The sequence below is a fragment of the Schistocerca americana genome, chromosome 7 (genome assembly GCF_021461395.2).
Source record: "Schistocerca americana isolate TAMUIC-IGC-003095 chromosome 7, iqSchAmer2.1, whole genome shotgun sequence".
Taxonomy (NCBI): Eukaryota; Metazoa; Arthropoda; class Insecta; order Orthoptera; family Acrididae; genus Schistocerca; species Schistocerca americana.
The window spans coordinates 61,172,652-61,316,830 of NC_060125.1; positions in this window are offsets into that span (position 1 = coordinate 61,172,652).

The window sequence follows — 144,179 nt, forward strand, 5'->3', positions numbered from 1 at the left end:
CCGAATTTAATACAAAAGGCACAATGCAGTCTTAAGTACAAGAAGACTGACACTCTAACATTCTATGATTTGAACGTCTCCTGTGAGTTCAGTTTTAGATTCCGATGCTTCACTTCAGGTTTACTGTATCCCTTGGACCTTCTTATTGACGATGAAACACAGAAATTGAATCCGTTTTTATACAAAAGGCACAATGCCGACTGAAGTAAAAGTGGACTGACACTCTCGCTATCTATGATTTGAACCTCTCCTGTGCGTCCAGTTTTAGATTCCGATGGTTCACCTCAGGTTTACTGTACACCTTGGACCTTCTTATTGACGATGAAACACAGAAATTGCATCGGAATTAAGTTCAAAAGGCATAATGCTGACTTAAGTACAAGAGGACTGACACCCTAACTTTCTATGATTTGAACCTCTCCTGCGAGTCCAGTTACAGATTCCGATGCTTCACTTTAGGTTTACTGTATACCTTGGACCTTCTTATTGACGATGAAAACACAGATATTGCATCCGAATTTAATACAAAAGGCACAATGCCGACTGAAGTAAAAGAGGTCTGACACTCTCGCTATCTATGACTTGAACCTCTCCTGCGACTCCAGTTTTAGATTCCGATGCTTCACTTCAGTCTTACTGTATACCTTGCACCTACGTATTGACGATAAAACACAGAAATTGCATCCGAATTTAATACATAGGGCACAATGCCGACTTAAGTACAAGAGGACTGACACTATAACTCTCTATGATTTGAACCTCTCCTGTGAGTCCAGTTTTAGATTCCGATGCTTCTTTTCAGGTTTACTGAATACGATGCACCTTCATATTGACGATGAAACACAGAATTTGCATCCGAATTTAATACGTAAGGCACAATGCCGAATTAAGTACAAGAGGACTGACACTCTCACTTTCTACGATTTGAACCTCTCCTGTGAGTCCGGTTTTAGAATCCGATGCTTCACTTCAGGTTTACTGTATCCCTTGGACCTTCTTATTGACGATGAAACACAGAAATTGCATCCGAATTTAATACAAAAGGCACAATGCCGACTTAAGTAAAAGAGGACTGACACTCTCTCTTTCTATGACTCGAACCTCTCCTGTGAGTCCAGATTTAGATTCTGATGCTTCACGTCAGGTTTACTGTATACCTTGCACCTTCTTACTGACGATGAAATACCGAAATTGCGTCGGAATTAAGTTCAAAAGGCATAATGCCGACTTAAGTACAAGAGGACTGACACTCTAACTTTCTGTGATTTGAACCCCTCCTGTGAGTCTAGTTTTAGATTCCGATGGTTTACTTTAGGTTTACTGTATCCCTTGGACCTTCTTATTGACGATGAAACACAGATATTGCATCCGAATTTAATACAAAAGGCACAATGCCGACTTATGTACAAGAGGACTGACACTCTCACTTTCTATGGTTTGAACCTCTCCTGTGAGTCCAGTTTTAGATTCCGATGCTTCACGTCAGGTTTACTGTATACCATGCACCTTCTTATTGACGATGAAACACAGAAATTTCATCCGACATTAATACAAAAGGCACAATGCCGACATAAGTACAAGAGGACTGACTCTCTCACTTTCTATGATTTGAACCTTTGCTGTGAGTCCAGTTTTAGATTCCGATGCTTCACTTCAGTTTTAGTGTATCCCTTGGACCTTCTTATTGACAATTAAACACAGAAATTGCATCCGAATTTAATACAAAAGGCACAATGCAGACTTAAATACAAGAGGACTGACACTCTCACTTTCTATGATTTGAACCTCTCCTTTGAGCCCAGTTTTAGATTCCGATGCTTCAGTTCAGGTTTACTGTATCCCTTGGACCATCTTATTGACGATGAGACACAGAAATTGAATCCAAATTTAACACAAAAGGCACAATGTTGACTTAAGTAATAGAGGACTGACACTCTCACTATGTATGATTTGAACCTCTCCTGTGAGTCCAGTTTTAGATTCCGATGCTTCACATCAGGCTTACTGTATACCTTACACTTTCTTTTTGACGATAAAACACAGAAATTGCATAAGAATTTAATGCAAAGGCACAATGCCGACTTCAGTACAAGAGGACTGACACTCTCACATTCTATGATTTGAACCTCTCCTGTGAGTCCAGTTTTGGATTCCGATGCTTCACTTCGGGTTTACTGTATACCTTGTACCATCTTATTGACGATGAAACACATAAATTGCATCCGAACTTAATACAAAAGGCACAATGCCGATTTAAGTACAAGAGGACTGACACTCTAACTTCCTATGATTTGAACCTCTCCTGTGAGTCCAGTTTTAAATTCCGATGCTTCACTTCAGGTTTACTGTATCTCTTTGACCTTCTTATTGACGGTGAAACACAGAAATTGTATCCGAATTTAATACAAAATGCACAATGTCGACTTACGTACAAGAGGACTGACACTCTAACTTTCTATGCTGTGAACCTCTCCTGTGGGTCCCGTTTTAGATTCCGAAGCTTCACTTCAGGTTTACTGTATCCCTTGGACCTTCATATTGTCGATGAAACACAGAAATTGCATGCGAATTTAATACAAAAATCACAATGCCGACTTAAGTACAAGATGACTGACACTCTAACTTTCTATGATTTGAGCCTCTCCTATGAGTCCAGTTTTGGATTCCGATGCTTCACTTTAGGTTTACTGTATCCCTTGGACCTTCTTAATGACGATGAAACACAGAAATTACATCCGAATTTAATACAAATTTCACAATGCCGACTTAAGTGCAAGAGGACTGAAACTCTAACTATCAATGATTTGAACCTCTCCTGTGAGTCCAGTTTTAGATTCCGATGCTTAACTTCAGGTTTACTGTATCCCTTGGACCTTCTTATTGACGATGAAACACAGAACTTGAATCCGAATTTGTTACAAAAGGCACAATGCCGACTGAAGTAAAAGAGGACTGACACTCTCGCTATCTATGACTTGAACCTCTCCTGTGAGTCCAGTTTTAGATTCCGATGATTCACCTCAGGTTTACTCTATACCTTGGACCTTCTTATTGACGATGAAACACAGAAATTGCATCGGAATTAAATTCAAAAGCACAATGCCGACATAAGTACAAGAGGACTGAGACTCTAACTTTCTATGATTTGAACCTCTCCTGTGAGTCCAGTTTTAGATTCCAATGCTTCACTTCAGGTTTACTGTATCCCTTGGACATTCTTATTGACGATGAGTCACAGAAATTGAATCGGAATTTAATACAAAAGGCACCATGCCGACTTAAGTAAAAGAGGACTGACACTCTCACTATCTATGATTTGAACCTCTCCTGTGAGTCCAGTTTTAGATTCCGATGCTTCACTTCAGGCTTACTTTATACCTTGCACCTTCTTATTAACGATAAAACACAGAAATTGCATCCGAATTTAATACAAAAGGCACAATGCCAACTTAAGTACAAAAGGACTGACACTCTCACTTTCTATGATTTGAACCTCTCCTGTGAGTCCAGTTTTGGATTCCGATGCTTCACTTCAGGTTTACTGTATCCCTTGGACCTTCCTATTGACGATGAAATACAGAAATTGCATCCGAATTTAATACAAGAGGCACAATGCCGACTTAAGTAAAAGAGGACTGACACTCTCTCTTTCTATGACTCGAACCTCTCCTGTGAGTCCAGATTTAGATTCTGATGCTTCACTTCAGGTTTACTGTATACCTTGCACCTTTTACTGACGATGAAATACCGAAATTGCGTCGGAATTAAGTTCAAAAGGCATAATGAAGACTTAAGTACAAGAGGACTGACAATCTAACTTTCTATGATTTGAACCTATCCTGTGAGTCCAGTTTTAGATTCCGATGCTTTACTTTAGGTTTACTGTATCCCTTTTACCTTCTTATTGACGATGAAACACAGAAATTGCATCCGAATTTAATACAAAAGGCACAATGCCGACTTATGTACAAGAGACTGACACTCTCACTTTCTATGGTTTGAACCTCTCCTGTGAGTCCAGTTTTAGTTTCCGATGCTTCACATCAGGTTTACTGTATACCATGCCCCCTTCTTATTGACGATGTAACACAGAAATTGCATCAGAAATTAATACAAAAGGCACAATGCCGACATAAGTACAAGAGGACTGACTCTCTCACTTTCTATGATTTGAACCTCTGCTGTGAGTCCAGTTTTAGATTCCGATGCTCCACTTCAGGTTTAATGTATCCCTCGGACCTTCTTATTGACGATTAAACAAAGAAATTGCATCCGAGTTTAATACAAAAGGCACAATGCAGACTTAAATACAAGAGGACTGACACTCTCACTTTCTATGATTTGAACCTCTCCTGTGAGTCCAGTTTTAGATTCCGATGCTTCACTTCAGGTTTACTGTATCCCTTGGACCATCTTATTGACGATGAGACACTGAAATTGAATCCAAATTTAACACAAAAGGCACAATGTTGAATAAGTAATAGAGAACTGAATCTCTCACTATGTATGATTTGAACCTCTCCTGTGAGTCCAGTTTCAGATTCCGATGCTTCACTTCAGGCTTACTGTATACCTTACACCTTCTTTTTGACGATAAAACACAGAAATTGCATAAGAATTTAATGTAAAAGGCACAATGCCGACTTAAGTACAAGAGGACCGACACTCTCACTTTCTATGATTTGAACCTCTCCTGTGAGTCCAGTTTTGGATTCCGATGCTTCACTTCAGGTTTACTGTATACCGTGGACCTTCTTATTGACGATGAAACAGAAATTTGCATCGGAAATAAAATCAAAAGGCACAACGCCGACTTAAGTACAAGAGGACTTACACTCTAATTTTCTATGATTTGAGCCTCTCCTGTAAGTCCAGTTTTAGATTCCGATGCTTCACTTTAGGTTTTCTGTATCCCTTGGACCTTCTTATTGACGATGAAACACAGAAATTGAATCCGAATTTAATACAAAAGGCACAATGCCGACAGAAGTAAAAGAGGACTGACTCTCTCACTATCTATGATTTGAACCTCTCCAGTGAGTCCAGTTTTAGATTCCGATGGTTCACCTCAGGTTAACTGTATACCTTTTACCTTCTTATTGACTATAAAACACAGAAATTGCATCGGAATTAAATTCAAAAGCACAATGCCGACTTAAGTACAAGAGGACTGACACTCCAACTTTCTATGATTTCAACCTCTCCTGTGAGTCCAGTTTTAAATTCCGATGCTTCAATTCAGGTTTTCTGTATCTCTTGGACCTTCTTATTGACGATGAAACACAGAAATTGTATCCGAATTTAACACAAAATGCACAATGTCGACTTACGTACAAGAGGACTGACACTCTAACTTTCTATGATGTGAACCTCTCCTGTGTGTCCCGTTTTAGATTCCGATGCTTCACTTCAGATTTAATGTATCCCTTGGACCTACTTATTGACGATTAAACACAGAAATTGTATCCGAATTTAATACAAAAAGCACAATGCAGACTTAAATACAAGAGGACTGACACTCTCACTTTCTATGATTTGAACCTCTCCTGTGAGTCCAGTTTTAGATTCCGATGCTTCAGTTCAGGTTTACTGTATCCCTTGGACACTCTTATTGACGATGAGACACAGAAATTGAATCCAAATTTAACACAAAAGGCACAATGTTGACTTAAGTAATAGAGGACTGACACTCTCACTATGTATGATTTGAACCTCTTCTGTGAGTCCAGTTTTAGTTTCCGATGCTTCACTTCAGGCTTACTGTATACCTTACACCTTCTTTTTGACGATAAAACACAGAAATTGCATAAGAATTTAATGCAAAACGCACAATGCCGACATAAGTACAAGAGGATGACACTCTCACTTTCTATGATTTGAATCTCTCCTGTGAGTCCAGTTTTGGATTCCAATGCTTCACTTCAGGTTTACTGTATACCTTGTGCTATCTTATTGACGATGAAACACAGAAATTGCATCCGAACTTAATACAAAAGGCACAATGCCGACTTAAGTAATATAGGACTGACACTCTCACTATGTATGATTTGAACCTCTTCTGTGAGTCCAGTTTTAGTTTCCGATGCTTCACTTCAGGCTTACTGTATACCTTACACCTTCTTTTTGACGATAAAACACAGAAATTGCATAAGAATTTAATGCAAAAGGCACAATGCCGACATAAGTACAAGAGGACTGACACTCTCACTTTCTATGATTTGAATCTCTCCTGTGTGTCCAGTTTTGGATTCCAATGCTTCACTTCAGGTTTACTGTATACCTTGTGCCATCTTATTGACGATGAAACACAGAAATTGCATCCGAACTTAATAGAAAAGGCACAATGCCGACTTAAGTACAAGAGGACTGACACTCTCACTTTCTATGATTTGAACCTTTCCTGTGAGTATAGTTTTAGATTCCGATGCTTCACGTCAGGTTTACTGTATGCCTTGGACCTTCGTATTGACGATGAAACAGAAATTTGCACCGGAAATAAATTCAAAAGGCACAATGCCGACTTAAGTACAAGAGGACTTACACTCTTATTTTCTATGATTTGAGCCTCTCCTGTGGGTCCAGTTTTAGATTCCGATGCTTCTCTTTAGGTTTTCTGTATCCCTTGGACCTTCTTACTGACGATGAAACACAGAAATTGAATCCGAATACAATACAAAAGGCACAATGCCGACAGAAGTACAAGAGGACTGACACTCTCACTATCTATGATTTGAACCTCTCCTGTGAGTCCAGTTTTAGATTCCGATGGTTCACCTCAGGTTAACTGTATACCTTGGACCTTCTTATTGACTTTAAAACACAGAAATTGCATCGGAATTAAATTCAAAAGCACAATGCTGACTTAAGTACAAGAGGACTGACACTCCAACTTTCTATGATGTGAACCTCTCCTGTGAGTCCCGTTTTAGATTCCGAAGCTTCACTTCAGGTTTACTGTATCCCTTGGACGTTCTTATTCACGATGAATCACAGCAATTGCATCTGAATTTAATAGAAAAGGCACAATGCCGACTTATGTACATGATGACTGACACTCCCACATTTTATGGTTTGAACCTCTCCTGTGAGTCCAGTTTTAGATTCCGTTGCTTCACATCAGGTTTACTGTATACTATGCACCTTCTTATTGACGATGAAACACAGAAACTGCATCCGAAATTATTACAAAAGGCACAATGCCGACATAAGTACAAGAGGACTTACTCTCTCACTTTCTATGATTTGAACCTCTGCTGTGAGTCCAGTTTTAGATTCCGATGCTTCACTTCAGGTTTAATGTATCCCTTGGACCCTCTTATTGACGATTAAACACAGCAATTGCATCCGAATTTAATACAAAAGGCACAATGCAGACGTAAATACAAGAGGACTGACACTCTCACTTTCTATGATTTAAACCTCTCCTGTGAGTCCAGTTTTAGATTCCGATGCTTCACTTCAGGCTTACTGTATACCTTAAACCTTCTTTTTGACCATAAAACACAGAAACTGCATAAGAATTTAATGCAAAAGGCACAATGTCGACTTAAGTACAAGAGGACTGACACTCTCACTTTCTATGATTGGAACCCCTCCTGTGAGTCCAGTTTTGGATTCCGATGCTTCACTTCAGGTTTACTGTATACCTTGTACCATCTTATTGACGATGAAACACATAAATTGCATCCAAACTTAATACAAAAGGCACAATGCCGATTTAAGTACAAGAGGACTGACACTCTAACTTTCTATGATTTGAACCTCTCCTGTGAGTCCAGTTTTAGATTCCGATGCTTCACTTCAGGTTTACTGTATACCATGCACCTTCGTATTGACGATGAAACACAGAAATTGCATCCGAACTTAATACAAAAGGCACAATGCCGACTTAAGTACAAGTGGACTGACACTCTCACTTTCTATGATTTGAACCTTTCCTGTGAGTATAGTTTTAGATTCCGATGCTTCACTTCAGGTCTACTGTATACCTTGGACCTTCTTATTGACGATGAAACAGAAATTTGCATCGGAAATAAATTCAAAAGGCACAATGCCAACTTAAGTACAAGAGGACTTACACTCTAATTTTCTATGATTTGAGCCTCTCCCGTGAGTCCAGTTTTAGATTCTGATGCTTCACTTTAGGTTTTCTGTATCCCTTGGACCTTCTTATTGACGATGAAACACAGAAATTGAATCCGAATTTAATACAAAAGGCACAATGCCGACAGAAGTAAAAGAGGACTGGCACTCTCACTATCTATGATTAGAATCTCTCCTGTGAGTCCAGTTTTAGATTCCGATGGTTCACCTCAGATTAACTGTATACCTTGGACCTTCTTATTGACGATAAAACACAGAAATTGCATCGGAATTAAATTCAAAAGCACAATGCCGACTTAAGTACAAGAGGACTGACACTCCAACTTTCTATGATTTCAACCTCTCCTGTGAGTCCCGTTTTAGATTCCGATGCTTCACTTCAGGTTTACTGTATCCCTTGGACCTTCATATTGTCGATGAAACACAGAAATTGCATGCCAGTTTAATACAAAAGTCACTATGCCGACTTGAGTACAAGATGACTGACACTCTAACTTTCTATGATTTGAACCTCTCCTATGAGTCCAGTTTAAGATTCCGATGCTTCACTTTAGGTTTACTGTATGCCTTCGAACTTCGTATTGACGATGAAACACAGAAATAGAATCGGAAGTAAATTCAAAAGGCACAATGCCGACTTAAGTACAACAGGACTGACACTCTAACTTTCTATGATTTGAACCTCTCCTGTGAGTCCAGTTTTAGATTCTGATGCTTCACTTCTGGTTAACTGTATCCCTTGGACCTTCTTATTGACGATGAAACACTGGAATTGCATTCGAATTTAATACAAAAGGCACAATGCCAACTTAAGTACAAGAGGACTGACACTCCTACTTTCTATGATTTGAACCTCTCCTGTGAGTCCAGTGATAGATTCCGATTCTTCACTTCAGGTTTACTGTATCCGTGGACCTTCTTATTGACGATGTATCACAGAAATTGCATCAGAATTTAGTACAAAAGGCACAATGCCGACTTAAGTACAAGAGGACTGACAGTCCTACTTTCTATGATTTTAACCTCTCCTGTGAGTCCAGTTTTAGATTCCGATGCTTCACTTCAGGTTTACTGTATCTCTTAATCGTTCTTATTGACGATGAAACACAGAAATTGCATCCGAATTTAATACAAAGCGCACAATGCCGTCTTAAGTACAAAAGGACTGACACTCTCACTTTCTACGATTTGAACCTCTCCTGTGGGTCCAGTTTTAGATTCCGATGCTTGATTTCAGGTTTACTGTATCCCTTGGAACTTCTTATTGACGATGAATGAAAAAAATGTATCCGAATTCAATACAAATGGCACAATGCCGACTTAAGTACAAGAGGACTGACACTCTAACTTTCTATGATTTGAACCTCTCCTGTGAGGCCAGTTTTAGATTCCGATGCTTCACTTCAGGTTTACTGTATACCTTAGACCTTCATATTGTCGATGAAACACAGAAATTGCATGCCAATTTAATACAAAAGTCACAATGCCGACTTAAGTACAAGAGGACTGACACTCTAACTTTCTATGATTTGAGCCTCTCCTGTGAGTCCAGTTTTAGGTTCCGATGCTTAACTTCAGGTTTACTGTATGCCTTGGACCTTCGTATTGACGATGAAACACAGAAATAGAATCGGAATTAAGTTCAAAACGCTTAATGACGACTTAAGTACAAGAGGACTGACACTCTAAATTTCTATGATTTGAACCTCTCCTGTGAGTCCAGTTTTAGATTCCGATGCTTCACTTTAGGTTTTCTGTATCCCTTGGACCTTCTTATTGACGATGAAACACAGAAATTGCATCCGAATTTAATACAAAAGGCACAATGCCGACTTAAGTACAAGAGGACAGACACTCTCACTTTCTATGATTTGAACCTCTCCTGTGAGTCCAGTATTAGATTCCTATGCTTCACTTCAGGTTTACTGTATACCATGCACCTTCTCATTGACGATGAAACACAGAAATTGCATCCGAATTTCATACATAAGGCACAATGCCGACTTAAGTACAAGAGGACTGACACTCTCACTTTCTATGATTTGAACCTCTCCTGTGAGTCCAGTTTTTGATTCCGATGCTTCACTTCACGTTTACTGTATCCCTTGGACCTTCTAATTGACGATTAAACACAGAAATTGCATGCGAATTTAATACAAAAGGCACAATGCCGACTTAAGTACAAGAGGACTGACACTCTAACTTTCTATGATTTGAACCACTCCTGTGAGTCCAGTTTTAAATTTAGATGCTTCACTTCAGGTTTACTGTATCCCTTGGACCTTCTTATTGACGATGAAACACAGAAATTGAATCCGAATTTAATACAAAAGGCACAATGCCGACTGAAGTAAAAGATGACTGACCCTCTCGCTATATATGATTTGAACCTCTCCTGTGAGTCCAGTTTTAGATTCCGATGATTCACCTCAGGTTTACTGTATACCTTGGACCTTCTTATTGACGATGAAACACAGAAATTGCATCGGAATTAAATTCAAAAGCACAATGCCGACATAAGTACAAGAGGACTGACATTCTAACTTTCTATGATTTGAACCTCTCCTGTGAGGCCAGTTTTAAATTCCGATGCTTCACTTCAGGTTTACTGTATCCCTTAGATCTTCTTATTGACGATGAGACACAGAAATTGAATCCGAATTAAATACAAAAGGCACAATGCTAACTTAAGTAAAAGAGGACTGACACACTCACTATCTATGATTTGAACCTCTCCTGTGAGTCCAGTTTTAGATTCCGATGCTTCACTTCAGGTTTACTGTATACCATGCAGCTTCTTATTGACGATGCAACACAGAAATTGCATCCGAATTTAATACAAAAGGCACAATGCCGACTTAAGTACAAGAGGACTGACATTCTCACTTTCTATGATTGGAACCTTTCCTGTGAGTCCAGTTTTAGATTCCGATGCTTCACTTCAGGTTTACTGTATACCTTGGACCTTCTTATTGACGATGAAACACAGAAATTTGCATCGGAATTAAATTTAAAAGGCACAATGCCGACTTAAGTACAAGAGGACTTACACTCTAACTTTCTATGATTTGAACCTCTCCTGGGAGTCCAGTTTTAGATTCCGATGCTTGATTTCAGGTTTACTGTATCCCTTGGAACTTCTTATTGTCGATGAATGACAGAAATTGTATCCGAATTTAATACAAATGGCACAATGCCGACTTAAGTACAAGAGGACTGACACTCTAACTTTCTATGATTTGAACCTCTCCTGTGAGTCCAGTTTTAGATTCCGATGCTTCACTTCAGGTTTACTGTATACCTTAGACCTTCTTAATGAAGATGAAACACATAAATTGCATCCGAATTTAACACGAAAGGCATAATGCCGACTTAAGTACAAGAGGACTGACACTCTCACTTTCTATGATTTGAACCTCTCCTGTGAGTCCAGTTTTATATTCCGATGCTTCACTTCAGGTTTACTGTATACCATGCACCTTCTTATTGACGATGGAACACAGAAATTGCATCCGAATTTATTACAAAAGTCACAATGCCGTCTCAAGTACAAGAGGACTGACACTCCCACTTTCTATGATTTGAACCTTTCCTGTGAGTCCAGTTTTAGAATCCGATGCTTCACTTCAGGTTTACTGTATACCTTGGACCTTCTTATTGACGATGAAACACAGAAATTTGCATCAGAATTAAATTCAAAAGGCACAATGCCGACTCAAGTACAAGAGGACTTACACTCAAACTTTCTACGATTTGAACCTCTCCTGTGAGTCCAGTTTTAGATTCCGATGCTTGACTTCAGGTTTACTGTATCCCTTGGAACTTCTTATTGACGATGAAACACAGAAATTGTCTCCGAATTTAATACAAAAGTCACAATGCTGACTTAGGTACAAGAGGACTGACACTCTAACTTTCTATGATTTGAACCTCTCCTATGAGTCCAGTTTTAGATCCCGAAGCCTCACTTATGGTTTACTGTATCCGTTGGACGTTCATATTGACGATGAAACACAGAAATTGCATCCGAATTTAATACAAAAGTCACAATGCCGACTTAGTACAAGAGGACTGACACTCTCACTTTCTATGCGTTGAGCCCCTGCTGTGAGTCCAGTTTTAGATTCCGATGCATCACTTCAGGTTTACTGTATCCCTTGGACCATCTTGTTGACGATGAGGCACATAAATTGCATCCAAATTTAATACAAAAGGCACAATGCCGACTTAAGTACAAGAGGACTGACACTCTCACTTTCTATGATTTGAACCTCTCCTGTGAGTCCAGTTTTATATTCCGATGCTTCACTTCAGGTTTACTGTATACTATGCACCTTCTTATTGACGATGAAACACAGAAATAGCATCCGAATTTATTACAAAAGTCACAATGCCGACTTAAGTACAAGAGGACTGACACTCTCAGTTTCTATGATTTGAGCCTCTCCTGTGAGTCCAGTTTTAAATTCCGATGCTTCACTTCAGCTTTACTTTATCCTTTGGACCTTCTTATTGACGATGAAACACAGAAATTGTGTCCGAATTTAATACAAAAGTCAAAAAGCCGACTTAAGTACTAGAGGACTGACACTCTAATTTTCAATGATTTGAACCTCACCTGTCAGTCCAGTTTTACATTCAGATGCTTCACTTCAGGTTTACTGTATACTATGCACCTTCTTATTGTCGATGAAACACAGAAATTGCATCCGAATTTATTACAAAAGTCACAATGCCGACTTAAGTACAATAGGACTGACACTCTCACTTTCTATGATTTGAACCTCTCCTGTGAGTCCAGTTTTAGATTCCGATGCTTCACTTCAGGCTTACTGTATACCTAGCACCTTCTTATTGACAATGAAACACAGAAATTGCATCGGAATTTACTACAAAATGCACAATGCCTATTTAAGTACAAGAGGACTGACACTCTAACTTTCTATGATTTGAACCTCTCCTGTGAGTCCAGTTTTAGATTCCGATTGTTCACATCAGGTTTACAGTATACCTTACACCATCTTATTGACGATGAAACACAGATATTGCATCCGAATTTGATACAAAAAGCACATTGCCGACTTAAGTAAAAGACGACTGACAGTCTCACATTCTATGATTTGAACCGCTCCTGTGAGTCCAGTTTTAGATTCCGATGCTTTACTTCAGGTTTACTGTACACCTTGCACCTTCTTATTGACGATCAAACACAGAAATTTCAGCCAAATTTAATACAAAAGGCACAATGTCGACTCAAGTACAAGAGGACTGACACTCTCACTTTCTATGATTTCAACCTCTCCTGTGAGTCCAGTTTCAGATTTCGATGCTTCACTTCAGGTTTACTGTATACCTTGCACCTTTTTATTGACGATGAAACACAGAAATTGCATCGGGATTAAATTCAAAAGGCCAAATGCCGACTTAATTACAAGAGGACTGACACTCTAACTCTCTATGATTTGAACCTCTCCTGTGAGTCCAGTTTTAGATTCCGATGCTACACTTCAGGTTTACTGTATACCTTGCACCTTCTTATTGACGATGAAACACAGAAATTGCATCGGAATTAAAATCAAAAGGCACAATGCCGACTTAAGTACAAGATGACTGACACTCTCTAACTTTCTATGAATAGAACCTCTCCTGTGAGTCTAGTTTTAGATTCCGATGCTTCACTTCGTGTTTACTGTATCCCTTGGACCTTCTTATTGACGTTGAAACACAGAAATTGAATCCGAATGTAATACAAAAGGCACAATGCCGACTTAAGTAAAAGAGGGCTGACACTCTCACTATCTATGATTTGAACCTCTCCTGTGAGTCCAGTTTTAGATTCCGATGGTTCATCTCAGGTTTACTGCATACTTTGGACCTTCTTATTGACGATGAAACACAGAAATTGCATCGGAATTAAATTCAAAATTCACAAAGATGACTTAAGTACAAGAGGACTGACACTCTAATTTTCTATGATTTGAACCTCTCCTGTGAGTCCAGTTTTACCTTCCGATGCTTAACTTCTGGTTTACTGTATACCTTGAACCTTCGTATTGACGATGAAACACAGAAATTGCATCGGAATTACATTCAGAAGGCACAACGCCAACTTAAGTATAAGAGGATTGACACTCTAACATTCTATGATATGAACCTCTCCTGTGAGTCCAGCTTTAGATTCCGATGCTTCACTTCAGGTTTACTGTATACCTTGCACCTTCTTATTGACGATGAGACACAGAAATTGCAGCCAAATTTAATACAAAAGGCACAATGTCGACTTAAGTACAAGAGGACTGACTCACTTACTATGATTTGAACCTCCCCTGTGAGTCCAGTTTTAGATTCCGATGCTTCACTTCAGGCTTACTGTATACCTAGCACCTTCTTATTGACGATGAAACACTGAAATTGCATCGGAATTTAATACAAAAGGCAGAATGCCGAGTTAAGTACAAGAGGACTGACACTCTCACTTTCTATGATTTGAACCTCTCCTGTGAGTCCAGTTTTAGATTCCGATGCTTCACTTCACGTTTACTGTATCCCTTGTACCTCCTTATTGACGATTAAACACAGAAATTGCATCCGAATTTAATACAAAAGGCACAATACCGACTTAAATACAAGAGGACTGACTAACTTTCTATGATTTGAACCTCTCCTGTGAGTCCAGTTTTAGATTCCGATGCATCACCTCAGGTTTACTGTATCCCTTGGACCATCTTATTGGCGATGAGACACAGAAATTGATCCAAACTTAATACAAAAGGCACAATGCCGTCTTAAGTAAAAGAGGACTGACACTCTCACTATCTATGATTTGAACCTCTCCTGTGAGTCCAGTTTTAGATTCCGATGCTTCACTTCAGGTTTACTGTATACCTTGGACCTTCTTATTGACGATGAAACACAGAAATTGCATCCGAATTTAATACAAAAGGCACAATGCCGACTTAAGTACAAGAGGACTGACACTCTCATTTTCTATGATTTGAACCTCTCCTGTGAGTCCAGTTTTAGATTCCGATGCTTGACTTCAGGTTTACTGTATCCCTTGGAACTTCTTATTGACGATGAAACACAGAAATTGTATCCGAATTTAATACAAAAGGCACAATGCCGACTTAAGTACAAGAGGACTGACACTCTAACTTTCTATGATTTCAACCTCTAATATGAGTCCAGTTTTAGATTCCGAAGCTTCACTTCAGGTTTACTGTATCCGTTGGACCTTCATATTGACGATGAAACACAGAAATTGCATCCGAATTTAATACAAAAGTCACAATGCTGACTTAGGTACAAGAGGACTGACACTCTCACTTTCTATGATTTGAGCCTCTCCTGTGAGTCCAGTTTTAAATTCCGTTGCTTCACTTCTGGTTTACTTTATCCCTTGGACCTTCTTATTGACGATGAAACACATAAATTGCATCCGAATTTAATACAAAAGGCACAATGCCGACTTCAGTACAAGAGGACTGACACTCTCACGTTCTAAGATTTGAACCTCTCCTGTGCGTCCAGTTTTAGATTCCGATGTTTCACTTCAGGTTTACTGTATACCATGCAGCTTCTTATTGACGATGAAACACAGAAATTGCATCCGAATTTAATACAAAAGTCACAATGCCGACTTAGTACAAGAGGACTGACACTCTCACTTTCTATGATTTGAGCCTCTGCTGTGAGTCCAGTTTTAAATTCCGATGCTTCACTTCAGGTTTTCTGTATCCCTTGGACCTTCTTATTGACGATGAAACACAGAAATTGCATCCGAATTTAATACAAAAGGCACAATGCCGACTTAAATACAAGAGGACTGACTAACTTTCTATGATTTTAATCTCTCCTGTGAGTCCAGTTTTAGATTTCGATTCATCACTTCAGGTTTACTGTATCCCTTGGACCATCTTATTGACGATGAGACACAGAAATGGAATCCAAATTTAATATAAAAGGCACAATGCCGAATTAAGTAAAAGAGGACTGACACTCTCACTATCTATGATTTGAACCTCTCCTGTGAGTCCAGTTTTAGATTCCGATGCTGCACTTCAGGTTAACTGTATACCTTAGACCTTCTTATTGACGATGAAACACATAAATTGCATCCGAATTTAATGCGAAAGGCACAATGCCGACTTAAGTACAAGAGGTCTGACAGCCTCACTTTCTATGATTTGAACCTCTCCTGTGAGTCCAGTTTTATATTCCGATGCTTCACTTCAGGTTTACTGTATACCATGCACATTCTTATTGACGATGAAACACAGAAATTGCATCCGAATTTATTACAAAAGTCACAATGAATACTTAAGTACAAAAGGACTGACACTCTCACTTTCTATGATTTGAACCTTTCCTGTGAGTCCAGTTTTAGATTCCGATGCTTCACTTCAGGTTTACTGTATACCTTGGACCTTCTTATTGACGATGAGACACAGAAATTTGCATCGGAATTAAATTCAAAAGGCACAATGCCGACTTAAGTACAAGAGGACTTACACTCAAACTTTCTACGATTTGAACCTCTCCTGTGAGTCCAGTTTTAGATTCCGATGCTTGACTTCAGGTTTACTGTATCCCTTGGAACTTCTTATTGACGATGAAACACAGAAATTGTCTCCGAATTTAATACAAAAGTCACAATGCTGACTTAGGTACAAGAGGACTGACACTCTCACTTTCTATGATTTGAGCCTCTCCTGTGAGTCCAGTTTTAGATTCCGATGCTTCACTTCAGGATTACTGTATACCTTGGACCTTCGTATTGACGTTGAAACACAGAAATTGCATCGGAATTACATTCAGAAGGCACAACGCCAACTTAAGTATAAGAGGATTGACACTCTAACTTTCTGTGATATGAACCTCTCCTGTGAGTACAGTTTTATATTCCGATGCTTCACTTCAGGTTTACTGTATACCTTGCACCTTCTTATTGACAATGAAACACAGAAATTGCAGACAAATTTAATACAAAAGGCACAATGTCGACTTAAGTACAAGAGGACTGACACTCTCACTTTCTATGATTTGGACCTCTCCTGTGAGTCCAGTTTCAGATTCCGATGCTTCACTTCAGGCTTACTGTATACCTAGCACCTTCTTATTGACGATGAAACACTGAAATTGCATCGGAAATAACTACAAAGTGCACAATGCCTATTTAAGTAAAAGAGGACTGACACTCTAACTTTCTGTGATTTGAACCTCTCCTGTGAGTCCAGTTTTAGATTCCGATTGTTCACATCAGGTTTACAGTATACCTTACACCATCTTATTGACGATGAAACACAGATATTGTATCCGAATTTAATACACATGGCACATTGCCGACATAAGTACAAGAGGACTGACACTCTAACTTACTATGGTTTGAACCTCCCCTGTGAGTCCAGTTTTGGATTCCAATGCATCACTTCAGGTTCACTCTATCCCTTGGACCTTCATATTGACGATGAAACACAGAAATAGCATCCGAATTTGATACAAAAAGCACATTGCCGACTTAAGTAAAAGACGACTGACAGTCTCACATTCTATGATTTGAACCTCTCCTGTGAGTCCAGTTTTAGATTCCGATGCTTCACTTCAGGTTTACTGTACACCTTGCACCTTCTTATTGACGATCAAACACAGAAATTTCAGCCAAATTTAATACAAAAGGCACAATGCTGACTTAAGTACAAGAGGACTGACACTCTAACTTTCTATGATTTGTACCTCTCCTGTGAGTCCAGATTTAGTTTCCGATGCTTCACTTCGTGTTTACTGTATACCTTGCACCTTCTTATTGACGATGAAACACAGAAATTGCATCGGAAATAAAATCAAAAGGCACAATGCCGACTTAAGTACAAGATGACTGACACACTCTAGCTTTCTATGATTAGAACCTCTCCTGTGAGTCTAGTTTTAGATTCCGATGCTTCACTTCAGCTTTACTGTATCCCTTGGACCTTCTTATTGACGATGAAACACAGAAATTGCATCCGAATTTAATACAAAAGGCACAATGCTGACTTAAGTACAAGAGGACTGACACTCTAACTTTCTATGATTTGTACCTCTCCTGTGAGTCCAGATTTAGTTTCCGATGCTTCACTTCGTGTTTACTGTATCCCGTGGACCTTCTTATTGACGTTGAAACACAGAAATTGAATCCGAATTTAATACAAAAGGCACAATGCCGACTTAAGTAAAAGAGGGCTGACACTCTCACTATCTATGATTTGAACCTCTCCTGTGAGTCCAGTTTTAGATTCCGTTGGTTCATCTCAGGTTTACTGCATACCTTGGACCTTCTTATTGACGATGAAACACAGAAATTGCATCGGAATTAAATTCAAAAGGCACAATGCCGACATAAGTACAAGAGGACTGACACTCTAACTTTCTATGATTTCAACCTCTCCTATGAGTCCAGTTTTAGATTCCGAAGCTTCACTTCAGGTTTACTGTATCCGTTGGACCTTCATATTGACGATGAAACAAAGAAATTGCATCCGAATTTAATACAAAAGTCACAATGCTGACTTAGGTACAAGAGGACTGACACTCTCACTTTCTATGATTTGAGCCTCTCCTGTGAGTCCAGTATTAAATTCCGTTGCTCCACTTCTGGTTTACTTTATCCCTTGGACCTACCTATTGACGATGAAACACATAAATTGCATCCGAATTTTATACAAAAGGCACAATGCCGACTTCAGTACAAGAGGACTGACACTCTCACGTTCTAAGATTTGAACCTCTCCTGTGAGTCCAGTTTTAGATTCCGATGTTTCACTTCAGGTTTACTGTATACCATGCAGCTTCTTATTGACGATGCAACACAGAAATTGCATCCGAATTTAATACAAAAGGCACAATGGCGACTTATGTACATGATTACTGACACTCTAACTTTCTATGATATGAACCTCTCCTGTGAGACCAGTTTTAGATTCCGATGCTTCACTTCAGGTTTACTGTATACCTTGCACCTTCTTATTGACGATGAAACACAGATATTGCAGCCAAATTTAATACAAAAGGCACAATGCCGACTTAAGTACAAGAGGATTGACACTCTCACTTTCTATGATTTGAACCTCTCCTGTGAGTCCAGTTTTAGATTCCGATGCTTCACTTCAGGCTTACTGTATTCCTAGCACCTTCTTATTGACGATGAAACACTGAAATTGCATCGGAATTTAATACAAAAGGCACAATGCCGACTTAACTACAAGAGGACTGACACTCTCACTTTCTATGATTTGAACCTCTCCTGTGAGTCCAGTTTTAGATTCCGATGCTTCAAATCAGGTTTACTGTATCCCTTGGACCTTCTTATTGACGATTAAACACAGAAATTGCATCCGAATTTAATACAAATGGCACAATGCCGACTTAAATACAAGAGGACTGACTAACTTTCTATGATTTGAACCTCTCCTGTGAGTCCAGTTTTAGATTCCGATGCATCACTTGAGGTTTACTGTATCCCTTGGACCATCTTATTGACGATGAGACACAGAAATTGAATCCAAATTAAATACAAAAGGCTCAATACCGACTTAAGTAAAAGCGGACTGACACTCTCACTATCTATGATTTGAACCTCTCCTGTGAGTCCAATTTTAGATTCCGATGCTTCACTTCAGGTTTACTGTATACCTTGGACCTCCTTATTGACGATGGAACACATAAATTGCATCCGAATTTAATACAAAAGGCACAATGCCGAGTTAAGTACAAGAGGACTGACACTCTCACTTTCTATGATTTGAACCTCTCCTGTGAGTCCAGTTTTAGATTCCGATGCTTCACTTCAGGTTTACTGTATACCATGCACCTTCTTATTGACGATGAAACACAGAAATTGCATCCGAATTTAATACAAACGGCACAATGCCGACTTAAGTACAAGAGGACTGACACTCTCACTTTCTATGATTTGAACCTTTCCTGTGAGTCCAGTTTTAGATTCCGATGCTTCACTTCCGGTTTACTGTATACCTTGGACCTTCTTACTGACGCTGAAACACAGAAATTTGCATCGGAATTAAGTTCAAAAGGCACAATGCCGACTTAAGTACAAGAGGACTTACACTCAAACTTTCTATGATTTGAACCTCTCCTGTGAGTCTAGTTTTAGATTCCAATGCTTGACTTCAGGTTTATTGTATCCCTTGGAACTTCTTATTGACGATGAAACACAGAAATTGTATCCGAATTTAATACAAAAGGCACAATGCCGACTTAAGTACAAGAGGGCTGACACTCTAATTTTCTATGATTTCAACCTCTCCTATGAGTCCAGTTTTAGATTCCGAAGCTTCACTTCAGGTTTACTGTATCCGTTGGACCTTCATATTGACGATGAAACACAGAAATTGCATCCGAATTTAATAGAATAGTCACAATGCTGACTTAGGTACAAGAGGACTGACAATCTCACTTTCTATGATTTGAGCCTCTCCTGTGAGTCCAGTTTTAAATTCCGATGCTTCACTTCTGGTTTACTTTATCCCTTGGACCTTCTTATTGACGATGAAACACAGAAATTGCGTCCGAATTTAATACAAAAGTCTCAAAGCCGACTTAAGTACTTAGAGGAATGACACTCGAATTTTCAATGGTTTGAACCTCTCCTGTGGGTCCAGTTTTACATTCCGATACTTAACTTCAGGTTTACTGTCTACCTTGGACCTTCGTATTGACGATGAAACACAGAAATTGTATCGGAATTACATTCAGAAGGCACAACGCCAACTTAAGTATAAGAGGATTGACACTCTAACTTTCTATGATATGAACCTCTCCTGTGTGTCCAGTTTTGGATTCCGATGCTTCACTTCAGGTTTACTGTACACCTTGCACCTTCTTATTGACGATGAAACACAGAAGTTGCATCGGGATTAAATTCAAAAGGCAAAATGCCGACTTAATTACAAGAGGACTGACACTTTAACTCTCTATGATTTTAACCTCTCCTGTGAGTCCAGTTTTAGATTCCGATGCTTCACTTCAGGTTTACTGTACACCTTGCACCTTCTTATTGACGATGAAACACAGAAATTGCATCCGAATTTAATACAAAAGTCACAATGCCGACTTAGTACAAGAGGACTGACACTCTCACTTTCTATGATTTGAGCCTCTCCTGTGAGTCCAGTTTTAAATTCCGATGCTTCACTTCAGGTTTACTGTATCCCTTGGACCTTCTTATTGACGATGAAACACAGAAATTGCATCCGAATTTGATACAAAAAGCACATTGCCGACTTAAGTAAAATAGGACTGACAGTCTCACATTCTATGATTTGAGCCGTTCCTGTGTGTCCAGTTTTAGATTCCGATGCTTCACTTCAGGTTTACTGTACACCTTGCACCTTCTTATTGACGATGAAACACAGAAATTGCATCCGAATTTAATACAAAAGGCACAATGCCGACTTAAATACAAGAGGACTGACTAACTTTCTATGATTTGAATCTCTCCTGTGAGTCCAGTTTTATATTCCGATGCTTCACTTCAGGTTTACTGTATACCATGCACATTCTTATTGACGATGAAACACAGAAATTGCATCCGAATTTATTACAAAAGTCACAATGACTACTTAAGTACAAGAGGACTGACACTCTCACTTTCTATGATTTGAACCTTTCCTGTGAGTCCAGTTTTAGATTCCGATGCTTCACTTCAGGTTTACTGTATACCTTGGACCTTCTTATTGACGATGAGACACAGAAATTTGCATCGGAATTAAATTCAAAAGGCACAATGCCGACTTAAGTACAAGAGGACTTACACTCAAACTTTCTACGATTTGAACCTCTCCTGTGAGTCCAGTTTTAGATTCCGATGCTTGACTTCAGGTTTACTGTATCCCTTGGAACTTCTTATTGACGATGAAACACAGAAATTGTCTCCGAATTTAATACAAAAGTCACATTGCTGACTTAGGTACAAGAGGACTGACACTCTGACTTTCTATGATTTGAGCCTCTCCTGTGAGTCCAGTTTTAGATTCCGATGCTTCACTTCAGGATTACTGTATACCTTGGACCTTCGTATTGACGATGAAACACAGAAATTGCATCGGAATTACATTCAGAAGGCACAACGCCAACTTAAGTATAAGAGGATTGACACTCTAACTTTCTGTGATATGAACCTCTCCTGTGAGTACAGTTTTATATTCCGATGCTTCACTTCAGGTTTACTGTATACCTTGCACCTTCTTATTGACAATGAAACACAGAAATTGCAGACAAATTTAATACAAAAGGCACAATGTCGACTTAAGTACAAGAGGACTGACACTCTCACTTTCTATGATTTGGACCTCTCCTGTGAGTCCAGTTTCAGATTCCGATGCTTCACTTCAGGCTTACTGTATACCTTGCACCTTCTTATTGACGATGAAACACAGAAATTGCATCGGAAATAAAATCAAAAGGCACAATGCCGACTTAAGTACAAGATGACTGACACACTCTAGCTTTCTATGATTAGAACCTCTCCTGTGAGTCTAGTTTTAGATTCCGATGCTTCACTTCAGCTTTACTGTATCCCTTGGACCTTCTTATTGACGATGAAACACAGAAATTGCATCCGAATTTAATACAAAAGGCACAATGCTGACTTAAGTACAAGAGGACTGACACTCTAACTTTCTATGATTTGTACCTCTCCTGTGAGTCCAGATTTAGTTTCCGATGCTTCACTTCGTGTTTACTGTATCCCGTGGACCTTCTTATTGACGTTGAAACACAGAAATTGAATCCGAATTTAATACAAAAGGCACAATGCCGACTTAAGTAAAAGAGGGCTGACACTCTCACTATCTATGATTTGAACCTCTCCTGTGAGTCCAGTTTTAGATTCCGTTGGTTCATCTCAGGTTTACTGCATACCTTGGACCTTCTTATTGACGATGAAACACAGAAATTGCATCGGAATTAAATTCAAAAGGCACAATGCCGACATAAGTACAAGAGGACTGACACTCTAACTTTCTATGATTTCAACCTCTCCTATGAGTCCAGTTTTAGATTCCGAAGCTTCACTTCAGGTTTACTGTATCCGTTGGACCTTCATATTGACGATGAAACAAAGAAATTGCATCCGAATTTAATACAAAAGTCACAATGCTGACTTAGGTACAAGAGGACTGACACTCTCACTTTCTATGATTTGAGCCTCTCCTGTGAGTCCAGTATTAAATTCCGTTGCTCCACTTCTGGTTTACTTTATCCCTTGGACCTACCTATTGACGATGAAACACATAAATTGCATCCGAATTTTATACAAAAGGCACAATGCCGACTTCAGTACAAGAGGACTGACACTCTCACGTTCTAAGATTTGAACCTCTCCTGTGAGTCCAGTTTTAGATTCCGATGTTTCACTTCAGGTTTACTGTATACCATGCAGCTTCTTATTGACGATGCAACACAGAAATTGCATCCGAATTTAATACAAAAGGCACAATGGCGACTTATGTACATGATTACTGACACTCTAACTTTCTATGATATGAACCTCTCCTGTGAGACCAGTTTTAGATTCCGATGCTTCACTTCAGGTTTACTGTATACCTTGCACCTTCTTATTGACGATGAAACACAGATATTGCAGCCAAATTTAATACAAAAGGCACAATGCCGACTTAAGTACAAGAGGATTGACACTCTCACTTTCTATGATTTGAACCTCTCCTGTGAGTCCAGTTTTAGATTCCGATGCTTCACTTCAGGCTTACTGTATTCCTAGCACCTTCTTATTGACGATGAAACACTGAAATTGCATCGGAATTTAATACAAAAGGCACAATGCCGACTTAACTACAAGAGGACTGACACTCTCACTTTCTATGATTTGAACCTCTCCTGTGAGTCCAGTTTTAGATTCCGATGCTTCAAATCAGGTTTACTGTATCCCTTGGACCTTCTTATTGACGATTAAACACAGAAATTGCATCCGAATTTAATACAAATGGCACAATGCCGACTTAAATACAAGAGGACTGACTAACTTTCTATGATTTGAACCTCTCCTGTGAGTCCAGTTTTAGATTCCGATGCATCACTTGAGGTTTACTGTATCCCTTGGACCATCTTATTGACGATGAGACACAGAAATTGAATCCAAATTAAATACAAAAGGCTCAATACCGACTTAAGTAAAAGCGGACTGACACTCTCACTATCTATGATTTGAACCTCTCCTGTGAGTCCAATTTTAGATTCCGATGCTTCACTTCAGGTTTACTGTATACCTTGGACCTCCTTATTGACGATGGAACACATAAATTGCATCCGAATTTAATACAAAAGGCACAATGCCGAGTTAAGTACAAGAGGACTGACACTCTCACTTTCTATGATTTGAACCTCTCCTGTGAGTCCAGTTTTAGATTCCGATGCTTCACTTCAGGTTTACTGTATACCATGCACCTTCTTATTGACGATGAAACACAGAAATTGCATCCGAATTTAATACAAACGGCACAATGCCGACTTAAGTACAAGAGGACTGACACTCTCACTTTCTATGATTTGAACCTTTCCTGTGAGTCCAGTTTTAGATTCCGATGCTTCACTTCCGGTTTACTGTATACCTTGGACCTTCTTACTGACGCTGAAACACAGAAATTTGCATCGGAATTAAGTTCAAAAGGCACAATGCCGACTTAAGTACAAGAGGACTTACACTCAAACTTTCTATGATTTGAACCTCTCCTGTGAGTCTAGTTTTAGATTCCAATGCTTGACTTCAGGTTTATTGTATCCCTTGGAACTTCTTATTGACGATGAAACACAGAAATTGTATCCGAATTTAATACAAAAGGCACAATGCCGACTTAAGTACAAGAGGGCTGACACTCTAATTTTCTATGATTTCAACCTCTCCTATGAGTCCAGTTTTAGATTCCGAAGCTTCACTTCAGGTTTACTGTATCCGTTGGACCTTCATATTGACGATGAAACACAGAAATTGCATCCGAATTTAATAGAATAGTCACAATGCTGACTTAGGTACAAGAGGACTGACAATCTCACTTTCTATGATTTGAGCCTCTCCTGTGAGTCCAGTTTTAAATTCCGATGCTTCACTTCTGGTTTACTTTATCCCTTGGACCTTCTTATTGACGATGAAACACAGAAATTGCGTCCGAATTTAATACAAAAGTCTCAAAGCCGACTTAAGTACTTAGAGGAATGACACTCGAATTTTCAATGGTTTGAACCTCTCCTGTGGGTCCAGTTTTACATTCCGATACTTAACTTCAGGTTTACTGTCTACCTTGGACCTTCGTATTGACGATGAAACACAGAAATTGTATCGGAATTACATTCAGAAGGCACAACGCCAACTTAAGTATAAGAGGATTGACACTCTAACTTTCTATGATATGAACCTCTCCTGTGTGTCCAGTTTTGGATTCCGATGCTTCACTTCAGGTTTACTGTACACCTTGCACCTTCTTATTGACGATGAAACACAGAAGTTGCATCGGGATTAAATTCAAAAGGCAAAATGCCGACTTAATTACAAGAGGACTGACACTTTAACTCTCTATGATTTTAACCTCTCCTGTGAGTCCAGTTTTAGATTCCGATGCTTCACTTCAGGTTTACTGTACACCTTGCACCTTCTTATTGACGATGAAACACAGAAATTGCATCCGAATTTAATACAAAAGTCACAATGCCGACTTAGTACAAGAGGACTGACACTCTCACTTTCTATGATTTGAGCCTCTCCTGTGAGTCCAGTTTTAAATTCCGATGCTTCACTTCAGGTTTACTGTATCCCTTGGACCTTCTTATTGACGATGAAACACAGAAATTGCATCCGAATTTGATACAAAAAGCACATTGCCGACTTAAGTAAAATAGGACTGACAGTCTCACATTCTATGATTTGAGCCGTTCCTGTGTGTCCAGTTTTAGATTCCGATGCTTCACTTCAGGTTTACTGTACACCTTGCACCTTCTTATTGACGATGAAACACAGAAATTGCATCCGAATTTAATACAAAAGGCACAATGCCGACTTAAATACAAGAGGACTGACTAACTTTCTATGATTTGAATCTCTCCTGTGAGTCCAGTTTTATATTCCGATGCTTCACTTCAGGTTTACTGTATACCATGCACATTCTTATTGACGATGAAACACAGAAATTGCATCCGAATTTATTACAAAAGTCACAATGACTACTTAAGTACAAGAGGACTGACACTCTCACTTTCTATGATTTGAACCTTTCCTGTGAGTCCAGTTTTAGATTCCGATGCTTCACTTCAGGTTTACTGTATACCTTGGACCTTCTTATTGACGATGAGACACAGAAATTTGCATCGGAATTAAATTCAAAAGGCACAATGCCGACTTAAGTACAAGAGGACTTACACTCAAACTTTCTACGATTTGAACCTCTCCTGTGAGTCCAGTTTTAGATTCCGATGCTTGACTTCAGGTTTACTGTATCCCTTGGAACTTCTTATTGACGATGAAACACAGAAATTGTCTCCGAATTTAATACAAAAGTCACATTGCTGACTTAGGTACAAGAGGACTGACACTCTGACTTTCTATGATTTGAGCCTCTCCTGTGAGTCCAGTTTTAGATTCCGATGCTTCACTTCAGGATTACTGTATACCTTGGACCTTCGTATTGACGATGAAACACAGAAATTGCATCGGAATTACATTCAGAAGGCACAACGCCAACTTAAGTATAAGAGGATTGACACTCTAACTTTCTGTGATATGAACCTCTCCTGTGAGTACAGTTTTATATTCCGATGCTTCACTTCAGGTTTACTGTATACCTTGCACCTTCTTATTGACAATGAAACACAGAAATTGCAGACAAATTTAATACAAAAGGCACAATGTCGACTTAAGTACAAGAGGACTGACACTCTCACTTTCTATGATTTGGACCTCTCCTGTGAGTCCAGTTTCAGATTCCGATGCTTCACTTCAGGCTTACTGTATACCTAGCACCTTCTTATTGACGATGAAACACAGAAATTGCATCGGAAATAACTACAAAATGCACAATGCCTATTTAAGTAAAAGAGGACTGACACTCTTACTTTCTGTGATTTGAACCTCTCCTGTGAGTCCAGTTTTAGATTCCGATTGTTCACATCAGGTTTACAGTATACCTTACACCATCTTATTGACGATGAAACACAGATATTGTATCCGAATTTAATACACATGGCACATTGCCGACATAAGTACAAGAGGACTGACACTCTAACTTACTATGGTTTGAACCTCTCCTGTGAGTCCAGTTTTGGATTCCAATGCATCACTTCAGGTTCACTCTATCCCTTGGACCTTCTTATTGACGATGAAACACAGAAATAGCATCGGAATTAAATTCAAAAGGCACAATGCCGACATAAGTACAAGAGGACTGACACTCTCACTATCTATGATTTGAACCTCTCCTGTGAGTCCAGTTTTAGATTCCGATGGTTCATCTCAGGTTTACTGCATACCTTGGACCTACTTATTGACGATGAAACACATAAATTGCATCCGAATTTTATACAAAAGGCACAATGCCGACTTCAGTACAAGAGGACTGACACTCTCACGTTCTAAGATTTGAACCTCTCCTGTGAGTCCAGTTTTAGATTCCGATGCTTCACTTCAGGTTTACTGTACACCTTGCACCTTCTTATTGACGATCAAACACAGAAATTTCAGCCAAATTTAATACAAAAGGCACAATGCTGACTTAAGTACAAGAGGACTGACACTCTAACTTTCTATGATTTGTACCTCTCCTGTGAGTCCAGATTTAGTTTCCGATGCTTCACTTCGTGTTTACTGTATACCTTGCACCTTCTTATTGACGATGAAACACAGAAATTGCATCGGAAATAAAATCAAAAGGCACAATGCCGACTTAAGTACAAGATGACTGTCACACTCTAGCTTTCTATGATTAGAACCTCTCCTGTGAGTCTAGTTTTAGATTCCGATGCTTCACTTCAGCTTTACTGTATCCCTTGGACCTTCTTATTGACGATGAAACACAGAAATTGCATCCGAATTTAATACAAAAGGCACAATGCTGACTTAAGTACAAGAGGACTGACACTCTAACTTTCTATGATTTGTACCTCTCCTGTGAGTCCAGATTTAGTTTCCGATGCTTCACTTCGTGTTTACTGTATCCCGTGGACCTTCTTATTGACGTTGAAACACAGAAATTGAATCCGAATTTAATACAAAAGGCACAATGCCGACTTAAGTAAAAGAGGGCTGACACTCTCACTATCTATGATTTGAACCTCTCCTGTGAGTCCAGTTTTAGATTCCGATGGTTCATCTCAGGTTTACTGCATACCTTGGACCTTCGTATTGACGATGAAACACAGAAATTGCATCGGAATTAAATTCAAAAGGCACAATGCCGACATAAGTACAAGAGGACTGACACTCTAACTTTCTATGATTTCAACCTCTCCTATGAGTCCAGTTTTAGATTCCGAAGCTTCACTTCAGGTTTACTGTATCCGTTGGACCTTCATATTGACGATGAAACACAGAAATTGCATCCGAATTTAATACAAAAGTCACAATGCTGACTTAGGTACAAGAGGACTGACACTCTCACTTTCTATGATTTGAGCCTCTCCTGTGAGTCCAGTATTAAATTCCGTTGCTCCACTTCTGGTTTACTTTATCCCTTGGACCTACTTATTGACGATGAAACACATAAATTGCATCCGAATTTTATACAAAAGGCACAATGCCGACTTCAGTACAAGAGGACTGACACTCTCACGTTCTAAGATTTGAACCTCTCCTGTGAGTCCAGTTTTAGATTCCGATGTTTCACTTCAGGTTTACTGTATACCATGCAGCTTCTTATTGACGATGCAACACAGAAATTGCATCCGAATTTAATACAAAAGGCACAATGGCGACTTATGTACATGATTACTGACACTCTAACTTTCTATGATATGAACCTCTCCTGTGAGACCAGTTTTAGATTCCGATGCTTCACTTCAGGTTTACTGTATACCTTGCACCTTCTTATTGACGATGAAACACAGATATTGCAGCCAAATTTAATACAAAAGGCACAATGCCGACTTAAGTACAAGAGGATTGACACTCTCACTTTCTATGATTTGAACCTCTCCTGTGAGTCCAGTTTTAGATTCCGATGCTTCACTTCAGGCTTACTGTATTCCTAGCACCTTCTTATTGACGATGAAACACTGAAATTGCATCGGAATTTAATACAAAAGGCACAATGCCGACTTAACTACAAGAGGACTGACACTCTCACTTTCTATGATTTGAACCTCTCCTGTGAGTCCAGTTTTAGATTCCGATGCTTCAAATCAGGTTTACTGTATCCCTTGGACCTTCTTATTAACGATTAAACACAGAAATTGCATCCGAATTTAATACAAATGGCACAATGCCGACTTAAATACAAGAGGACTGACTAACTTTCTATGATTTGAACCTCTCCTGTGAGTCCAGTTTTAGATTCCGATGCATCACTTGAGGTTTACTGTATCCCTTGGACCATCTTATTGACGATGAGACACAGAAATTGAATCCAAATTAAATACAAAAGGCTCAATACCGACTTAAGTAAAAGCGGACTGACACTCTCACTATCTATGATTTGAACCTCTCCTGTGAGTCCACTTTTAGATTCCGATGCTTCACTTCAGGTTTACTGTATACCTTGGACCTCCTTATTGACGATGGAACACATAAATTGCATCCGAATTTAATACAAAAGGCACAATGCCGAGTTAAGTACAAGAGGACTGACACTCTCACTTTCTATGATTTGAACCTCTCCTGTGAGTCCAGTTTTAGATTCCGATGCTTCACTTCAGGTTTACTGTATACCATGCACCTTCTTATTGACGATGAAACACAGAAATTGCATCCGAATTTAATACAAACGGCACAATGCCGACTTAAGTACAAGAGGACTGACACTCTCACTTTCTATGATTTGAACCTTTCCTGTGAGTCCAGTTTTAGATTTTGATGCTTCACTTCCGGTTTACTGTATACCTTGGACCTTCTTACTGACGATGAAACACAGAAATTTGCATCGGAATTAAGTTCAAAAGGCACAATGCCGACTTAAGTACAAGAGGACTTACACTCAAACTTTCTATGATTTGAACCTCTCCTGTGAGTCTAGTTTTAGATTCCAATGCTTGACTTCAGGTTTATTGTATCCCTTGGAACTTCTTATTGACGATGAAACACAGAAATTGTATCCGAATTTAATACAAAAGGCACAATGCCGACTTAAGTACAAGAGGACTGACACTCTAATTTTCTATGATTGCAACCTCTCCTATGAGTCCAGTTTTAGATTCCGAAGCTTCACTTCAGGTTTACTGTATCCGTTGGACCTTCATATTGACGATGAAACACAGAAATTGCATCCGAATTTAATAGAAAAGTCACAATGCTGACTTAGGTACAAGAGGACTGACAATCTCACTTTCTATGATTTGAGCCTCACCTGTGAGTCCAGTTTTAAATTCCGATGCTTCACTTCTGGTTTACTTTATCCCTTGGACCTTCTTATTGACGATGAAACACAGAAATTGCGTCCGAATTTAATACAAAAGTCTCAAAGCCGACTTAAGTACTAGAGGAATGACACTCGAATTTTCAATGGTTTGAACCTCTCCTGTGGGTCCAGTTTTACATTCCGATACTTAACTTCAGGTTTACTGTATACCTTGGACCTTCGTATTGACGATGAAACACAGAAATTGTATCGGAATTACATTCAGAAGGCACAACGCCAACTTAAGTATAAGAGGATTGACACTCTAACTTTCTATGATATGAACCTCTCCTGTGAGTCCAGTTTTGGATTCCGATGCTTCACTTCAGGTTTACTGTACACCTTGCACCTTCTTATTGACGATGAAACACAGAAGTTGCATCGGGATTAAATTCAAAAGGCAAAATGCCGACTTAATTACAAGAGGACTGACACTTTAACTCTCTATGATTTGAACCTCTCCTGTGAGTCCAGTTTTAGATTCCGATGCTTCACTTCAGGTTTACTGTACACCTTGCACCTTCTTATTGACGATGAAACACAGAAATTGCATCCGAATGTAATACAAAAGTCACAATGCCGACTTAGTACAAGAGGACTGACACTCTCACTTTCTATGATTTGAGCCTCTCCTGTGAGTCCAGTTTTAAATTCCGATGCTTCACTTCAGGTTTACTGTATCCCTTGGACCTTCTTATTGACGATGAAACACAGAAATTGCATCCGAATTTGATACAAAAAGCACATTGCCGACTTAAGTAAAATAGGACTGACAGTCTCACATTCTATGATTTGAGCCGTTCCTGTGTGTCCAGTTTTAGATTCCGATGCTTCACTTCAGGTTTACTGTACACCTTGCACCTTCTTATTGACGATGAAACACAGAAATTTCAGCCAAATTTAATACAAAAGGCACAATGTCGACTCAAGTACAAGAGGACTGACACTCTCACTTTCTATGATTTGAACCTCTCCTGTGAGTCCAGTTTTAGATTTAGATGCTTCACTTCAGGTTTACTGTATACCTTGCACCTTCGTATTGACGATGAAACACAGAAATTGCATCGGGATTAAATTCAAAAGGCAAAATGCCGACTTAATTACAAGAGGACTGACAATCTAACTCTCTATGATTTGAACCTCTCCTGTGAGTCCAGTTTTAGATTCCGATGCTTCACTTCAGGTTTACTGTATACCTTGCACCTTCTTATTGACGATGAAACACAGAAATTGCATCGGAATTAAAATCAAAAGGCACAATGCCGACTTAAGTACAAGAGGACTGACACTCTCTAACTTTCTATGATTAGAACCTCTCCTGTGAGTCCAGTTTTAGATTCCAATGCTTCACCTCAGGTTTACTGTATCCCTTGGACCCTCTTATTGACGATGAAACACAGAAATTGCATCCGAATTTAATACAAAAGGCACAATGCTGACTTAGGTACAAGAGGACTGACACTCTAACTTTCTATGATTTGTACCTCTAATGTGCGTCCAGTTTTAGTTTCCGATGCTTCACTTCGTGTTTACTGTATCCCTTGGACCTTCTTATTGACGTTGAAACACAGAAATTGAATCTGAATTTAATACAAAAGGCACAATGCCGACTTAAGTAAAAGAGGGCTGACACTCTCACTATCTACGATTTGAACCTCTCCTGTGAGTCCAGTTTTAGATTCCGATGGTTCATCTCAGGTTTACTGCATACCTTGGACCTTCTTATTGACGATGAAACACAGAAATTGCTTCGGAATTAAATTCAAAAGGCACAATGCCGACTTAAGTACAAGAGGACTTACACTCTAACTTTCTATGATTTGAACCTATCCTGTGAGTCCAGTTTTAGATTCCGATGCTTGATTTCAGGTTTACTGTATCCCTTGGAACTTCTTATAGACGATGAAACACAGAAATTGTATCCGAATTTAATACAAATGGCACAATGCCGACTTAAGTACAAGAGGACTGACACTCTAACTTTCTATGATTTGAACCTCTCCTATGAGTCCAGTTTTAAATTCCGAAGTTCACTTCAGGTTTACTGTATCCGTGGGACCTTCATATTGACGATGAAACACAGAAATTGCATCCGAATTTAATACAAAAGTCACAATGCCGACTTAAGTACAAGAGGACTGACACTCTCACTTTCTATTATTTGAGCCTCTCCTGTGAGTCCCGTTTTAAATTCCGATGCTTCACTTCAGGTGTACTGTAACCCTTGGACCTTGTTATTGACGATGAAACACAGAAATTGCATCCGAATTTTATACAAAAGTCACAAAGCCGACTTAAGTACAAGAGGACTGACACTCTAATTTTCTATGATTTGAACCTCTCCTGTGAGTCCAGTTTTACATTCCGATGCTTAACAGTGGGTTTACTGTATACCTTGGACCTTCGTATTGACGATGAAACACAGAAATTGCATCGGAATTACATTCAGAAGGCACAACGCCAACTTAAGTATAAGGGGATTGACACTCTAACTTTCTATGATATGAACCTCTCCTGTGGGTCCAGTTTTAGATTCCGATGCTTCACTTCAGGTTTACTGTGTACCTTGCACCATATTATTGACGATGAAACACAGAAATTGCAGCCAAATTTAATACAAAAGGCACAATGCCGACTTAAGTACAAGAGGACTGACACTCTCACTTTCTATGATTTGAACCTATCCTGTGAGTCCAGTTTTAGATTCCGATGCTTCCCTTCAGGCTTACTGTATACCTAGCACCTTCTTATTGACGGTGAAACACTGAAATTGCATCGGAATTTAATACAAAAGTCACAATGCCGACTTAAGTACAAGAGGACTGACACTCTCTCTTTCTATGATTTAAATCTCTCCTGTGAGTCCAGTTTTAGATTCCGATGCTTCCCTTCAGGTTCACTGTATCCCTTGGACCTTCTTATTGACGATTAAACACAGAAATTGCATCCGAATTTAATACAAAAGGCACAATGCCGACTTAAATACAAGAGGACTGACTAACTTTCTATGACTTGAACCTCTCCTGTGAGTCCAGTTTTAGATTCCGATGCATCACTTCAGGTTTACTGTATCACTTGAACCATCTTATTGACGATGAGACACAGAAATTGAATCCACATTTGATACAAAAGGCACAATGCCGACTTAAGTGAAAGAGGACTGACACTCTCACTATCTATGATTTGAACCTCTCCTTTGAGTCCAGTTTTAGATTCCGATGCTTCACTTCAGGTTAACTGTATACCTTGGACCTTATTATTGACGATGAAACACATAAATTGCAACCTATTTTAATACAAAAGGCACAATGCCGACTTAAGTACACGAGGACTGACACTCTCACTTTCTATGATTTGAACCTTTCCTGTGAGTCCAGTTTTGGATTCCGATGCTTCACTTCAGGTTTACTGTATACCTTGGACCTTCTTATTGACGATGAAACACAGAAATTTGCATCGGAATTAAATTCAAAAGGCACAATGCCGACTTAAGTACAAGAGGACTTACACTCAAACTTTCTATGATTTGAACCTCTCCTGTGAGTCCAGTTTTAGATTCCTTGCTTGACTTCAGGTTTACTGTATCCCTTGGAACTCCTTATTGACGATGAAACACAGAAATTGTATCCGAATTTAATACAAATGGCACAATGCCGATTTAAGTACAAGAGGACTGACACTCTATCTTTCTATGATTTCAACCTCTCCTATGAGTCCAGTTTTAGATTCCGAAGCTTCACTTCAGGTTTACTGTATCCGTTGGACGTCATATTGACGATGAAACACAGAAATTGCATCCGAATTTAATACAAAAGTCACAATGCTGACTTAGGTAAAAGTGGACTGACACTATCACTTTCTATGATTTGAGTCGCTCCTGTGAGTCCAGTTTTAAATTCCGATGCTTCACTTCAGGTTTACTTTATCCCTTGGCCTTCTTATTGACGATGAAACACAGAAATTGCGTCCGAATTTAATACGAAAGTCACAAAGCCGACTTAAGTACTAGAGGACTGACACTCTAATTTTCGATGATTTGAACCTCTCCTGTGAGTCCAGTTTTACATTCCGATGCTTAACTTCAGGTTTACTGTATACCTTGGACCTTCGTATTGACGATGAAACACAGAAATAGCATCGGAATTACATTCCGAAGGCACAACGCCAACTTAAGTATAAGAGGATTGACACTCTAACTTTCTATGATATGAACCTCTCCTGTGGGTCCAGTTTTAGATTCCGATGCTTTACTTCAGGTTTACTGTATACCTTGCACCTTATTATTGACGATGAAACACAGAAATTGCAGCCAAATTTAATACAAAAGGCACAATGTCGACTTAAGTACAAGAGGACTGACACTCTCACTTTCTATGATTTGAACCTCTCCTGTGAGTCCAGTTTTAGATTCCGATGCTTCCCTTCAGGCTTACTGTATACCTAGCACCTTCTTATTGACGATGAAACACTGAAATTGCATCGGAATGTAATACAAAAGGCACATTGCCGACTTATGTACAAGAGGACTTACACTCTCTCTTTCTATGATTTGAACCTCTCCTGTGAGTCCAGTTTTAGATTCCGATGCTTCACTTCAGGTTTACTGAATCCCTTGGACCTTCTTATTGACGATTAAACACAGAAATTGCATCCGAATTTAATACAAAAGGCACAACGCTGACATAAATACAAGAGGACTGACTAACTTTCTTTGATTTCAACCTCTCCTGTGAGTCCAGTTTTAGATTCCGATGCATCAATTCAGGTTTACTGTATCACTTGGACCATCTTATTGACGATGAGACACAGAAATTGAATCCAAATTTAATACAAAAGGCACAATGCCGACTTAAGTAAAAGAAGACTGACACTCTCACTAACTACGATTTGAACCTCTCCTGTGAGTCCAGTTTTAGATTCCGATTCTTCACTTCAGGTTTACAGTATACCTTGGACCTTCTTATTGACGATGAAACACATAAATTGCATCCTAATTTAATACAAAAGGCACAATGCCGACTTAAGTACAAGAGGACTGACACTCTCACTTTCTATGATTTGAACCTCTCCTGTGAGTCCAGTTTTAGATTCCGATGCTTCACTTCAGGTTTACTGTATACCATGCACCTTCTTATTGACGATGAAACACAGAAATTGCATCCGAATTTAATACAAAACGCACAATGCCGACTTAAGTACAAGGGGACTGACACTCTCACTTTCTATGATTTGAACCTTTCCTGTGAGTCCAGTTTTGGATTTTGATGCTTCACTTCTGGTTTACTGTATACCTTGGACCTTCTTATTGACGATGAAACACAGAAATTTGCATCGGAATTAAATTCAAAAGGCACAATGCCGACTTAAGTACAAGAGGACTTACACTCAAACTTCTATGATTTGAACCTCTCCTGTGAGTCCAGTTTTAGATTCATTGCTTGACTTCAGGTTTACTGTATCCCTTGGAACTTCTTATTGACGATGAAACACAGAAATTGTATTCGAATTTAATACAAATGGCGCAATGCCGACTTACGTACAAGAGGACTGACACTCTAACTTCCTATGATTTCAACCCCTGCTATGAGTCCAGTTTTAGATTCCGAAGCTTCACTTCAGGTTTACTGTATCCGTTGGACTACATATTGACGATGAAACACAGAAATTGCATCCGAATTTAATACAAAAGTCACAATGCTGACTTAGGTACAAGAGGACTGACACTCTCAGTTTCTATGATTTGAGCCTCTCCTGTGAGTCCAGTTTTAAATTCCGATGCTTCACTTCAGGTTTACTTTATCCCTTGGACCGTCTTATTGACGATGAAACACAGAAATTGCGTCCGAATTTAATACAAAAGTCACAAAGCCGACTTAAGTACTAGAGGACTGACACTCTCACTTTCTATGATTTGAACCTCTCCTGTGATTCCAGTTTTACATTCCGATGCTTAACTTCAGGTTTACTGTATACCTTGCACCTTCTTATTGACAATGAAACATAGAAATTGCAGCCAAATTTATTACAAAACGCACAATGTCGACTTAAGTACAAGAGGACTGACACTTTCACTTTCTATTATTTATACCTCTCCTGTGAGTCCAGTTTTAGATTCCGATGCTTCACTTCAGGCTTACTGTATACCTAGCACCTTCTTATTGACGATTAAACTCAGAAATTGCATCGGAATTTAATACAAAAGGCACAATGCCGACTTAAGTACAAGAGGACTGACACTCTAACTGTCTATGATTTGAATCTCTCCTGTGAGTCCAGTTTTTGATTCCGATTGTTCACTTCAGGTTTACAGTATACCTTACACCATCTTATTGACGATGAAACACAGATATTGCATCCGAATTTAGTACAAAAGGCACAATGCCGACTTAAGTACAAGAGGACTGACACTCTAATTTTCTATTATTTGAACCTCTCCTGTGAGTCCAGTTTTAGATTCCGATGCTTGATTTCAGGTTTACTGTATCCCTTGGAACTTCTTATTGACGATGAATCACAGAAATTGTATCCGAATTTAATACAAAAGTCACAAAGCCGACTTAAGTACAAGAGGACTGACACTCTCTAACTTTCTATGATTAGAACCTCTCCTGTGAGTCCAGTTTTAGATTCCGATGCTTCACTTCAGGTTTACTGTATCCCTTGGAACTGCTTATTGACGATGAAACACAGAAAGTGCATCCGTATTTAATACAAAAGGCACAATGCTGACTTAAGTACAAGAGGACTGACACTCTAACCTTCTATGATTTGTACCTCTCCTGTGAGTCCAGTTTTAGTTTCCGATGCTTCACTTCGTGTTTACTGTATCCCTTGGACCTTCTTATTGACGTTGAAACACAGAAATTGAATCCGAATTTAATACAAAAGGCACAATGCCGACTTAAGTAAAAGAGGGCTGACACTCTCACTATCTATGATTTGAACCTCTCCTGTGAGTCCAGTTTTACATTCCGATGCTTAACTTCAGGTTTACTGTATACCTTGGACCTTCGTATTGACGATGAAACACAGAAATTGCATCGGAATTACATTCTGAAGGCACAACGCCAACTTAAGTATAAGAGGATTGACACTCTAACTTTCTATGATATGAACTTCTCCTGTGAGTCTACTATTAGATTCCGATGCTTCACTTCAGGTTTTCTGTATACCTTGCCCCTTCTTATTGACGATGAAACACAGAAATTGCAGCCAAATTTAATACAAAAGGCGCAATGTCGACTTAAGTACAAGAGGACTGACACTCTCACTCTCTGTGATTTGAACCTCTCCTGTGAGTCCAGTTTTAGATTCCGATGGTTCATCTCAGGTTTACTGCATACCTTGCACCTTCTTATTGACGATGAAACACAGAAATTGCATCGGAATTAAATTCAAAAGGCACAATGCCGACTTAAGTACAAGAGGACTTACACTCTAACTTTCTATGATTTGAACCTCTCCTGTGAGTCCAGTTTTAGATTCCGATGCTTGATCTCAGGTTTACTGTATCCCTTGGAACTTCTTATTTACGTTGAATCACAGAAATTGTATCCGAATTTAATACAAATGGCACAATGCCGACTTAAGTACAAGAGGACTGACACTCTAACTTTCTGTGATTTGAACCTCTCCTATGAGTCCAGTTTTAGATTCCGAAGCTTTACTTCAGGTTTACTGTATCCGTTGGACCTTCATATTGACGATGAAACACAGAAATTGAATCCGAATTTAATACAAAAGTCACAATGCCGAAATAAGTACAAGAGGACTGACACTCTCACTTTCTATGATTTGAGCCTCTCCTGTGAGTCCAGTATTAAATTCCGATGCTTCACTTCAGGTTTACTGTATCCCTTGGACCTTCTTATTGACGATGAAACACAGAAATTGCATCCGAATTTAATACAAAGGTCACAAAGCCGACTTAAGTACAAGAGGACTGACACTCTAATTTTCTATGATTTGAACCTCTCCTGTGAGGCCAGTTTTACATTCCGATGCTTAACTTCAGGTTTACTGTATACCTTGGACCTTCGTCTTGACGATGAAACACAGAAATTGCATCGGAATTACATTCAGAAGGCACAACGCCAACTTAAGTATAAGAGGATTGACACTCTAACTTTCCATGATATGAACCTCTCCTGTGAGTCCAGTTTTAGATTCCGATGCTTCACTTCAGGTTTTCTGAATACCTTGCACATTCTTATTGACGATGAAACACAGAAATTGCAGCCAAATTTAATACAAAAGGCACAATGTCGACTGAAGTACAAGAGGACTGACACTCTCACTCTCTATGATTTGAACCTCTCCTGTGAGTCCAGTTTTAGATTCCGATGCTTCACTTCAGGCTTACTGTATACCTAGCACCTTCTTATTGACGATGAAACACTGAAATTGCATCGGAATTTAATACAAAATGCACAATGCCGACTTAAGTACAAGAGGACTGACACTCTCACTTTCTATGATTTGAACCACTCCTGTGAGTCCAGTTTTAGATTCCGATGCTTCACTTCAGGCTTACTTTATCCCTTGGACCTTCTTATTGACGATTAAACACAGAAATTGCATCCGAATTTAATACAAGAGGCACAAAGCCGACTTAAATACAAGAGGACTGACTAACTTTCTATGTTTTGAACCTCTCCTGTGAGTCCAGTTTTGGATTCCGATGCATCACTTCAGGTTTACTGTATCTCTTGGACCATCTTATTGACGATGAGACACAGAAATTGAATCCATATTTAATACAAAAGGCACAATGCCGACTTAAGTAAAAGAGGACTGACACTCTCACTATCTATGATTTGAACCTTTCCTGTGAGTCCAGTTTTAGATTCCGATGCTTCACTTCATGTTTACTGTATACCTTGGACCTTCTTATTGACGATTAAACTCAGAAATTGCATCGGAATTTAATACAAAAGGCACAATGCCGACTTAAGTACAAGAGGACTGACACTCTAACTGTCTATGATTTGAATCTCTCCTGTGAGTCCAGTTTTTGATTCCGATTGTTCACTTCAGGTTTACAGTATACCTTACACCATCTTATTGTCGATGAAACACAGATATTGCATCCGAATTTAGTACAAAAGGCACAATGCCGACTTAAGTACAAGAGGACTGACACTCTAATTTTCTATTATTTGAACCTCTCCTGTGAGTCCAGTTTTAGATTCCGATGCTTGATTTCAGGTTTACTGTATCCCTTGGAACTTCTTATTGACGATGAATCACAGAAATTGTATCCGAATTTAATACAAAAGTCACAAAGCCGACTTAAGTACAAGAGGACTGACACTCTCTAACTTTCTATGATTAGAACCTCTCCTGTGAGTCCAGTTTTAGATTCCGATGCTTCACTTCAGGTTTACTGTATCCCTTGGAACTGCTTATTGACGATGAAACACAGAAAGTGCATCCGTATTTAATACAAAAGGCACAATGCTGACTTAAGTACAAGAGGACTGACACTCTAACCTTCTATGATTTGTACCTCTCCTGTGAGTCCAGTTTTAGTTTCCGATGCTTCACTTCGTGTTTACTGTATCCCTTGGACCTTCTTATTGACGTTGAAACACAGAAATTGAATCCGAATTTAATACAAAAGGCACAATGCCGACTTAAGTAAAAGAGGGCTGACACTCTCACTATCTATGATTTGAACCTCTCCTGTGAGTCCAGTTTTAGATTCCGATGGTTTATCTCAGGTTTACTGCATACCTTGGACCTTCTTATTGACGATGAAACACAGAAATTGCATCGGAATTAAATTCAAAAGGCACAATGCCGACTTAAGTACAAGAGGACTTACAATCTAACTTTCTATGATTTGAACCTCTCCTGTGAGTCCAGTTTTAGATTCCGATGCTTGAAATCAGGTTTACTGTATCCCTTGGAACTTCTTATTGACGATGAATCACAGAAATTGTGTCCGAATTTAATACAAAAGTCACAAAGCCGACTTAAGTACAGGAGGACTGACACTCTAATTTTCTATGATTTGAACCTCTCCTGTGAGTCCAGTTTTACATTCCGATGCTTAACTTCAGGTTTACTGTATACCGTGGACCTTCTTATTGACGATGAAACACAGAATTTGCATCGGAAGTAAAATCAAAAGGCACAATGCCGACTTAAGTACAAGAGGACTGACACTCTCTAACTTTCTATGATTAGAACCTCTCCTGTCAGTCCAGTTTTAGATTCCGATGCTTCACTTCAGGTTTACTGTATCCCTTGGAACGTCTTATTGAAGATGTAACACAGAAACTGCATCCGAATTTAATACAAAGGTCACAAAGCCGACTTAAGTACAAGAGGACTGACACTCTAATTTTCTATGATTTGAACCTCTCCTGTGAGTCCAGTTTTACATTCCGATGCTTAACTTCAGGTTTACTGTATACCTTGGACCTTCGTATTGACGATGAAACACAGAAATTGCATCGGAATTACATTCTGAAGGCACAACGCCAACTTAAGTATAAGAGGATTGACACTCTAACTTTCTATGATATGAACTTCTCCTGTGAGTCTACTATTAGATTCCGATGCTTCACTTCAGGTTTTCTGTATACCTTGCCCCTTCTTATTGACGATGAAACACAGAAATTGCAGCCAAATTTAATACAAAAGGCGCAATGTCGACTTAAGTACAAGAGGACTGACACTCTCACTCTCTGTGATTTGAACCTCTCCTGTGAGTCCAGTTTTAGATTCCGATGGTTCATCTTAGGTTTACTGCATACCTTGCACCTTCTTATTGACGATGAAACACAGAAATTGCATCGGAATTAAATTCAAAAGGCACAATGCCGACTTAAGTACAAGAGGACTGACACTCTAACTTTCTGTGATTTGAACCTCTCCTATGAGTCCAGTTTTAGATTCCGAAGCTTCACTTCAGGTTTACTGTATCCGTTGGACCTTCATATTGACGATGAAACACAGAAATTGCATCCGAATTTAATACAAAAGTCACAATGCCGAAATAAGTACAAGAGGACTGACACTCTCACTTTCTATGATTTGAGCCTCTCCTGTGAGTCCAGTATTAAATTCCGATGCTTCACTTCAGGTTTACTGTATCCCTTGGACCTTCTTATTGACGATGAAACACAGAAATTGCATCCGAATTTAATACAAAGGTCACAAAGCCGACTTAAGTACAAGAGGACTGACACTCTAATTTTCTATGATTTGAACCTCTCCTGTGAGTCCAGTTTTACATTCCGATGGTTCATCTTAGGTTTACTGCATACCTTGCACCTTCGTCTTGACGATGAAACACAGAAATTGCATCGGAATTACATTCAGAAGGCACAACGCCAACTTAAGTATAAGAGGATTGACACTCTAACTTTCCATGATATGAACCTCTCCTGTGAGTCCAGTTTTAGATTCCGATGCTTCACTTCAGGTTTTCTGAATACCTTGCACATTCTTATTGACGATGAAACACAGAAATTGCAGCCAAATTTAATACAAAAGGCACAATGTCGACTGAAGTACAAGAGGACTGACACTCTCACTCTCTATGATTTGAACCTCTCCTGTGAGTCCAGTTTTAGATTCCGATGCTTCACTTCAGGCTTACTGTATACCTAGCACCTTCTTATTGACGATGAAACACTGAAATTGCATCGGAATTTAATACAAAATGCACAATGCCGACTTAAGTACAAGAGGACTGACACTCTCACTTTCTATGATTTGAACCACTCCTGTGAGTCCAGTTTTAGATTCCGATGCTTCACTTCAGGTTTACTTTATCCCTTGGACCTTCTTATTGACGATTAAACACAGAAATTGCATCCGAATTTAATACAAGAGGCACAAAGCCGACTTAAATACAAGAGGACTGACTAACTTTCTATGTTTTGAACCTCTCCTGTGAGTCCAGTTTTGGATTCCGATGCATCACTTCAGGTTTACTGTATCTCTTGGACCATCTTATTGACGATGAGACACAGAAATTGAATCCATATTTAATACAAAAGGCACAATGCCGACTTAAGTAAAAGAGGACTGACACTCTCACTATCTATGATTTGAACCTCTCCTGTGAGTCCAGTTTTAGATTCCGATGCTTCACTTCAGGTTTACTGTATACCTTGGACCTTCTTATTGACGATTAAACTCAGAAATTGCATCGGAATTTAATACAAAAGGCACAATGCCGACTTAAGTACAAGAGGACTGACACTCTAACTGTCTATGATTTGAATCTCTCCTGTGAGTCCAGTTTTTAATTCCGATTGTTCACTTCAGGTTTACAGTATACCTTACACCATCTTATTGACGATGAAACACAGATATTGCATCCGAATTTAGTACAAAAGGCACAATGCCGACTTAAGTACAAGAGGACTGACACTCTAATTTTCTATTATTTGAACCTCTCCTGTGAGTCCAGTTTTAGATTCCGATGCTTGATTCCAGGTTTACTGTATCCCTTGGAACTTCTTATTGACGATGAATCACAGAAATTGTATCCGAATTTAATACAAAAGTCACAAAGCCGACTTAAGTAAAAGAGGGCTGACACTCTCACTATCTATGATTTGAACCTCTCCTGTGAGTCCAGTTTTAGATTCCGATGGTTTATCTCAGGTTTACTGCATACCTTGGACCTTCTTATTGACGATGAAACACAGAAATTGCATCGGAATTAAAATCAAAAGGCACAATGCCGACTTAAGTACAAGAGGACTGACACTCTCTAACTTTCTATGATTAGAACCTCTCCTGTCAGTCCAGTTTTAGATTCCGATGCTTCACTTCAGGTTTACTGTATCCCTTGGAACTTCTTATTGAAGATGTAACACAGAAATTGCATCCGAATTTAATACAAAGGTCACAAAGCCGACTTAAGTACAAGAGGACTGACACTCTAATTTTCTATGATTTGAACCTCTCCTGTGAGTCCAGTTTTACATTCCGATCCTTAACTTCAGGTTTACTGTATACCTTGGACCTTCGTATTGACGATGAAACACAGAAATTGCATCGGAATTACATTCTGAAGGCACAACGCCAACTTAAGTATAAGAGGATTGACACTCTAACTTTCTATGATATGAACTTCTCCTGTGAGCCTACTATTAGATTCCGATGCTTCACTTCAGGTTTTCTGTATACCTTGCCCCTTCTTATTGACGATGAAACACAGAAATTGCAGCCAAATTTAATACAAAAGGCGCAATGTCGACTTAAGTACAAGAGGACTGACACTCTCACTCTCTGTGATTTGAACCTCTCCTGTGAGTCCAGTTTTAGATTCCGATGGTTCATCTTAGGTTTACTGCATACCTTGCACCTTCTTATTGACGATGAAACACAGAAATTGCATCGGAATTAAATTCAAAAGGCACAATGCCGACTTAAGTACAAGAGGACTTACACTCTAACTTTCTATGATTTGAACCTCTCATGTGAGTCCAGTTTTAGATTCCGATGCTTGATCTCAGGTTTACTGTATCCCTTGGAACTTCTTATTTACGTTGAATCACAGAAATTGTATCCGAATTTAATACAAATGGCACAATGCCGACTTAAGTACAAGAGGACTGACACTCTAACTTTCTGTGATTTGAACCTCTCCTATGAGTCCAGTTTTAGATTCCGAAGCTTCACTTCAGGTTTACTGTATCCGTTGGACCTTCATATTGACGATGAAACACAGAAATTGCATCCGAATTTAATACAAAAGTCACAATGCCGAATTAAGTACAAGAGGACTGACACTCTCACTTTCTATGATTTGAGCCTCTCCTGTGAGTCCAGTATTAAATTCCGATGCTTCACTTCAGGTTTACTGTATCCCTTGGACCTTCTTATTGACGATGAAACACAGAAATTGCATCCGAATTTAATACAAAGGTCACAAAGCCGACTTAAGTACAAGAGGACTGACACTCTAATTTTCTATGATTTGAACCTCTCCTGTGAGTCCAGTTTTACATTCCGATGCTTAACTTCAGGTTTACTGTATACCTTGGACCTTCGTCTTGACGATGAAACACAGAAATTGCATCGGAATTACATTCAGAAGGCACAACGCCAACTTAAGTATAAGAGGATTGACACTCTAACTTTCCATGATATGAACCTCTCCTGTGAGTCCAGTTTTAGATTCCGATGCTTCACTTCAGGTTTTCTGAATACCTTGCACATTCTTATTGACGATGAAACACAGAAATTGCAGCCAAATTTAATACAAAAGGCACAATGTCGACTGAAGTACAAGAGGACTGACACTCTCACTCTCTATGATTTGAACCTCTCCTGTGAGTCCAGTTTTAGATTCCGATGCTTCACTTCAGGCTTACTGTATACCTAGCACCTTCTTATTGACGATGAAACACTGAAATTGCATCGGAATTTAATACAAAATGCACAATGCCGACTTAAGTACAAGAGGACTGACACTCTCACTTTCTATGATTTGAACCACTCCTGTGAGTCCAGTTTTAGATTCCGATGCTTCACTTCAGGTTTACTTTATCCCTTGGACCTTCTTATTGACGATTAAACACAGAAATTGCATCCGAATTTAATACAAGAGGCACAAAGCCGACTTAAATACAAGAGGACTGACTAACTTTCTATGTTTTGAACCTCTCCTGTGAGTCCAGTTTTGGATTCCGATGCATCACTTCAGGTTTACTGTATCTCTTGGACCATCTTATTGACGATGAGACACAGAAATTGAATCCATATTTAATACAAAAGGCACAATGCCGACTTAAGTAAAAGAGGACTGACACTCTCACTATCTTTGATTTGAACCTCTCCTGTGAGTCCAGTTTTAGATTCCGATGCTTCACTTCAGGTTTACTGTATACCTTGGACCTTCTTATTGACGATGAAACACATAAATTGCATCCTAATTTAATACAAAAGGCACAATGCCGACTTAAGTACAAGAGGACTGACACTCTCACTTTCTATGATTTGAACCTCTCCTGTGAGTCCAGTTTTAGATTCCGATGCTTCACTTCAGCTTTACTGTATACCATGCACCTTCTTATTGACGATGAAACACAGAAATTGCATCCGAATTTAATACAAAAGGAACAATGCCGACTTAAGTACAAGAGGACTGACACTCTCACTTTCTATGATTTGAACCTTTCCTGTGAGTCCAGTTTTAGATTCCGATGCTTCACTTCAGGTTTACTGTATACCTTGGACCTTCTTATTGACGATGAAACACAGAAATTTGCATCGGAACTAAATTCAAAAGGCACAATGCCGACTTAAGTACAAGAGGACTTACACTCAAACTTTCTATGATTTGAACCTCTCCTGTGAGTCCAGTTTTAGATTCCGATGCTTGACTTCAGGTTTACTGTATACCTTGAAACTTCTTATTGACGATGAAACACAGAAATTGTATGCGAATTTAATAAAATGGCACAATGCCGACTTAAGTACAAGAGGACCGACACTCTAACTTTCTATGATTTCAACCTCTCCTATGAGTCCAGTTTTAGATTCCGAAGCTTCACTTCAGGTTTACTGTATCCGTTGGACTTCATATTGACGATGAAACACAGAAATTGCATCCGAATTTAATACAAAAGTCACAATGCTGACTTCGGTACAAGAGGACTGACACTCTCACTTTCTATGATTTGAGCCTCTCCCGTGAGTCCAGTTTTAAATCCGATGCTTCACTTCAGGTTTACTTTATCCCTTGGACCTTCTTATTGACGATGAAACACAGTAATTGCGTCCGAATTTGATACAAAAAGCACAATGCCGACTTAAGTAAAAGAGGACTGACAGTCTCACATTCTATGATTTGAACCTCTCCTGTGAGTCCAGTTTTAGATTCCGATGCTTCACTTCAGGTTTCTGTACACCTTGCACCTTCTTATTGACGATGAAACACAGAAATTTCAGCCAAATTTAATACAAAAGGCACAATGTCGACTCAAGAAAAAAAGAGGACTGACACTCTCACTTTCTATGATTTGAACCTCTCCTGTGAGTCCAGTTTTAGATTTCGATGCTTCACTTCAGGTTTGCTGTATACCTTGCACCTTCTTATTGACGATGAAACATAGAAATTGCATCGGGATTAAATTCAAAAGGCAAAATGCCGACTTAATTACAAGAGGACTGACACTTTAACTCTCTATGATTTGAACCTCTCCTGTGAGTCCAGTTTTAGATTCCGATGCTTCACTTCAGGTCTACTGTATACCTTGCACCTTCTTATTGACGATGAAACACAGAAATTGCATCGGAATTAAAATCAAAAGGCACAATGCCGACTTAAGTATAAGAGGACTGACACTCTCTAACTTTCTATGATTAGAACCTCCCCTGTGAGTCCAGTTTTAGATTCGGATGCTTCACTTCAGGTTTACTGTATCCCTTGGACCTTCTTATTGACGATGAAACACAGAAATTGCGTCCGAATTTAATACAAAAAGCACAATGCTGACTTAAGTACAAGAGGACTTACACTCTAACTTTCTATGATTTGTACCTCTCCTGTGAGTCCAGTTTTAGTTTCCGATGCTTCACTTCGTGTTTACTGTATCTCTCTGACCTTCTTATTGACGTTGAAACACAGAAATTGTATCCGAATTTAATACAAAAGGCACAATGCCCACTTAAGTAAAAGAGGGCTGACACTCTCACTATCTATGATTTGAACCTCTCTTGTGAGTCCAGTTTCAGATTCCGATGGTTCATCTCAGGTTTACTGCATACCTTGGACCTTCTTATTGACGATGAAACACAGAAATTGCATCGGAATTGAATTCTAAAGGCACAATGCCGACTTAAGTACAAGAGGACTGACACTCTAAATTTCTATGATTTGAGCCTCTCCTGTGAGTCGACTTTTAGATTCCGATGCTTCACTTCAGGTTTACTGTATCCCTTGGACCTTCTTATTGACGATGAAACCTGGAAATTGCATCAGAAATTAACACAAAAGTCACAATGCCGACATAAGCACAACAGGACTGACACTCTAACTTACTATGATTTGAACCTCTCCTGTGAGACCAGTTTTAGATTTCGATGCTTCACTTCTGGTTTACTGTATCCCTTGGACCTTCTTATTGACGATGAATCACAGAAATTGATTCCGAATTTAATGCCGTCTTAAGTATAAGAGGACTGACACTCTCACTATCTATGATATGAACCTCTCCTGTGAGTCCAGTTTTAGATTCCGATGCTTCACTTCAGGTTTACTGTATACCTTGCACCTTCTCACTGACGATGAAACACAGAAATTGCAGCCAAATTTAATACAAAAGGCACAATGTCGACTTAAGTACAAGAGGACTGACACTCTCACTTTCTATGATTTGAACCTCTCCTATGAGTCCAGTTTTAGATTCCGATCCTTCACTTCAGGCTTACTGTATACCTAGCACCGTGTTATTGATGATGAAACACTGAAATTGAATCGGAATTTAATACAAAAGGCACAATGCCGACTTCAGTACAAGAGGAATGACACTCTCACTTTGTATGATTTGAAACTCTCCTGTGAGTCCAGTTTTAGATTCCAATGCTTCACTTCAGGTTTACTGTATCCCTTGGACCTTCTTATTGACGATTAAACACAGATATAGCATCCGAATTTAATACAAAAGGCACAATGCCGACTTAAATACAAGAGGACTGACTAACTTTCTATGATTTGAACCTCTCCTGTGAGTCCAGTTTTAGATTCCGATGCATCACTTCAGGTTAACTGTATCACTTGGACCATCTTATTGACGATGAGACACAGAAATTTAATCCAAATTTTATACAAAAGGCACAACGCCGACTTAAGTAAAAGAGGACTGACACTCTCACTATCTATGATTTGAACCTCTCCTGTGAGTCCAGTTTTAGATTCCGATCCTTCACTTCAGGTTTACTGTATACCTTGGACCTTCTTATTGACGATGAACCACATAAATTGCATCCGAATTTAATACAAAAGGCACAATGCCGACTTATGTACAAGAGGACTGACACTCTCACTTCTATGATTTGAACCTCTCCTGTGAATCCAGTTTTAGATTCCGATGCTTCACTTCAGGTTTACTGTATAACATGCACCTTCTTATTGACGATGAAACACAGAAATTGCATAAGAATTTCATACGAAAGGCACAATGCCGACTTAAGTACAAGAGGACTGACACTCTCACTTTCTATGAATTGAATCTTTCCTGTGAGTCCAGTTTTAGATTCCGATGCTTCACTTCAGGTTTACTGTATACCTTGGACCTTCTTATTGACGATGAAACACAGAAATTTGCATCGGAATGAAATTCAAAAGGCACAATGCCCACTTAAGTACAAGTGGACTTACACTCAAACTTTCTATGATTTGAACCTCTCCTGTGAGTCCAGTTTTAGATTCCGATGCTTGACTTCTGGTTTACTGTATCCCTTGGAACTTCTTATTGTCGATGAAACACAGAAATTGTATCCGAATTTAATACAAAAGTCACAATGCTGACTTCGGTACAAGAGGACTGACACTCTCACTTTCTATGATTTGAGCCTCTCCTGTGAGTCCAGTTTTAAATTCCGATGCATCACTTCAGGTTTACTTTATCCCTTGGACCTTCTTATTGACGATGAAACACAAAAATGGCGTCCGAATTTGATACAAAAGTCACAATGCCGATTTAAGTACTAGAGGACTGACACTCTAATTTACAGTGATTTGAACCTCTCCTGTGAGTCCAGTTTTACATTCCGATGCTTAACTTCAGGTTTACTGTATACCTTGGACCTTCGTATTGACGATGAAACACAGAAATTGCATCGGAATTACATTCAGAAGGCACAACGCCAACTTAAGTATAAGAGGATTGACACTCTAACTTTCTATGATATGAACCTCTCCTGTGAGTACAGTTTTAGATTCCGATGCTTCACTTCAGGTTTACTGTATACCTTGCACCTTCTTATTGACAATGAAACACAGAAATTGCAGCCGAATTTAATACAAAAGGCACAATGTCGACATAAGTACAAGAGGACTGACACTCTCACTCTCTATGATTTGAACCTCTCCTGTGAGTCCAGTTTTAGATTCCGATGCTTCACTTCAGGTTTACTGTATACCCTGCACCTTCTTATTGACGATGAAACACAGAAAATGCATCGGAATTAAAATCAAAAGGCACAATGCCGCCTTAAGTACAAGTGGACTGACACTCTCTAACTTTCTATGATTAGAACCTCTCCTGTGAGTCCAGTTTTAGATTCCGATGCTTCACTTCAGGTATACTGTATCCCTTGGACCTTCTTATTGACGTTGAAACACAGATATTGAATCCAAATTTAATACAAAAGGCACAATGCCCACTTAAGTAAAAGAGGGCTGACACTCTCACTATCAATGATTTGAACCTCTCCTGTGAGTCCAGTTTTAGATTCCGATGGTTCATCTCAGGTTTACTGCATTCCTTGGACCTTCTTATTGACGATGAAACACAGAAATTGCATCGGAATTGAATTCTAAAGGCACAATGCCGACTTAAGTACAAGAGGACTGACACTCTAAATTTCTACGATTTGAGCCTCTCCTGTGAGTCCACTTTTAGATTCCGATGCTTCACTTCAGGTTTACTGTATCCCTTGGACCTTCTTATTGACGATGAAACCCAGAAATTGCGTCAGAAATTAACACAAAAGTCACAATGCCGACATAAGCACAAGAGGACTGACACTCTAACTTTCTATGATTTGAACCTCTCCTGTGAGTCCAGTTTTAGATTCCGATGCTTCACTTCAGGTTTACTGTATCCCTTGGACCTTCTTATTGACGATTAAACACAGATATTGCATCCGAATGTAATACAAAAGGCACAATGCCGACTTAAATACATGTGGACTGACTAACTTTCTATGATTTGAACCTCTCCTGTGAGTCCAGTTTCAGATTCCGATGCATCACTTCAGGTTTACTGTATCACTTGGACCATCTTATTGACGATGAGACACAGAAATTGAATCCAAATTTAATACAAAAGGCACAATGCTTACTTAAGTAAAAGAGGACTGACACTCTCACTATCTATGATTTGAACCTCTCCTGTGAGTCCAGTTTTAGATTCCAATGCTTCACTTCAGGTTTACTGTATACTTTGGACCTTCTTATTGACGATGAACCACATAAATTGCATCCGAATTTCATACAAAAGGAACAATGCCGACTTAAGTACAAGAGGACTGACACTCTCACTTCTATGATTTGAACCTCTCCTGTGAATCCAGTTTTAGATTCCGATGCTTCACTTCAGGTTTACTGTATGCCATGCACCTTCTTATTGACGATGAAACACAGAAATTGCATCCGAATTTAATACAAAAGACACAATGCCGACTTAAGTTCAAGAGGACTGACACTCTCACTTTCTATGATTTGAATCTTTCCTGTGAGTCCAGTTTTAGATTCCGATGCTTCACTTCAGGTTTACTGTATACCTTGGACCTTCTTATTGACGATGAAACACAGAAATTTGCATCGGAATGAAATTCAAAAGGCACAATGCCCACTTAAGTACAAGTGGACTTACACTCAAACTTTCTATGATTTGAACCTCTCCTGTGAGTCCAGTTTTAGATTCCGATGCTTGACTTCAGGTTTACTGTATCGCTTGGAACTTCTTATTGACGATGAAACACAGAAATTGTATGCGAATTTAATAAAATGGCACAATGCCGACTTAAGTACAAGAGGACCGACACTCTAACTTTCTATGATTTCAACCTCTCCTATGAGTCCAGTTTTAGATTCCGAAGCTTCACTTCAGGTTTACTGTATCCGTTGGACTTCACATTGACGATGAAACACAGAAATTGCATCCGAATTTAATACAAAAGTCACAATGCCGACATAAGCACAACAGGACTGACACTCTAACTTACTATGATTTGAACCTCTCCTGTGAGACCAGTTTTAGATTTCGATGCTTCACTTCTGGTTTACTGTATCCCTTGGACCTTCTTATTGACGATGAATCACAGAAATTGATTCCGAATTTAATGCCGTCTTAAGTATAAGAGGACTGACACTCTCACTATCTATGATATGAACCTCTCCTGTGAGTCCAGTTTTAGATTCCGATGCTTCACTTCAGGTTTACTGTACACCTTGCACCTTCTCACTGACGATGAAACACAGAAATTGCAGCCAAATTTAATACAAAAGGCACAATGTCGACTTAAGTACAAGAGGACTGACACTCTCACTTTCTATGATTTGAATCTCTCCTATGAGTCCAGTTTTAGATTCCGATCCTTCACTTCAGGCTTACTGTATACCTAGCACCGTGTTATTGATGATGAAACACTGAAATTGAATCGGAATTTAATACAAAAGGCACAATGCCGACTTCAGTACAAGAGGAATGACACTCTCACTTTGTATGATTTGAACCTCTCCTGTGAGTCCAGTTTTAGATTCCAATGCTTCACTTCAGGTTTACTGTATCCCTTGGACCTTCTTATTGACGATTAAACACAGATATAGCATCCGAATTTAATACAAAAGGCACAATGCCGACTTAAATACAAGAGGACTGACTAACTTTCTATGATTTGAACCTCTCCTGTGAGTCCAGTTTTAGATTCCGATGCATCACTTCAGGTTAACTGTATCACTTGGACCATCTTATTGACGATGAGACACAGAAATTGAATCCAAATTTAATACAAAAGGCATAACGCCGACTTAAGTAAAAGAGGACTGACACTCTCACTATCTATGATTTGAACCTCTCCTGTGAGTCCAGTTTTAGATTCCGATGCTTCACTTCAGGTTTACTGTATACCTTGGACCTTCTTATTGACGATGAACCACATAAATTGCATCCGAATTTAATACAAAAGGCACAATGCCGACTTATGTACAAGAGGACTGACACTCTCACTTCTATGATTTGAACCTCTCCTGTGAATCCAGTTTTAGATTCCGATGCTTCACTTCAGGTTTACTGTATAACATGCACCTTCTTATTGACGATGAAACACAGAAATTGCATAAGAATTTCATACAAAAGGCACAATGCCGACTTAAGTACAAGAGGACTGACACTCTCACTTTCTATGAATTGAATCTTTCCTGTGAGTCCAGTTTTAGATTCCGATGCTTCACTTCAGGTTTACTGTATAAATTGGACCTTCTTATTGACGATGAAACACAGAAATTTGCATCGGAATGAAATTCAAAAGGCACAATGCCCACTTAAGTACAAGTGGACTTACACTCAAACTTTCTATGATTTGAACCTCTCCTGTGAGTCCAGTTTTAGATTCCGATGCTTGACTTCTGGTTTACTGTATCCCTTGGAACTTCTTATTGTCGATGAAACACAGAAATTGTATCCGAATTTAATACAAAAGTCACAATGCTGACTTCGGTACAAGAGGACTGACACTCTCACTTTCTATGATTTGAGCCTCTCCTGTGAGTCCAGTTTTAAATTCCGATGCATCACTTCAGGTTTACTTTATCCCTTGGACCTTCTTATTGACGATGAAACACAAAAATGGCGTCCGAATTTGATACAAAAGTCACAATGCCGATTTAAGTACTAGAGGACTGACACTCTAATTTACAGTGATTTGAACCTCTCCTGTGAGTCCAGTTTTACATTCCGATGCTTAACATCAGGTTTACTGTATACCTTGGACCTTCGTATTGACGATGAAACACAGAAATTGCATCGGAATTACATTCAGAAGGCACAACGCCAACTTAAGTATAAGAGGATTGACACTCTAACTTTCTATGATATGAACCTCTCCTGTGAGTACAGTTTTAGATTCCGATGCTTCACTTCAGGTTTACTGTATACCTTGCACCTTCTTATTGACAATGAAACACAGAAATTGCAGCCGAATTTAATACAAAAGGCACAATGTCGACATAAGTACAAGAGGACTGACACTCTCACTCTCTATGATTTGAACCTCTCCTGTGAGTCCAGTTTTAGATTCCGATGCTTCACTTCAGGTTTACTGTATACCCTGCACCTTCTTATTGACGATGAAACACAGAAAATGCATCGGAATTAAAATCAAAAGGCACAATGCCGCCTTAAGTACAAGTGGACTGACACTCTCTAACTTTCTTTGATTAGAACCTCTCCTGTGAGTCCAGTTTTAGATTCCGATGCTTCACTTCATGTATACTGTATCCCTTGGACCTTCTTATTGACGTTGAAACACAGAAATTGAATCCAAATTTAATACAAAAGGCACAATGCCCACTTAAGTAAAAGAGGGCTGACACTCTCACTATCTATGATTTGAACCTCTCCTGTGAGTCCAGTTTTAGATTCCGATGGTTCATCTCAGGTTTACTGCATTCCTTGGACCTTCTTATTGACGATGAAACACAGAAATTGCATCGGAATTGAATTCTAAAGGCACAATGCCGACTTAAGTACAAGAGGACTGACACTCTAAATTTCTACGATTTGAGCCTCTCCTGTGAGTCCACTTTTAGATTCCGATGCTTCACTTCAGGTTTACTGTATCCCTTGGACCTTCTTATTGACGATGAAACCCAGAAATTGCGTCAGAAATTAACACAAAAGTCACAATGCCGACATAAGCACAAGAGGACTGACACTCTAACTTTCTATGATTTGAACCTCTCCTGTGAGTCCAGTTTTAGATTCCGATGCTTCACTTCAGGTTTACTGTATCCCTTGGACCTTCTTATTGACGATTAAACACAGATATTGCATCCGAATTTAATACAAAATCACAATGCCGACTTAAATACATGTGGTCTGACTAACTTTCTATGATTTGAACCTCTCCTGTGAGTCCAGTTTCAGATTCCGATGCATCACTTCAGGTTTACTGTATCACTTGGACCATCTTATTGACGATGAGACACAGAAATTGAATCCAAATTTAATACAAAAGGCACAATGCTTACTTAAGTAAAAGAGGACTGACACTCTCACTATCTATGATTTGAACCTCTCCTGTGAGTCCAGTTTTAGATTCCAATGCTTCACTTCAGGTTTACTGTATACCTTGGACCTTCTTATTGACGATGAACCACATAAATTGCATCCGAATTTCATACAAAAGGAACAATGCCGACTTAAGTACAAGAGGACTGACACTCTCACTTCTATGATTTGAACCTCTCCTGTGAATCCAGTTTTAGATTCCGATGCTTCACTTCAGGTTTACTGTATGCCATGCACCTTCTTATTGACGATGAAACACAGAAATTGCATCCGAATTTAATACAAAAGACACAATGCCGACTTAAGTTCAAGAGGACTGACACTCTCACTTTCTATGATTTGAATCTTTCCTGTGAGTCCAGTTTTAGATTCCGATGCTTCACTTCAGGTTTACTGTATACCTTGGACCTTCTTATTGACGATGAAACACAGAAATTTGCATCGGAATGAAATTCAAAAGGCACAATGCCCACTTAAGTACAAGTGGACTTACACTCAAACTTTCTATGATTTGAACCTCTCCTGTGAGTCCAGTTTTAGATTCCGATGCTTGACTTCAGGTTTACTGTATCGCTTGGAACTTCTTATTGACGATGAAACACAGAAATTGTATGCGAATTTAATAAAATGGCACAATGCCGACTTAAGTACAAGAGGACCGACACTCTAACTTTCTATGATTTCAACCTCTCCTATGAGTCCAGTTTTAGATTCCGAAGCTTCACTTCAGGTTTACTGTATCCGTTGGACTTCATATTGACGATGAAACACAGAAATTGCATCCGAATTTAATACTAAAGTCACAATGCTGACTTCGGTACAAGAGGACTGACACTCTCACTTTCTATGATTTGAGCCTCTCCTGTGAGTCCAGTTTTAAATTCCGATGCTTCACTTCAGGTTTACTTTATCCCTTGGACCTTCTTATTGACGATGAAACACAGTAATTGCGTCCGAATTTGATACAAAAAGCACAATGCCGACTTAAGTAAAAGAGGACTGACAGTCTCACATTCTATGATTTGAACCTCTCCTGTGAGTCCAGTTTTAGATTCCGATGCTTCACTTCAGGTTTCTGTACACCTTGCACCTTCTTATTGACGATGAAACACAGAAATTTCAGCCAAATTTAATACAAAAGGCACAATGTCGACTCAAGTAAAAGAGGACTGACACTCTCACTTTCTATGATTTGAACCTCTCCTGTGAGTCCAGTTTTAGATTTCGATGCTTCACTTCAGGTTTGCTGTATACCTTGCACCTTCTTATTGACGATGAAACACAGAAATTGCATCGGGATTAAATTCAAAAGGCAAAATGCCGACTTAATTACAAGAGGACTGACACTTTAACTCTCTATGATTTGAACCTCTCCTGTAAGTCCAGTTTTAGATTCCGATGCTTCACTTCAGGTTTACTGTATACCTTGCACCTTCTTATTGACGATGAAACACAGAAATTGCATCGGAATTAAAATCAAAAGGCACAATGCCGACTTAAGTATAAGAGGACTGACACTCTCTAACTTTCTATGATTAGAACCTCCCCTGTGAGTCCAGTTTTAGATTCGGATGCTTCACTTCAGGTTTACTGTATTCCTTGGACCTTCTTATTGACGATGAAACACAGAAATTGCGTCCGAATTTAATACAAAAGGCACAATGCTGACTTAAGTACAAGAGGACTTACACTCTAACTTTCTATGATTTGTACCTCTCCTGTGAGTCCAGTTTTAGTTTCCGATGCTTCACTTCGTGTTTACTGTATCCCTTGGACCTTCGTATTGACGTTGAAACACAGAAATTGTATCCGAATTTAATACAAAAGGCACAATGCCCACTTACGTAAAAGAGGGCTGACACTCTCACTATCTATGATTTGAACCTCTCTTGTGAGTCCAGTTTCAGATTCCGATGGTTCATCTCAGGTTTACTGCATACCTTGGACCTTCTTATTGACGATGAAACACAGAAATTGCATCGGAATTGAATTCTAAAGGCACAATGCCGACTTAAGTACAAGAGGACTGACACTCTAAATTTCTATGATTTGAGCCTCTCCTGTGAGTCGACTTTTAGATTCCGATGCTTCACTTCAGGTTTACTGTATCCCTTGGACCTTCTTATTGACGATGAAACCCAGAAATTGCATCAGAAATTAACACAAAAGTCACAATGCCGACATAAGCACAACAAGACTGACACTCTAACTTTCTATGATTTGAACCTCTCCTGTGAGACCAGTTTTAGATTTCGATGCTTCACTTCTGGTTTACTGTATCCCTTGGACCTTCTTATTGACGATGAATCACAGAAATTGATTCCGAATTTAATGCCGTCTTAAGTATAAGAGGACTGACACTCTCACTATCTATGATATGAACCTTTCCTGTGAGTCCAGTTTTAGATTCCGATGCTTCACTTCAGGTTTACTGTATACCTTGCACCTTCTCACTGACGATGAAACACAGAAATTGCAGCCAAATTTAATACAAAAGGCACAATGTCGACTTAAGTACAAGAGGACTGACACTCCCACTTTCTATGATTTGAACCTCTCCTGTGAGTCCAGTTTTAGATTCCGATCCTTCACTTCAGGCTTACTGTATACCTAGCACCGTCTTATTGATGATGAAACACTGAAATTGAATCGGAATTTAATACAAAAGGCACAATGCCGACTTCAGTACAAGAGGAATGACACTCTCACTTTGTATAATTTGAACCTCTCCTGTGAGTCCAGTTTTAGATACCAATGCTTCACTTCAGGTTTACTGTATCCCTTGGACCTTCTTATTGACGATTAAACACAGATATAGCATCCGAATTTAATACAAAAGGCACAATGCCGACTTAACTACAAGCGAATTGACTAACTTTCTATGATTTGAACCTCTCCTGTGAGTCCAGTTTTAGATTCCGAAGCATCACTTCAGGTTAACTGTATCACTTGGACCATCTTATTGACGATGAGACACAGAAATTGAATCCAAATTTAATACAAAAGGCACAACGCCGACTTAAGTAAAAGAGGACTGACACTCTCACTATCTATGATTTGAACCTCTCCTGTGAGTCCAGTTTTAGATTCCGATGCTTCACTTCAGGTTTACTGTATAACATGCACCTTCTTATTGACGATGAAACACAGAAATTGCATAAGAATTTCATACAAAAGGCACAATGCCGACTTAAGTACAAGAGGACTGACACTCCCACTTTCTATGAATTGAATCTTTCCTGTGAGTCCAGTTTTAGATTCCGATGCTTCACTTCAGGTTTACTGTATACCTTGGACCTTCTTATTGACGATGAAACACAGAAATTTGCATCGGAATGAAATTCAAAAGGCACAATGCCCACTTAAGTACAAGTGGACTTACACTCAAACTTTCCTTGATTTGAACCTCTCCTGTGAGTCCAGTTTTAGATTCCGATGCTTGACTTCTGGTTTACTGTATCCCTTGGAACTTCTTATTGTCGATGAAACACAGAAATTGTATCCGAATTTAATACAAATGGCACAATGCCGACTTAAGTACAAGAGGACTGACACTCTAACTTTCTATGATTTCAACGTCTCCCATGAGTCCAGTTTTAGATTCCGAAGCTTCACTTCAGGTTTACTGTATCCGTTGGACCTTCATATTGACGATGAAACACAGAAATTGCATCCGAATTTAATACAAAAGTCACAATGCTGACTTCGGTACAAGAGGACTGACACTCTCACTTTCTATGATTTGAGCCTCTCCTGTGAGTCCAGTTTTAAATTCCGATGCATCACTTCAGGTTTACTTTATCCCTTGGACCTTCTTATTGACGATGAAACACAAAAATGGCGTCCGAATTTGATACAAAAGTCACAATGCCGATTTAAGTACTAGAGGACTGACACTCTAATTTACAGTGATTTGAACCTCTCCTGTGAGTCCAGTTTTACATTCCGATGCTTAACTTCAGGTTTACTGTATACCTTGGACCTTCGTATTGACGATGAAACACAAAAATTGCATCGGAATTACATTCAGAAGGCACAACGCCAACTTAAGTATAAGAGGATTGACACTCTAACTTTCTATGATATGAACCTCTCCTGTGAGTACAGTTTTAGATTCCGATGCTTCACTTCAGGTTTACTGTATACCTTGCACCTTCTTATTGACAATGAAACACAGAAATTGCAGCCGAATTTAATACAAAAGGCACAATGTCGTCATGAGTACAAGAGGACTGACACTCTCACTCTCTATGATTTGAACCTCTCCTGTGAGTCCAGTTTTAGATTCCGATGCTTCACTTCAGGTTTACTGTATACCCTGCACCTTCTAATTGACGATGAAACACAGAAAATGCATCGGAATTAAAATCAAAAAGCACAATGCCGCCTTAAGTACAAGTGGACTGACACTCTCTAACTTTCTATGATTAGAACCTCTCCTGTGAGTCCAGTTTTAGATTCCGATGCTTCACTTCAGGTATACTGTATCCCTTGGACCTTCTTATTGACGTTGAAACACAGAAATTGAATCCAAATTTAATACAAAAGGCACAATGCCCACTTAAGTAAAAGAGGGCTGACACTCTCACTATCTATGATTTGAACCTCTCCTGTGAGTCCAGTTTTAGATTCCGATGGTTCATCTCAGGTTTACTGCATTCCTTGGACCTTCTTATTGACGATGAAACACAGAAATTGCATCGGAATTGAATACTAAAGGCACAATGCCGACTTAAGTACAAGAGGACTGACACTCTAAATTTCTACGATTTGAGCCTCTCCTGTGAGTCCACTTTTAGATTCCGATGCTTCACTTCAGGTTTACTGTATCCCTTGGACCTTCTTATTGACGATGAAACCCAGAAATTGCGTCAGAAATTAACACAAAAGTCACAATGCCGACATAAGCACAAGAGGACTGACACTCTAACTTTCTATGATTTGAACCTCTCCTTTGAGTCCAGTTTTAGATTCCGATGCTTCACTTCAGGTTTACTGTATCCCTTGGACCTTCTTATTGACGATTAAACACAGATATTGCATCCGAATTTAATACAAAAGGCACAATGCCGACTTAAATACATGTGGACTGACTAACTTTCTATGATTTGAACCTCTCCTGTGAGTCCAGTTTCAGATTCCGATGCATCACTTCAGGTTTACTGTATCACTTGGACCATCTTATTGACGATGAGACACAGAAATTGAATCCAAATTTAATACAAAAGGCACAATGCTTACTTAAGTAAAAGAGGACTGACACTCTCACTATCTATGATTTGAACCTCTCCTGTGAGTCCAGTTTTAGATTCCAATGCTTCACTTCAGGTTTACTGTATACCTTGGACCTTCTTATTGACGATGAACCACATAAATTGCATCCGAATTTCATACAAAAGGCACAATGCCGACTTAAGTACAAGAGGACTGACACTCTCACTTCTATGATTTGAACCCCTCCTGTGAATCCAGTTTTAGATTCCGATGCTTCATTTCAGGTTTACTGTAAGCCATGCACCTTCTTATTGCCGATGAAACACAGAAATTGCATCCGAATTTAATACAAAAGACACAATGCCGACTTAAGTTCAAGAGGACTGACACTCTCACTTTCTATGATTTGAATCTTTCCTGTGAGTCCAGTTTTAGATTCCGATGCTTCACTTCAGGTTTACTGTATACCTTGGACCTTCTTATTGACGATGAAACACAGAAATTTGCATCGGAATGAAATTCAAAAGGCACAATGCCCACTTAAGTACAAGTGGACTTACACTCAAACTTTCTATGATTTGAACCTCTCCTGTGAGTCCAGTTTTAGATTCCGATGCTTGACTTCAGGTTTACTGTATCGCTTGGAACTTCTTATTGACGATGAAACACAGAAATTGTATCTGAATTTAATACAAATGGCACAATGCCGACTTATGTACAAGAGGACTGACACACTAACTTTATAAGATTTCAACGTCTCCTATGAGTCCAGTTTTAGATTCCGAAGCTTCACTTCAGGTTTACTGTATCCGTTTTACCTTCATATTGACGATGAAACACAGAAATTGCATCCGAATTTAATACAAAAGTCACGATGCTGACTTCGGTACAAGAGGACTGACACTCTCACTTTCTATGATTTGAGCCTCTCCTGTGAGTCCAGTTTTAAATTCCGATGCTTCACTTCAGGTTTACTTTATCCCTTGGACCTTCTTATTGACGATGAAACACAGAAATTGCGTCCGAATTTGATACAAAAGTCACAATGCCGACTTAAGTACTAGAGGACTGACACTCTAATTTTCAGTGATTTGAACCTCTCCTGTGAGTCCAGTTTTACATTCCGATGCTTAACTTCAGGTTTACTGTATACCTTGGACCTTCGTATTGACGATGAAACACAGAAATTGCATCGGAATTACATTTAGAAGGCACAACGCCAACTTAAGTATAAGAGGATTGACATTCTAACTTTCTATGATATGAACCTTTCCTGCGAGTCCAGTTTTGGATTCCGATGCTTCACTTCAGGATTACTGTATACCTTGCACCTTCTTATTGACAATGAAACACAGAAATTGCAGCCAAATTTAATACAAAAGGCACAATGTCGACATAAGTACAAGAGGACTGACACTCTCACTTTCCATGATTTGAACCTCTCCTGTGAGTCCAGTTTTAAATTCCGATGCTTCACTTCAGGCTTACTGTATACCTAGCACCTTCTTATTGACGATGAATCACAGAAATTGCATCGGAATATAATACAAAAGGCACAATGCCGACTTAAGTACAAGAGGACTGACACTCTAACTTTCTATGATTTGAACCTCTCCTGTGAGTCCAGTTTTAGATTCCGATTGTTCACTTCAGGTTTACAGTATACCTTACACCGTCTTATTGACGATGAAACACAGATATTGCATCCGAATTTAATACACATGGCACATTGCCGCATAAGTACAAGAGGACTGACACTCTAACTTACTACGATTTGAACCTCTCCTGTGAGTCCAGTTTTGGATTCCAATGCATCACTTCAGGTTTACTCTATCCCTTGGACCTTCTTATTGACGATGAAACACAGAAATTGCATCGGGATTAAATTCAAAAGGCAAAATGCAGACTTAATTACAAGAGGACTGACACTCTAACTCTCTATGATTTGAACCTCTCCTGTGAGTCCAGTTTTAGATTCTGATGCTTCACTTCAGGTTTACTGTATCCCTTGGACCTTCTTATTGACGTTGAAACACAGAAATTGAATCCGAATTTAATACAAAAGGCACAATGCCCACTTAAGTAAAAGAGGGCTGACACTCTCAATATCTATGATTTGAACCTCTCCTGTGAGTCCAGTTTTAGATTCCGATGGTTCATCTCAGGTTTACTGCATACCTTGGACCTTCTTATTGACGATGAAACACAGAAAATGCATCGGAATTGAATTCTAAAGGCACAATGCCGACTTAAGTACAAGAGGACTGACACTCTAAATTTCTATGGTTTGAACTTCTCCTGTGAGTCCACTTTTAGATTCCGATGCTTCACTTCAGGTTTACTGTATCCCTTGGACCTTCTTATTGACGATGAAACCCAGAAATTGCATCAGAAATTAACACAAAAGTTACAATGCCGACATAAGCACAAGAGGACTGACACTCTAACTTTCTATGATTTGAACCTCTCCTGTGAGACCAGTTTTAGATTTCGATGCTTCACTTCTGGTTTACTGTATACCTTGCACCTTCTTATTGATAATGAAACACAGAAATTGCAGCCAAATTTAATACAAAAGGCACAATGTCGACTTAAGTACAAGAGGACTGGCACTCTCACTCTCTGTGATTTGAACCTCTCCTGTGAGTCCAGTTTTAGATTCCGATGCTTCACTTCAGGTTTACTGTATCCCTTGGACCTTCTTATTGACGATTAAACACAGATATTGCATCCGAATTTAATACAAAAGGCACAATGCCGACTTAAATACATGTGGACTGACTAACTTTCTATGATTTGAACCTCTCCTGTGAGTCCAGTTTCAGATTCCGATGCATCACTTCAGGTTTACTGTATCACTTGGACCATCTTATTGACGATGAGACACAGAAATTGAATCCAAATTTAATACAAAAGGCACAATGCTTACTTAAGTAAAAGAGGACTGACACTCTCACTATCTATGATTTGAACCTCTCCTGTGAGTCCTGTTTTAGATTCCAATGCTTCACTTCAGGTTTACTGTATACCTTGGACCTTCTTATTGACGATGAACCACATAAATTGCATCCGAATTTCATACAAAAGGCACAATGCCGACTTAAGTACAAGAGGACTGACACTCTCACTTCTATGATTTGAACCCCTCCTGTGAATCCAGTTTTAGATTCCGATGCTTCACTTCAGGTTTACTGTATGCCTTGCACCTTCTTATTGACGATGAAACACAGAAATTGCATCCGAATTTAATACAAAAGACACAATGCCGACTTAAGTTCAAGAGGACTGACACTCTCACTTTCTATGATTTGAATCTTTCCTGTGAGTCCAGTTTTAGATTCCGATGCTTCACTTCAGGTTTACTGTATACCTTGGATCTTCTTATTGACGATGAAACACAGAAATTTGCATCGGAATGAAATTCAAAAGGCACAATGCCCACTTAAGTACAAGTGGACTTACACTCAAACTTTCTGTGATTTGAACCTCTCCTGTGAGTCCAGTTTTAGATTCCGATGCTTGACTTCAGGTTTACTGTATCGCTTGGAACTTCTTATTGACGATGAAACACAGAAATTGTATCTGAATTTAATACAAATGGCACAATGCCGACTTATGTACAAGAGGACTGACACACTAACTTTATAAGATTTCAACGTCTCCTATGAGTCCAGTTTTAGATTCCGAAGCTTCACTTCAGGTTTACTGTATCCGTTTTACCTTCATATTGACGATGAAACACAGAAATTGCATCCGAATTTAATACAAAAGTCACGATGCTGACTTCGGTACAAGAGGACTGACACTCTCACTTTCTATGATTTGAGCCTCTCCTGTGAGTCCAGTTTTAAATTCCGATGCTTCACTTCAGGTTTACTTTATCCCTTGGACCTTCTTATTGACGATGAAACACAGAAATTGCGTCCGAATTTGATACAAAAGTCACAATGCCGACTTAAGTACTAGAGGACTGACACTCTAATTTTCAGTGATTTGAACCTCTCCTGTGAGTCCAGTTTTACATTCCGATGCTTAACTTCAGGTTTACTGTATACCTTGGACCTTCGTATTGACGATGAAACACAGAAATTGCATCGGAATTACATTCAGAAGGCACAACGCCAACTTAAGTATAAGAGGATTGACATTCTAACTTTCTATGATATGAACCTCTCCTGCGAGTCCAGTTTTAGATTCCGATGCTTCACTTCAGGATTACTGTATACCTTGCACCTTCTTATTGACAATGAAACACAGAAATTGCAGCCAAATTTAATACAAAAGGCACAATGTCGACATAAGTACAAGAGGACTGACACTCTCACTTTCCATGATTTGAACCTCTCCTGTGAGTCCAGTTTTAAATTCCGATGCTTCACTTCAGGCTTACTGTATACCTAGCACCTTCTTATTGACGATGAATCACAGAAATTGCATCGGAATATAATACAAAAGGCACAATGCCGACTTAAGTACAAGAGGACTGACACTCTAACTTTCTATGATTTGAACCTCTCCTGTGAGTCCAGTTTTAGATTCCGATTGTTCACTTCAGGTTTACAGTATACCTTACACCGTCTTATTGACGATGAAACACAGATATTGCATCCGAATTTAATACACATGGCACATTGCCGCATAAGTACAAGAGGACTGACACTCTAACTTACTACGATTTGAACCTCTCCTGTGAGTCCAGTTTTGGATTCCAATGCATCACTTCAGGTTTACTCTATCCCCTGGACCTTCTTATTGACGATGAAACACAGAATTTGCATCGGGATTAAATTCAAAAGGCAAAATGCAGACTTAATTACAAGAGGACTGACACTCTAACTCTCTATGATTTGAACCTCTCCTGTGAGTCCAGTTTTAGATTCTGATGCTTCACTTCAGGTTTACTGTATCCCTTGGACCTTCTTATTGACGTTGAAACACAGAAATTGAATCCGAATTTAATACAAAAGGCACAATGCCCACTTAAGTAAAAGAGGGCTGACACTCTCAATATCTATGATTTGAACCTCTCCTGTGAGTCCAGTTTTAGATTCCGATGGTTCATCTCAGGTTTACTGCATACCTTGGACCTTCTTATTGACGATGAAACACAGAAAATGCATCGGAATTGAATTCTAAAGGCACAATGCCGACTTAAGTACAAGAGGACTGACACTCTAAATTTCTATGGTTTGAACTTCTCCTGTGAGTCCACTTTTAGATTCCGATGCTTCACTTCAGGTTTACTGTATCCCTTGGACCTTCTTATTGACGATGAAACCCAGAAATTGCACCAGAAATTAACACAAAAGTTACAATGCCGACATAAGCACAAGAGGACTGACACTCTAACTTTCTATGATTTGAACCTCTCCTGTGAGACCAGTTTTAGATTTCGATGCTTCACTTCTGGTTTACTGTATACCTTGCACCTTCTTATTGATAATGAAACACAGAAATTGCAGCCAAATTTAATACAAAAGGCACAATGTCGACTTAAGTACAAGAGGACTGGCACTCTCACTCTCTGTGATTTGAACCTCTCCTGTGAGTCCAGTTTTAGATTCCGATGCTTCACTTCAGGCTTACTGTATACCTAGCACTTTCTTATTGACGATGAAACACTGAAATTGCATCGGAATTTAATACAAAAGGCACAATGCCGACTTAAGTACAAGAGGACTGACAGTCTCACTGTCTATGATTTGAACCACTCCTGTGAGTCCAGTTTTAGATTCCAAAGCTTCACTTCAGGTTTACTGTATCCCTTGGACCTTCTTATTGACGATTAAACACAGAAATTGCATCCGAATTTAATACAAAAGGCACAATGCCGACTTAAGTACAAGAGGACTGACTAACTTTCTATGCTTTGAACCTCTCCTGTGAGTCCAGTTTTAGATTCCGATGCTTCACTTCAGGCTTACTGTATACCTAGCACCTTCTTATTGACGATGAAACACAGAAATTGCATCCGAATTTAATACAAAAGGAACAATGCCGACTTAAGTACAAGAGGACTGACACTCTAACTTTCTATGATTTGTACCTCCCCTGTGAGTCCAGTTTTAGTTTCCGATGCTTCACTTCGTGTTTACTGTATCCCTGGGACCTTTTTATTGACGTTGAAACACAGAAATTCAATCCGAATTTAATACAAAAGGCACAATGCCGACTTATGTAAAAGAGATCTGACACTCTCACTATCTATGATTTGAACCTCTCCTGTGAGTCCAGTTTTAGATTCCGATGGTTCATCTCAGGTTTACTGCATACCTTGGACCTTCTTATTGACGATGAAACACAGAAATTGCATCGGAATTAAATTCAAAAGGCACAATGCCGACTTAAGTACAAGAGGACTTACACTCTAACTTTCTATGATTTGAACCTCTCCTGTGAGTCCAGTTTTAGATTCCGATGCTTGATCTCAGGTTTACTGTATCCCTTGGAACTTCTTATTTACGTTAAATCACAGAAATTGTATCCGAATTTAATACAAATGGCACAATGCCGACTTTAGTACAAGAGGACTGACACTCTAATTTTCTATGATTTGAACCTCTCCTGTGAGTTCAGTTTTACATTCCGATGCTTAACTTCAGGTTTACTGTATACCTTGGATCTTCGTCTTGACGATGAAACACAGAAATTGCATCGGAATTACATTCAGAAGGCACAACGCCTACTTAAGTATAAGAGAATTGACACTCTAATTTTCCATGATATGAACCTCTCCTGTGAGTCCAGTTTTAGATTCCGATGCTTCACTTCAGGCTTTCTGTATGCCTTGCACATTCTTATTGACGATGAAACACAGAAATTGCAGCCAAATTTAATACAAAAGGCACAATGTCGACTTAAGTACAAGAGGACTGACACTCTCCATCTCTATGATTTGAACCTCTCCTGTGAGTCCAGTTTTAGATTCCGATGCTTCACTTCAGGCTTACTGTATACCTAGCACCTTCTTATTGACGATGAAACACTGAAATTGCATCGGAATTTAATACAAAATGCACAATGCCGACTTAAGTACAAGAGGACTGACACTCTCACTTTCTATGATTTGAACCACTCCTGTGAGTCCAGTTTTAGATTCCGATGCTTCACTTCAGGTTTACTTTATCCCTTGGACCTTCTTATTGACGATTAAACACAGAAATTGCATCCGAATTTAATACAAGAGGCACAAAGCCGACTTAAATACAAGAGGACTGACTACCTTTCTATGTTTTGAACCTCTCCTGTGAGTCCAGTTTTAGATTCCGATGCATCACTTCAGGTTTACTGTATCTCTTGGACCATCTTATTGACGATGAGACACCGAAATTGAATCCATATTTAATACAAAAGGCACAATGCCGACTTAAGTAAAAGAGGACTGACACTCTCACTATCTATGATTTGAACCCCTCCTGTGAGTCCAGTTTTAGATTCCGATGCTTCACTTCAGGTTTACTGTATACCTTGGACCTTCTTATTGACGATGAAACACATAAATTGCATCCTAATTTAATACAAAAGGCACAATGCCGACTTAAGTACAAGAGGACTGACACTCTCACTTTCTATGATTTGAACCTCTCCTGTGAGTCCAGTTTTAGATTCCGATGCTTCACTTCAGGTTTACTGTATACCATGCACCTTCTTATTGACGATGAAACACAGAAATTGCATCCGAATTTAATACAAAAGGAACAATGCCGACTTAAGTACAAGAGGACTGACACTCTCACTTTCTATGATTTGAACCTTTCCTGTGAGTCCAGTTTTAGATTCCGATGCTTCACTTCTGGTTTACTGTATACCTTGGACCTTCTTATTGACGATGAAACACAGAAATTTGCATCGGAACTAAATTCAAAAGGCACAATGCCGACTTAAGTACAAGAGGACTTACACTCAAACTTTCTATGATTTGAACCTCTCCTGTGAGTCCAGTTTTAGATTCCGATGCTTGACTTCAGGTTTACTGTATACCTTGAAACTTCTTATTGACGATGAAACACAGAAATTGTATGCGAATTTAATAAAATGGCACAATGCCGACTTAAGTACAAGAGGACCGACACTCTAACTTTCTATGATTTCAACCTCTCCTATGAGTCCAGTTTTAGATTCCGAAGCTTCACTTCAGGTTTACTGTATCCGTTGGACTTCATATTGACGATGAAACACAGAAATTGCATCCGAATTTAATACAAAAGTCACAATGCTGACTTCGGTACAAGAGGACTGACACTCTCACTTTCTATGATTAGAGCCTCTCCTGTGAGTCCAGTTTTAAATTCCGTTGCTTCACTTCAGGTTTACTTTATCCCTTGGACCTTCTTATTGACGATGAAACACAGTAATTGCGTCCGAATTTGATACAAAAAGCACAATGCCGTCTTAAGTAAAAGAGGACTGACAGTCTCACATTCTATGATTTGAACCTCTCCTGTGAGTCCAGTTTTAGATTCCGATGCTTCACTTCAGGTTTCTGTACACCTTGCACCTTCTTATTGACGATGAAACACAGAAATTTCGGCCAAATTTAATACAAAAGTCACAATGTCGACTCAAGTAAAAGAGGACTGACACTCTCACTTTCTATGATTTGAACCTCTCCTGTGAGTCCAGTTTTAGATTTCGATGCTTCACTTCAGGTTTGCTGTATACCTTGCACCTTCTTATTGACGATGAAACACAGAAATTGCATCGGGATTAAATTCAAAATTCAAAATGCCGACTTAATTACAAGAGGACTGACACTTTTACTCTCTATGATTTGAACCTCTCCTGTGAGTCCAGTTTTAGCTTCCGATGCTTCACTTCAGGTTTACTGTATACCTTGCACCTTCTTATTGACGATGAAACACAGAAATTGCATCGGAATTAAAATCAAAAGGCACAATGCCGACTTAAGTATAAGAGGACTGACACTCTCTAACTTTCTATGATTAGAACCTCTCCTGTGAGTCCAGTTTTAGATTCGGATGCTTCACTTCAGGTTTACTGTATCCCTTGGACCTTCTTATTGACGATAAAACACAGAAATTGCGTCCGAATTTAATACAAAAGGCACAATGCTGACTTAAGTACAAGAGGACTTACACTCTAACTTTCTATGACTTGTACCTCTCCTGTGAGTCCAGTTTTAGTTTCCGATGCTTCACTTCGTGTTTACTGTATCCCTTGGACCTTCTTATTGACGTTGAAACACAGAAATTATATCCGAATTTAATACAAAAGGCAGAATGCCCACTTAAGTAAAAGAGGGCTGACACTCTCACTATCTATGATTTGGACCTCTCTTGTGAGTCCAGTTTCAGATTCCGATGGTTCATCTCAGGTTTACTGCATACCTTGGACCTTCTTATTGACGATGAAACACAGAAATTGCATCGGAATTGAATTCTAAAGGCACAATGCCGACTTAAGTACAAGAGGACTGACACTCTAAATTTCTATGATTTGAGCCTCTCCTGTGAGTCCACATTTAGATTCCGATGCTTCACTTCAGGTTTACTGTATCCCTTGGACCTTCTTATTGACGATGAAACCCAGAAATTGCATCAGAAATTAACACAAAAGTCACAATGCCGACATAAGCACAAGAGGACTGACACTCTAACTTTCTATGATTTTAACCTCTCCTGTGAGACCAGTTTTAGATTTCGATGCTTCACTTCTGGTTTACTGTATCCCTTGGACCTTCTTATTGACGATGAATCACAGAAATTGATTCCGAATTTAATGCCGTCTTTAGTATAAGAGGACTGACACTCTCACTATCTATGATATGAACCTCTCCTGTGAGTCCAGTTTTAGATTCCGATGCTTCACTTCAGGTTTACTGTATACCTTGCACCTTCTCACTGACGATGAAACACAGAAATTGCAGCCAAATTTAATACAAAAGGCACAATGTCGACTTAAGTACAAGAGGACTGACACTCTCACTTTCTATGATTTGAACCTCTCCTGTGAGTCCAGTTTTAGATTCCGATGCTTCACTTCAGGCTTACTGTATACCTAGCACCGTCTTATTGAAGATGAAACACTGAAATTGAATCGGAATTTAATACAAAAGGCACAATGCCGACTTCAGTACAAGAGGAATGACACTCTCACTTTGTATGATTTGAACCTCTCCTGTGAGTCCAGTTTTAGATTCCAATGCTTCACTTCAGGTTTACTGTATCCCTTGGACCTTCTTATTGACGATTAAACACAGATATTGCATCCGAATTTAATTCAAAAGGCACAATGCCGACTTAAATACAGGAGGACTGACTAACTTTCTATGATTTGAACCTCTCCTGTGAGTCCAGTTTTAGATTCCGATGCATCACTTCAGGTTTACTGTATCACTTGGACCATCTTATTGACGATGAGACACAGAAATTGAATCGAAATTTAATACAAAAGGCACAACGCCGACTTAAGTAAAAGAGGACTGACACTCTCACTATCTATGATTTGAACCTCTCCTGTGAGTCCAGTTTTAGATTCCGATGCTTCACTTCAGGTTTACTGTATACCTTGGACCTTCTTATTGACGATGAACCACATAAATTGCATCTGAATTTAATACAAAAGGCACAATGCCGACTTATGTACAAGAGGACTGACACTCTCACTTCTATGATATGAACCTCTCCTGTGAATCCAGTTTTAGATTCCGATGCTTCAATTCAGGTTTACTGTATAACATGCACCTTCTTATTGACGATGAAACACAGAAATAGCATAAGAATTTCATACAAAAGGCACAATGCCGACTTAAGTACAAGAGGACTGACACTCTCACTTTCTATGAATTGAATCTTTCCTGTGAGTCCAGTTTTAGATTCCGATGCTTCACTTCAGGTTTACTGTATACCTTGGACCTTCTTATTGACGATGAAACACAGAAATTTGCATCGGAATGAAATTCAAAAGGCACAATGCCCACTTAAGTACAAGTGGACTTACACTCGACCTTTCTATGATTTGAACCTCTCCTGTGAGTCCAGTTTTAGATTCCGATGCTTGACTTCTGGTTTACTGTATCCCTTGGAACTTCTTATTGTCGATGAAACACAGAAATTGTATCCGAATTTAATACAAATGGCACAATGCCGACTTAAGTACAAGAGGACTGACACTCTAACTTTCTATGATTTCAACGACTCCTATGAGTCCAGTTTTAGATTCCGAAGCTTCACTTCAGGTTTACTGTATCCGTTGGACCTTCATATTGACGATGAAACACAGAAACTGCATCCGAATTTAATACAAAAGTCACAATGCTGACTTCGGTACAAGAGGACTGACACTCTCACTTCTATGATATGAACCTCTCCTGTGAATCCAGTTTTAGATTCCGATGCTTCACTTCAGGTTTACTGTATAACATGCACCTTCTTATTGACGATGAAACACAGAAATTGCATAAGAATTTCATACAAAAGGCACAATGCCGACTTAAGTACAAGAGGACTGACACTCTCACTTTCTATGATTTGAGCCTCTCCTGTGAGTCCAGTTTTAAATTCCGATGCAGATGCATCACTTCAGGTTTACTTTATCCCTTGGACCTTCTTATTGACGATGAAACACAAAAATGGCGTCCGAATTTGATACAAAAGTCACAATGCCGACTTAAGTACTAGAGGACTGACACTCTAATTTACAGTGATTTGAACCTCTCCTGTGAGTCCAGTTTTAGATTCCGATGCTTCACTTCAGGCTTTCTGTATGCCTTGCACATTCTTATTGACGATGAAACACAGAAATTGCAGCCAAATTTAATACAAAAGGCACAATGTCGACTTAAGTACAAGAGGACTGACACTCTCCATCTCTATGATTTGAACCTCTCCTGTGAGTCCAGTTTTAGATTCCGATGCTTCACTTCAGGCTTACTGTATACCTAGCACCTTCTTATTGACGATGAAACACTGAAATTGCATCGGAATTTAATACAAAATGCACAATGCCGACTTAAGTACAAGAGGACTGACACTCTCACTTTCTATGATTTGAACCACTCCTGTGAGTCCAGTTTTAGATTCCGATGCTTCACTTCAGGTTTACTTTATCCCTTGGACCTTCTTATTGACGATTAAACACAGAAATTGCATCCGAATTTAATACAAGAGGCACAAAGCCGACTTAAATACAAGAGGACTGACTACCTTTCTATGTTTTGAACCTCTCCTGTGAGTCCAGTTTTAGATTCCGATGCATCACTTCAGGTTTACTGTATCTCTTGGACCATCTTATTGACGATGAGACACCGAAATTGAATCCATATTTAATACAAAAGGCACAATGCCGACTTAAGTAAAAGAGGACTGACACTCTCACTATCTATGATTTGAACCCCTCCTGTGAGTCCAGTTTTAGATTCCGATGCTTCACTTCAGGTTTACTGTATACCTTGGACCTTCTTATTGACGATGAAACACATAAATTGCATCCTAATTTAATACAAAAGGCACAATGCCGACTTAAGTACAAGAGGACTGACACTCTCACTTTCTATGATTTGAACCTCTCCTGTGAGTCCAGTTTTAGATTCCGATGCTTCACTTCAGGTTTACTGTATACCATGCACCTTCTTATTGACGATGAAACACAGAAATTGCATCCGAATTTAATACAAAAGGAACAATGCCGACTTAAGTACAAGAGGACTGACACTCTCACTTTCTATGATTTGAACCTTTCCTGTGAGTCCAGTTTTAGATTCCGATGCTTCACTTCTGGTTTACTGTATACCTTGGACCTTCTTATTGACGATGAAACACAGAAATTTGCATCGGAACTAAATTCAAAAGGCACAATGCCGACTTAAGTACAAGAGGACTTACACTCAAACTTTCTATGATTTGAACCTCTCCTGTGAGTCCAGTTTTAGATTCCGATGCTTGACTTCAGGTTTACTGTATACCTTGAAACTTCTTATTGACGATGAAACACAGAAATTGTATGCGAATTTAATAAAATGGCACAATGCCGACTTAAGTACAAGAGGACCGACACTCTAACTTTCTATGATTTCAACCTCTCCTATGAGTCCAGTTTTAGATTCCGAAGCTTCACTTCAGGTTTACTGTATCCGTTGGACTTCATATTGACGATGAAACACAGAAATTGCATCCGAATTTAATACAAAAGTCACAATGCTGACTTCGGTACAAGAGGACTGACACTCTCACTTTCTATGATTAGAGCCTCTCCTGTGAGTCCAGTTTTAAATTCCGTTGCTTCACTTCAGGTTTACTTTATCCCTTGGACCTTCTTATTGACGATGAAACACAGTAATTGCGTCCGAATTTGATACAAAAAGCACAATGCCGTCTTAAGTAAAAGAGGACTGACAGTCTCACATTCTATGATTTGAACCTCTCCTGTGAGTCCAGTTTTAGATTCCGATGCTTCACTTCAGGTTTCTGTACACCTTGCACCTTCTTATTGACGATGAAACACAGAAATTTCGGCCAAATTTAATACAAAAGTCACAATGTCGACTCAAGTAAAAGAGGACTGACACTCTCACTTTCTATGACTTGAACCTCTCCTGTGAGTCCAGTTTTAGATTTCGATGCTTCACTTCAGGTTTGCTGTATACCTTGCACCTTCTTATTGACGATGAAACACAGAAATTGCATCGGGATTAAATTCAAAATTCAAAATGCCGACTTAATTACAAGAGGACTGACACTTTTACTCTCTATGATTTGAACCTCTCCTGTGAGTCCAGTTTTAGCTTCCGATGCTTCACTTCAGGTTTACTGTATACCTTGCACCTTCTTATTGACGATGAAACACAGAAATTGCATCGGAATTAAAATCAAAAGGCACAATGCCGACTTAAGTATAAGAGGACTGACACTCTCTAACTTTCTATGATTAGAACCTCTCCTGTGAGTCCAGTTTTAGATTCGGATGCTTCACTTCAGGTTTACTGTATCCCTTGGACCTTCTTATTGACGATAAAACACAGAAATTGCGTCCGAATTTAATACAAAAGGCACAATGCTGACTTAAGTACAAGAGGACTTACACTCTAACTTTCTATGACTTGTACCTCTCCTGTGAGTCCAGTTTTAGTTTCCGATGCTTCACTTCGTGTTTACTGTATCCCTTGGACCTTCTTATTGACGTTGAAACACAGAAATTATATCCGAATTTAATACAAAAGGCAGAATGCCCACTTAAGTAAAAGAGGGCTGACACTCTCACTATCTATGATTTGGACCTCTCTTGTGAGTCCAGTTTCAGATTCCGATGGTTCATCTCAGGTTTACTGCATACCTTGGACCTTCTTATTGACGATGAAACACAGAAATTGCATCGGAATTGAATTCTAAAGGCACAATGCCGACTTAGTACAAGAGGACTGACACTCTAAATTTCTATGATTTGAGCCTCTCCTGTGAGTCCACATTTAGATTCCGATCCTTCACTTCAGGTTTACTGTATCCCTTGGACCTTCTTATTGACGATTAAACACAGATATTGCATCCGAATTTAATTCAAAAGGCACAATGCCGACTTAAATACAGGAGGACTGACTAACTTTCTATGATTTGAACCTCTCCTGTGAGTCCAGTTTTAGATTCCGATGCATCACTTCAGGTTTACTGTATCACTTGGACCATCTTATTGACGATGAGACACAGAAATTGAATCGAAATTTAATACAAAAGGCACAACGCCGACTTAAGTAAAAGAGGACTGACACTCTCACTATCTATGATTTGAACCTCTCCTGTGAGTCCAGTTTTAGATTCCGATGCTTCACTTCAGGTTTACTGTATACCTTGGACCTTCTTATTGACGATGAACCACATAAATTGCATCTGAATTTAATACAAAAGGCACAATGCCGACTTATGTACAAGAGGACTGACACTCTCACTTCTATGATATGAACCTCTCCTGTGAATCCAGTTTTAGATTCCGATGCTTCAATTCAGGTTTACTGTATAACATGCACCTTCTTATTGACGATGAAACACAGAAATAGCATAAGAATTTCATACAAAAGGCACAATGCCGACTTAAGTACAAGAGGACTGACACTCTCACTTTCTATGAATTGAATCTTTCCTGTGAGTCCAGTTTTAGATTCCGATGCTTCACTTCAGGTTTACTGTATACCTTGGACCTTCTTATTGACGATGAAACACAGAAATTTGCATCGGAATGAAATTCAAAAGGCACAATGCCCACTTAAGTACAAGTGGACTTACACTCGACCTTTCTATGATTTGAACCTCTCCTGTGAGTCCAGTTTTAGATTCCGATGCTTGACTTCTGGTTTACTGTATCCCTTGGAACTTCTTATTGTCGATGAAACACAGAAATTGTATCCGAATTTAATACAAATGGCACAATGCCGACTTAAGTACAAGAGGACTGACACTCTAACTTTCTATGATTTCAACGACTCCTATGAGTCCAGTTTTAGATTCCGAAGCTTCACTTCAGGTTTACTGTATCCGTTGGACCTTCATATTGACGATGAAACACAGAAACTGCATCCGAATTTAATACAAAAGTCAGAATGCTGACTTCGGTACAAGAGGACTGACACTCTCACTTCTATGATATGAACCTCTCCTGTGAATCCAGTTTTAGATTCCGATGCTTCACTTCAGGTTTACTGTATAACATGCACCTTCTTATTGACGATGAAACACAGAAATTGCATAAGAATTTCATACAAAAGGCACAATGCCGACTTAAGTACAAGAGGACTGACACTCTCACTTTCTATGATTTGAGCCTCTCCTGTGAGTCCAGTTTTAAATTCCGATGCATCACTTCAGGTTTACTTTATCCCTTGGACCTTCTTATTGACGATGAAACACAAAAATGGCGTCCGAATTTGATACAAAAGTCACAATGCCGACTTAAGTACTAGAGGACTGACACTCTAATTTACAGTGATTTGAACCTCTCCTGTGAGTCCAGTTTTACATTCCGATGCATAACTTCAGGTTTACTGTATACCTTGGACCTTCGTATTGACGATGAAACACAGAAATTGCATCGGAATTACATTCAGAAGGCACAACGCCAACTTAAGTATAAGAGGATTGACACTCTAACTTTCTATGATATGAACCTCTCCTGTGAGTACAGTTTTAGATTCCGATGCTTCACTTCAGGTTTACTGTATACCTTGCACCTTCTTAATGACAATGAAACACAGAAATTGCAGCCAAATTTAATACAAAAGGCACAATGTCGACATAAGTACAGGAGGACTGACACTCTCACTTTCTATGATTTGAACCTCTCCTGTGAGTCCAGTTTCAAATTCCGATGCTTCACTTCAGGCTTACTGTATACCTTGCACCTTCTTATTGACGATGAAACACAGAAAATGCATCGGAATTAAAATCAAAAGGCACAATGCCGCCTTAAGTACAAGTGGACTGACACTCTCTAACTTTCTATGATTAGAACCTCTCCTGTGAGTCCAGTTTTAGATTCCGATGCTTCACTTCAGGTATACTGTATCCCTTGGACCTTCTTATTGACGTTGAAACACAGAAATTGAATCCAAATTTAATACAAAAGGCACAATGCCCACTTAAGTAAAAGAGGGCTGACACTCTCACTATCTATGATTTGAACCTCTCCTGTGAGTCCAGTTTTAGATTCCGATGGTTCATCTCAGGTTTACTGCATTCCTTGGACCTTCTTATTGACGATGAAACACAGAAATTGCATCGGAATTGAATTCTAAAGGCACAATGCCGACTTCAGTACAAGAGGACTGACACTCTAAATTTCTACGATTTGAGCCTCTCCTGTGAGTCCACTTTTAGATTCCGATGCTTCACTTCAGGTTTACTGTATCCCTTGGACCTTCTTATTGACCATTAAACTTAGAAATTGCATCAGAAATTAACACAAAAGTCACAATGCCGACATAAGCACAAGAGGACTGACACTCTAACTTTCTATGATTTGAACCCCTCCTGTGAGTCCAGTTTTAGATTCCGATGCTTCACTTCAGGTTTACAGTATCCCTTGGACCTTCTTATTGACGATTAAACACAGATATTGCATACGAATTTAATACAAAAGCCACAATGCCGACTTAAATACATGTGGACTGACTAACTTTCTATGATTTGAACCTCTCCTGTGAGTCCAGTTTCAGATTCCGATGCATCACTTCAGGTTTACTGTATCACTTGGACCATCTTATTGACGATGAGACACAGAAATTGAATCCAAATTTAATACAAAAGGCACAATGCCGACTTAAGTAAAAGAGGACTGACACTCTCACTATCTATGATTTGAACCTCTCCTGTGAGTCCAGTTTTAGATTCCGATGCTTCACTTCAGGTTTACTGTATACCTTGGACCTTCTTATTGACGATGAAACACAGAAATTTGCATCGGAATGAAATTCAAAAGGCACAATGCCCACTTAAGTACAAGTGGACTTACACTCGACCTTTCTATGATTTGAACCTCTCCTGTGAGTCCAGTTTTAGATTCCGATTCTTGACTTCTGGTTTACTGTATCGCTTGGAACTTCTTATTGTCGATGAAACACAGAAATTGTATCCGAATTTAATACAAATGGCACAATGCCGACTTAAGTACAAGAGGACTGACACTCTAACTTTCTATGATTTCAACGACTCCTATGAGTCCAGTTTTAGATTCCGAAGCTTCACTTCAGGTTTACTGTATCCGTTGGACCTTCATATTGACGATGAAACACAGAAACTGCATCCGAATTTAATACAAAAGTCACAATGCTGACTTCGGTACAAGAGGACTGACACTCTCACTTCTATGATATGAACCTCTCCTGTGAATCCAGTTTTAGATTCCGATGCTTCACTTCAGGTTTACTGTATAACATGCACCTTCTTATTGACGATGAAACACAGAAATTGCATAAGAATTTCATACAAAAGGCACAATGCCGACTTAAGTACAAGAGGACTGACACTCTCACTTTCTATGATTTGAGCCTCTCCTGTGAGTCCAGTTTTAAATTCCGATGCATCACTTCAGGTTTACTTTATCCCTTGGACCTTCTTATTGACGATGAAACACAAAAATGGCGTCCGAATTTGATACAAAAGTCACAATGCCGACTTAAGTACTAGAGGACTGACACTCTAATTTACAGTGATTTGAACCTCTCCTGTGAGTCCAGTTTTACATTCCGATGCATAACTTCAGGTTTACTGTATACCTTGGACCTTCGTATTGACGATGTAACACAGAAATTGCATCGGAATTACATTCAGAAGGCACAACGCCAACTTACGTATAAGAGGATTGACACTCTAACTTTCTATGATATGAACCTCTCCTGTGAGTACAGTTTTAGATTCCGATGCTTCACTTCAGGTTTACTGTATACCTTGCACCTTCTTAATGACAATGAAACACAGAAATTGCAGCCAAATTTAATACAAAAGGCACAATGTCGACATAAGTACAGGAGGACTGACACTCTCACTTTCTATGATTTGAACCTCTCCTGTGAGTCCAGTTTCAAATTCCGATGCTTCACTTCAGGCTTACTGTATACCTTGCACCTTCTTATTGACGATGAAACACAGAAAATGCATCGGAATTAAAATCAAAAGGCACAATGCCGCCTTAAGTACAAGTGGACTGACACTCTCTAACTTTCTATGATTAGAACCTCTCCTGTGAGTCCAGTTTTAGATTCCGATGCTTCACTTCAGGTATACTGTATCCCTTGGACCTTCTTATTGACGTTGAAACACAGAAATTGAATCCAAATTTAATACAAAAGGCACAATGCCCACTTAAGTAAAAGAGGGCTGACACTCTCACTATCTATGATTTGAACCTCTCCTGTGAGTCCAGTTTTAGATTCCGATGGTTCATCTCAGGTTTACTGCATTCCTTGGACCTTCTTATTGACGATGAAACACAGAAATTGCATCGGAATTGAATTCTAAAGGCACAATGCCGACTTCAGTACAAGAGGACTGACACTCTAACTTTCTATGATTTGAACCTCTCCTGTGAGTCCAGTTTTAGATTCCAATGCTTCACTTCAGGTTTACTGTATACCTTGGACCTTCTTATTGACGATGAACCACATAAATTGCATCCGAATTTAATACAAAAGGCACAATGCCGACTTAAGTACAAGAGGACTGACACTCTCACTTCTATGATTTGAACCTCTCCTGTAAATCCAGTTTTAGATTCCGATGCTTCACTTCAGGTTTACTGTATACCATGCACCTTCTTATTGACGATGAAACACAGAAATTGCATCCGAATTTAATACAAAAGACACAATGCCGACTTAAGTTCAAGAGGACTGACACTCTCACTTTCTATGATTTGAATCTTTCATGTGAGTCCAGTTTTAGATTCCGATGCTTCACTTCAGGTTTACTGTATACCTTGGACCTTCTTATTGACGATGAAACACAGAAATTTGCATCGGAATAAAATTCAAAAGGCACAATGCCCACTTAAGTACAAGTGGACTTACACTCAAACTTTCTGTGATTTGAACCTCTCCTGTGAGTCCAGTTTTAGATTCCGATGCTTGACTTCAGTTTTACTGTATCGCTTGGAACTTCTTATTGACGATGAAACACAGAAATTGTATCTGAATTTAATACAAATGGCACAATGCCGACTTAAGTACAAGAGGACTGACACACTAACTTTATAAGATTTCAACGTCTCCTATGAGTCCAGTTTTAGATTCCGAAGCTTCACTTCAGGTTTACTGTATCCGTTTTACCTTCATATTGACGATGAAACACAGAAATTGCATCCGAATTTAATACAAAAGTCACGATGCTGACTTCGGTACAAGAGGACTGACACTCTCACCTTCTATGATTTGAGCCTCTCCTGTGAGTCCAGTTTTAAATTCCGATGCTTCACTTCAGGTTTACTTTATCCCTTGGACCTTCTTATTGACGATGAAACACAGAAATTGCGTCCGAATTTGATACAAAAGTCACAATGCCGACTTAAGTACTAGAGGACTGACACTCTAATTTTCAGTGATTTGAACTTCTCCTGTGAGTCCAGTTTTACATTCCGATGCTTGACTTCAGGTTTACTGTATACCTTGGACCTTCGTATTGACGATGAAACACAGAAATTGCATCGGAATTACATTCAGAAGGCACAACGCCAACTTAAGTATAAGAGGATTGACACTCTAACTTTCTATGATATGAACCTCTCCTGTGAGTCCAGTTTTAGATTCCGATGCTTCACTTCAGGTTTACTGTATACCTTGCACCTTCTTATTGACAATGAAACACAGAAATTGCAGCCAAATTTAGTACAAAAGGCACAATGTCGACATAAGTACAAGAGGACTGACACTCTCACTTTCTATGATTTGAACCTCTCCTGTGAGTCCAGTTTTAAATTCCGATGCTTCACTTCAGGCTTACTGTATACCTAGCACCTTCTTATTGACGATGAAACACAGAAATTGCATCGGAATTTAATACAAAAGGCACAATGCCGACTTAAGTACAAGAGGACTGACACTCTAACTTTCTATGATTTGAACCTCTCCTGTGAGTCCAGTTTTAGATTCCGATTGTTCACTTCAGGTTTACAGTATACCTTACACCATCTTATTGACGATGAAACACAGATATTGCATCCGAATTTAATACACATGGCACATTGCCGCATAAGTACAAGAGGACTGACACTCTAACTTACTATGATTTGAACCCTTCTGTGAGTCCAGTTTTGGATTCCAATGCATCACTTCAGGTTTACTCTATCCCTTGGAACTTCTTATTGACGATGAAACACAGATATTGCATCGGGATTAAATTCAAAAGGCAAAATGCAGTCTTAATTACAAGAGGACTGACACTCTAACTCTCTATGATTTGAACCTCTCCTGTGAGTCCAGTTTTAGATTCTGATGCTTCACTTCAGGTTTACTGTATCCCTTGGACCTTCTTACTGACGTTGAAACACAGAAATTGAATCCGAATTTAATTCAAAAGGCACAATGCAAACTTAAGTAAAAGAGGGCTGACACTCTCAATATCTATGATTTGAACCTCTCCTGTGAGTCCAGTTTTAGATTCCGATGGTTCATCTCAGGTTTACTGCATACCTTGGACCTTCTTATTGACGATGAAACACAGAAAATGCATCGGAATTGAATTCTAAAGGCACAATGCCGACTTAAGTACAAGAGGACTGATACTCTAAATTTCTATGATTTGAACTTCTCCTGTGAGTCCACTTTTAGATTCCGATGCTTCACTTCAGGTTTACTGTATCCCTTGGACCTTCTTATTGACGATGAAACCCAGAAATTGCATAAGAAATTAACACAAAAGTTACAATGCCGACATAAGCACAAGAGGACTGACACTCTAACTTTCTATGATTTGAACCTCTCCTGTGAGACCAGTTTTAGATTTCGATGCTTCACTTCTGGTTTACTGTATCCCTTGGACCTTCTTATTGACGATGAAACACAGAAATTGAATCCGAATTTAATACAAAAGGCACAATGGCGTCTTAAGTAAAAGAGGACTGACTCTCTCACTATCTATGATTTGAACCTCTCCTGTGAATCCAGTTTTAGATTCCGATGCTTCACTTCAGGTTTACTGTATACCATGCACCTTCTTATTGACGATGAAACACAGAAATTGCATCCGAATTTAATACAAAAGACACAATGCCGACTTAAGTACAAGAGGACTGACACTCTCACTTACTATGATTTGAATCTTTCCTGTGAGTCCATTTTTAGATTCCGATGCTTCACTTCAGGTTTACAGTATACCTTGGACCTTCTTATTGATGATGAAACACAGAAGTTTGCATCGGAATGAAATTCAAAAGGCACAATGCCCACTTAAGTACAAGTGGACTTACACTCAAACTTTCTATGATTTGAACCTCTCCTGTGAGTCCAGTTTTAGATTCCGATGCTTGACTTCAGGTTTACTGTATCCCTTGGAACTTCTTATTGACGATGAAACACAGAAATTGCGTCCGAATTTAATACAAATGGCACAATGCCGACTTAAGTACAAGAGGACTGACACTCTAATTTTCTATGATTTCAACGTCTCCTATGAGTCCAGTTTTAGATTCCGAAGCTTCACTTCAGGTTTACTGTATCCGTTTTACCTTCATATTGAGGATGAAACACAGAAATTGCATCCGAATTTAATACGAAAGTCACAATGCTGACTTCGGTACAGGAGGACTGACACTCTCACTTTCTATGATTCGAGCCTCTCCTGTGAGTCCAGTTTTAAATTCCGATGCTTCACTTCAGGTTTACTTTATCCCTTGGACCTTCTTATTGACGATGAAACACAGAAATTGCGTCCGAATTTGATACAAAAGTCACAATGGCGACTTAAGTACTAGAGGACTGACACTCTAATTTTCAGTGATTTGAACCTCTCCGGTGAGTCCAGTTTTACATTCCGATGCTTAACTTCAGGTTTACTGTATACCTTGGACCTTCGTATTGATGATGAAACACAGAAATTGCATCGGAATTACATTCAGAAGGCACAACGCTAACTTAAGTTTAAGAGGATTGACACTCTAACTTTCTATGATATGAACCTCTCCTGTGAGTCCAGTTTTAGATTCCGATGCTTCACTTCAGGTTTACTGTATACCTTGCACCTTCTTATTGATAATGAAACACAGAAATTGCAGCCAAATTTAATACAAAAGGCACAATGTCGACATAAGTACAAGAGGACTGACACTCTCACTTTCTATGATTTGAACCTCCTGTGAGTCCAGTTTTAAATTCCGATGCTTCACTTCAGGCTTACTGTATACCCAGCACCTTCTTATTGACGATGAAACACAGAAATTGCATCGGAATTTAATACAAAAGGCACAATGCCGACTTAAGTACAAGAGGACTGTCACTCTAACTTTCTATGACTTGAACCTCTCCTGTGAGTCCAGTTTTAGATTCCGATTGTTCACTTCAGGTTTACAGTATACCTTACACCATCTTATTGACGATGAAACACAGATGTTGCATCCGAATTTAATACACATGGCACATTGCCGCATAAGTACAAGAGGACTGACACTCTAACTTACTATGATTTGAACCTCTCCTGTGAGTCCAGTTTTGGATTCCAATGCATCACTTCAGGTTTACTCTATCCCTTGGACCTTCTTATTGACGATGAAACACAGAAATTGCATCCGAATTTGATACAAAAAGCACAATGCCGACTTAAGTAAAAGAGGACTGACAGTCTCACATTCTATGATTAGAACCTCTCCTGTGAGTTCAATTTTAGATTCCGTTGCTTCACTTTAGGTATACTGTATACCTTGCACCTTCTTATTGACGATGAAACACAGAAATTGCATCGGAATTGAATTCTAAAGGCACAATGCCGACTTAAGTACAAGAGGACTGACACTCTAAATTTCTATGATTTGAGCCTCTCCTGTGAGTCCACTTTTAGATTCCGATGCTTCACTTCAGGATTACTGTATCCCTTTGACCTTCTTATTGACGATGAAACCCAGAAATTGCATCAGAAATTAACACAAAAGTTACAATGCCGACATAAGCACAAGAGGACTGACACTCTAACTTTCTATGATTTGAACCTCTCCTGTGGGACCAGTTTTAGATTTCGATGCTTCACTTCTGGTTTACTGTATCCCTTGGACCTTCTTATTGACGATGAAACACAGAAATTGAATCCGAATTGAATACAAAAGGCACAATGCCGTCTCAAGTAAAAGAGGACTGACTCTATCACTATCTATGATATGAACCTCTCCTGTGAGTCCAGTTTTAGATTCCGATGCTTCACTTCAGGTTTACTGTATACCTTGCACCTTCTTATTGACGATGAAACACAGAAATTGCAGCCAAATTTAATACAAAAGGCACATGTCGACTTCAGTACAAGAGGACTGACACTCTCACTTTCTATGATTTGAACCTCTCCTGTGAGTCCAGTTTTAGATTCCGATGCTTCACTTCAGGCTTACTGTATACCTAGCACCTTCTTATTGATGATGAAACACTGAAATTGAATCGGAATTTAATACAAAAGGCACAATGCCGACTTCGGTACACGAGGAATGACACTCTCACTTTCTATGATTTGAACCTCTCCTGTGAGTCCAGTTTTAGATTCCGATGCTTCACTTCATGTTTACTGTATCCCTTGGACCTTCTTATTGACGATTAAAAACTGATATTGCATCCGAATTTAATACAAAAGGCACAATGCCGACTTAAATACAAGAGGACTGACTAACTTTCTATGACTTGAACCTCTCCTGTGAGTCCAGTTTTACATTCCGATGCATCACTTCAGGTTTACTGTATCACTTGGACCATCTTATTGACGATGAGACACAGAAATTTAATCCAAATTTAATACAAAAGGCACAATGCCGACTTAAGTCCAAGAGGACTGACACAGTCTCTTTCTATGATTTGAATCTTTCCTGTGAGTCCAGTTTTAGATTCCGATGCTTCACTTCAGGTTTACTGTACACCTTGGTCCTTCTTACTGACGATGAAACACAGAAATTTGCATCGGAATGAAATTCAAAAGGCACAATGCCCTCTTAAGTACAAGTGGACTTACACTCAAACTTTCTATGATTTGAACCTCTCCTGTGAGTCCAGTTTTAGATTCCGATGGTTCACTTCAGGCTTACTGTATACCTAGCACCTTCTTATTGATGATGAAACACAGAAATTGAATCCAAATTTAATACAAAAGGCACAGTGCCGACTTAAGTAAAAGAGGACTGACACTCTCACTATCTATGATTTGAACCTCTCCTGTGAGTCCAGTTTTAGATTCCGATGCTTCACTTCAGGTTTACTGTATACTTTGGACCTTCTTATTGACGATGAACCACATAAATTGCATCCGAATTTAATACAAAAGGCACAATGCCGACTTAAGTACAAGTGGACTGACACCCTCACTTTCTATAATTTGAACCTCTCTTGTGAGTCCAGTTTTGGATTCCGATGCTTCACTTCAGGTTTACTGTATCCCTTGGATGTTCTTTTTGACGATCAAACACAGAAATTGCATCCGAATTCAATACACAAGGCACGATGCCGACTTAAGTAAAAGAGGACTGACACTCTCCTTTTCTATGATTCGACCCGCTCCTGTGAGTCCAATTTTTGATTCCGATGCTTCACTTCAGGTTTACTGTATAACTTGCATCTTCTTACTGACGATGAAACACAGAAATTGCATCAGAATTTAATTCAAAAGGCATAATGCCGACTTAAGCACAAGAGGACTGACACTCTAACTTTCTTGATTTGAACCTCTCCTGTGAGTCCAGTTTTAGATTCCGATGCTTCACTTCAGGTTTACTGTATACCTTGGACCTTCTTATTGACGATGAAACACAGAGATTGCATCGGAATTAAATTCAAAAAGCACAATGCCGACTTAAGTACAAGAGGACTGACACTCTAATGTTCTATGATTTGAACCTCTCCTGTGAGTCCAGTTTTAGATTCCGTTGCTTCACTTCAGGTTTACTGTATCCCTTGGACCTTCTTATTGACGATGAAACACAGAAAATGTATCCGAATTAAATACAAAAGTCACAATGCCTACTTAAGTACAAGAGGACTGACACTCTAACTTTCTATGCTTTGTACCTCTCCTGTGAGTCCAGTTTTAGATTCCGAAGCTTCACTTCAGGTTTACTGTATCCCTTGGACCTACATATTGGCGATGAAACACAGAAATTGCATCCGAATTTAATACAAAAGTCACAATGCCGACTTTAGTACAAGAGGACTGACACTCTACCTTTCTATGACTTGAACCTCTCCTGTGAGTCCAGTTTTAGATTCCGATGCTTCACTTCAGGTTTACAGTATACCTTGCACCTTCTTATTGACGATGAAACACAGAAATTGCATCCGAATTTAATACAAAAGGCACAATGGCGACTTAAGTACAAGAGGACTGACACTCTAACTTTCTATGATTTGAACCTCACCTGTGAGTCCAGTTTTAGATTCCGATGCTTCACTTCAGGTTTACTGTATACCTTGCACCTTCTTATTGACGATGAAACACAGAAATTGCATCGGAATTAAATTCAAAAGGCACATGCCGGCTTAAGTACAAGAGGACTGACTCTCTCTAACCTTCTATGATTAGAACCTCTCCTGTGAGTCCAATTTTACATTCCGATGCTTCACTTCAGGTTCACTGTATCCCTTGGACCTTCTTATTGACGATGAAACACAGAAATGGTATTCGAATTTAAAAAAAAGGCACAATGCCGACTTAAGTACAAGAGGACTGACACTCTAAATTTCTATGATTTGAACCTCTCCTGTGATTTTAGTATTAGATTCCGAAGCTTCACTTCAGGTTTACTGTATCCCTTGGACCTTCATTTTGACGATGAAACACAGAAATTGCATCCGAAATTAATAAAAATGTCACAATGCCGACTCAAGTACAAGAGGACTGATACTCTAACTTTCAATGATTTGAACCTCTTCCGTGAGTCCAGTTTTAGATTCCGATGCTTCACTTCAGGTTTACTGTATCCTTTGGACTTTCCTATTGACGATGAGACACAGAAATTGCATCCGAATTTAATACAAAAGGCATAATGCCTTCTTAAGTAGAAGAGGACCGACACTCTCAATTTCTATGATTTGAACCTCTCCTGTGAGTCTAGTTTTAGATTCCGATGGTTCACTTCAGGTTTACTGTATACCTTGGACCTTCTTATTGACGATGCAACACAGAAATTGCATCGGAATTAAATTCAAAAGGCACAATGCCGACTTAGGTACAAGAGGACTGACATTCTAACTTTCTATGACTTGAACCTCTCCTGTGAGTCCAGCTTTAGATTCCGATGCTACACTTCAGGTTTACTGTATCTCTTGGACCTTCATATTGACGATGAAACACAGAAGTTGTATCCGAATTTAATACAAAAGGGACAATGCCGTCATAAGTACAAGAGGACTGACACTATAACTTTCTATGATTTGAACCCCTCCTGTGAGTCCAGTTTTAGATTCCGATGCTTCACTTCAGATTTACTGTATCCCTTGGACTTTCTTATTGACGATGAAACACAGAATTTGCATCTAAATTTAATACAAAAGGCACAATGCCGACTTAAGTACAAGAGGACCGACACGCTAACTTTCAATGATTTTAACCTCTCCTGTGAGTTCAGTTTAGGATTCCGATGCTTCACTTCAGGTTTACTGTATCCCTTGGACCTTCTTATTGACGATGAAATACAGAAATTGCATCCGAATTTAATACAAAAGGCACAATGCCGACTTAAGTACAAGAGGACTGACACTCTAATTTTCTATGATTTGAACCTCTCCTGTGAGTCCAGTTTTAGATTCCGATGCTTCACTTCAGGTTTACTGTATCCCTTGGACTTTCTTATTGACGATGAAACACAGAAATTGCGTCCGAATTTAATGAAAAAGGAACAATGCCGACTTAAGTACAAGAAGACTGACACTATAACTTTAAATGATTTGAACCTCTCCCGTGAGTCCAGTTTTAGATTCCGTTGCTTTACTTCAGGTTTACTGTATCCCTTGGACCTTCTTATTTACGATGAAACACAGAAATTGCATACGAATTTAATACAAAAGCATAATGCAGACTTAAGTACAAGAGGACTGACACTCTCACTTTCTATGATTTGAACCTCTCCAGTGAGTCCAACTTTAGATTCCGATGGTTCACTTCAGGTTTACTGTATACCTTGGACCTTCTTATTGACGATAAAACACAGAAATTGCATCGGATTTAAATTCAAAAGGCTCAATGCCGACTTAAGTACAAGAGGACTGACTCTCTCTAACCTTATATGATTAGAACTTCTCCTGTGAGTCCAATTTTTCATTCCGATGCTTCACTTCAGGTTTACTGTATGCTTTGGACCATCTTATTGACGATGAAACACAGAAATGGTATCCAAATTTAATAAAAAAGGCACAATGCCGACTTAGGTACAAGAGGACTGACATTCTAACTTTCAATGATTTGAACCTCTCCTGTGAGTCCAGTTTTAGATTCCAATGCTTCACTTCAGGTTTACTGTATACCTTGCACCTTCGTATTGACGATGAAGCACAGAAATTGCATCGGAATTAAATTCAAAAGGCATAATGCCGACTTGAGTACAAGAGGACTGACACACTAACTTTCTATGATTTGAACCTCTTCTGTGAGTCCAGTTTTAGATTCCGATGCATCACTTCAGGTTTACTGTATACCTTGCACCATCGTATTGACGATGAAACACAGAAATTGCATCGGAATTAAATTCAAAAGGCACAATGCCGACTTAAGTACAAGAGGACTGACACTCTAACTTTCTATGATTTAAACCTGTCCTGTAAGTCCAGTTTTAGATTCCGATGCTTCACTTCAGGTTTACTGTACCCGGTGGACTTTCTTATTGACGATGAAACACAGAATTTGCATTCGAATTTAATCCAAAAAGCACTATGCCGACTTAAGTACAAGAGAACTGACACTCTCACTTTCTATGATTTGAACCTCTCCTGTGAGTTCAGTTTTAGATTCCGATGGTTCACTTCAGGTTTACTGTATACCTTGGACCTTCTTATTGACGATGAAACACACAAATTGCATCGGAATTAAATTCAAAAGGCACAATGCCGACTTAAGTACAAGAGGACTGACACTCTAATTTTCTATGATTTGAACCTCTCCTGTGAGTCCAGTTTTAGATTCCGATGCTTCACTTCAGGTTTACTGTATCCCTTGGACTTTCTTATTGACGATGAAACACAGAAATTGCGTCCGAATTTAATACAAAAGGCACAATGCCGACTTAAGTACAAGAAGACTGACACTATAACTTTAAATGATTTGAACCTCTCCCGTGAGTCCAGTTTTAGATTCCGATGCTTTACTTCAGGTTTACTGTATCCCTTGGACCTTCTTATTTACGATGAAACACAGAAATTGCATACGAATTTAATACAAAAGCATAATGCAGACTTAAGTACAAGAGGACTGACACTCTCACTTTCTATGATTTGAACCTCTCCAGTGAGTCCAACTTTAGATTGCGATGGTTCACTTCAGGTTTACTGTATACCTTGGACCTTCTTATTGACGATAAAACACAGAAATTGCATCGGATTTAAATTCAAAAGGCTCAATGCCGACTTAAGTACAAGAGGACTGACTCTCTCTAACCTTATATGATTAGAACTTCTCCTGTGAGTCCAATTTTTCATTCCGATGCTTCACTTCAGGTTTACTGTATGCTTTGGACCATCTTATTGATGATGAAACACAGAAATGGTATCCAAATTTAATAAAAAAGGCACAATGCCGACTTAGGTACAAGAGGACTGACATTCTAACTTTCAATGATTTGAACCTCTCCTGTGAGTCCAGTTTTAGATTCCAATGCTTCACTTCAGGTTTACTGTATACCTTGCACCTTCGTATTGACGATGAAGCACAGAAATTGCATCGGAATTAAATTCAAAAGGCATAATGCCGACTTAAGTACAAGAGGACTGACACACTAACTTTCTATGATTTGAACCTCTTCTGTGAGTCCAGTTTTAGATTCCGATGCATCACTTCAGGTTTACTGTATACCTTGCACCATCGTATTGACGATGAAACAAAGAAATTGCATCGGAATTAAATTCAAAAGGCACAATGCCGACTTAAGTACAAGAGGACTGACTCTCTCTAACTTTCTATGATTAGAACCTCTCCTGTGAGTCCAATTTTACATTCCAATGCTTCACTTCAGGTTTACTGTATTCCTTGGACCTTCTTATTGACGATGAAACACAGAAATGGTATCCGAATTTAATAAAAAAGGCACAATGCCGACTTAAGTACAAGAGGACTGACACTCTAACTTTCTATGATTTGAACCTCTCCTGTGAGTACAGTATTAGATTCCGAAGCATCACTTCAGGTTTACTGTATCCCTTGGACCTTCATATTGACGATGAAACACAGAAATTGCATCCGAAATTAATAAAAATGTCACAATGCCGACTTATGTACAAGTGGACTGACACTCTAACTTTCAATGATTTGAACCTCTCCCGTGAGTCCTGTTTTAGATTCCGATGCGTCACTTCAGGTTTACTGAATCCCTTGGACCTTCCTATTGACGATGAAACACAGATATTGCATCCGAATTTAATACAAAAGGCATAATGCCTTCTTAAGTAGAAGAGGACTGACATTCTAACTTTCTATGACTTGAACCTCTCCTGTGAGTCCAGTTTTAGATTCCGTTGCTACACTTCAGGTTTACTGTATCTCTTGGACCTTCATATTGACGATGAAACAAAGAAGTTGTATCCGAATTTAATACAAAAGGCACAATGCCGACATAAGTACAAGAGGACTGACACTCTAACTTTCAATGATTTGAACCTCTCCCGTGAGTCCAGTTTTAGATTCCGATGCGTCACTTCAGGTTTACTGTATCCCTTGGACCATCCTATTGGCGATGAAACACAGAAATTGCATCCGAATTTTATACAAAAGACATAATGCCTTCTTATGTAGAAGAGGACTGACACTCTCACTTTCTATGATTTGAACCTCTCCTGTGAGTCCAGTTTTAGATTCCGATGGTTCACTTCAGGTTTACTGTATACCTTGGACCTTCATATAGACGATGCAACACAGAAAATGCATCGGAATTAAATTCAATAGGCACAATGCCGACTTAAGTACAAGAGGACTGACATTCTAACTTTCTATGACTTGAACCTCTCCTGTGAGTCCAGTTTTAGATTCCGATGCTACACTTCAGGTTTACTGCATCTCTTGGACCTTCATATTGACGATGAAACACAGAAGTTGTATCCGAATTTAATACAAAAATCACAATGCCGACATAAGTACAAGAGGACGGACACTCTAACATTCTATGATTTGAACCTCTCCTGTGAGTCCAGTTTTAGATTCCGATGCTTGACTTCAGGTTTACTGTATCCCTTGGACTTTCTTATTGACGATGAAACACAGAATTTGCATCTAAATTTAATACAAAAGGCACAATGCCGACTTAAGTACAAGAGGACTGACACTCTAACTTTCTATGATTTGAACCCCTCCTGTGAGTCCAGTTTTAGATTCCGATGCTTCACTTCAGGTTTACTGTATCCCTTGGACCTTCTTATTGACGTTGAAATACAGAAATTGCATCCGAATTTAATACAAAAGGCACAATGCCGACTTAAGTACAAGAGGACTGACCCTCTCACTTTCTATGATTTGAACCTCTCCTGTGAGTCCAGTTTTAGATTCCGATGGTCCACTTCAGGTATAATGTATACCTTGGACCTTCTTATTGACGATGAATCACAGAAATTGATCGGAATTGATTTCAAAAGACACAATGCCGACTTAAGTACAAGGGGACTGACACTCTAACTTTCTATGATTTGAGCCTGTCCTGTGAGTCCAGTTTTACATTCCGATGCTTTACTTCAGGTTTACTGTATCCCGTGGACTATCTTATTGACGATGAAACACAGAATTTGCATCCGAATTTAATACAAAAAGCACAATGCCGACTTCAGTACAAGAGGACTGAGACTCTAACTTTCAATGATTTGAGCCTCTCCTCTGATTCCAGTTTTAGATTCCGATGCTTCACTTCAGGTTTACTGTAATTCTTGGACCTTCTTATTGACGATGAAACACAGAAATTGCATCTGAATTTAATACAAAAGGCACAATGCCGACTTAAGTACAAGAGGACTGACACTCTCACTCTCTATAATTTGAACCTCTCCTGTGAGTCCAGTTTTAGATTCCGAAGCTTCACTTCAGGTTTACTGTATCCCTTGCACCTTCCTATTGACGATGAAACACAGAAATTGCATCGGAATTATATTCAAAAGGCACAATGCCGACTTAATTACAGGAGGACTGACACTTTAACTCTCTACGATTTGAACCACTCCTGTGAGTCCAGTTTTAGATTCCGAAGCATCACTTCAGGTTTACTGTATACCTTGCACCTTCTTATTGACGATGAAACACAGAAATTGCATCGGAATTAAATTCAAAAGGCACAATGCCGGATTAAGTACAAGAGGACTGACTCTCCCTAACCTTCTATGATTAGAACCTCTCCTGTGAGTCCAATTTTACATTCCGATGCTTCACTTCAGGTTTACGGTAACCCTTGGACCTTCTTATTGACGATGAAACACAGAAATGGTATTCGAATTTAAAAAAAAGGCACAATGCCGACTTAAGTACAAGAGGACTGACACTCTAACTTTCTATGATTTGAACCTCTCCTGTGATTTTAGTATTAGATTGCGATGGTTCACTTCAGGTTTACTGTATCCCTTGGACCTTCATATTGACGAAGAAACACAGAAATTGCATCCGAAATTAATAAAAATTTCACAATGCCGACTCAAGTACAAGAGGACTGATACTCTAACTTTCAATGATTTGAACCTCTCCCGTGAGTCCAGTTTTAGATTCCGATGCTTCACTTCAGGTTTACTGTATGCCTTGGACTTTCCTATTGACGATGAGACACAGAAATTGCATCCGAATTTAATACAAAAGGCATAATGCCTTCTTAAGTAGAAGAGGACCGACACTCTCACTTTCTATGATTTGAACCTCTCCTGTGAGTCTAGTTTTAGATTCCGATGGTTCACTTCAGGTTTACTGTATACCTTGGACCTTCTTATTGACGATGCAACACAGAAATTGCATCGGAATTAAATTCAAAAGGCACAATGCCGACTTAGGTACAAGAGGACTGACATTCTAACTTTCTATGACTTGAACCTCTCCTGTGAGTCCAGCTTTAGATTCCGATGCTACACTTCAGGTTTACTGTATCTCTTGGACCTTCTTATTGACGATGAAACACAGAAATGGTATTCGAATTTAAAAAAAAGGCACAATGCCGACTTAAGTACAAGAGGACTGACACTCTAACTTTCTATGATTTGAACCTCTCCTGTGATTTTAGTATTAGATTCCGATGCTTCACTTCAGGTTTACTGTATCCCTTGGACTTTCCTATTGACGATGAGACACAGAAATTGCATCCGAATTTAATACAAAAGGCATAATGCCTTCTTAAGTAGAAGAGGACCGACACTCTCACTTTCTATGATTTGAACCTCTCCTGTGAGTCTAGTTTTAGATTCCGATGGTTCACTTCAGGTTTACTGTATACCTTGCACCTTCTTATTGACGATGAAACACAGAATTTGCATCTAAATTTAATACAAAAGGCACAATGCCGACTTAAGTACAAGAAGACTGACACTCTCACTTTCTATGATTTGAACCTCTCCCGTGAGTCCAGTTTTAGATTCCGATGCTTTACTTCAGGTTTACTGTATCCCTTGGACCTTCTTATTTACGATGAAACACAGAAATTGCATACGAATTTAATACAAAAGCATAATGCAGACTTAAGTACAAGAGGACTGACACTCTCACTTTCTATGATTTGAACCTCTCCAGTGAGTCCAGTTTTAGATTCCGATGGTTCACTTCAGGTTTACTGTGTACCTTGGACCTTCTTATTTACGATAAAACACAGAAATTGCATCGGATTTCAATTCAAAAGGCTCAATGCCGACTTAAGTACAAGAGGACTGACTCTCTCTAACCTTATATGTTTAGAACCTCTCCTGTGAGTCCAATTTTTCATTCCGATGCTTCACTTCAGGTTTACTGTATGCTTTGGACCATCTTATTGACGATGAAACACAGAAATGGTATCCAAATTTAATAAAAAAGGCACAATGCCGACTTAAGTACAAGAGGACTGACATTCTAACATTCAATGATTTGAACCTCTCCTGTGAGTCCAGTTTTAGATTCCAATGCTTCACTTCAGGTTTACTGTATACCTTGCACCTTCGTATTGACGATGAAACACAGAAATTGCATCGGAATTAAATTCAAAAGGCATAATGCCGACTTAAGTACAAGAGGACTGACACACTAACATTCTATGATTTGAACCTCTTCTGTGAGTCCAGTTTTAGATTCCGATGCATCACTTCAGGTTTACTGTATACCTTGCACCTTCGTATTGACGATGAAACACAGAAATTGCATCGGAATTAAATTCAAAAGGCACAATGCCGACTTAAGTACAAGAGGACTGACTCTCTCTAACTTTCTATCATTAGAACCTCTCCTGTGAGTCCAATTTTACATTCCAATGCTTCACTTCAGGTTTACTGTATCCCTTGGACCTTCTAATTGACGATGAAACACAGAAATGGTATCCGAATTTAATAAAAAAGGCACAATGCCGACTTAAGTACAAGAGGACTGACACTCTAACTTTCTATGATTTGAACCTCTCCTGCGAGTACAGTATTAGATTCCGAAGCATCACTTCAGGTTTACTGTATCCCTTGGACCTTCATATTGACGATGAAACACAGAAATTGCATCCGAAATTAATAAAAATGTCACAATGCCGACTTAAGTATAAGTGGACTGACACTCTAACTTTCAATGATTTGAACCTCTCCCGTGAGTCCTGTTTTAGATTCAGATGCGTCACTTCAGGTTTACTGAATCCCTTGAACCTTCCTATTGACGATGAAACACAGAAAATGCATCCGAATATAATACAAAAGGCATAATGCCTTCTTAAGTAGAAGACGACTGACATTCTAACTTTCTATGACTTGAACCTCTCCTGTGAGTCCAGTTTTAGATTCCGTTGCTACACTTCAGGTTTACTGTATCTCTTGGACCTTCATATTGACGATGAAACAAAGAAGTTGCATCCGAATTTAATACAAAAGGCATATTGCCTTTTTAAGTAGAAGAGGACTGACACTCTCACTTTCTATGATTTGAACCTCTCCTGTGAGTCCAGTTTTAGATTCCGATGGTTCACTTCAGGTTTACTGTATACCTTGGACCTTCTTATAGACGATGCAACACAGAAATTGCATCGGAATTAAATTCAAAATGCACAATGCCGACTTAAGTACAAGAGGACTGACATTCTAACTTTCTGTGATTTGAACCTCTCCTGTGAGTCCAGTTTCAGATTCCGATGCTACACTTCAGGTTTACTGTATCTCTTGGACCTTCATAATGACGATGAAACACAGAAGTTGTATCCGAATTTAATACAAAAGGCACAATGCCGACATAAGTACAAGAGGACTGACACTCTAACTTTCTATGATTTGAACCCCTCCTGTGAGTCCAGTTTTAGATTCCGATGCTTCACTTCAGGTTTACTGTATCCCTTGGACTTTCTTATTGACGATGAAACACAGAATTTGCATCTAAATTTAATACAAAAGGCACAATGCCGACTTAAGTACAAGAGGACTGACACTCTAACTTACAATGATTTGAACCTCTCCTGTGAGTCCAGTTTAGATTCCGATGCTTCACTTCAGGTTTACTGTATCCCGTGGACTGTCTTATTGACGATGAAACACAGAATTTGCATCCGAATTTAATCCAAAAAGCACTATGCCGACTTAAGTACAAGAGGACTGACACTCTATCTTTCAATGATTTGAGCCTCTCCTGTGATTCCAGTTTTAGATTCCGATGCTGCACTTCAGGTTTACTGTAATTCTTGGACCTTCTTATTGACGATGAAACACGGAAATTGCAGCTGAATTTAATACAAAAGGCACAATGCCGACTTAAGTAGAAGAGGACAGACACTCTCACTTTCTATGATTTGATCGTCTCCTGTGAGTCCAGTTTTAGATTCCGATGGTTCACTTCAGGATTACTGTATACCTTGGACCTTCATATTGACGATGAAACACAGAAATTGTGTCGGAATTAAATTCAAAAGGCACAAAGCCGACTTAAGTACAAGAGGACTGACACTCTAATTTTTTATGATTTGAACCTCTCCTGTGAGTCCAGTTTTAGATTCCGATGCTTCACTTCAGGTTTACTGTATGCCTTGGACTTTCTTATTGAAGACGAAACACAGAATTTGCATCCGAATTTAATCCAAAAAGCACTATGCCGACTTAAATACCAGAGGACTGACACTCTAACTTTCAATGATTTGAGCCTCTCCTGTGATTCCAGTTTTAGATTCCGATGCTTTACTTCAGGTTTACTGTATCCCTTGGACCTTCTTATTGACGATGAAACACAGAATTTGCATCCGAATTTAATCCAAAAAGCACTATGCTGACTTAAGTACAAGAGGACTGACACTCTAACTTTCAATGATTTGAGCCACTCCTGTGATTCCAGTTTTAGATTCCGATGCTTTACTTCAGGTTTACTGTATCCCTTGTACCTTCTTATTGACGATGCAACACAGAAATTGCATCGGAATTAAATTCAAAAGGCACAATGCCGACTTAAGTACAAGAGGACTGACATTCTAACTTTCTGTGACTTGAACCTCTCCTGTGAGTCCAGTTTCAGATTCCGATGCTACACTTCAGGTTTACTGTATCTCTTGGACCTTCATAATGACGATGAAACACAGAAGTTGTATCCGAATTTAATACAAAAGGCACAATGCCGACATAAGTACAAGAGGACTGACACTCTAACTTTCTATGATTTGAACCCCTCCTGTGAGTCCAGTTTTAGATTCCGATGCTTCACTTCAGGTTTACTGTATCCCTTGGACTTTCTTATTGACGATGAAACACAGAATTTGCATCTAAATTTAATACAAAAGGCACAATGCCGACTTAAGTACAAGAGGACTGACACTCTAACTTACAATGATTTGAACCTCTCCTGTGAGTCCAGTTATAGATTCCGATGCTTCTCTTCAGGTTTACTGTATCCCGTGGACTGTCTTATTGACGATGAAACACAGAATTTGCATCCGAATTTAATCCAAAAAGCACTATGCCGACTTAAGTACAAGAGGACTGACACTCTAACTTTCAATGATTTGGCTATCTCCTGTGATTCCAGTTTTAGATTCCGATGCTGCACTTCAGGTTTACTGTAATTCTTGGACCTTCTTATTGACGATGAAACACGGAAACTGCATCTGAATTTAATACAAAAGGCACAATGCCGACTTAAGTACAAGAGGACAGACACTCTCACTTTCTATGATTTGAACGTCTCCTGTGAGTCCAGTTTTAGATTCCGATGGTTCACTTCAGGTTTACTGTATACCTTGGACCTTCATATTGACGATGAAACACAGAAATTGTGTCGGAATTAAATTCAAAAGGCACAATGCCAACTTAAGTACAAGAGGACTGACACTCTAATTTTCTATGATTTGAACCTCTCCTGTGAGTCCAGTTTTAGATTCCGATGCTTCACTTCAGTCTTACTGTAACCCTTGGACCTTCTTATTGTCGATGAAACACAGAAATTGCATCCGAATTTAATACAAAAGGAATAATGCAGACTTAAGTACAAGAGGACTGACACTCTCACTTTCTATGATTTGAACCTCTCCTGTGAGTCCAGTTTTAGATTCCGATGGTTTACTGCAGGTTTACTGTATACCTTGGACCTTCTTATTGACGATGAAACACAGAAATTGCATCGGATTTAAATTCAAAAGGCTCAATGCCGACTTAAGTACAAGAGGACTGACACTCTAACTTTCTATGACTTGAACCTCTCCTGTGAGTCCAGTTTTAGATTCCGATGCTTCACTTCAGGTTTACTGTATCTCTTGGACCTTCTTATTGACGATGAAACACAGAAGTTGTATCCGAATTTAATACAAAAGGCACAATGCCTACTTAAGTACAAGAGGACTGACACTCTAACTATCTATGATTTGAACCCCTCCTGTGAGTCCAGTTCTAAATTCTGATGCTTCACTTCAGGTATACTGTATACCTTGGACCTTCTTATTGACGATGAAACACAGAATTTGCATCGGAAATAAATTCAAAAGGCACAATGCCGACTTAAGTACAAGAGGACTGACACTCTAACTTTCAATGATTTGAACCTCTCCTGTGATTCCAGTTTTGGATTCCGATGCTTCACTTCAGGTTTACTGTATCCCTTGGACCTTCTTATTGTCGATGAAACACGGAAATTGCATCTGAATGTAATACAAAAGGCACAATGCCGACTTAAGTACAAGAGGACTGACACTCACACTTTTTATGAACTGAACCTCTCCTGTGAGTCCAGTTTTAGATTCCGATGGTTCACTTCAGGTTTACTGTATACCTTGGACCTTCTTATTGCAGTTGAAACACAGAAATTGCATCGGATTTAAATTCAAAAGGCTCAATGCCGACTTAAGTACAAGAGGACTGACTCTCTAACTTTCTATGACTTGAACCTCTCCTGTGGGTCCAGTTTTCGATTCTGATGCTTCACTTCGGGTTTACTGTATCTCTTGGACCTTCTTACTGACGATGAAACACAGAAGTTGTATCCGAATTTAATACAAAAGGCACAATGCCGACTTAAGTACAAGAGGACTGACACTCTAACTTCCTATGATTTGAACCCCTCCTGTGAGTCCAGTTTTAGATTCCGATGGTTCACTTCAGGTATACTGTATACCTTGGACCTTCTTATTGACGATGAAACACAGAATTTGCATCGGAATTAAATTCAAATGGCACAATGCCGACTTAAGTACAAGAGGACTGACACTCTAACTTTCAATGATTTGAACCTCTCCTGTGATTCCAGTTTTCGATTCCGATGCTTCACTTCCGGTTTACTGTAATTCTTGGACCTTCTTATTGACGATGAAACACAGAAATTGCGTCCGAATTTAATACAAAAGGCATAATGCAGACTTAAGTACAAGAGGACTGACTCTCTCTAACTTTCTGTGATTAGAACCTCTCCTGTGAGTCCAATTTTACATTCCGATGTTTCACTTCAGGTTTACTGTATCCCTTGGACCTTCTTATTGTCGATGAAACACAGAAATGGTATCCGAATTTAATAAAAAAGGCACAATGCCGACCTAAGTACAAGAGGACTGACACTCTAACTTTCTATGATTTGAACCCCTCCTGTGAGTCCAGTTTTAGATTTCGATGCTTCACTTCAGGTTTACTGTATCCCTTGGACTTTCTTATTGAAGATGAAACACAGAATCTGCATCTAAATTTAATACAAAAGGCACAATGCCGACTTAAGTACAAGAGTACTGACACTCACACTTTTTATGAATTGAACCTCTCCTGTGAGTCCAGTTTTAGATTCCGATGGTTCACTTCAGGTTTACTGTATACCTTGGACCTTCTTATTGCAGTTGAAACACAGAAATTGCATCGGATTTAAATTCAAAAGGCTCAATGCCGACTTAAGTACAAGAGGACTGACTCTATAACTTTCTATGACTTGAACCCCTCCTGTGAGTCTACTTTTAGATTCCGATGGTTCACTTCAGGTATACTGTATACCTTGGACCTTCTTATTGACGATGAAACACAGAATTTGCATCGGAATTAAATTCAGATGGCACAATGCCGACTTAAGTACAAGAGGACTGACGCTCTAACTTTCAATGATTTGAACCTCTCCTGTGATTCCAGTTTTCGATTCCGATGCTTCACTTCCGGTTTACTGTAATTCTTGGACCTTCTTATTGACGATGAAACACAGAAATTGCATCTGAATTTAATACAAAAGGCACAATGCCGACTTAAGTACAAGAGGACTGACACTCTCACTTTCTATAATTTGAACCTCTCCTGTGAGTCCAGTTTTAGATTCCGATGGTTCACTTCAGGTTTACTGTATACCTTGGACCTTCTTATTGACGATGAAACACAGAAATTGTGTCGGAATTAAATTCAAAAGGCACAATGCCGACTTATGTACAAGAGGACTGACACTCTAATTTTCTATGATTTGAACCTCTCCTGTGAGTCTAGTTTTAGATTCCGATGCTTCACTTCAGGTTTACTGTATCCCTTGGACTTTCTTATTGACGATGAAACACAGAAATTGCGTCCGAATTTAATACAAAAGGCACAATGCCGACTTAAGTACAAGAGGACTGAGACTCTAACGTTCAATGATTTGAACCTCTCCCGTGAGTCCAGATTTAGATTCCGACGCTTTACTTCAGGTTTACTGTATCCCTTGGACCTTCTTATTGACGATGAAACACAGAAATTGCATCCGAATTTAATACATAAGGCATAATGCAGACTTAAGTACAAGAGGACTGACTCTCTCTAACTTTCTATGATTAGAACCGCTCCTGTGAGTCCAATTTTACATTCCGATGTTTCACTTCAGTTTTACTGTATCCCTTGGACCTTCTTATTGACGATGAAACACAGAAATTGCATCGGAATTAAACTCAAAAGGCACAATGCCGACTTAAGTACAAGAGGACTGACATTCTAACTTTCTATGACTTGAACCTCTCCTGTGAGTCCAGTTTTAGATTCCGATGCTACACTTCAGGTTTACTGTATCTCTTGGACCTTCATATTGACGATGAAACACAGAAGTTGTATCCGAATTTAATACAAAAGGCACAATGCCGACATAAGTACAAGAGGACTGACACTCTAAATTTCTATGATTTGAACCCCTCCTGTGAGTCCAGTTTTAGATTCCGATGCTTCACTTCAGGTTTACTGTATCCCTTGGACTTTCTTATTGACGATGAAACACAGAATTTGCATCTAAATTTAATACAAAAGGCACAATGCCGACTTAAGTACAAGAGGACTGACACTCTAACTTTCAATGATTTGAACCTCTCCTGTGAGTCCAGTTTTAGATTCCGATGCTTCACTTCAGGTTTACTGTATCTCTTGGACCTTCTTATTGACGATGAAACACGGAAGTTGTATCCGAATTTAATTCAAAAGGCACAATGCCGACTTAAGTACAAGAGGACTGACACTCTAACTTTCTATGATTTGAACCCCTCCTGTGAGTCCAGTTTTAGATTCCGATGGTTCACTTCAGGTATACTGTATACCTTGGACCTTCTTATTGACGATGAAACACAGAATTTGCATCGGAATTAAATTCAAATGGCACAATGCCGACTTAAGTACAAGAGGACTGACCCTCTAACTTTCAATGATTTGAACCTCTCCTGTGATTCCAGTTTTCGATTCCGATGCTTCACTTCCGGTTTACTGTAATTCTTGGACCTTCTTATTGACGATGAAACACAGAAATTGCATCTGAATTTAATACAAAAGGCACAATGCCGACTTAAGTACAAGAGGACTGACACTCTCACTTTCTATGATTTGAACCTCTCCTGTGAGTCCAGTTTTAGATTCCGATGGTTCACTTCAGGTTTACTGTATACCTTGGACCATCTTATTGACGATGATACACAGAAATTGTGTCGGAATTAAATTCAAAAGGCACAATGCCGACTTATGTACAAGAGGACTGACACTCTAATTTTCTATGATTTGAACCTCTCCTGTGAGTCCAGTTTTAGATTCCGATGCTTCACTTCAGGTTTACTGTATCCCTTGGACCTTCTTATTGACGATGAAACACAGAAATTGCATCCGAATTTAATACAAAAGGCATAATGCAGACTTAAGTACAAGAGGACTGACTCTCTCTAACTTTCTATGATTAGAACGGCTCCTGTGAGTCCAATTTTACATTCCGATGTTTCACTTCAGTTTTACTGTATCCCTTGGACCTTCTTATTGACGATGAAACACAGAAATTGCATCGGAATTAAATTCAAAAGGCACAATGCCGACTTAAGTACAAGAGGACTGACATTCTAACTTTCTATGACTTGAACCTCTCCTGTGAGTCCAGTTTTAGATTCCGATGCTACACTTCAGGTTTACTGTACCTCTTGGACCTTCATATTGACGATGAAACACAGAAGTTGTATCCGAATTTAATACAAAAGGCACAATGCCGACATAAGTACAAGAGGACTGACACTCTAACTTTCTATGATTTGAACCCCTCCTGTGAGTCCAGTTTTAGATTCCGATGCTTCACTTCAGGTTTACTGTATCCCTTGGACTTTCTTATTGACGATGAAACACAGAATTTGCATCTAAATTTAATACAAAAGGCACAATGCCGACTTAAGTACAAGAGGACTGACACTCTAACTTTCAATGACTTGAACCTCTCCTGTGAGTCCAGTTTTAGATTCCGATGCTTCACTTCAGGTTTACTGTATCCTGTGGATTTTCTTATTGACGATGAAACACAGAATTTGCATCCGAATTTAATCCAAAAAGCACTATGCCGACTTAAGTACAAGAGGACTGACACTCTAACTTTCAATGAATTGAGCCTCTCCTGTGATTCCAGTTTTAGATTCCGATGCTGCACTTCAGGTTTACTGTAATTCTTGGACCTTCCTATTGACGATGAAACACGGAAATTGCATCTGAATTTGATACAAAAGGCACAATGCCGACTTAAGTACAAGAGGACAGACACTCTCACTTTCTATGATTTGAACGTCTCCTGTGAGTCCAGTTTTAGATTCCGATGGTTCACTTCAGGTTTACTGTATACCTTGGACCTTCATATTGACGATGAAACACAGAAATTGTGTCGGAATTAAATTCAAAAGGCACAATGCCGACTTAAGTACAAGAGGACTGACACTCTAATTTTCTATGATTTGAACCGCTCCTGTGAGTCCAGTTTCAGATTCCGATGCTTCACTTCAGGTTTACTGTATACCTTGGACCTTCTTATTGACGATGAAACACAGAAATTGCATCCGAATTTAATACAAAAGGAATAATGCAGACTTAAGTACAAGAGGACTGACACTCTAACTTTCAATGAATTGAGCGTCTCCTGTGATTCCAGTTTTAGATTCCGATGCTGCACTTCAGGTTTACTGTAATTCTTGGACCTTCCTATTGACGATGAAACACGGAAATTGCATCTGAATTTGATACAAAAGGCACAATGCCGACTTAAGTACAAGAGGACTGACTCTCTAACTTTCTATGACTTGAACCTCTCCTGTGGGTCCAGTTTTCGATTCTGATGCTTCACTTCAGGTTTACTGTATCTCTTGGACCTTCTTATTGACGATGAAACACGGAAGTTGTATCCGAATTTAATTCAAAAGGCACAATGCCGACTTAAGTACAAGAGGACTGACACTCTAACTTTCTATGATTTGAACCCCTCCTGTGAGTCCAGTTTTAGATTCCGATGGTTCACTTCAGGTATACTGTATACCTTGGACCTTCTTATTGACGATGAAACACAGAATTTGCATCGGAATTAAATTCAAATGGCACAATGCCGACTTAAGTACAAGAGGACTGACCCTCTAACTTTCAATGATTTGAACCTCTCCTGTGATTCCAGTTTTCGATTCCGATGCTTCACTTCCGGTTTACTGTAATTCTTGGACCTTCTTATTGACGATGAAACACAGAAATTGCATCTGAATTTAATACAAAAGGCACAATGCCGACTTAAGTACAAGAGGACTGACACTCTCACTTTCTATGATTTGAACCTCTCCTGTGAGTCCAGTTTTAGATTCCGATGGTTCACTTCAGGTTTACTGTATACCTTGGACCTTCTTATTGACGATGATACACAGAAATTGTGTCGGAATTAAATTCAAAAGGCACAATGCCGACTTATGTACAAGAGGACTGACACTCTAATTTTCTATGATTTGAACCTCTCCTGTGAGTCCAGTTTTAGATTCCGATGCTTCACTTCAGGTTTACTGTATCCCTTGGACTTTCTTATTGACGATGAAACACAGAAATTGCGTCCGAATTTAATACAAAAGGCACAATGCCGACGTAAGTACAAGAGGACTGAGACTCTAACGTTCAATGATTTGAACCTCTCCCGTGAGTGCAGATTTAGATTCCGATGCTTTACTTCAGGTTTACTGTCTCCCTTGGACCTTCTTATTGACGATGAAACACAGAAATTGCATCCGAATTTAATACAAAAGGCATAATGCAGACTTAAGTACAAGAGGACTGACTCTCTCTAACTTTCTATGATTAGAACGGCTCCTGTGAGTCCAATTTTACATTCCGATGTTTCACTTCAGTTTTACTGTATCCCTTGGACCTTCTTATTGACGATGAAACACAGAAATTGCATCGGAATTAAATTCAAAAGGCACAATGCCGACTTAAGTACAAGAGGACTGACATTCTAACTTTCTATGACTTGAACCTCTCCTGTGAGTCCAGTTTTAGATTCCGATGCTACACTTCAGGTTTACTGTACCTCTTGGACCTTCATATTGACGATGAAACACAGAAGTTGTATCCGAATTTAATACAAAAGGCACAATGCCGACATAAGTACAAGTGGACTGACACTCTAACTTTCTATGATTTGAACCCCTCCTGTGAGTCCAGTTTTAGATTCCGATGCTTCACTTCAGGTTTACTGTATCCCTTGGACTTTCTTATTGACGATGAAACACAGAATTTGCATCTAAATTTAATACAAAAGGCACAATGCCGACTTAAGTACAAGAGGACTGACACTCTAACTTTCAATGACTTGAACCTCTCCTGTGAGTCCAGTTTTAGATTCCGATGCTTCACTTCAGGTTTACTGTATCCTGTGGATTTTCTTATTGACGATGAAACACAGAATTTGCATCCGAATTTAATCCAAAAAGCACTATGCCGACTTAAGTACAAGAGGACTGACACTCTAACTTTCAATGAATTGAGCCTCTCCTGTGATTCCAGTTTTAGATTCCGATGCTGCACTTCAGGTTTACTGTAATTCTTGGACCTTCCTATTGACGATGAAACACGGAAATTGCATCTGAATTTGATACAAAAGGCACAATGCCGACTTAAGTACAAGAGGACAGACACTCTCACTTTCTATGATTTGAACGTCTCCTGTGAGTCCAGTTTTAGATTCCGATGGTTCACTTCAGGTTTACTGTATACCTTGGACCTTCATATTGACGATGAAACACAGAAATTGTGTCGGAATTAAATTCAAAAGGCACAATGCCGACTTAAGTACAAGAGGACTGACACTCTAATTTTCTATGATTTGAACCGCTCCTGTGAGTCCAGTTTCAGATTCCGATGCTTCACTTCAGGTTTACTGTATACCTTGGACCTTCTTATTGACGATGAAACACAGAAATTGCATCCGAATTTAATACAAAAGGAATAATGCAGACTTAAGTACAAGAGGACTGACACTCTCACTTTCTATGATTTGAACCTCTCCTGTGAGTCCAGTTTTAGATTCCGATGGTTCACTGCAGGTTTACTGTATACCTTGGACCTTCTTATTGACGATGAAACACAGAAATTGCATCGGATTTAAATTCAAAAGGCTCAATGCCGACTTAAGTTCCAGAGGAAGGACACTCTAACTTTCTATGACTTGAACCTCTCCTGTGAGTCCAGTTTTAGATTCCGATGCTTCACTTCAGGTTTTCTGTATCTCTTGGACCTTCTTATTGACGATGAAACACAGAAGTTGTATCCGAATTTAATACAAAAGGCACAATGCCGACTTAAGTACAAGAGGACTGACACTCTAACCATCTATGATTTGAACCCCTCCTGTGAGTCCAGTTTTAGCTTTCGATGCTTCACTTCAGGTTTACTGTATCCCTTGGACTTTCTTATTGAAGATGAAACACAGAATTTGCATCTAAATTTAATACAAAAGGCACAATGCCGACTTAAGTACAAGAGTACTGACACTCACACTTTTTATGAATTGAACCTCTCCTGTGAGTCCAGTTTTAGATTCCGATGGTTCACTTCAGGTTTACTGTATACCTTGGACTTTCTTATTGCAGTTGAAACACAGAAATTGCATCGGATTTAAATTCAAAAGGCTCAATGCCGACTTAAGTACAAGAGGACTGACTCTCTAACTTTCTATGACTTGAACCTCTCCTGTGGGTCCAGTTTTCGATTCTGATGCTTCACTTCAGGTTTACTGTATCTCTTGGACCTTCTTATTGACGATGAAACACAGAAGTTGTATCCGAATTTAATTCAAAAGGCACAATGCCGACTTAAGTACAAGAGGACTGACACTCTAACTTTCTATGATTTGAACCCCTCCTGTGAGTCCAGTTTTAGATTCCGATGGTTCACTTCAGGTATACTGTATACCTTGGACCTTCTTATTGACGATGAAACACAGAATTTGCATCGGAATTAAATTCAAATGGCACAATGCCGACTTAAGTACAAGAGGACTGACACTCTAACTTTCAATGATTTGAACCCCTCCTGTGATTCCAGTTTTCGATTCCGATGCTTCACTTCCGGTTTACTGTAATTCTTGGACCTTCTTATTGACGATGAAACACAGAAATTGCATCTGAATTTAATACAAAAGGCACAATGCCGACTTAAGTACAAGGGGACTGACACTCTCACTTCCTATAATTTGAACCTCTCCTGTGAGTCCAGTTTTAGATTCCGATGGTTCACTTCAGGTTTACTGTATACCTTGGACCTTCTTATTGACGATGAAACACAGAAATTGTGTCGGAATAAAAATCAAAAGGCACAATGCCGACTTATGTACAAGAGGACTGACACTCTAATTTTCTATGATTTGAACCTCTCCTGTGAGTCCAGTTTTAGATTCCGATGCTTCACTTCAGGTTTACTGTATCCCTTGGACTTTCTTATTGACGATGAAACACAGAAATTGCGTCCGAATTTAATACAAAAGGCACAATGCCGACTTAAGTACAAGAGGACTGAGACTCTAACGTTCAATGATTTGAACCTCTCCCGTGAGTCCAGATTTAAATTCCGATGCTTTACTTCAGGTTTACTGTATCCCTTGGACCTTCTTATTGACGATGAAACACAGAAATTGCATCCGAATTTAATACAAAAAGCATAGTGCAGACTTAAGTACAAGAGGACTGACACTCTCACTTTCTATGATTTGAACCTCTCCTGTGATTCCAGTTTTGGATTCCGATGCTTCAATTCAGGTTTACTGTATCCCTTGGACTTTCTTATTGACGATGAAACATGGAAATTGCATCTGAATGTAATACAAAAGGCACAATGCCGACTTAAGTACAAGAGGACTGACACTCACACTTTTTATGAATTGAACCTCTCATGTGAGTCCAGATTTAGATTCCGATGGTTCACTTCAGGTTTACTGTATACCTTGGACCTTCTTATTGCAGTTGAAACACAGAAATTGCATCGGATTTAAATTCAAAAGGCTCAATGCCGACTTAAGTACAAGAGGACTGACTCTCTAACTTTCTATGACTTGAACCTCTCCTGTGGGTCCAGTTTTCGATTCTGATGCTTCACTTCAGGTTTACTGTATCTCTTGGACCTTTTTATTGACGATGAAACACGGAAGTTGTATCCGAATTTAATACAAAAGGCACAATGCCGACTTAAGTACAAGAGGACTGACACTCTAACTTTCTATGATTTGAACCCCTCCTGTGAGTCCAGTTTTAGATTCCGATGGTTCACTTCAGGTATACTGTACACCTTGGACCTTCTTATTGACGATGAAACACAGAAATTGCATCTTAATTTAATACAAAGGACACAATGCCGACTTAAGTAAAAGAGGACTGACACTTTCACTTTCTGTGATTTGAACCTCTCCTTTGAGTCCAGTTTTAGAATACGATGCTTCACTTCAGGATTACTGTATCCCTTGGACCTTCTTATTGACGATGAAACACGGAAATTGCATCTGACTGTAATACAAAAGGCACAATGCCGACTTAAGTACAAGAGGACTGACACTCACACATTTTATGAATTGAACCTCTCTTGTGAGTCCAGTTTTAGATTCCGATGGTTCACTTCAGGTTTACTGTATACCTTGCACCTTCTTATTGACGTTGAAACACAGAAATTGCATCGGATTTAAATTCAAAAGGCTCAATGCCGACTTAAGTACAAGAGGACTGACTCTCTAACTTTCTATGACTTGAACCTCTCCTGTGGGTCCAGTTTTCGATTCCGATGCTTCACTTCAGGTTTACTGTATCTCTTGGACCTTCATATTGACGATGAAACACAGAAGTTGTATCCGAATTTAATACAAAAGGCACAATGCCGACATAAGTACAAGAGGACTGACACTCTAAATTTCTATGATTTGAACCCCTCCTGTGAGTCCAGTTTTAGATTCCGATGCTTCACTTCAGGTTTACTGTATCCCTTGGACTTTCTTATTGACGATGAAACACAGAATTTGCATCTAAATTTAATACAAAAGGCACAATGCCGACTTAAGTACAAGAGGACTGACACTCTAACTTTCAATGATTTGAACCTCTCCTGTGAGTCCAGTTTTAGATTCCGATGCTTCACTTCAGGTTTACTGTATCTCTTGGACCTTCTTATTGACGATGAAACACGGAAGTTGTATCCGAATTTAATTCAAAAGGCACAATGCCGACTTAAGTACAAGAGGACTGACACTCTAACTTTCTATGATTTGAACCCCTCCTGTGAGTCCAGTTTTAGATTCCGATGGTTCACTTCAGGTATACTGTATACCTTGGACCTTCTTATTGACGATGAAACACAGAATTTGCATCGGAATTAAATTCAAATGGCACAATGCCGACTTAAGTACAAGAGGACTGACCCTCTAACTTTCAATGATTTGAACCTCTCCTGTGATTCCAGTTTTCGATTCCGATGCTTCACTTCCGGTTTACTGTAATTCTTGGACCTTCTTATTGACGATGAAACACAGAAATTGCATCTGAATTTAATACAAAAGGCACAATGCCGACTTAAGTACAAGAGGACTGACACTCTCACTTTCTATGATTTGAACCTCTCCTGTGAGTCCAGTTTTAGATTCCGATGGTTCACTTCAGGTTTACTGTATACCTTGGACCTTCTTATTGACGATGATACACAGAAATTGTGTCGGAATTAAATTCAAAAGGCACAATGCCGACTTATGTACAAGAGGACTGACACTCTAATTTTCTATGATTTGAACCTCTCCTGTGAGTCCAGTTTTAGATTCCGATGCTTCACTTCAGGTTTACTGTATCCCTTGGACCTTCTTATTGACGATGAAACACAGAAATTGCATCCGAATTTAATACAAAAGGCATAATGCAGACTTAAGTACAAGAGAACTGACTCTCTCTAACTTTCTATGATTAGAACGGCTCCTGTGAGTCCAATTTTACATTCCGATGTTTCACTTCAGTTTTACTGTATCCCTTGGACCTTCTTATTGACGATGAAACACAGAAATTGCATCGGAATTAAATTCAAAAGGCACAATGCCGACTTAAGTACAAGAGGACTGACATTCTAACTTTCTATGACTTGAACCTCTCCTGTGAGTCCAGTTTTAGATTCCGATGCTACACTTCAGGTTTACTGTACCTCTTGGACCTTCATATTGACGATGAAACACAGAAGTTGTATCCGAATTTAATACAAAAGGCACAATGCCGACATAAGTACAAGAGGACTGACACTCTAACTTTCTATGATTTGAACCCCTCCTGTGAGTCCAGTTTTAGATTCCGATGCTTCACTTCAGGTTTACTGTATCCCTTGGACTTTCTTATTGACGATGAAACACAGAATTTGCATCTAAATTTAATACAAAAGGCACAATGCCGACTTAAGTACAAGAGGACTGACACTCTAACTTTCAATGACTTGAACCTCTCCTGTGAGTCCAGTTTTAGATTCCGATGCTTCACTTCAGGTTTACTGTATCCTGTGGATTTTCTTATTGACGATGAAACACAGAATTTGCATCCGAATTTAATCCAAAAAGCACTATGCCGACTTAAGTACAAGAGGACTGACACTCTAACTTTCAATGAATTGAGCCTCTCCTGTGATTCCAGTTTTAGATTCCGATGCTGCACTTCAGGTTTACTGTAATTCTTGGACCTTCCTATTGACGATGAAACACGGAAATTGCATCTGAATTTGATACAAAAGGCACAATGCCGACTTAAGTACAAGAGGACAGACACTCTCACTTTCTATGATTTGAACGTCTCCTGTGAGTCCAGTTTTAGATTCCGATGGTTCACTTCAGGTTTACTGTATACCTTGGACCTTCATATTGACGATGAAACACAGAAATTGTGTCGGAATTAAATTCAAAAGGCACAATGCCGACTTAAGTACAAGAGGACTGACACTCTAATTTTCTATGATTTGAACCGCTCCTGTGAGTCCAGTTTCAGATTCCGATGCTTCACTTCAGGTTTACTGTATACCTTGGACCTTCTTATTGACGATGAAACACAGAAATTGCATCCGAATTTAATACAAAAGGAATAATGCAGACTTAAGTACAAGAGGACTGACACTCTAACTTTCAATGAATTGAGCGTCTCCTGTGATTCCAGTTTTAGATTCCGATGCTGCACTTCAGGTTTACTGTAATTCTTGGACCTTCCTATTGACGATGAAACACGGAAATTGCATCTGAATTTGATACAAAAGGCACAATGCCGACTTAAGTACAAGAGGACTGACTCTCTAACTTTCTATGACTTGAACCTCTCCTGTGGGTCCAGTTTTCGATTCTGATGCTTCACTTCAGGTTTACTGTATCTCTTGGACCTTCTTATTGACGATGAAACACGGAAGTTGTATCCGAATTTAATTCAAAAGGCACAATGCCGACTTAAGTACAAGAGGACTGACACTCTAACTTTCTATGATTTGAACCCCTCCTGTGAGTCCAGTTTTAGATTCCGATGGTTCACTTCAGGTATACTGTATACCTTGGACCTTCTTATTGACGATGAAACACAGAATTTGCATCGGAATTAAATTCAAATGGCACAATGCCGACTTAAGTACAAGAGGACTGACCCTCTAACTTTCAATGATTTGAACCTCTCCTGTGATTCCAGTTTTCGATTCCGATGCTTCACTTCCGGTTTACTGTAATTCTTGGACCTTCTTATTGACGATGAAACACAGAAATTGCATCTGAATTTAATACAAAAGGCACAATGCCGACTTAAGTACAAGAGGACTGACACTCTCACTTTCTATGATTTGAACCTCTCCTGTGAGTCCAGTTTTAGATTCCGATGGTTCACTTCAGGTTTACTGTATACCTTGGACCTTCTTATTGACGATGATACACAGAAATTGTGTCGGAATTAAATTCAAAAGGCACAATGCCGACTTATGTACAAGAGGACTGACACTCTAATTTTCTATGATTTGAACCTCTCCTGTGAGTCCAGTTTTAGATTCCGATGCTTCACTTCAGGTTTACTGTATCCCTTGGACTTTCTTATTGACGATGAAACACAGAAATTGCGTCCGAATTTAATACAAAAGGCACAATGCCGACGTAAGTACAAGAGGACTGAGACTCTAACGTTCAATGATTTGAACCTCTCCCGTGAGTGCAGATTTAGATTCCGATGCTTTACTTCAGGTTTACTGTATCCCTTGGACCTTCTTATTGACGATGAAACACAGAAATTGCATCCGAATTTAATACAAAAGGCATAATGCAGACTTAAGTACAAGAGGACTGACTCTCTCTAACTTTCTATGATTAGAACGGCTCCTGTGAGTCCAATTTTACATTCCGATGTTTCACTTCAGTTTTACTGTATCCCTTGGACCTTCTTATTGACGATGAAACACAGAAATTGCATCGGAATTAAATTCAAAAGGCACAATGCCGACTTAAGTACAAGAGGACTGACATTCTAACTTTCTATGACTTGAACCTCTCCTGTGAGTCCAGTTTTAGATTCCGATGCTACACTTCAGGTTTACTGTACCTCTTGGACCTTCATATTGACGATGAAACACAGAAGTTGTATCCGAATTTAATACAAAAGGCACAATGCCGACATAAGTACAAGTGGACTGACACTCTAACTTTCTATGATTTGAACCCCTCCTGTGAGTCCAGTTTTAGATTCCGATGCTTCACTTCAGGTTTACTGTATCCCTTGGACTTTCTTATTGACGATGAAACACAGAATTTGCATCTAAATTTAATACAAAAGGCACAATGCCGACTTAAGTACAAGAGGACTGACACTCTAACTTTCAATGACTTGAACCTCTCCTGTGAGTCCAGTTTTAGATTCCGATGCTTCACTTCAGGTTTACTGTATCCTGTGGATTTTCTTATTGACGATGAAACACAGAATTTGCATCCGAATTTAATCCAAAAAGCACTATGCCGACTTAAGTACAAGAGGACTGACACTCTAACTTTCAATGAATTGAGCCTCTCCTGTGATTCCAGTTTTAGATTCCGATGCTGCACTTCAGGTTTACTGTAATTCTTGGACCTTCCTATTGACGATGAAACACGGAAATTGCATCTGAATTTGATACAAAAGGCACAATGCCGACTTAAGTACAAGAGGACAGACACTCTCACTTTCTATGATTTGAACGTCTCCTGTGAGTCCAGTTTTAGATTCCGATGGTTCACTTCAGGTTTACTGTATACCTTGGACCTTCATATTGACGATGAAACACAGAAATTGTGTCGGAATTAAATTCAAAAGGCACAATGCCGACTTAAGTACAAGAGGACTGACACTCTAATTTTCTATGATTTGAACCGCTCCTGTGAGTCCAGTTTCAGATTCCGATGCTTCACTTCAGGTTTACTGTATACCTTGGACCTTCTTATTGACGATGAAACACAGAAATTGCATCCGAATTTAATACAAAAGGAATAATGCAGACTTAAGTACAAGAGGACTGACACTCTCACTTTCTATGATTTGAACCTCTCCTGTGAGTCCAGTTTTAGATTCCGATGGTTCACTGCAGGTTTACTGTATACCTTGGACCTTCTTATTGACGATGAAACACAGAAATTGCATCGGATTTAAATTCAAAAGGCTCAATGCCGACTTAAGTTCCAGAGGAAGGACACTCTAACTTTCTATGACTTGAACCTCTCCTGTGAGTCCAGTTTTAGATTCCGATGCTTCACTTCAGGTTTTCTGTATCTCTTGGACCTTCTTATTGACGATGAAACACAGAAGTTGTATCCGAATTTAATACAAAAGGCACAATGCCGACTTAAGTACAAGAGGACTGACACTCTAACCATCTATGATTTGAACCCCTCCTGTGAGTCCAGTTTTAGCTTTCGATGCTTCACTTCAGGTTTACTGTATCCCTTGGACTTTCTTATTGAAGATGAAACACAGAATTTGCATCTAAATTTAATACAAAAGGCACAATGCCGACTTAAGTACAAGAGTACTGACACTCACACTTTTTATGAATTGAACCTCTCCTGTGAGTCCAGTTTTAGATTCCGATGGTTCACTTCAGGTTTACTGTATACCTTGGACTTTCTTATTGCAGTTGAAACACAGAAATTGCATCGGATTTAAATTCAAAAGGCTCAATGCCGACTTAAGTACAAGAGGACTGACTCTCTAACTTTCTATGACTTGAACCTCTCCTGTGGGTCCAGTTTTCGATTCTGATGCTTCACTTCAGGTTTACTGTATCTCTTGGACCTTCTTATTGACGATGAAACACAGAAGTTGTATCCGAATTTAATTCAAAAGGCACAATGCCGACTTAAGTACAAGAGGACTGACACTCTAACTTTCTATGATTTGAACCCCTCCTGTGAGTCCAGTTTTAGATTCCGATGGTTCACTTCAGGTATACTGTATACCTTGGACCTTCTTATTGACGATGAAACACAGAATTTGCATCGGAATTAAATTCAAATGGCACAATGCCGACTTAAGTACAAGAGGACTGACACTCTAACTTTCAATGATTTGAACCCCTCCTGTGATTCCAGTTTTCGATTCCGATGCTTCACTTCCGGTTTACTGTAATTCTTGGACCTTCTTATTGACGATGAAACACAGAAATTGCATCTGAATTTAATACAAAAGGCACAATGCCGACTTAAGTACAAGGGGACTGACACTCTCACTTCCTATAATTTGAACCTCTCCTGTGAGTCCAGTTTTAGATTCCGATGGTTCACTTCAGGTTTACTGTATACCTTGGACCTTCTTATTGACGATGAAACACAGAAATTGTGTCGGAATAAAAATCAAAAGGCACAATGCCGACTTATGTACAAGAGGACTGACACTCTAATTTTCTATGATTTGAACCTCTCCTGTGAGTCCAGTTTTAGATTCCGATGCTTCACTTCAGGTTTACTGTATCCCTTGGACTTTCTTATTGACGATGAAACACAGAAATTGCGTCCGAATTTAATACAAAAGGCACAATGCCGACTTAAGTACAAGAGGACTGAGACTCTAACGTTCAATGATTTGAACCTCTCCCGTGAGTCCAGATTTAAATTCCGATGCTTTACTTCAGGTTTACTGTATCCCTTGGACCTTCTTATTGACGATGAAACACAGAAATTGCATCCGAATTTAATACAAAAAGCATAGTGCAGACTTAAGTACAAGAGGACTGACACTCTCACTTTCTATGATTTGAACCTCTCCTGTGATTCCAGTTTTGGATTCCGATGCTTCAATTCAGGTTTACTGTATCCCTTGGACTTTCTTATTGACGATGAAACATGGAAATTGCATCTGAATGTAATACAAAAGGCACAATGCCGACTTAAGTACAAGAGGACTGACACTCACACTTTTTATGAATTGAACCTCTCATGTGAGTCCAGATTTAGATTCCGATGGTTCACTTCAGGTTTACTGTATACCTTGGACCTTCTTATTGCAGTTGAAACACAGAAATTGCATCGGATTTAAATTCAAAAGGCTCAATGCCGACTTAAGTACAAGAGGACTGACTCTCTAACTTTCTATGACTTGAACCTCTCCTGTGGGTCCAGTTTTCGATTCTGATGCTTCACTTCAGGTTTACTGTATCTCTTGGACCTTTTTATTGACGATGAAACACGGAAGTTGTATCCGAATTTAATACAAAAGGCACAATGCCGACTTAAGTACAAGAGGACTGACACTCTAACTTTCTATGATTTGAACCCCTCCTGTGAGTCCAGTTTTAGATTCCGATGGTTCACTTCAGGTATACTGTACACCTTGGACCTTCTTATTGACGATGAAACACAGAAATTGCATCTTAATTTAATACAAAGGACACAATGCCGACTTAAGTAAAAGAGGACTGACACTTTCACTTTCTGTGATTTGAACCTCTCCTTTGAGTCCAGTTTTAGAATACGATGCTTCACTTCAGGATTACTGTATCCCTTGGACCTTCTTATTGACGATGAAACACGGAAATTGCATCTGACTGTAATACAAAAGGCACAATGCCGACTTAAGTACAAGAGGACTGACACTCACACATTTTATGAATTGAACCTCTCTTGTGAGTCCAGTTTTAGATTCCGATGGTTCACTTCAGGTTTACTGTATACCTTGCACCTTCTTATTGACGTTGAAACACAGAAATTGCATCGGATTTAAATTCAAAAGGCTCAATGCCGACTTAAGTACAAGAGGACTGACTCTCTAACTTTCTATGACTTGAACCTCTCCTGTGGGTCCAGTTTTCGATTCCGATGCTTCACTTCAGGTTTACTGTATCCCTTGGACCTTCTTATTGACGATGAAACACAGAAGTTGTATCCGAATTTAATACAAAAGGCACGATGCCGACTTAACTACAAGAGGACTGACACTCTAACTTTCTATGATTTGAACTCCTCCTGTGAGTCCAGTTTTAGATTCCGATGGTTCTCTTCAGGTTTACTGTATACCTTGGACCTTCCTATTGACGATGAAACACAGAAGTTGCATCCGAATTTAATACAAAAGGAATAATGCCTTCTTAAGTAGAAGAGGACTGACACTCTCACTTTCTATGATTTGAACCTCTCCTGTGAGTCCAGTTTTAGATTCCGATGGTTCTCTTCAGGTTTACTGTATACCTTGGACATTCTTATAGACGATGCAACACAGAAATTGCATCGGAATTAAATTCAAAAGGCACAATGCCGACTTAAGTACAAGAGGACTGACATTCTAACTTTCTATGACTTGAACCTCTCCTGTGAGTCCAGTTTTAGATTCCGATGCTACACTTCAGGTTTACTGTATCTCTTGGACCTTCATATTGACGATGAAACACAGAAGTTGTATCCGAATTTAATACAAAAGGCACAATGCCGACATAAGTACAAGAGGACTGACACTCTAACTTTCTATGATTTGAACCCCACCTGTGAGTCCAGTTTTAGATTCCGATGCTTCACATCAGGTTTACTGTATCCCTTGGACTTTCTTATTGACGATGAAACACAGAATTTGCATCTTAATTTAATACAAAAGGCACAATGCCGACTTAAGTACAAGAGGACTGACACTCTAACTTTCAATGATTTGAACCTCTCCTGTGAGGCCAGTTTTATATTCCGATGCTTCACTTCAGGTTTACTGTATCCCGTGGACTTTCTTATTGACGATGAAACACAGAATTTGCATCCGAATTTAATCCAAAAAGCACTATGCCGACTTAAGTACAAGAGGACTGACACTCTAACTTTCAATGAGTTGAGCCTCTCCTGTAATTCCAGTTTTAGTTTCCGATGCTGCACTTCAGGTTTGCTGTAATTCTTGGACCGTCTTATTGACGATGAAACACAGAAATTGCATCCGAATTTAATACAAAAGGAATAATGCAGACTTGAGTACAAGAGGACTGACACTCTCACTTTCTATGACTTGAACCTCTCCTGTGAGTCCAGTTTTAAATTCCGATGGTTCACTGCAGGTTTACTGTATACCTTGGACCTTCTTATTGACGATGAAACACAGAAGTTGTATCCGAATTTATTACAAAAGACACAATGCCGACTTAAGTAAAAGAGGACTGACACTTTCACTTTCTGTGATTTGAACCTCTCCTTTGAGTCCAGTTTTAGAATACGATGCTTCACTTCGGGATTACTGTATACCTTGGACCTTCTTATTGACGATGAAACACGGAAATTGCATCTGAGTGTAATACAAAAGGCACAATGCCGACTTAAGTACAAGAATACTGACACTCACACATTTTATGAATTGAACCTCTCCTGTGAGTCCAGTTTTAGATTCCGATGGTTCACTTCAGGTTTACTGTATACCTTGGACCTTCTTATTGACGTTGAAACACAGAAATTGCATCGGATTTAAATTCAAAAGGCTCAATGCCGACTTAAGTACAAGAGGACTGACACTCACACATTTTATGAATTGATCCTCTCCTGTGAGTCCAGTTTTAGATTCCGATGGTTCACTTCAGGTTTACTGTATACCTTGGACCTTCTTATTGACGTTGAAACACAGAAATTGCATCGGATTTAAATTCAAAAGGCTCAATGCCGACTTAAGTGCAAGAGGACTGACTCTCTAACTTTCTATGACTTGAACCTCTCCTGTGGGTCCAGTTTTCGATTCCGATGCTTCACTTCAGGTTTACTGTATCTCTTGGACCTTCTTATTGACGATGAAACACAGAAGTTGTATCCGAATATAATACAAAAGGCACGATGCCGACTTAAGTACAAGAGGATAGACACTCTAACTTTCTATGATTTGAACCCCTCCTGTGAGTCCAGTTTTATATTCCGATGGTTCACTTCAGGTATACTGTATACCTTGGACCTTCTTATTGACGATGAAACACAGAAATTGCATCTGAATTTAATACAAAAGGCACAATGACGACTTAAGTACAAGAGGACTGACACTCTAATTTTCAATGATTTGCAGCTCTCCCGTGAGTCCAGTTTTAGATTCCGATGCGTCACTTCAGGTTTACTGTATCCCTTGGCCCTTCTTATTGACGATGAAACACAGAAGTTGTATCCGAATTTAATACAAAAGGCACAATACCGACTTAAGTACAAGAGGACTGACACTCTAACTATCAATGATTTGAACCCCTCCTGTGAGTCCAGTTCTAGATTCCGATGCTTCACTTCAGGTATACTGTATACCTTGGACCTTCTTATTGACGATGAAACACAGAATTTGCATCGGAATTAAATTCAAAAGGCACGATGCCGACTTAAGTACAAGAGGACTGACACTCTAACTTTCAATGATTTGAACCTCTCCTTTGATTCCAGTTTTGGATTCCGATGCTTCACTTCAGGTTTACTGTATCCCTTGGTGCTTCTTATTGACAATGGAACACGGAAATTGCATCTGAATGTAATACAAAAGGCACAATGCCGACTTAAGTACAAGAGGACTGACACTCACACTTTTGATGAATTGAACCTCTCCTGTGAGTCCAGTTTTAGATTCCGATGGTTGACTTCAGGTATACTGTATACCTTGGACCTTCTTATTGACGATGAAACACAGAAATTGCATCAGATTTAAATTCAAAAGGCTCAATGCCGACTTAAGTACAAGAGGACTGACTCTCTAACTTTCTATGACTTGAACCTCTCCTGTGAGTCCAGATTTAGATTACGATGCTTCACTTCAGGTTTACTGTATCTCTTGGACCTTCTTATTGACGATGAAACACAGAAGTTGTATCCGAATTTAATACAAAAGGCACAATGCCGACTTAAGTGCAAGAGGACTGACTCTCTAACTTTCTATGATTTGAACCTCTCCTGTGAGTCCAGTTGTACATTCCGATGCTTCACTTCAGGTTTACTGTATCCCTTGGACCTTCTTTTTGACGATGAAACACAGAAATTGCATCCGAATTTAGACAAAAGACACAATGCCGACTTAAGTAAAAGAGGACTGTCACTTTCACTTTCTGTGATTTGAACCTCTCCTTTGAGTCCAGTTTTAGAATACGATGCTTCACTTCAGGATTACTGTATCCCTTGGACCTTCTTATTGGCGATGAAACACGGAAATTGCATCTGAATGTAATACAAAGGCAGAATGCCGACTTAAGTACAAGAGGACAGACACTCACACATTTTATGAATTGAACCTCTCCTGTGAGTCCAGTTTTAGATTCCGATGGTTCACTTCAGGTTTACTGTATACCTTGGACCTTCTTATTGACGATGAAACACAGAAGTCGTATCCGAATTTAATACAAAAGGCACAATGCCGACTTAAGTACAAGAGGACTGACACTCTAACTTTCTATGATTTGAACCCCTCCTGTGAGTCCAGTTTGAGATTCCGATGGTTCACTTCAGGTATACTGTATCCCTTGGACCTTCTTATTGACGATGAAACACAGAAATTGCATCCGAATTTAATACAAAAGGCATAATGCAGACTTAAGTACAAGTGGACTGACACTCTCACTTTTATTGATTTGAACCTCTCCTGTGAGTCCAGTTTTAGATTCCGATGGTTCACTGTAGGTTTACTGTATACCTTGGACCTTCTTATTGACGATGAAACACAGAATTTGCATCGGATTTAAATTCAAAAGGCTCAATGCCGACTTAAGTACAAGAGGACTGACACTCTAACTTTCTATGACTTGAACCTCTCCTGTGAGTCCAGTTTTAGATTCCGATGCTTCACTTCAGGTTTACTGTATCTCTTGGACCTACTTACTGACGATGAAACACAGAAGTTGTATCCGAATTTAATACAAAAGGCACAATGCCGACATAAGTACAAGAGGACTGACACTCTAACTATCAATGATTTGAACCCCTCCTGTGAGTCCAGTTCTAGATTCCGATGCTTCACTTCAGGTATAATGTATACCTTGGACCTTCTTATTGACGATGAAACTCAGAATTTGCTTTGGAATTAAATTCAAAAGGCACAATGCCGACTTAACTACAAGAGGACTGACACTCTAACTTTCAATGATTTGAACCTCTCCTGTGATTCCAGTTTTGGATTCCGATGCTTCACTTCAGGTTTACTGTATCCCTTGGACCTTCTTATTGACGATGAAACACGGAAATTGCATCTGAATGTAATACAAAAGGCACAATGCTGACTTAAGTACAAGAGGACTGACACTCACTCTTTTTATGAATTGAACCTCTTCTGTGAGTCCAGTTTTAGATTCCGATGGTTCACTTCAGGTTTACTGTATACCGTGGACCTTCTTATTGACGTTGAAACACAGAAATTGCATCGGATTTAAATTCAAAAGGCTCAATAACGACTTAAGTACAAGAGGACTGACTCTCTAACTTTCTATGACTTGAACCTCTCCTGTGGGTCCAGTTTTAGATTCCGATGCTTCACTTCTGGTTTACTGCATCCCTTGGACCTTCTTATTGACGATGAAACACAGAAATTGCAGCGGAAATTAATACAAAAGTCACAATGCCGACTTAAGTACAAGAGGACTGACACTCCAACTTTCTATGATTTGAACCCCTCCTGTGAGTCCAGTTTTAGATTTCGATGGTTCACTTCAGGTATACTGTATACCTTGGACCTTCTTATTGACGATGAAACACAGAATTTGCATCGGAATTAAATTCAAATGGCAAATGCCGACTTAAGTACAAGAGGACTGACACTCTAACTTTCAATGATTTGAACCTCTCCTGTGATTCCAGTTTTCGATTCCGAAGCTTCACTTCAGGTTTACTGTATCTCTTGGACCTTCTTATTGACGATGAAACACAGAAGTTGTATCCGAATTTAATACAAAAGGCACAATGCCGACTTAAGTACAAGAGGACTGACACTCACACTTTTTATGAATTGAACCTCTCCTGTGAGTCCAGTTTTTAATTACGATGGTTCACTTCAGGTTTACTGTAGACCTTGGACCTTCTTATTGACGATGAAACACAGAAATTGCACCGTATTTAAATTGAAAAGGCTCAATGCTGACTTAAGTACAAGAGGACTGACTCTCTAACTTTCTGTGACTTGAACCTCTCCTGTGAGTCCAGTTTTAGATTCCGATGCTTCACTTCAGGTTTACTGTATCTCTTGGACCTTCTTATTGACGATGAAACACAGAAGTTGTATCCGAATTTAATACAAAAGGCACAATGCCGACTTAAGTCCAAGAGGACTGACTCTCTAAGATTCTATGATTTGAACCTCTTCTGTGAGTCCAGTTTTACATTCCGATGCTTCACTTCAGGTTTACTGTATCCCTTGGACCTTCTTTTTGACGACGAAACACAGAAATTGCATCCGAATTTAATACAAAAGACACAATGCCGACTAGAGTAAAAGAGGACTGACACTTTCACTTTCTGTGATTTGAACCTCTCCTTTGAGTCCAGTTTTAGAATACGATGCTTCACTTCAGGATTACTGTATCCCTTGGACCTTCTTATTGACGATGAAACACGGAAATTGCATCTGAATGTAATACAAAAGGCATAATCCCGACTTAAGTACAAGAGGACTGACACTCACACATTTTATGAATTGAACCTCTCCTGCGAGTCCAGTTTTAGATTCCGATGGTTCACTTCAGGTTTACTGTATACCTTGGACCTTCTTATTGACGATGAAACACAGAAATTGCATCGGATTTAAATTCAAAAGACTCAATGCCGACTTAAGTACAAGAGGACTGACTCTCTAACTTTCTATGACTTGAACCTCTCCTGTGAGTCCAGTTTTAGATTACGATGCTTCACTTCAGGTTTACTGTATCTCTTGGACCTTCTTATTGACGATGAAACACAGAAGTTGTATCCGAATTTAATACAAAAGGCACAATGCCGACTTAAGTCCAAGAGGACTGACTCTCCAACTTTCTATGATTTGAACCTCTCCTGTGAGTCCAGTTTTACATTCCGATGTATCACTTCAGGTTTACTGTATCCCTTGGACCTTCTTCTTGACGATGCAATACAGAAATTGCATCCGAATTTAATACAAAAGACACAATGCCGACTTAAGTAAAAGAGGACTGACACTTTCACTTTCTGTGATTTGAACCTCTCCTTTGAGTCCAGTTTTAGAATACGATGCTTCACTTCAGGATTACTGTATACCTTGGACCTTCTTATTGACGATGAAACACGGAAATTGCATCTGAATGTAATATAAAAGGCACAATGCCGACTTTAGTACAAGAGGACTGACACTCACACATGTTATGAATTGAACCTCTCCTGTGAGTCCAGTTTTAGATTCCGGTGGTTCAGTTCTGGTTTACTATATACCTTGGACCTTCTTATTGACGTTGAATCACAGATATTGCATCGGATTTAAATTCAAAAGGCTCAATGCCGACTTAAGTACAAGAGGACTGACTCTCTAACTATCTATGACTTGAACCTTTCCTGTGGGTCCAGTTTTCGATTCCGATGCTTCACTTCAGGTTTACTGTATCTCTTGGACCTTCTTATTGACGATGAAACACAGAAGTTGTATTCGAATTTAATACAAAAGGCACAATGCCGACTTAAGTACAAGAGGACTGACACTCACACTTTTTATGACTTGAATCTCTCCTGTGAGTCCAGTTTTAGATTCCGATGGTTCACTTCTGGTTTACTATAGACCTTGGACCTTCTTATTGACGATGAAACACAGAAATTGCACCGGATTTAAATTGAAAAGGCTCAATGCCGACTTAAGTACAAGAGGACTGACTCTCTAACTTTCTGTGACTTGGACCTCTCCTGTGAGTCCAGTTTTAGATTCCGATGCTTCACTTCAGGTTTACTGTATCTCTTGGACCTTCTTATTGACGATGAAACACAGAAGTTGTATCCGAATTTAATACAAAAGGCACAATGCCGACTTAAGTCCAAGAGGACTGACTCTCTAACTTTCTATGATTTGAACCTCTTCTGTGAGTCCAGTTTTACATTCCGATGCTTCACTTCAGGTTTACTGTATCCCTTGGACCTTCTTTTTGACGATGAAACACAGAAATTGCATCTTAATTTAATACAAAGGACACAATGCCGACTTAAGTAAAAGAGGACTGACAGTTTCACTTTCTGTGATTTGAACCTCTCCTTTGAGTCCAGTTTTAGAATACGATGCTTCACTTCAGGTTTACTGTATCTCTTGGACCTTCTTACTGACGATGAAACACGGAAATTGCATCTGAATGTAATACAAAAGGCACAATGCCGACTTAAGTTCAAGAGGACTGACACTCACACATTTTATGAATTGAACCTCTCCTGTGAGTCCAGTTTTAGATTCCGATGGTTCACTTCAGGTTTACTGTATACCTTGGACCTTCTTATTGACGATGAAACACAGAAATTGCATCGGAAATAAATTCAAAAGGCTCAATGCCGACTTAAGTACAAGAGGACTGACTCTCTAACTTTCTATGACTTTAACCTCTCCTGTGAGTCTAGTTTTAGATTACGATGCTTCACTTCAGGTTTACTGTATCTCTTGGACCTTCTTATTGACGATGAAACACATAAGTTGTATCCGAATTTAATACAAAAGGCACAATGCCGACTTAAGTCCAAGAGGACTGACTCTCTAACATTATATGATTTGAACCTCTCCTGTGAGTCCAGTTTTACATTCCGATGTATCACTTCAGGTTTACTGTATCCCTTGGACCTTCTTTTTGACGATGAAACACAGAAATTGCATCCGAATTTAATACAAAAGACACAATGCCGACTTATGTAAAAGAGGACTGACACTCTCACTTTCTATGATTTGAACCTCTCCTGTGAGTTCAGTTTTAGATTCCGATGCTTCACTTCAGGTTTACTGAATCCCTTGGACCTTCTTATTGAAGATGAAACACGGAAATTGCATCTGAATGTAATACAACAGGCACAATGCCGACTTAAGTACAAGAGGACTGACACTCACACTTTTTATCAATTGAACCTCTCCTGTGAGTCCAGTTTTACATTCCGATGGTTCACTTCAGGTTTACTGTATACCTTGGACCTTCTTATTGACGATGAAACACAGATTTTGCATTGGATTTAAATTCAAAAGGCTCAATGCCGACTTAAGTACAAGAGGACTGACTCTCTCACTTTCTATGACTTGAGCCTCTCCTGTGGGTCCAGTTTTCGATTCCGATGCTTCACTTCAGTTTTACTGTATCTCTTGGACCTTCTTATTGACGATGAAACACAGAAGTTGTATTCGAATTTAATACAAAAGGCACAATGCCGACTTAAGTACAAGAGGACTGACACTCTAACTTTCAATGATTTGAACCTCTCCTGTGATTCCAGTTTTCGATTCCGAAGCTTCACTTCCGGTTTACTGTATCCCTTGGACATTCTTATTGACGATGAAACACGGAAATTGCATCTGAATGTAATACAAAGGGCACAATGCCGACTTAAGTACAAGAGGACTGACACTCACACTTTTTATGAATTGAACCTCTCCTGTGAGTCCAGTTTTAGATTCCGATGGTTCACTTCAGGTTTACTGTATACCTTGGACCTTCTTATTGACGATGAAACACAGAAATTGCACCGGATTTAAATTCAAAAGGCTCAATGCCGGCTTAAGTACAAGAGGACTGACTCTCTAACTTTCTATGACTTGAACCTCTCCTGTGAGTCCAGTTTTAGATTCCGATGCTTCACTTCGGGTTTACTGTATCTCTTGGACCTTCTTATTGACGATGAAACACAGAAACTGCATCCGAATAAGATACAAAAGGCACAATGCCGATTTAAGTACAAGAGGACTGACACTCTCACTTTCTATGATTTGAACCTCTCCTGTGAGTTCAGTTTTAGATTGCGATGCTTCACTTCAGGTTTACTGTATCCCTTGGACCTTCTTATTGAAGATGAAACACGGAAATTGCATCTGAATGTAATACAACAGGCACAATGCCGACTTCAGTACAAGAGGACTGACACTCACACTTTTTATCAATTGAACCTCTCCTGTGAGTCCAGTTTTACGTTCCGATGGTTCACTTCAGGTTTACTGTATACCTTGGACCTTCTTATTTACGATGAAACACGGAAATTGCATTGGATTTAAATTCAAAAGGCTCAATGCCGACTTAAGTTCAAGAGGACTGACTCTCAAACTTTCTATGACTTGAACCACTCCTGTGAGTCCAGTTTTAGATTCCGATGCTTCACTTCAGGTCTACTGTATCTCTTGGACCTTCTTATTGACGACGAAACACAGAATTTGCATCCGAATAAAATACAATAGGCACAATGCCGATTTAAGTACAAGAGGACTGACACTCTCACTTTCTATGATTTAAACCTCTCCTGTGAGTCCAGTTTTAGATTCCGATGGTTCACTTCAGGTGTACTGTATACCTTGGACCTTCTTATTGACGATGAAACACAGAAATTGCATCGGAATTAAATTCAAAAGCACAATGCCGACTTAAGTACAAGAGGACTGACACGCTAACTTTCCATGATTTGAACCTCTCCTGTGATTCCAGTTTTGGATTCCGATGCTTCACTTCAGGTTTACTGTATCCCTTGGACCTTCTTATTGACGATGAAACACAGAAATTACATCTGAATTTAATACAAAAGGCACAATGCCGACTTAAGTACATGAGGACTGACACTCACACTTTTTAAGATTTGAACTTCTCCTGTGAGTCCAGTTTTAGATTCCGATGCTTCACTTCAGGTTTACTGTATCCCTTGGACCATCTTATTGACGATGAAACACAGATATTGCATCGGAATTAAATTCAAAACTCACAATGCCGACTTGAGTACAAGGTGACTGACACTCTAACTTTCTATGATTTGAACCTCTCCTGTGAGTCCAGTTTTACATTCCGATGCTTCAATTCAGGTTTACTGTATCCCTTGGACCTTCTTATTGACGATGAAACACAAAAATTGCATCCGAATTTAATACAAAAGGCACAATGGCGACTTAAGTAAAAGAGGAATGATACTCTCACTTTCTATGATTGGAACCTTTCCTGTGAGTCCAGTTCTAGATTCCGATTCTTCACTTCAGGTTTACTGTATACCTTGCACCTTCTTATTGACGATGAAACACAGAAATTGCATCCAAATGGAATACAAAAGGCACAATGCCGACTTAAGTACAAGAGGACTGACTCTCTAACTTTCTATGATTTGAACCCCTCCTGTGAGTCCAGTTTTTGATTCCGATGCTTCACTTCAGGTTTACTGTATCACTTGGACTTTTTTATTGACGATGAAACACAGATTTTGCATCCGAATTTGATACAAAAGGCACAATACCGACTTAAGTACAAAAGGACTGACACTCTCACTTTCTATGATTTGAACCTCTCCTGTGAGTCCGGTTTTAGATTCCGATTTTTCACTTCTGGTATACTGTATACCTTGGACCATCTTATTGACGATGAAACTCAGAAATTGCATTCGAAAGTAATACTTAAGTCACAATACCGACTTAAGTACAAGAGGACTGACACTCTAACTTTCTATGATTTGAACCTCTCGCGTGAGTCCAGTTTTAGATTCCGATGCTTCACTTCAGGTTTACTGTATCCCCTGGACTATCTTATTGACGATGAAACACAGAAATTGCATCCGAATTTAATACAAAAGGCACAATGCCGACTTAAGTACAAGAGGACTGACACTCTAACTTTCAATGATTTGAACCTCTCCTGTGAGCCCAGTTTTGTAATCCGATGCTACACTTCAGGATTACTGTATCCCTTGGACCTACCTATTGACGATGAACTACAGAAATTGCATCCGAATTTAATACAAAAGGCACAATGCCGACTTAAGCACAAGATGACTGACACTCAAACTTTCTATGATTTGAACCTCTCCTGTGAGTCCAGTTTTAGATTACGATGCTTCACTTCAGGTTTACTGTATACCATGCACCTTTTAATTGACGATGAAACACAGAAATTGCATCCGAATTTCATACAAAAGGCAAAATGCCGACTTATGTACAAGAGGACTGACACTCTAACTTTCAATGATTTGAACCTCTCCCGTGAGTCCAGTTTTGGATTCCGATGCTTCACTTCAGGTTTACTGTATCCCTTGGGCTTTCTTATTGACAATGAAACACAGAGATTGCATCCGAATTTAATGCAAATGGCACAATGCCGACTTAAGTACAAGAGGACTGACACTCTCACTTTCTATGATTTGAACCTCTCCTGTGAGTACAGTATTAGATTCCGAAGCTTCACTTCAGGTTTACTGTATCCCTTGGACCTTCATATTGACGATGAAACACAGAAATTGCATCCGAAATTAATACAAAAGTCACAATACCGACTTAAGTACAAGAGAGCTGACACTCTAACTTTCTATGATTGGAACCTCTCCTGTGAGTCCAGTTTTAGATTCTGATGCGTCACTTCAGGTTTACTGTATCTCTTGGACCTTCGTATTGACGATGAAACACAGGAATTGTATCCGAATTTAATACAAAAGTCACAATGCCGACTTAAGTACAAGAGGACTGACACTCTAAGTTTCTATGATTGGAACCTCTCCTGTGAGTCCAGTTTTAGATTCCGATGCTTCACTTCAGGTTTACTGTATCCCTTGCACCTTCTTATTGACGATGAAACACAGAAGTTGTATCCGAATTTAATACAAAAGGCACAATGCCGACTTAAGTCCAAGAGGACTGACTCTCTAAGATTGTATGATTTGAACCTCTTCTGTGAGTCCAGTTTTACATTCCGATGCTTCACTTCAGGGTTACTGTATCCCTTGGACCTTCTTTTTGACGATGGAACACAAAAATTGCATCCGAATTTAATACAAAAGAAAAATGCCGACTTGAGTAAAAGAGGACTGACACTTTCACTTTCTGTGATTTGAACCTCTCCTTTGAGTCCAGTTTTAGAATACGATGCTTCGCTTCAGGATTACTGTATCCCTTGGACCTTCTTATTGACGATGAAACACGGAAATTGCATCTGAATGTAATACAAGAGACATAATGCCGACTTAAGTACAAGAGGACTGACACTCACACATTTTATGAATTGAACCTCTCCTGCGAGTCCAGTTTTAGATTCCGATGGTTCACTTCAGGTTTACTGTATACCTTGGACCTTCTTATTGACGATGAAACACAGAAATTGCATCGGATTTAAATTCAAAAGACTCAATGCCGACTTAAGTACAAGAGGACTGACTCTCTAACTTTCTATGACTTGAACCTCTCCTGTGAGTCCAGTTTTAGATTACGATGCTTCACTTCAGGTTTACTGTATCTCTTGGACCTTCTTTTTGACGATGAAACACAGAAATTGCATCCGAATTTAATACAAAAGACACAATGCCGACTTAAGTAAAAGAGGACTGACACTCTCACTTTCTATGATTTGAACCTCTCCTGTGAGTTCAGTTTTAGATTCCGATGCTTCACTTCAGGTTTACTGTATCCCTTGGACCTTCTTATTGAAGATGAAACACGGAAATTGCATCTGAATGTAATACAACAGGCACAATGCCGACTTAAGTACAAGAGGACTGACACTCACACTTTTTATCAATTGAACCTCTCCTGTGAGTCCAGTTTTACATTCCGATGGTTCACTTCAGGTTTACTGTATACCTTGGACCTTCTTATTGACGATGAAACACAGATTTTGCATTGGATTTAAATTCAAAAGGCTCAATGCCGACTTAAGTACAAGAGGACTGACTCTCTCACTTTCTATGACTTGAGCCTCTCCTGTGGGTCCAGTTTTCGATTCCGATGCTTCACTTCAGTTTTACTGTATCTCTTGGACCTTCTTATTGACGATGAAACACAGAAGTTGTATTCGAATTTAATACAAAAGGCACAATGCCGACTTAAGTACAAGAGGACTGACACTCACACTTTTTATGAATTGAACCTCTCCTGTGAGTCCAGTTTTAGATTCCGATGGTTCACTTCAGGTTTACTGTATACCTTGGACCTTCTTATTGACGATGAAACACAGAAATTGCACCGGATTTAAATTCAAAAGGCTCAATGCCGACTTAAGTACAAGAGGACTGACTCTCTAACTTTCTATGACTTGAACCTCTCCTGTGAGTCCAGTTTTAGATTCCGATGATTCACTTCGGGTTTACTGTATCTCTTGGACCTTCTTATTGACGATGAAACACAGAAACTGCATCCGAATAAGATACAAAAGGCACAATGCCGACATAAGTACAAGAGGACTGACACTCTCACTTTCTATGATTTGAACCTCTCCTGTGAGTTCAGTTTTAGATTGCGATGCTTCACTTCAGGTTTACTGTATCCCTTGGACCTTCTTATTGAAGATGAAACACGGAAATTGCATCTGAATGTAATACAACAGGCACAATGCCGACTTAAGTACAAGAGGACTGACACTCACACTTTTTATCAATTGAACCTCTCCTGTGAGTCCAGTTTTACGTTCCGATGGTTCACTTCAGGTTTACTGTATACCTTGGACCTTCTTATTGACGATGAAACACAGAAATTGCATTGGATTTAAATTCAAAAGGCTCAATGCCGACTTAAGTTCAAGAGGACTGACTCTCAAACTTTCTATGACTTGAACCTCTCCTGTGAGTCCAGTTTTAGATTCCGATGCTTCACTTCAGGTTTACTGTATCTCTTGGACCTTCTTATTGACGACGAAACACAGAATTTGCATCCGAATAAAATACAATATTCACAATGCCGATTTAAGTACAAGAGGACTGACACTCTCACTTTCTATGATTTAAACCTCTCCTGTGAGTCCAGTTTTAGATTCCGATGGTTCACTTCAGGTGTACTGTATACCTTGGACCTTCTTATTGACGATGAAACACAGAAATTGCATCGGAATTAAATTCAAAAGCACAATGCCGACTTAAGTACAAGAGGAGTGACACGCTAACTTTCAATGATTTGAACCTCTCCTGTGATTCCAGTTTTGGATTCCGATGCTTCACTTCAGGTTTACTGTATCCCTTGGACCTTCTTATTGACGATGAAACACAGAAATTACATCTGAATTTAATACAAAAGGCACAATGCCGACTTAAGTACATGAGGACTGACACTCACACTTTTTAAGATTTGAACTTCTCCTGTGAGTCCAGTTTTAGATTCCGATGCTTCACTTCAGGTTTACTGTATCCCTTGGACCATCTTATTGACGATGAAACACAGATATTGCATCGGAATTAAATTCAAAACTCACAATGCCGACTTGAGTACAAGGTGACTGACACTCTAACTTTCTATGATTTGAACCTCTCCTGTGAGTCCAGTTTTACATTCCGATGCTTCAATTCAGGTTTACTGTATCCCTTGGACCTTCTTATTGACGATGAAACACAAAAATTGCATCCGAATTTAATACAAAAGGCACAATGGCGACTTAAGTAAAAGAGGAATGATACTCTCACTTTCTATGATTGGAACCTTTCCTGTGAGTCCAGTTCTAGATTCCGATTCTTCACTTCAGGTTTACTGTATACCTTGCACCTTCTTATTGACGATGAAACACAGAAATTGCATCCAAATGGAATACAAAAGGCACAATGCCGACTTAAGTACAAGAGGACTGACTCTCTAACTTTCTATGATTTGAACCCCTCCTGTGAGTCCAGTTTTTGATTCCGATGCTTCACTTCAGGTTTACTGTATCACTTGGACTTTTTTATTGACGATGAAACACAGAATTTGCATCCGAATTTAATACAAAAGGCACAATACCGACTTAAGTACAAAAGGACTGACACTCTCACTTTCTATGATTTGAACCTCTCCTGTGAGTCCGGTTTTAGATTCCGATGGTTCACTTCTGGTATACTGTATACCTTGGACCATCTTATTGACGATGAAACTCAGAAATTGCATTCGAAATTAATACTTAAGTCACAATACCGACTTAAGTACAAGAGGACTGACACTCTAACTTTCTATGATTTGAACCTCTCGCGTGAGTCCAGTTTTAGATTCCGATGCTTCACTTCAGGTTTACTGTATCCCCTGGACTATCTTATTGACGATGAAACACAGAAATTGCATCCGAATTTAATACAAAAGGCACAATGCCGACTTAAGTACAAGAGGACTGACACTCTAACTTTCAATGATTTGAACCTCTCCTGTGAGCCCAGTTTTGGAATCCGATGCTTCACTTCAGGATTACTGTATCCCTTGGACCTACCTATTGACGATGAACTACAGAAATTGCATCCGAATTTAATACAAAAGGCACAATGCCGACTTAAGCACAAGATGACTGACACTCTAACTTTCTATGATTTGAACCTCTCCTGTGAGTCCAGTTTTAGATTACGATGCTTCACTTCAGGTTTACTGTATACCATGCACCTTTTTATTGACGATGAAACACAGAAATTGCATCCGAATTTCATACAAAAGGCAAAATGCCGACTTATGTACAAGAGGACTGACACTCTAACTTTCAATGATTTGAACCTCTCCCGTGAGTCCAGTTTTGGATTCCGATGCTTCACTTCAGGTTTACTGTATCCCTTGGGCTTTCTTATTGACAATGAAACACAGAGATTGCATCCGAATTTAATGCAAATGGCACAATGCCGACTTAAGTACAAGAGGACTGACACTCTCACTTTCTATGATTTGATCCTCTCCTGTGAGTACAGTATTAGATTCCGAAGCTTCACTTCAGGTTTACTGTATCCCTTGGACCTTCATATTGACGATGAAACACAGAAATTGCATCCGAAATTAATACAAAAGTCACAATACCGACTTAAGTACAAGAGAGCTGACACTCTAACTTTCTATGATTGGAACCTCTCCTGTGAGTCCAGTTTTAGATTCTGATGCGTCACTTCAGGTTTACTGTATCTCTTGGACCTTCGTATTGACGATGAAACACAGGAATTGTATCCGAATTTAATACAAAAGTCACAATGCCGACTTAAGTACAAGAGGACTGACACTCTAAGTTTCTATGATTGGAACCTCTCCTGTGAGTCCAGTTTTAGATTCCGATGCTTCACTTCAGGTTTACTGTATCCCTTGCACCTTCTTATTGACGATGAAACACAGAAGTTGTATCCGAATTTAATACAAAAGTCACAATACCGACTTAAGTACAAGAGAGCTGACACTCTAACTTTCTATGATTGGAACCTCTCCTGTGAGTCCAGTTTTAGATTCTGATGCGTCACTTCAGGTTTACTGTATCTCTTGGACCTTCGTATTGACGATGAAACACAGAAATTGCACCGGATTTAAATTGAAAAGGCTCAATGCCGACTTAAGTACAAGAGGACTGACTCTCTAACTTTCTGTGACTTGAACTTCTCCTGTGAGTCCAGTTTTAGATTCGGATGCTTCACTTCAGGTTTACTGTATCTCTTGGACCTTCTTATTGACGATGAAACACAGAAGTTGTATCCGAATTTAATACAAAAGGCACAATGCCGACTTAAGTCCAAGAGGACTGACTCTCTAAGATTCTATGATTTGAACCTCTTCTGTGAGTCCAGTTTTATATTCCGATGCTTCACTTCAGGGTTACTGTATCACTTGGACCTTCTTTTTGACGATGGAACACAGAAATTGCATCCGAATTTAATACAAAAGAAAAATGCCGACTTGAGTAAAAGAGGACTGACACTTTCACTTTCTGTGATTTGAACCTCTCCTTTGAGTCCAGTTTTAGAATACGATGCTTCGCTTCAGGATTACTGTATCCCTTGGACCTTCTTATTGACGATGAAACACGGAAATTGCATTTGAATGTAATACAAAAGGCACAATGCCGACTTAAGTACAAGAGGACTGACACTCACACATTTTATGAATTGAACCTCTCCTGTGAGTCCAGTTTTAGATTCCGGTGGTTCACTTCAGGTTTTTTTTTTTCCTTTGGACCTTCTTTTTGACGATGAAACACAGAAATTGCATCTTAATTTAATACAAAGGACACAATGCCGACTTAAGTAAAAGAGGACTGACAGTTTCACTTTCTGTGATTTGAACCTCTCTTTTGAGTCCAGTTTTAGAATACGATGCTTCACTTCAGGTTTACTGTATCTCTTGGACCTTCTTATTGACGATGAAACACGGAAATTGCATCTGAATGTAATACAAAAGGCACAATGCCGACTTAAGTACAAGAGGACTGACACTCACACATTTTATGAATTGAACCTCTCCTGTGAGTCCAGTTTTAGATTCCGATGGTTCACTTCAGGTTTACTGTATACCTTGGACCTTCTTATTGACGATGAAACACAGAAATTGCATCGGATTTAAATTCAAAAGGCTCAATGCCGACTTAAGTACAAGAGGACTGACTCTCTAACTTTCTATGACTTTAACCTCTCCTGTGAGTCTAGTTTTAGATTACGATGCTTCACTTCAGGTTTACTGTATCTCTTGGACCTTCTTATTGACGATGAAACACAGAAGTTGTATCCGAATTTAATACAAAAGGCACAATGCCGACTTAAGTCCAAGAGGACTGACTCTCTAACATTATATGATTTGAACCCCTCCTGTGAGTCCAGTTTTACATTCCGATGTATCACTTCAGGTTTGCTGTATCCCTTGGACCTTCTTTTTGACGATGAAACACAGAAATTGCATCCGAATTTAATACAAAAGACACAATGCCGACTTAAGTAAAAGAGGACTGACACTCTCACTTTCTATGGTTTGAACCTCTCCTGTGAGTTCAGTTTTAGATTCCGATGCTTCACTTCAGGTTTACTGTATCCCTTGGACCTTCTTATTGAAGATGAAACACGGAAATTGCATCTGAATGTAATACAACAGGCACAATGCCGACTTAAGTACAAGAGGCCTGACACTCACACTTTTTATCAATTGAACCTCTCCTGTGAGTCCAGTTTTACATTCCGATGGTTCACTTCAGGTTTACTGTATACCTTGGACCTTCTTATTGACGATGAAACACAGAAATTGCATTGGATTTAAATTCAAAAGGCTCAGTGCCGACTTAAGTACAAGAGGACTGACTCTCTCACTTTCTATGACTTGAACCTCTCCTGTGGGTCCAGTTTTCGATTCCGATGCTTCACTTCAGTTTTACTGTATCTCTTGGACCTTCTTATAGGACGATGAAACACAGAAGTTGTATTCGAATTTAATACAAAAGGCACAATGCTGACTTAAGTACAAGAGGACTGACACTCTAACTTTCAATGATTTGAACCTCTCCTGTGATTCCAGTTTTCGATTCCGAAGCTTCACTTCCGGTTTACTGTATCCCTTGGACATTCTTATTGACGATGAAACACGGAAATTGCATCTGAATGTAATACAAAGGGCACAATGCCGACTTAAGTACAAGAGGACTGACACTCACACTTTTTATGAATTGAACCTCTCCTGTGAGTCCAGTTTTAGATTCCGATGGTTCACTTCAGGTTTACTGTATATCTTGGACCTTCTTATTGACGATGAAACACAGAAATTGCACCGGATTTAATTCAAAAGGCTCAATGCCGACCTAAGTACAAGAGGACTGACTCTCTAACTTTCTATGACTTGAACCTCTCCTGTGAGTCCAGTTTTAGATTCCGATGCTTCACTTCAGGTTTACTGTATCTCTTGGACCTTCTTATTGACGATGAAACACAGAAACTGCATCCGAATAAGATACAAAAGGCACAATGCCGATTTAAGTACAAGAGGACTGACACTCTCACTTTCTATGATTTGAACCTCTCCTGTGAGTTCAGTTTCAGATTGCGATGCTTCACTTCAGGTTTACTGTATCCCTTGGACCTTCTTATTGAAGATGAAACACGGAAATTGCATCTGAATGTAATACAACAGATACAATGCCGACTTAAGTAGAAGAGGACTGACACTCACACTTTTTATCAATTGAACCTCTCCTGTGAGTCCAGTTTTACATTCCGATGGTTCACTTCAGGTTAACTGTATACCTTGGACCTTCTTATTGACGATGAAACACAGAAATTGCATTGGATTTAAATTCAAAAGGCTCAATGCCGACTTAAGTTCAAGAGGACTGACTCTCTAACTTTCTATGACTTGAACCTCTCCTGTGAGTCCAGTTTTAGATTCCGATGCTTCACTTCAGGTTTACTGTATCTCTTGGACCTTCTTATTGACGACGAAACACAGAATTTGCATCCGAATAAAATACAATAGGCACAATGCCGATTTAAGTACAAGAGGACTGACACTCTCACTTTCTATGATTTGAACCTCTCCTGTGAGTCCAGTTTTACATTCCGATGGTTCACTTCAGGTGTACTGTATACCTTGGACCTTCTTATTGACGATGAAACACAGAAATTGCATCGGAATTAAATTCAAAAGCACAATGCCGACTTAAGTACAAGAGGACTGACACGCTAACTTTCAATGATTTGAACCTCTCCTGTGATTCCAGTTTTGGATTCCGATGCTTCACTTCAGGTTTACTGTATCCCTTGGACCTTCTTATTGACGATGAAACACAGAAATTACATCTGAATTTAATACAAAAGGCACAATGCCGACTTAAGTACATGAGGACTGACACTCACACTTTTTAAGATTTGAACTTCTCCTGTGAGTCCAGTTTTAGATTCCGATGCTTCACTTCAGGTTTACTGTATCCCTTGGACCATCTTATTGACGATGAAACACAGATATTGCATCGGAATTAAATTCAAAACTCACAATGCCGACTTAAGTACAAGGTGACTGACACTCTAACTTTCTATGATTTGAACCTCTCCTGTGAGTCCAGTTTTACATTCCGATGCTTCAATTCAGGTTTACTGTATCCCTTGGACCTTCTTATTGACGATGAAACACAAAAATTGCATCCGAATTTAATACAAAAGGCACAATGGCGACTTAAGTAAAAGAGGAATGATACTCTCACTTTCTAAGAGTGGAACCTTTCCTGTGAGTCCAGTTCTAGATTCCGATTCTTCACTTCAGGTTTACTGTATACCTTGCACCTTCTTATTGACGATGAAACACAGAAATTGCATCCAAATGGAATACAAAAGGCACAATGCCGACTTAAGTACAAGAGGACTGACTCTCTAACTTTCTATGATTTGAACCCCTCCTGTGAGTCCAGTTTTTGATTCCGATGCTTCACTTCAGGTTTACTGTATCACTTGGACTTTTTTATTGACGATGAAACACAGAATTTGCATCCGAATTTAATACAAAAGGCACAATACCGACTTAAGTACAAAAGGACTGACACTCTCACTTTCTATGATTTGAACCTCTCCTGTGAGTCCGGTTTTAGATTCCGATGGTTCACTTCTGGTATACTGTATACCTTGGACCATCTTATTGACGATGAAACTCAGAAATTGCATCCGAAATTAATACTTAAGTCACAATACCGACTTAAGTACAAGAGGACTGACACTCTAACTTTCTATGATTTGAACCTCTCGCGTGAGTCCAGTTTTAGATTCCGATGCTTCACTTCAGGTTTACTGTATCCCCTGGACTATCTTATTGACGATGAAACACAGAAATTGCATCCGAATTTAATACAAAAGGCACAATGCCGACTTAAGTACAAAAGGACTGACACTCTAACTTTCAATGATTTGAACCTCTCCTGTGAGCCCAGTTTTGGAATCCGATGCTTCACATCAGGATTACTGTATCCCTTGGACCTACCTATTGACGATGAACTACAGAAATTGCATCCGAATTTAATACAAAAGGCACAATGCCGACTTAAGCACAAGATGACTGACACTCTAAGTTTCTATGATTTGAACCTCTCCTGTGAGTCCAGTTTTAGATTACGATGCTTCACTTCAGGTTTACTATATACCATGCACCTTTTTATTGACGATGAAACACAGAAATTGCATCCGAATTTCATACAAAAGGCAAAATGCCGACATAGGTACAAGAGGAATGACACTCTAACTTTCTATGATTTGAACCTCTCCTGTGAGTCCAGTTTTAAATTCCGATGCTTCACTTCAGGTTTACTGTATACCTTGCACCTACTTATTGACGATGAATCATAGAAATTGCATCGGAATTAAATTCAAAATGCACATTGCCGACTTAAGTAAAAGAGGAGTGACTCTCTCTAACATTCTATGATTAGAACCTCTCCCGTGAGGCCAGTTTTGGATTCCGATGCTTCCCTTCAGGTTTACTGTATCCCTTGGACCTTCTTATTGACGATGAAACACAGAAATTGCATCGGAATTAAATTCAAAAGGCACAATGCCGACGTAATGACAAGAGGACTGACACTCTAACTCTCTATGATTTGAACCTCTCCTGTGAGTCCATTTTTAGATACCGATGCTTCACTTCAGGTTTACTGTATACCTTGCACCTACTTATTGACGATGAAGCATAGAAATTTCATCGGAATTAAATTCAAAATGCACAAAGCCGACTGGAGTACAAGTGGACTGACTCTAACTAACATTCTATGATTAGAACCTCTCCTGTGAGTCCAGTTTTCGATTCCGATGCTTCACTACAGGTTTGCTGTATCCCTTGGACCGTCTTATTGACGATGAATCACAGAAATTGCATCCGAATTTAATACAAAAGGCACAATGCCGACTTAAGTACAGGAAGACTGACACTCTAACTTTCAATGATTTGAACCTCCCCTGTGAGACCAGTTTTAGATTCCAGTGCTTCACTTCAGGTTTACTGTATACCTTGCACGTTCTTATTGACGATGAAACACAGAAATTGCATCGGAATTAAATTCAAAAGGCATAATGCCGACTTAAGTACAAGAGGACTGACACACTAACTTTGTATGATTTGAACCTCTCCTGCGAGTCCAGTTTTAGATTCCGATGCTTCACTTCAGGTTTACTGTATCCCTTGGACCTTCTTAATGACGATGAAAAACAGAAACTGTATCCGAATTTAATACAAAAGGCACAATGCTGACATAAGTACAAGAAAACTGACACTCTCACTTTCTATGATCTGAACTTCTCCTGTGAGTACAGTATTAGATGGCCGAAGCTTCACTTCAGGTTTACTGTATCCCTTTGACCTTCATATTGACGATGAAACGCAGAAATTGCATCCGAAATTAATACAAAAGTCACAACACCGACTTAAGTACAAGAGGACTGACACTCTAACTTTCTATGATTCGAACTTCTCCTGTGAGTACAGTATTAGATTCCGAAGCTTCACTTCAGGTTTACTGTATCCCTTGGAAGATCATATTGACGATGAAACACAGAAATTGCATCCGAAATTAATACAAAAGTCACAATACCGACTTAAGTACAAGAGGACTGACACTCTAACTTTCTATGATTGAGACCTCTCCTGTGAGTCCAGTTTTAGATTCTGATGCGTCACTTCAGGTTTACTGTATCTCTTGGACCTTCGTATTGACGGTGAAGCACAGTAATTGTATCCGAAATTAATACAAAAGTCACAATGCCGACTTAAGTACAAGAGGACTGACACTCTAACTTTCAATGATTTGAACCTCTCCCGTGAGTCCAGTTTTAGATTCCGATGGTTCACTTCAGGTTTACTGTATCCCTTGGACTCTCTTATTGACAATGAAACACAGAAATTGCATCCGAAATTAATGCAAAAGGCACAATGCCGACTTAAGTACAAGAGGACTGACGCTCTCACTTTCTATGATTCGAACCTCTCCTGTGAGTACAGTATTAGATTCCGAAGCTTCACTTCAGGTTTACTGTATCCCTTGGACCATCATATTGACGATGAAACACAGAAATTGCATCCGAAATTAATACAAAAGTCACAATACCGACTTAAGTACAAGAGGACTGACACTCTAACTTTCTATGATTGAAACCTCTCCTGTGTGTCCAGTTTTAGATTCTGATGCGTCACTTCAGGTTTACTGTATTTCTTGGACCTTCGTATTGACGATGAAACACAGTAATTGTATCCGAATTTAATACAAAAGGCACAATGCCGACTTAAGTACAAGAGGACTGACATTCTCACTTACTATGATTTGAACCTCTCCTGTGAGTCCAGTTTTAGATTCCGATGCTTCACTTCAGGTTTACTGTATACCTTACACCTTCTTATTGACGATGAAACACAGAAATTGCATCGGAATGAAATTCAAAAGGCACAATGCCGACCTAATTTCAAGAGGAATGACACTCTAACTTTCTTTGATTTGAACCTCTCCTGTGAGTCCAGTTTTAAATTCCGATGCTTCACTTCAGGTTTACTGTATACCTTGGACCTTCAAATTGACGATGAAACACAGAAATTGCATCCAAAATTAATACAAGGGTCACAATACCGACTTAAGTACAAGAGGAATGACACTCTCACTTTCCATGATTTGAACCTTTCCTGTGAGTCCAGTTCTACATTCCGATGCTTCACTTCACGTTTTCTGTATTCCTTGCACCTTCTTATTGACGATGAAACACAGAAATTGAATCCAAATGTAATACAAAAGGCACAATGCCGACTTAAGTACAAGAGGACTGACATTCTCACTTACTATGATTTGAACCTCTCCTGTGAGTCCAGTTATAGATTCCGATGCTTCACTTCAGGTTTACTGTATACCTTGCAGCTACTTGTTGAAGATGAATCATAGAAATTACATCGGAATTAAATTCAAAATGCACATTGCCGACTTAAGTACAAGAGGACTGACTCTCTCTAACATTCTATGATTCGAACCTCTCCTGTTAGTCCAGTTTTAGATTCCGATGCTTCACTTCAGGTTTACTGTATCCCTTGGACCTTCTTATTGACGATGAAACACAGAAATTGCGTCGGAATTAAATTCAAAAGGCACAATGCCGACGTAATGACAAGAGGACTGACACTCTAACTCTCAATGATTTGAACCTCTCCTGTGAGTCCATTTTTAGATACCGATGCTTCACTTCAGGTATACTGTATACCTTGCACCTACTTATTGACTATGAAGCATAGAAATTTCATCGGAATTAAATTCAAAATGCACAAAGCCGACTGGAGTACAAGTGGACTGACTCTAACTAACATTCTATGATTAGAACCTCTCCTGTGAGTCCAGTTTTCGATTCCGATGCTTCACTACAGGTTTGCTGTATCCCTTGGACCGTCTTATTGACGATGAATCACAGAAATTGCATCCGAATTTAATACAAAAGGCACAATGCCGACTTAAGTACAAGAAGACTGACACTCTAACTTTTAATGATTTGAACCTCCCCTGTGAGACCAGTTTTAGATTCCAGTGCTTCACTTCAGGTTTACTGTATACCTTGCACGTTCTTATTGACGATGAAACACAGAAATTGCATCGGAATTAAATTCAAAAGGCATAATGCCGACTTAAGTACAAGAGGACTGACACTGTAACTTTTTGTGATTTGAACGTCTCCTGTGAGTCCAGTTTTAGTTTCCGATGCTTCACTTTAGGTTAACTGTATCCCTTGGACCTTCTTATTGACGATGAAACACAGAAATTGCATCGGAATTAAATTCAAAAGGCACGATGCCGACTTAAGTACAAGAGGACTGACACTCTAACTTTGTATGATTTGAACCTCTCCTGCGAGTCCAGTTTTAGATTCCGATGCTTCACTTCAGGTTTACTGTATCCCTTGGACCTTCTTAATGACGATGAAAAATAGAAACTGTATCCGAATATAATACAAAAGGCACAATGCTGACATAAGTACAAGAGAACTGACACTCTCACTTTCTATGATTTGAACTTCTCCTGTGAGTACAGTATTAGATGGCCGAAGCTTCACTTCAGGTTTACTGTATCCCTTTGACCTTCATACTGACGATGAAACGCAGAAATTGCATCCGAAATTAATACAAAAGTCACAACACCGACTTAAGTACAAGAGGACTGACACTCTAACTTTCTATGATTTGAACCTCTTCCATGAGTCCAGTTTTAGATTCCGATACTTCACTTCAGGTTTACTGTATCCCTTGGACTTTCTTATTGACGATGAAACACAGAAATTGCATCCGAATTTAATACAAAACGCACAATGCCGACTTAAGTACAAGAGGACTGACACTCTAAATTTCAATGATTTGAACCTCTCCTGTGAGCCCAGTTTTGGAATCCGATGCTTCACTTCAGGTTTACTGTATCCCTTGGACCTTCTTATTGACGATGAACTACAGAAATTGCATCCGAATTTAATACAAAAGGCACAATGCCGACTTAAGCACAAGAAGACTGACACTCTAACTTTCTATGATTCGAACTTCTCCTGTGAGTACAGTATTAGATTCCGAAGCTTCACTTCCGGTTTACTGTATCCCTTGGAAGATCATATTGACGATGAAACACAGAAATTGCATCCGAAATTAATACAAAAGTCACAATACCGACTTAAGTACAAGAGGACTGACACTCTAACTTTCTATGATTGAGACCTCTCCTGTGAGTCCAGTTTTAGATTCTGATGCGTCACTTCAGGTTTACTGTATCTCTTGGAGCTTCGTATTGACGGTGCAGCACAGTAATTGTATCCGAAATTAATACAAAAGTCACAATGCCGACTTAAGTACAAGAGAACTGACACTTTAACTTTCAATGATTTGAACCTCTCCCGTGAGTCCAGTTTTAGATTCCGATGGTTCACTTCAGGTTTACTGTATCCCTTGGACTCTCTTATTGACAATGAAACACAGAAATTGCATCCGAAATTAATGCAAAAGGCACAATGCCGACTTAAGTACAAGAGGACTGACATTCTCACTTACTATGATTTGAACCTCTCCTGTGAGTCTAGTTTTAGATTCCGATGCTTCACTTCAGGTTTACTGTATACCTTGCACCTACTTGTTGAAGATGAATCATAGAAATTGCATCGGAATTAAATTCAAAATGCACATTGCCGACTTAAGTACAAGAGGACTGACTCTCTCTAACATTCTATAATTCGAACCTCTCCTGTGAGTCCAGTTTTAGATTCCGATGCTTCACTTCAGGTTTACTGTATCCCTTGGACCTTCTTTTTGACGATGAAACCTAGAAATTGCATCGGAACTAAATTCAAAAGGCACAATGCCGACTTAAGTACAAGTGGACTGACACTCTAATTTTCTATGATTTGAACCTCTCCTGTGAGTCCAGTTTTAGATTCCGATGCTTCACTTCAGGTTTACAGTATCCCTTGGACCTTCTTATTGACGATGAAACACAGAAATTGCATCCGAATTTCATACAAGAGGCAAAATGCCGACTTATGTACAAGAGGACTGACACTCTAACTTTCAATGATTTGAACCTCTCCCGTGAGTCCAGTTTTAGATTCCGATGCTTCACTTCAGGTTTACTGTATCCCTTGGACTTTCTTATTGACGATGAAACACACAAATTGCATCCGAATTTAATGCAAAAGGCACAATGCCGACTTAAGTACAAGAAGACTGACACTCTCACTTTCTATGATTTGAACCTCTCCTGTGAGTACAGTATTTGATTAGGAAGCTTCACTTCAGGTTCACTGTATCCCTTGGACCTTCATATTGACGATGAAACACAGAAATTGCATCCGAAATTAATACAAAAGTCACAATACCGACTTAAGTACAATAGGACTGACACACTAACTTTCTATGATTGAAACCTCTCCTGTGAGTCCAGTTTTAGATTCTGATGCGTCACTTCAGGTTTACTGTATCTCTTGGACCTTCGTATTGACGATGAAACACAGTAATTGTATCCGAATTTAATACAAAAGGCACAATGCCGACTTAAGTACAAGAGGACTGACACTCTAAGTTTCTATGATTGGAACCTCTCCTATGAGTCCAGTTTTAGATTCCGATGCTTCACTTCAGGTTTACTGTATCCCTTGCACCTTCTTATTGACGATGAAACACAGAAATTGCATCCGAATTTAATACAAAACTCACAATGGCGACTTAAGTAAAAGCGGAATGACACTCTCACTTTCTATGATTTGAACCTTTCCTGTGAGTCCAGTTCTAGATTCCGATGCTTCACTTCAGGTTTACTGTATTCCTTTCACCTTCTTATTGACGTTGAAACACAGAAATTGAATCCAAATGTAATACAAAAGGCACAATGCCGACTTAAGTACAAGAGGACTGACATTCTCACTTACTATGATTTGAACCTCTCCTGTGAGTCCAGTTTTAGATTCCGATGCTTCACGTCAGGTTTACTGTATACCTTACACCTTCTTATTGACGATGAAACACAGAAATTGCATCGGAATGAAATTCAAAAGGCACAATGCCGACCTAATTACAAGAGGAATGACACTCTAACTTTCAATGATTTGAACCTCTCCTGTGAGTCCAGTTTAAATTCCGATGCATCACTTCAGGTTTACTGTATACCTTGCACCTACTTATTGACGAAGAATCATAGAAATTGCATCGGAATTAAATCCAAATGCACATTGCCGACTTAAGTACAAGAGGACTGACTCTCTCTAATATTCTATGATTAGAACCTCTCCTGTCAGTTTAGTTTTAGATTCCGATGCTTCACTTCAGGTTTACTGTATCCCTTGGACGTTCTTATTGACGATGAAACACAGAAATTGCATCCGAATTTAATACAAAAGGCACAATGCCGACTTAAGTACAAGAGGACTGACACTCTAACATTCTATGATTTGAACCTCTCCTGTGGGTCCAGTTTTAGATTCCGATGCTTCACTTTAGGTTTACTGTATCCCTTGGACCTTCTTATTGACAATGAAACACAGAAATAGCATCGGAATTAAATTCAAAAGGCACAATGCCGACTTAAGTACAAGAGGACTGACACTCTAACTTTCTATGATTTGAACCTCTCCTGTGAGACCAGTTTTAGATTCCGATGCTTCACTTCAGGTTAACTGTATACCTTACACCTTCTTATTGACGATGAAACACAGAAATTGCATCGGAATGAAATTCAAAAGGCACAATGCCGACTTAATTACAAGAGGAATGACACTCTAACTTTCTATGTTTTGAAACTCTCCCGTGAGTCCAGTTTTAGATTCCGTTGCTTCACTTCAGGTTAACTGTATCTCTTGGACCTTCTTATTGACGATGAAACACAGAAATTGCATCGGAATTAAATTCAAAAGGCACAATGCCGACTTGAGTACAAGAGGACTGACACTCTAACTTTCTATGATCTGAACCTCGCCTGTGAGTCCAGTTTTAGATTCCGTTGCGTCACGTCAGGTTTACTGTATCTCTTGGACCTTCTTATTGACGATGAAACATAGTAATTGTATCCGAATTTAATACAAAAGGCACAATGCCGACATAAGTACAAGAGGACTGACACTCTAACTCTCTATGATTTGAACCTCTCTTGTGAGTCCAGTTTTAGATTCCGTTGCTTCACTTCAGGTTTACTGTATACCTTGCACCTACTTATTGACGATGAAACATAGAAATTGCATCGGAATTAAATTCAAAATGCACGATGCCGTTTTAAGTACAAGAGGACTTACTCTCATAAACATTCTATGATTAGAACCCCTCCTTTGAGTCCAGTTTTAGATTCCGATGCTTCACATCAGGTTTACTGTATCCCTTGGACCTTCTTATTGACGATGAAATC